The sequence below is a fragment of the Cricetulus griseus genome, chromosome 6, assembly GCF_003668045.3.
Source record: "Cricetulus griseus strain 17A/GY chromosome 6, alternate assembly CriGri-PICRH-1.0, whole genome shotgun sequence".
Classification (NCBI taxonomy): Eukaryota; Metazoa; Chordata; class Mammalia; order Rodentia; family Cricetidae; genus Cricetulus; species Cricetulus griseus.
Genome location: NC_048599.1, coordinates 23,670,379 through 23,775,253, shown reverse-complemented (window position 1 = coordinate 23,775,253; position 104,875 = coordinate 23,670,379). Strand labels below are relative to the sequence as shown.

At 44.5% G+C, this 104,875-nt stretch overlaps 1 protein-coding gene across 3 annotated transcripts; it reads right to left on the bottom strand.

Moving 5' to 3' along the window:
- Window positions 1–11,581: 11,581 nt before the first annotated feature.
- Window positions 11,582–104,252, bottom strand: LOC100754679 (ubiquinol-cytochrome-c reductase complex assembly factor 1). 3 transcript variants are annotated; one of them, XM_027421358.2, is made up of 10 exons: window positions 104,097–104,252; window positions 94,814–94,918; window positions 86,856–86,951; window positions 85,734–85,841; window positions 79,900–79,972; window positions 71,874–71,931; window positions 51,902–52,010; window positions 23,330–23,407; window positions 16,328–16,441; window positions 11,582–13,180 (listed from the first exon to the last, which is right to left on the bottom strand). In XM_027421358.2, the coding sequence occupies exons 1-10, from the start codon at window positions 104,118–104,120 to the stop codon at window positions 13,046–13,048; spliced, it is 900 nt and encodes a 299-aa protein (XP_027277159.1). In that variant the 5' UTR covers window positions 104,121–104,252; the 3' UTR covers window positions 11,582–13,045. The 3 variants fall into 3 exon arrangements, with proteins under 3 accessions (XP_027277159.1, XP_027277161.1, XP_027277160.1); XM_027421360.1 differs by having other exon boundaries at window positions 104,047–104,151; XM_027421359.2 differs by lacking the exon at window positions 104,097–104,252 and having other exon boundaries at window positions 85,734–85,844; window positions 94,814–94,831.
- Window positions 104,253–104,875: the final 623 nt, after the last annotated feature.

The window sequence follows — 104,875 nt, the reverse complement described above, 5'->3', positions numbered from 1 at the left end:
ACTTACGGTCCACTGGCCTCCACCTCCCCAGTGCTGGGATTACAGCATGCATCATCATGCCCAGTTTATGCAGTGCTGAGGTTCTAACCCAGGGCTTCATTAGACAAACACTATACCCACTAAACCTCATCAGCAACCATGCTTGGAACTTGCCTTTTTAGCCAGTGTTTTAATGGCAGTGCCTATGCATCAAGAGTGGTGGGCTAGCCGGGCGTTGGTGGCACACGCCTTTAATCCCAGCACTCGGGAGGCAGAGGCAGAGGCAGGTGGATCTCTGTGAGTTCGAGGCCAGCCTGGTCTCCAGAGCGAGTGCCAGGATAGGCTCCAAAGCTACACAGAGAAACCCTGTCTCGAAACCCCCCCCCCAAAAAAAAAGAGTGGTGAGCTGCCAGGCAGTGGTAGTGCACGCCTTTAATCCCAGCACTCAGGAGGCAGAGGCAGGTGGATCTCTGTGAGTTGAGACAAGCCTGGTCTACAAGAGCTACTTCCAAAGCCACAGAGAAACCCTGTCTGAGTGGGGGGAAAAACAATGGTGGGCTAAGGTAGACGGCTGCATATCCACACACTGAGCTCCAGGGATGCACGCAGCCTGGTGGGAACCAGGCTCCATCCATTGGGGCTGAGTTTCAGAGAATGGGCAGACACACAGCAAGATCAGAACGGAAACAGAGCAGGTTCTGCCTCGACGAGAGTCACAGTTCATGGTTCTGGAACTGGTGGGGCTGTCCTCAGAGGACGGAGAAGCGGTTTTGCTCTGAAGAAGGGTCATCAGTTGGCAACTGCACGTGGTGGCAGAATGTGGGGGGGGGCGGATATTTATCACCCTCCTGTAGAGGGGTGAGATCTGATGATGGTGTCAGGAAATCAGGGTCCCTAAAGCCTTATCGTATATACCCAGTCCGATATGACTGAATTGGGTTCATCTGTTCTATGGTCAGATCTAGAGCACAGGCTCCTCTGAAAGAGAACTCAGGGTGGAGAGGGAGGGATGGAAAGTCTAGGTAGGTTATGGGGCAGAGGGGTACGGGGTCCAGGGTGTAGGGAGCCATTGTCTAGGACCTGAAATGCTTCCATGTCATCCCAGGTGCCAGCACAGAAACCAGAGAGAAACCAAAGCGTGGGGTCCTCTAAGGGGGCCCTTCCCTGGGGGTTTGATAGGCTACCAGAGTGTTAAGAAGCTGAGTAAACAAAGTCAGAGCATGGGAGGGTGATAAGCTGCGGGGGCAGGAAGAGTGTGAGAGCCCTCATTAGGACCTTATCTCTAGATTGGTTTGAGGGGAGACTTGTTCAGGCCTCCCAGAGGCAGGCAGGTTGGTGAGCTGCTGAGTTCACTGTTTATCTCTGGCACATAGTTTTAGTGCTGTATCTTGTTTACCACTTTTAAAATTATTTGTGTTGGTTTGTTTATTGTGTGGGTGAGTGCACACCACAGAACACAGGTGAAGTCCAGAGGACAACTTTCAGGAGCTGGTTCTCGCCTTCTACCACGTGGATCCTGGGATGACTGGACTCAGGTCATCAGGTCTGGAAGCAAGGCACCTTCACCTGCTGAGCCATCTCACTGACTCCCTGTTTTCTACTTTTGTGTTAAAAATACACATAGAATTTACCCTCTCCATCATTGCACCTCAGTGGCTTTAAATACACCCATTGCTACATCCACCTCAGAGCTCACCATTTTGCAAGCCTAAGAGTCTATCCACAAGCAACACTTCCCTTTCTCCCCTTCCACTGAGCCCTTGCAGCCGCCACTCTACTTTTGGTCTCCATGAACTGCCCCAGGGAACTCTTTTAGGAGAATCAAGGTGCATGTGTCTTCCTTCAAACAGCTTCTTTTCACTTAGCACAGTGCTTTCGTTTCAGCCATGATGTAGTATGCAGGTTGAATGTGTATCATGAGTGAACACACACTCATTCACTGCTGGATAATCTGGTTGTTTATACCTTTGATTTTGAGACAGGTCTCAAGTAGCCCAGGCTGGCCTCAAAACTATGTATCCTCAGATGAGACTTCCATTCCTGAACCTCCTGCCTCTGCTCCCCAAGTTCTGGGATCACAGGCATACATCACCATGCCTAGCTAGATTCCTTTTTTGTAAGATTTAAAAAAAATTACTGAATGCTGGCCATTTCCTATCATTTAAATGAGAATATATTCATATGCATGCAGAGATGGACCTGTTTATGACTGTATGTGTGCACACTGTGGGCTTGCGTGTTTGTCTTGAAATGCATGCTGGTATGTGTACCTACTTGTGCATGTCTCTGTGAAGATTTGTTTGGTTACTGAGTGTCTGGGTAAGTGGGGTAGCCCTTGACAACAATTTTGTACTATGTGGCTTGTTTTCATTGTTGTTGTTGTTGTTGTGTGCAGCTTAGTGCAAAGGGCAGGGTGAGAGGGTGAGGCGAAAGGAAAAGGGTCCCAAGCACCCCTGACACTCTGATAATAATATGGTACAACAAACCTATGTCCCCAAGGCAGTAAGACAGCTGCTCCTCCCTTTGTCCTGAGTGGGTAAAGGGCAACAGGAGGGTAGACGGGTGGATACTGGCCTTGGGCTGGGCCTTGAGGTGCTGGCCTTGGGTGCTGGAAGCCACTGGGCAGACTGAAGCTCAGCCCGTGGCTGCAATGTGTGTGTGGCACAGACCCCTTAATGACTGTTATTAGGAGGAACAAAAATATTTTCCTGTCCAGAGGGAGTGTCCGGCGCCTTCCTGGCAACGCTTAGCCTTCCCGGGGGCCATTTAGTCTTGTCTGTCATCTATCTCAAGCTGAGTGGCGCCTGGGCAGGTGCCTGTCCTATGGGGGTGGGACAGATGCTAGCTATAGTCTTTCAATGGCAGGATGTTCAGGTGTTAGCACTGCCGCACACAGTCTCTGTGGTACTTCTGGGTCAGGGGAGACAGGATTCTGGAGGAGGGGCAGTCAGAGTGCACCTGATACTTTAAGCCAAGGCAAAGAAGCTTGAAGAGCTGGAGAGCCTAGGAGGACAATGCGGACGAGTCCTGGAGGCTGGCTGGAGCTGGATAGTAAGGATGAAGAGGATTCTGTCAGGTGTAGTGTAGCATAGCGGCATACACCTTCAATCCCAGCACTTGGGAGGCAGAGGCAGGTGGAATTCTGGGTTTGAGGCCAGCCTGGTCTAATGGGCGAGTTCCAGGATGCTGAGGGCTACACAGAGAAATGCTGTCTCAAAAAAGTCAAATAATAATAATAATAATGGTAACAACAACAACGTAGTAGTCCAAGCACTCAGGAGGCTAAGTCAAGCAGGCTGAAATTGAGGTCAGCTGCACTACACAGCAACACCATGTCTCAAAGAGTCAAACAAACAAACAAACAAACAAACAAATCCTGGAGTGGTGGTGCACGCCTTTACTCCTACCACTTGGGAGGCCGAGGCAGGGAGATCTCTGCGTTCAAGTCTGCTTGGTTTACATAGTGAGTTCCATGTCAGTTACAAGCTGGCCAGGGCTACATAGTGAGACTCTATCTCAAAAACAAACAAGCAGACTTAGAAATATACACCCAGCCAATGCAGAGTGGCAAGCAGGGCATTCCAGGCTGGAGGAAGAAGAAGGCCAGGATGTCCTGGAAGGAAGGTAGAGTCTGAGGAGCCTAGCAGGGGACTGCAGGAAAGGACACAGAGACACACCGTGAAGACCCTTGGGGGCATTTCAGGGGAAGTTGGGAAGATTCAAGAGCCAAGTCTTAGGATGCTTAGGAAGTCACCCAGTGTGTAAGAGTGGCCCGAAGCAGCCCAGTTAAGTGTGACTTGTTCACTGAGTGCCACATGGGTCTCCAGAAGGTCACTGCCTTTCCTGTTGTCCCATCCTGAAACCCCCAGGGGCTGAGACCCAGGGCTAGCCTACCATCAGAGGCCATAGTTGTGCCACTGAAGTGAGTCAGATCCCCTGGTTGGGACAATGGTTCTGCCTCTTAATGGGTGAGGTCACCTTCTGAGTCACAGGCAATAAATCTGTAAAATGAGGCTAGTGGCACATCTTTCATTGAGAGGTTGTAGGGAATAAATCGGTGACAACTGCCTGACCAAGTGGTCATATCCTCTCAGTACCTGCTGAATTCCAGAGCCTCTCAGGCTACGGGAGCAAGGAGTCATGTGTAGGTATGACGAGAGATGAATAGCAGGGGCCAGAAGATCTTCTAGTCAGTCTCTTATAGATCCAAGACTGGCCCTGAAGGCCAAGATGGCTGCCAGCCATGTCAGTGGAGTGTGACTGGTAACCCACCAGTGCTTCCAGGATTTGGCTATCATAGGAGGCAAGATCATCAAGATCATCCCTCCTCTGCACACGTGTGTACATACGAGTATTCACATACTTCTCCAGCATGCTGGACATTTTGGCTTTTTTTTTTTTTTTTTTTAAAATGGACTGTGAGATGTTAAGGGCTTATCTTTTTTTTTTTTTTTTTTTCCAAGACAGGGTTTCTCTGTGGCTTTGGAGGCTGACCTGGAACTAGCTCTTGTAGACCTGGCTGATCTCAAACTCACAGAGATCCACCTGCCTCTGCCTCCTGAGTGCTGGGATTAACCCTGCCAACCTCTGCCCCATCCATCCATCCATCCATCCATCCATCCATCCATCCATCCATCCATCCATCCGATCCCGTAGAACAGTGGGAGACATGCCCTCATTCATGTTTCCGTAAGAAGAAGGGAGGGAATTCCACTCCACTCTGTAGAAGGAGACATCTGAGAGAGCCATCATCCCTCTTCAGCACCCTTACAGTGTCGTCCTCTTCTTCCAAAAAAGAGGAGTGGGCTTGTGTGGCGATGGCTTGGGGAGGAGCTGGCCTCGGTCTTTTTTGATTCCTTCTCATTCTCTTCCTCCTTCTCCCCCTTCCCTGCCTTGGGGGGAATTAGCATGTTCTGTATATATCTACTCAGTATAAGCCTCTACTAGGAGGAAGTCCACCCCGTCCTGGAAGAGCAGGATGTCTAGTTCTGTGGCAATGTTAGGAAGTCTGTTGGATGCTCTGTCAGCAGCTTTATCTGCGATACTAGTAAAGCCACCATTTTAATGTTCATCTGTCTGGTGTCTTATTTCCCATCCATTCTGAACTTGAGAGGGGAAGAAACATTATCTTCTGGGCCTTTCAGGCCCCTGTTACGGTTACCTCTTCCTGCCCACCCCTTTCCTTTTCCCTCGGGCCAGTCTCCCCAACATGGATTTAGTGTCTACTTTCAGATACTAGTGGGTGGGGGGTTCCCGAAGATGAGTAAGAGCTTGTGTCTGCTCTGGTAAAGCTCACTGTTGGGTGAGGAAGATAGACTCATAAATAATTATAAACTGCGGATTAAACCAAGGAATAAACCAGGTGCTTGGGGCTTAGCACCACGATCCACTCTGGAGCTCCAGAGAAAGCAGGCTCTCTGTGGCATCTCTCCCTATTTTCCCCTCCACATTCTGGAAAGGGGCTTTTGATCTGGACAGATTCTGGGTCCTAGGCTCACCGACAATGGCTCAGAGAGGTGTCCAGAAAGCCTCTGCTGGGTGGTTAGTACAAGGGCAGGTGTGACTAGGGACAACCATGGCTATGGTTTGAGGTCTGCTCTTCCGGCCTCTAAGAGCAAATGCTGTATGGCATAGGCAAGGCATGATGGGCACAGTGGGGTGGGGGAGGCTGGTGGTGGGCAGGGACAGGGAGGCAGGGGCAGGAGTGCTACTCCCAAGGGAAGAGCCAAAATCATTTGCAGCTGTCTCATTTCTTCCCAGTAAATCCATTAACTCTCTTCCTGACTACTTCCAAATAGTGCACAAACTAGGTTTCCTGGGCATCACTAACAGCCAGTCTCCTCCTAGCTTCTCTCTTCAGGAATCCCTTGTCTCCCTTCTGTCCTTGCAATCTTTGGTCTCAAGAAAGGGTGCAAGCCGGATGTGGTGGTGCATATAATTTGTCCCAGAATACAGAAGGCAGAAGCAGGTGGATCTCTGTGAGTTCAAGGTCAGCCTCATCCACATAGCAAATCCAAGGCATCCTGTGTCGTGGAAAATTATTTTAAGGTGTGTTACATTTGTTTGTGCTGTAGAACATTTTTTTTTTTACTGATGCAAAGATGTGTTGTATTCTTTTATGTCGCATTTGTTTAACTCTGTGAAGCTGTGTTATTTTGCCTGTCTAAAACAGGCAAATAAATGGTCTAAGAGATCTGAATGGCCAATATCGAGGCAGGAGAAAGGATAGGTGGGGCTGGCAGGCAGAGAGAATAAATAGGAGGAGAAATCTGAGAAAGAAACAAGAAAAGGAGGGAGGAGCAAGAGATCAAGAAGTGAGAACACAAGGGGCCAGCCATCCAACCAGACATGGAAGATGGAAAGATAAGGTAGACAGAAATAGAGAAAGGAAAAAGTCCAGAGGCAAAAGGTAGACAAGATAAGTTAAGGGAAGCTGGCTAGAACTTAGCCAAACCAAGGCTAGGCATTTTTAAGTAAAAATAAGCCTGTGTGTGATTTATTTGGGTGCTGGGTGGAAGGCCCCCAAAGAGTAAGAAAAAGGAGTGAAAAACATCAACTGCAGTCCTGGACTACACAGTGAAACCTTGCTGATAGGCGGGGTGGGGTGGGCTAGAGAGGCCTTACTGATTAGGAGCACTCGCTGCTCTTTCAGAGGACTCGGATTCCTTGTAGTACCTTCGTGATGGCTCACGACCGTCTGTAACTCCAGTTCCAGGAGATCAAACACCTTCTTCTGGCTTCTTCCAGGACTAGGCACACATGTGGTACACAGACATACATACAGGCAAAGGCCCCGGCCATGATTCTCTCTATCACACCTGTCCTAGGGGACTTTACTGAACCACTGTTGGTGAGCCCAGCACCCAGCATCTGCCAGAACTCACCTTGAACTCATACACATAAAAACAAACAAAAAACATTTTTTTAAAGAAAGGATTCTTCCCACCTCTACAGGGCCAGGTCTTGTTTTCGAAGCCGGACTTCAATTTTTGAGAGGGATTAATGACAGCAAGTCCCTAACATTCCAGGGAAATCCTTACTATTCCCACCTCTCCAAAGACTCCAAACCATGTTCGTATGCACTGCTGTTACCTCTTGCAATCTGCATTCTCTCAGCAGTCAGCCATGTTCCTAGAACATCTGAAACCCCTAAACCTCCCAGCTTACTCTCAGGTCCCATGTTGCAGCAGGCCACGTGGGGAGTCCTTCCAGAAGCTCTCCCCCTCCTCAGCTTCTCTCCAGACCCTGCCTCCAGTGCCCATTCTTGCTCTTCCTAACACCTCTTCTGAGGGCTGCTACCACCCTGCCCTGGTCCTCACCCTACTTTACCTGTGGGAACTCATTCACTTTCATTACATGTCCTCTCCATACCCAAGATGGACTCAGCATCCTCATACACTTTTTTGTGTTGTTTTTTTGAGACAGGGTATTATTATGTAGCTTTGGCTGTCCTGGAACTCACTCTGTAGACCAGGCTGAGCTCAAACTCAGTGCTGGAATTAAAGGTATGCACCACTACTGCCCGGGTAATGCTTTAACTTTTAAATATGTAGGTGTGTGTGTGTGTGTGTGTGTGTGTGTGTGTGTGTGTGTGTGTGTGTGTGTATGCGCACCACGTGTGTACAAGTGTTCTCATAGGTCAGAAGATGGCACCAAGTTCCTCGGAGCAGGATTTAGCTGCCCAATGTAGATGCTGGGAGCTAACCTTGGGTCCTCTGAAAGAGCAGTCAGTGCTCTTAACTGTCTGGCCCCTTCTGTGTGTCTGTGTGTGTTTTTTGTTTGAGCCAGGGTTTCTCTATATAGCTCTGGCTGACCTGGAATTCTCTATGTAGACCAGGCTAGCCTCAAACTTCACAGATGCATCTGCCTGTCTGCCTTTTGAGTGCTGGGACCTAAAGATGTGCACCGCCACACCTGGCTCTTCGGTTAGCTATAGCACAGATGCAGCTTCATCTACAACTCTCCAGAACTAAAGCAGATGGCTGGAGTGTCAGTCACATGAGCCTGTCCTCGGGATAAACCTGGGCCTTTTCAAGCTTCCATTTCCCTCAGCTGTAGCACGAGCTGACACCTCTCAGGGCTTCGGATGAGATTTAAATGAAATAATAGGTGAAAAGAGGTGACAGATGTGTCTGTCACAGGGCAGAATCAAATATCAGTTATTTAAAAATTTTATCGTCCACATCATTGCTCAATGTTTCTCATTCGAAAACCTCTAGGGAAAATGCTGTCTTCTGATGCACTCACAAGAGACGTTTTCCTGTGACAGAGGGGTGACAGCTTGAGGCAGTCTCTTTCCTCACTTTGGCTAAGTTTTATACTCAATTGCAGATCTCCATGCTGACCTGAGGGAGGCAGTGTGGTCTAGGGAGAGGGTTAGGTGCTGCAGCCCCATGGTCTGAGGTGGAGCCATCTTGGGTAACTCTCTAGGCCACCTGAGCCTTAAGCCTCTTCATTGTGGTCAGTAAAAATACTGAGGATGATGTCTGTCATATGGGCCTGGTGAGAGTGCACTTACTTTCATAAATAAAAAAACAAAACAAACAGACCACGTGAGAGTTGGTGATGAGCAGTCCAGGCATGGGAGTGGCAGGGTCTTGTGATACCACGAAGACTGCCTGCCCCAGCTTGTTATCCTCCTGCCTCAACCTCCCAAATATTCCAAACATGATTTCATGTTTGTAGTGTATTTTGGTCGTTCTCAAGCATTACTCTCTCTCACCCCCTCCTACTTGCACCAAACCTTCTTTCTGACAAGTATCCCCTGCCCCCTATTTTCATGACTTTTGTTTCTTTGCGACCCAGTGAGTTGAGTTAGGTTTGCCTGCATGAGCCTGGGTGTGGAGTTATTTAGTGGGGCATGGACAACTTACCAGCAGCTACACTGCTAAAGAAATGTTTCCTCCCCCCAAACCATAACTTCTCAGGAAGGGGCTGGGCCTGAAAAGCTCCTCCTCCATCCACGATGGGGAGTTTCTGGGCCCCCGCTTGTTCAGGTAACCGCAGATGCTGAGTCCAGAGTGCAATGGCTAGGCCATGTCTAGAAGACAGCAGTCCTCCCATCCTCCAGCTCTTCTGGCCCCTCTTCCGCGATATTCCCTGAGCCTTGAAACCGATGTCCCATTAAATTTTTAAATTTTACGTGCATGGATTTTTTTCTGCCGACACGGCCGTCTGTATATTACACACATGTCTGGTATCTGCAAAGACCAGGGAGGCATTGGATCCTCTGTAACTGGATTACTGATGGTTGTGAGCTGCCACAAGAGTGCTGGGAATCCAACCAAGTCTTCCGGAAGAGCAGCCAGTGCTCTTAACCACTGAGCCATCTTTCTTAGATATTCCGTCTAAGACTGAATACTCAACAGCAACTTACCCTGCATGACAGTTAGGAGCCTTTGCATCAACCGCTTCCCACTGTAAGTAGTTGCTCCTCTGACCAAGGCTGAAAGCAGTGCTCATCTGTGGGTGTAAGCTAAGTATTCAGAGGACGGTTTGACAGCATGTCCACTTAGCAAATCCACACAAGGTTTCACCATAAGGCCTATGACCTCCTCAGACATGGGCTTCTGACCACCAGGTTTATAGAACCAGACATGAATTCAGTCTTAGGGAGTGGGTCTCAAATCCAATCAGGAAGCAGTTGATTACCCTTCTAACAGTCACGCCACTATTGCACAAATGGGCGCATCTCGCCAACATGGCAGTTTACAGGGTTCACATCTGGGTAAGAACATTGACTTCTCTCCCCCACAGGTCTGCTGGCATCTTCCATACTCTGAATGCTAGCCAGTAGGGGGACACTTCCAGCTCAGCTCTAATTTTATTTCTCTTTGTCCTGCAACTGAACTATGTGGTGTCTCTTTGGCAATAGGGTTTTCCCTCTAGTTCTAATGGACGACCAAGAGCAATAGCAATAGCCTGTATTGTCTGAGGGCCTCTGGGTAGGAGTTCTATTTTATTTATTTTAGTTTTTACGTCAGTATGAGGGTGTCAGATCCCTTGGAGTTAAAGATAGTTGTGAGCTGCCATGTGGCTGCTGGGACTTGAACCCAGGTCCTCTGGAAGGGAAGACAGTGATCTTAACCACCGGGGCTATCTCTCCAGTCCGTGAAAGTCATGAATTTTTTATTTTATTTTATTCTGAGTAGGATATTCCTTGTATAATTATTTTCCCGCTTTCCTTCCACTTGCATTTTATATTTCAAATTTTGCTTTGCGTCAGTTTCTTTTTATTTACTTAATTTTACACTCGCGTGTGTTCACCTATGCCATGGAGCATAGAAGTCAGAAGACAACTTGCAGGACTGAGTTCTACCATGTGGAACTCCCTATCATGTGGAGTCCCGGCAATCTAAGTCAGGTCACTGGGGTCAGCAACAAGCCACCTCTACCCCCTGCACTGTCTTGATGGCCTTTTTATTGATAGGGTCTCATTCTGTAGATTAGGCTGGCCTCAAGGCAATCAATCATGCCTCAGCCATACTCAGCTCTTTGTAACTGTCTCTTAATTTGTTCTACTCTCCTCCTGGAAGTACATCAAAAGTGACAAAATAATCCCCAAAGAGCAGTCTTCTGGGAACCAGAAACAATGTTACTTGTTTTGTCTTTTTTTAAAAAATTTAATTAGAAAAGTGTTTATATGGAGCTTTTGGGTTTGGAGCTGCTTGATATTTTAGCATCACTGCTAAAACAAGATGAACCGAGGATGGTTCAATAAAGGCTTTTTGTTGGGCTGTATGTTCGCTCTCACTTATTTACTAGGTGCACACAGATGTTGCAAGACAGTGCACAGCAAGTGACCTCCCAACACAGCAGCCATCTCGTGTGGCTGCAGCCAACATTGCAGTATGGGAGGAGGGTGTGAACAAAAAGTCACATCTGTTTTTAGAGGTGTGCTAAGTGAGCACAGGACGTTATAAGGTGCACCCTGGAAACCCTGCAGGGGTCTGTGGGAGAGAGAAGGGGAAGTGACAATCGGGAAGGTTAAGATCTCTTTAGTCAGCACCAGGAAGAATGAGGTCCAGGTAGATAAAACACAGTGTGGTCCCTTCAGATAACTTCAAGTGACTCAGTGTGCTCAGGGAAGAATGGATGAGAGACCTGTTAAATCAGGCTGGAATGGAGGTGGCAGCAAACTGAAGAGCCTGTGGCCTATAAAGTACCTGAGTGTTATCTTGAAGATGAGAGGGTGTGGTGTGGCAACTGGTGCATATGGCCACAAATAAGGACCCCGGGAACCACAATACAACTCCATGTTGAGTCACTGTATCTTAACACTGAATGCTATGGATACAATCTCCACAAGCAAGCACCATTTTCTGCTACTGGATTCAGCTAGGGTTTGCATGAACACAGGATCTAAGGGAGGTGGGCAAGGGTACCAGGATGGGCCCTAATGACCTTTAAAGTTGCTAGCAAAGTTCCTGACACTAAAGCAAGCCCAGTAGCTAAACTGGTGCTGTGGGCTGGGATCTGTGGCTGGGGAGCTGCCCTGGGCAGCAAATGGGTTAACACTCAAATGACTTTTATATATGAATTAATGTGCAGGGTTAGGAGCCAAAATCTGTTCCATTAATTTTTCCATCCATTCCAGGAGCAGTTAGGTACACACAGTAAAGTTTATTTTGGTGCATGGCATACTTCACTCCATTAAAAATAAATTAATCAGCAAATTCCTGCCTGGCTCGCTTCTGGTTTATGTAAATAGTGCCCAGATGTAATGAGTTACAAGGTGTTATTATCTCGCACTCACAGAGGACGCTTCACTCCAGAGCCCCGCTTGCAACCAAAGCATCGCAAATAAAGCAAGAGAAGGCGGCTTGATTTGTAATGTTTTCACAGAAGTGGCGTCTACCTCACGGTATAGAGTTTCTTTATATGACTCATTTTATAACAAGTTCAATGAAGAAAGCTGGATGGGGGAGGGAGGGCAAGACTGTTCCCACCCCCTTTCCTCAATTTCAGAAAAACCTTCCAAGAGATGACCCAAACTCTCTGAGAGGAAGAACAGGCCCCTTAAGAGCTCAGACCAGGTGTCCCTTACAGCTTATGCTTCAGAAGCTGAGGACAGGGTAGAAATTGGGCTGGGGCTGGAATGGTACTCACAGGCCAGGAAGACTTTCTCATGTAAAGGATGTCACTGTGGGTGACAAAGGGACTTCTATTCTCCAGACCTCTTTCTACATGACTTAGGATGTGACAAGCCCCTTGGTCCTCAGAGACCTCCTGGGTCCCAGAGAATGTGCCTGGTGGACTGCGATTTGCCCAGACAGTGGCTCCTCTGTGAACTGGAGACAGGAGCAGCAAGTAGCAGGGAGCCTCTGACCTCTCTCTGCCTCTAACTGAGCTGGAGTTAATTCTTGAGCCTGGATCGTCCACCGTCTCACCTATGTTTCTGTTCTTTTTTAGTTTGTTTGTTTTTTTGAGACAGGAAGGTTTCTCTGTATAGCCTTGGCTGTCCTGGCACTTGCTCTGTAGACCAGGCTGGCCTCGAACTCAGAGATCCCCTTGCCTCTGTCTCCCAAGCGCTGGGATTAAAGACGTGCCACAAGGACCGGCTTTACCTAGGTTTCTAAAAGACCCTGGAACAAAGAAGAACCATGGCAGAAATACATCTTTTTTTTAATGGCTACTTCAACCCCATGGCTCATAGCTGGGGGACAGTATATGGTTATCCATCTTGACACATTAGAAACTTCTCCTAGGCACAGGGGGCCCTGGGTGAGGGGCCCCTTTCTAACCTACCCATCCCTTCCTCAGCCTTTGGGAAAAGCTCTCAGTCACATGTGCTGCTGGAGGGACTTGGAAAGTGTGCTTGGGGCTTCTCTTGAGGGAGGGAACATGTCGGGAGAGCGAGATGACCTCCCGGTAGTACCCCCACTGGATCAGACTCCTGGGATCACAAGAAGAAACTCAACACAAAGGACCCGAGTATTCAACAGGTGCTGTTCAAAAGTCAGTTCAGGCCACCTTCTTCAGAGTCCTAGATAAACAGGCACTTCTTCCATGGGGGTTCCTCATAGCCAGCCAGCCAGCCAACTGAGCAGTCAGTCGGGCCAGTCTCTCAAAGACCCTCATCATTGTAAGTAGGAGTACGAGGCTTCAAGATGCTCTGTGGATTCTTTTCCACCAGAGGGCGCCATCTCACTTCTCCTGTCAGAAGCAGATCCTCACCATTCATGGAGTCCAGGTATTGCATCTACAAGTAGAGAGAGCAGGGGGACAGAGCTGTATGTGAGGGCTGCAAAGCTTCCCCAAGGAGTGGCTGGAAGGGAACACGGGTGGTGGTGGTAACCTGACTGTCCAGCTCTAAGATTATGGCATTAAGGGTATTTGGAGAAATAATTACCTAGGTCAGTGGTTCTTAACCTGTGGGGTGAACAGCCCTTTCACAGGGGTCGTATATCAAATATCCTGCATATCAGATATTTTACATTACAATTCTTAACAGTAGGAGAATTAGAGTTATGAAGTAGCAATGAAATAATTTTATGGGGATCTCCACAACACGAGGAACTGTACTAAAGGGTGGCAGCATTAGAGTGTTAGGAAGGTTTTTTTTGTTTTTTTTTGTTGTTGTTTTTTTGTTTTTGTTTTTCGAGACAGGGCTTCTCTGTAGCTTTGGAGGCTGTCCTGGAACTTGCTCCTGTAGACCAGGCTGGTCTCAAACTCACAGAGGTCTGCCTGCCTCTGCCTCCTGAGTGCCGGGACTAAAGGCGTGCACCACCAACGCTCAGTGCATTCGGAAGGTTGAGAACCAGTGACCTAGGAAATTGCACTGACGATGTTGTAGGGAATTCCCTATCACATATCCCCACTCCACCCATTCAATCCCTAGGAGGGACATTTACCCTCCGCCACACACTCATAACAAAGTTCTTACAGGCCAAGAAGTTAGAACAGATGATTTCCAGAAGTCATCCTGTCTACATCTTGCCTTCGATGGTCCCCTTGTCTGAGAGCAGCCGGAAATGTGTATCTTACCGGGCACAGGGGAGAGTAAACAGCACAGTGCATGCCAAACCCTGGCACACCAACTGCTTTTCTAACGTGTTTGACTCCACTATCCTTCAGTGGGTCCTGACACTGCCCAGAGGCCCTAGTTTGCCCCACCCGACTGGGCAGGCTCCTTATGGGGAGAAGGAAGACTGGGGCTTCACCTTAGGCCTTGGATTGTCTCCTCTTCCAAGAGCTCACTGCTCCTGTTTCATTTTCAGACTGCCTCTTGAGCTCAGGCCCAGCCTCTGACCCGAGAGGCTCAGCTTTCCTGGGTCCACAGTTCAAATGAACCACAGTCCACGCCTCTTTCTAGCTTCCCCACTCCTACCCCGAATGCCACCATTTTGCCTACCTCCTGGGTTGTTGATTTTAACTGCAGATTGATTACCAAATAGTAACCAATACAATGTGTAGTACCAGAGACTGCTCAAGGCCCGGCTTCCTGGGCTGCCCTGACACACTGGGTCAGAGCATGCCTTTCTCTGGCTTCCCCAGCACCCTCCTGACCCTGGACCACACACACTAGACTGGCCAGTTCACCCCAGGGCTGCTTGTGGGCCTGCATGGCTCCAGGGCAGGACTGAGTCTCGAAGATCAGCCCAGGGCTGGCACTGCAGGTGCTCTAAGGCATGGCAGAACTGGGTCCCCATCAAAGCTTCTTACTCTCTTAGGGCTCCACCATTGCCCATTTCTAGTGGGGTCAAATGAGACTTCTCACAGGGGCATTTGTTAAGGCAAACCCTTCTTTCTGAGCCCCTGGAGAGGTCCTGGCTATGCCTTGTCATGGCCTCTGGCACAAGCCCACCAGGACAGATGGAAAAATTGGGTGGGTCTCTAAAAAAAGTGTTTACTTTGCCAATTTTGACTCCTGTCTAAGGGTGAGGCTCTCTAGCCACAGTGCCTTCTCCCTGGCTCTGGCAGATCCGAAGAGCAGTCAAATGGCAATCGGCTTCTGGGGTTCCCTACGCTCCAGCTACCATCAGCCTCAACATGCCAGCTTTACATCAGGCAACTAGCTGGTCCTATTAGCCCTGTCTGCTCCAGAGCTGTGATCTGGCCTTCCCTTTCCTGCTTGTTGGACGCTAGCAAGGCCATGGAGGTGAACTCATGGCACGATGCCCCTTCAGCCCCAGGGGCCAAGTCCATGAAGCAAAGGTGTGACTCACAACAGCTCATGCTGGTGAGCTGTCTGCAGCTGCTGTGGTCTCCAGTGGTTAAATGATTCACCCAGCCTGGGTTTTGAGGCCAGTCGTGCAGGGTGAACCACTGGGAGACCCCAGAAAAGCCTCCATGTCCTGCCTCAGGATGAGTGAATCCATTCATGCAGACGGAATGAATTTCCTGTCCACGCAGGATCTAGGGCAGGAGATCAGGAGTTAATTCTGCCTGGTGCTCAAACAGTCCTCCCAAGGAGCTCATCCTGGAAGCTTTAGGGTCAGGAGCCTTCAGAGCCAGAGGGGCAAGGACCTGATATTCCAACCCTGCTTGACAGCAAAGAGCAGCCAGTGGGGAGAATTTGACGTGTCTGTCAGGGGCTGCCTGAAGCCTGGCTCTGCTAGCAGTAAGGAGCACAGGAATCAATAGCCACAAAATGGGCACAAAATGGGCACAGTGGGTGTCACTATGTCTCATTCCAAATCTTCCAGAACTGAGGGTGTAGTAATTAGCACAGCACCCAGCACCAGCAGGTAGTGAAACAGCAAATGAATACCACGGCTTTCTGAAAGCACAAGGCTCTCTCTTTCCTCTCATTCCCCACCCCTGGCATCCTCAGCCTCGTTCACAGCTGGACACGAAACGTGCTCATTCTTCATTATTGTTTTGTTTGAGACAGGGTTTCTCTGTGTAGCCCTGGCTATCCTAGAACTCTCTCTGTAGACCAGGTTGGCCTTGAACTCACAGAAACCTGTTTGCTTTTGCCTCTGCTTCCCAAGCCCTGGGATTAAAGGCATGCACCACTATGCCTGGCCAAAGATGCTCATTCTTAAACTAGGTCTGGTGGCTCACAGATGAAGGCAGGAAGATCAGAAATCCAAGGTCAGTCTGGGCTACAATGAAACTGAGAGAAGGGGGGGGAGACAGAGAGAGAGGGAGAGGAGGGATGGAAAGAGGAAGAAGGAAGAAGGATGGGAGAAGGGAGAAAGAAGGAAGGGAGGGAGGGAGGGAGGGAGGGAGGGAGGATGCTCAGCCTTCATCATGGGTGTGTTGTTGATGTGGCTGGGTCAGAATCCCTTAAACTAGCTCCTGGTCAGTCAGCCTCTTATGACCTACCAAGATGCTTGCACTAGCACCATGCACTCAGGAGGACTCAACTGCCACCAGGTGTGAGCAGGGAGCGGGTGCTAACCTGTTTCCTCACATACTCCACCAGCAATTCAAGCTGCCGAGGGTCTTCACATTTCTGGTTGAAGAAGGTTCTCCAGAGGGCAGCAGCCAGTCCACGATCATCAGAAAGGATCCCCTAGAACACACAACAAGACGTGTCTTGCAGAGCCATGATATTAACACTGGGATATTTGAACAGGAGATCAAAGAATGGATTCAGATGGAGTGAGAGGGTAATGGGCGAGCTTAAGAACATCTGACTTTTTTTTTTTTTTTTAAGGGGTGGGTGGGTGTGGTGACAGGGTTTCACTGTGTAGCCCTGGCTGGCCTGAAACTCGGACCAGGCTGGCCTCACAAAGCTGCCTCTGCCTCCAGTGCTTCTTATTTGTTTAAAAGTAAATTTTATTTTTATTTTATGTATATGAGGGTTTGGCCTGCATGAGTACCACTTGAGTGCCTGTTTCCTGTGGAGGTCTGAAAAGGGCATCAGATCTTCTGGAACTGGAGTTACAAATGATTGTGAGCCATCATGTGGGTGCTAGAAATTAAACCCAGGTTCTCTGGAAGAGCACCCAGTGCTCCTAATCACCAAGCCATTTCTCCATCCCCTCAACCCTTCTTTTATACAGAAGGCCATGGGACTCTGAGAGTCCTGGCACTGGCTGAGGTAATGCAAAGCTGGCACTCATGCCTGTTGCACCCTCCCAGGTATAGTCCATTCTCCTCTACCCATTGTGCCTGGCCGAGGCAATGAATGTCTGCAAGGCCCACCCAGCAAAGGAGTGTAGTAGCCATACTTCTGCTGCTGTTCACAAATCTGTGTTTGCCTGGGCATGGGGGTGGGTGTGAACTGCTCATACTTGTCTGGTCCAAGGTCACACATCTGCAAGGTAGCTGGCTCTTTGGGAAAGGGAACTGAGTACCCTGCCTTCACTGTCACCCGTCTGGCCATGACTGGCTTGGACTCTGAAGCAAGGGACAGGCTGTTTAGTAGGTTTTCCATGGGCCACACGGGGCTGCCTAGGGCCATGCTCAGAGCCTGTCTGTGTGTCTGATATTGCCTCTCCTGGCACTGGGAACTCTTGTTTGGAAGCCCGGATATTATAGAGGCCAATTACAGCCATTTTCTAGCCCAGACCTCTAGGGCAGGGAGGATGAAGGCAAATGAAGGGAAAGGCCCTAAGAAGTGCATCTGCCTTGGTGCCAAAGTAGGACATGGAACTGAAGTGTTGCCTTGAACTCAGACGACTGGCACAATGGTTATGGCTAAACCCAAGTCTCAGGGCTCTAAAATGGGTGGGGTGGTGAATGCCTCTCACCCCAGGGCTTCAGCGGCAGAGGTAAAAGAAAATACTTGCTCTACCTACAGCATCCTTGAATTACAAAGATGAGGTAATGTGGCCTGGGGGTGTGGCTCAGCGGTGGAGTGCTTGGTTAGTATCTTCAAAGCCCTGGAATCAATTCCTAGCACCACCACACAAAAAGTAAAGTCTTTTAAAGAGAATTACATGTATTGATTTTGCATGGATGTGGGTATGGGTGTACACATGCCAGAGTGCATGTGAAGGTCAGAGGACAACTTGCAATGTTTGGTTCTCTGCTTTTACCATGTGGATCCCTGGGATCCAGCCTGGCCCATAAGGCTTTGTGGTAACTGCCTTAACTGAACGAGCTCTCTCCAGAACAGCTTTTTTATTTTTATGACAGAGTCTCATGTACCCAAAACTGTCCTCAAACTCTCTATGTAGCCAAGGGAGCCCTTGAACTCCCGACCCTCTGCCTATACTTCCCAAGCACTAGAATTACAGGCATGTGCCATTGTGCCAGTCTGCAAAGCCATTTTGAAAAGTGAAATATGTTGGATGCAATATACAAAAGCATTGCTTTCACTGGGAGTTAGTATAGTCGAGGCAACAGTGGGATATGGGAGTCAAACCACCTAAGTTCAGTGCCAGCTCCGTCACTTTATGGTAGTGTGGCCTTCGAGAAGACTTAGCCCCTCTGGAGCCTCAGTTTCTCATTCATTAGCAGAGCCTGATTAATTCCTACCCCACAGAGACGATGTCCACAAAAGGCTCGTTACCTAGTAAGGGTTACAAAGACACAGGGACATTTAGTCCATGTTATACAGTGGTCTGTGGCATATAAGAGGGCTGACTACAGGTCAGCTATCAAAAAGGTTCAACCTACCCATGGGGGGGTAACAGATAGGTGGAAAAGCACTTCACCTGCTCGAGATGCCTTCTGCTAAATAACCCCCACAGTTTCACAGCGGAAGACTGTCCTGGTGTGCGATGGCTGAGCTGGGAAATCCGCTTCTTCTAGCAGATGGCAACAACAACCAAGGACAAGCTCAGGCACATCATCCTCCCGCAAGCTATTTGCTAACACAACAGCCCGCCTGTGTGTGAAGTGCCCTGGGCACAGGCGGGCCGCTGTTGGCAGGAACCTACTTATGTGATATGGGAAGGAGTGGGTGGGAGTGGCACAGGAGCTTGGAGAAAGAATAGAGCCCACAAAGAGAGAAGCCGGGGAGTCATGACCTGTGCAGTCAGGGATCCCTGGAGCTGGGGAGACGGCTGAGACAGGGCGAATCCACTCACAGGGGTCCTGAGAAGTTAGAGGGCAAAGGGGGACTCGGAGGTGTTAGCCCTGCTAAGAACCTGTTCCAGATTACCAGGTCTCTTTGCCAGCTAGTGTCTAATGACTACCTGCACCACACCACTCAGCACAGGTGTTATTACCCCCACATGAAAGATAAGTACCGAGGCTCAGAGGTTAGCGAGGTAATTGGTGTTGAGAGGAACCTGCCTGTACTGCTGAGGTCAGGGGATGGTAGCTGCCTAGCGTCACACAGCCCTGGCATACAGTACCAGTGTGCTGAAAATGGCAGACTCCAACGCCAAACCCAGCCGCAGTCTTCTTTCCATCAGACTGCTAGTAGCTCAGTGAACACAAATGGGAGACTATTCAAGTATGCAAATGTGAACGTCAAGAAACAGAAGAGGAGAAAGGTACCAAGCATTAGGGTGCAGGGCCAATTCCTCATAATCTAGGAATCGTTTGCCTCATGGCATAAAAGAAGGCGTTCTTTAGGAAATTAGCGCGTCCAGGTCTAGTGCGGTAGACAGGAAGCTGTGTCCAGGTCTAGTGTGGTAGACAGGAAGCTGTGTCCAGGTCTAGTGTGGTAGACAGGAAGCTGTGTCCAGGTCTAGTGTGGTAGACAGGAAGCTGTGTCCAGGTCTAGTGTGGTAGACAGGAAGCTGTGTCCAGGTCTAGTGTGGTAGACAGGAAGCTGTGGCACTGTCCCGGAGTGGCAGCTACCACCTGCGCTTCGCACCATTCTAAGATGAACACAGAGTCACATCGGCTGAGCTCAGCTCTCAGGGGGCTTGCAATCCAGGACGCATGAGGCAACATAGCAAAGTCTTGGACAGTGAACAAATGCTAAGGCCCTTGGTGAGACCACAATCCACTGGTGCCTCTGCCTCCTCATTCTTCAGCCTTTACTTTAGAAGCGGTCCTTGGAGAGCTCCTCCTGGTCCACACTGTATCTTCCACTGTTATTCTCTACCGGTGCCCTCTAAGCATTTTTCTGCTTATTTAGTAGCTACTTGTGTGCCACCTGTCTCAGTAACTTCAATGGGAGAGAGACTGAAACTATGTCAGTTTGAGTCACCAACACAATCCTCATCTATCACACATGATAAACATGCTAAAAACCATTGTTAAATGGATACTGAAATGCAGAGTAAAAACACAAGCGATCTAGTGAGGTCAGGAAAGAAGTTTCGAAGAAGTGACCTAGGGAGATCAGCCAGGCGGTGGTGGCGCACGCCTTTAATCCCAGCACTTGAGAGGCAGAGACAGGAGGATCTCTGAGTTCTAGGCCAACCTGGTCTCCAGAGTGAGTTTCAGAACATCCAGGGATACACTGAGAAACCTTGTCTCAAAAAACAAACAGAAAGGAAGGAAGGAAGGAAGGAAGGAAGGAAGGAAGGAAGGAAGGAAGGAAGGAAGGAAGGAAGGAAGGAAGTTAGGAAGGAAGGAAGGAAGGAAGCAAAGCTGTTTTGGACTTACACATCTAAACCACCTGGGAACTTTTTTTGTTATTTTTTATTTGATTTTGTTTCATGTGCATTGATGTTTTGTCTGTGTGAAGGTGTCGTTTCCCCTGGAACTGGAATTACAGACAGTTGTGAGCTGCTATGTGGGTGCTGGGAATTGAACCTGGGTCCTCTGGAAGGGCAGTCAGTACTCTTAACTGCTGAGCCGTCTTTCCAGCCCCTTGAGATCTTTTGCAGCTATCTACTCACAACAGTTAAGTCAGTACCTTTGGGTGATAGGTTCCTGACACTGAAATTTCTAGAAAGTATCCCAGGTAATCAGTGTATTTTCCAGGCTTTCCTGTTCATGTCACCTGGGTGCTTGCTGAAGCACCGAGTGGCTCCTACTGGATCAAAGCCTTCAAAGGGGCATAGGGAACACATTTAACGTGTCTCCTGGGTGCAGACTATGAGAGGCTCCCATGCACATACAGACAGCAACAGGTAAACTGGTAAACTGCGCGCGGGGGGGGGGGGGTGGAGACAAGAAAAGAAATCGGAGAGCAGGTGAAGTTTGAAGGAAAAAGTGGTGGGGGGGGAATTGTAGGAGAGGGAATGGGGGTGGATTTAATCAAAACACATGATATACATGCATGAAATTCTCAAACAATGCAAAAGGGGAATAAAAAAGCTAGAAACATAGCTCAGTTGGCAGAGGCTTGCCTAGAAAGGATAAAACCCTGGGTTCAATCCCTAACGTGAATAAATTGACGAGATAAGAAGCCAGATGAGATTACAGGCATGTGCCACCATGCCGTTTCATCAGTCCAGAGAATCAAACCCAGGGCTTCATGAAGTAAGTGACCTACCAACTGGGCTGCACCCCAGTGTTACTCTGTACACTTCTTCCCCACATCACTGCAGGTCCAGCACTGTGTTAGACATCAGAAACAATTGGGCACTGTCACTTCCCAAAAGAAAGCCACACCCAGCCAGGTGACAGACTTAATGCTGGTTAAGTGCTGTAAGCACCTGGGCAGGTGGAATGAGCTAAGCCTGGGAAAGTTGGGGACTCTTTCCCAGGAGGTGGTGCTTGCATAAAGTCAGGAGTTAACCACATTTATCAAGAGAAAAATGAGGTATGATGAATGGTTCGAGTATGTATACAGGTGTTCATTACACCATCTTTTTAATTTTCTACATGCTTGAAATTTCCATAATAAAGTTGGAGGGCTGGGAAATGACACAGATACAACATGGATGAACCTAGAGACACGCTATAAGCCAGTAACAGATGAGCAAACACTGTAAGAGTCTGCTCATAGAGACAGAAAGTAAAACAGTGGTTGCCAGGGTCTGGGAGGAGGAGGAAGTGGAGAACTGGCATTCAATGGGCAGACTTTCAGTTCGAGACTGTGGCTGCTCAGCAAGCATAGCTTTGTGCATGAGGCACTGCAGACAAGCCTGCAGGTGTAACTCATTTGCATAGAGCTGAGGAACTGCTATCTATGTACTTGTGACACCTGGAGGGAGACTTGATGAACTATGATGACTTCTCCTTTGGGGCTGGAGAAGAACTAGGTCTTTATTTGTATTTCAAGCAGGTACATACAGTTTTATGAATTTTTAAAATGAGTATATGCAGCTAGGTGTAGTGACGGCACATGCTTTTAATCCCAGCACTCTGGAGGCAGAGGCAGGCAGACCTCTGAGTTTGAGGCCAGCCTGTGGTCTACAGAGAGAGTTCCAGAACACCCGGGACTACATAGAGAAACGTTAAATACAAAAATAAAAAAAGAGCATGTCAGGGGCTGGAGAGATGGCTTAGCAGTTTAGAGCATTTGTTTCTCTAAACAAATGGCAAAGGAACTGGATTCAATTCCCAGATTTCACATGATGGCTCACAACCAACCTAAGTCCAGTTCCACAGGATCCATTGCCCCCTTCTGACCTCTATAGGCACCAGGCACTCATGGGTCATCATACATGTTGGCAAAAAGTTCATACACATAAATGAATATGTGCTGTCTTAAAATGAAAACTAAACACAGTATACATTTTGTCCCACATATCATGTTGTTTTATGTATGAGTATCAAGCATTCCCTGGCAAGAGCCAGGGCTGTGGCAGTCTGATTTGACTTAGTGCCCCCATCCAGCACTGAGCAGGCAGGCTCTCAATGCTAATTCATTGAATGTTTAACAAAAACATATAATGCTCTCTTTCCCTTGCACTCGATGAAGGTGAAGAAATAAATACTAAGAAAAAAGGACAAGTAGAGGGACTGGAGAGATGGCTCAGTGGTTAAGAGCACTGGTTGCTCTTCCAGAGGATCCGGGTTCAATCCCCAGCACCCACATGGCAGCTCACAACTGTCTGTAACTCCAGTTCCAGGGGACCTGACACCCATGGCAAAACACCAATGCATATAAAATTGTAAAAATTAATTAATTTAAAAAATGGCAAACAGAGAATATGGTCCTCAAAGCCTTCACATATTCTCCTCAAAGGCTGGAGAGATGGCTCGACGGTTATGAGCGCCTGCTGCTCTTACAGAGGTCACAAGTGTGGTACCCAGCACACAAGCCAGTGACTTGAAACTGCCTGTAACTTCAGATCCAGGACTTTCTTCTGGCCTCTGCAGGCACAGGTGCCCCCCCCCACACACACACACATGCATGCACACACACACACTCTGAGCCTTTTCTGGGACTGGGTGTGGTTGTATACCACTTTGGTTCCCAGTACCCATGTTGAGTGGTTCACAACTTAAAGCCTTTAACTCCAACTCCAGGGGATTGATGCCCTTTTCTGGCCCACACAGGCATTGACATGCTCCTTCACACACATGTGGCAGACACGCACACAAATTAAAAAAAAAAAAAAAAAACTTTAAAAAGGAAGGAAGAGGAGTTGGAAGGCTGGTGGGCCTTTGTTGGGGAGGCCACTGTGGCCTAAGGCTTGGCAAATGATCTTACCTCATCATATCCCAAGATTGACGCATAGAAACTGTTTGTCATGTAGGCCATGTTCTTCTTTAGGATATAGGAATTAACCTACAAAAACAAAAGTATGATGGTAAGGAAAAGCATGATGTCTCTTAGCTGTCATAGGCTGTTGAAACAAAGAGAAAGGAACTCAGTTTAAACTGCCAGTCCATTTCCAAGCCCCTTGGCTGTCAGGATTTTCCACAACAAAACTGCCACTTCTTTCAGATTTTGATTCAAAACTACATTCATTTAATGACTGAACCTTCAACTGAATGTCAGTTTTGTGTTAGTATTGATCAACACAAAGTTTCAGAAACATGGTCTAATTACAGGACCACACAGCCTAGCATAGGAAAACAGACATCAAACAATTACTCACAGGTGTGGTAGCTCACTCCTGCAATCCCTAGTGTGTGTGTGTGTGTGTGTGTGTGTAAAGTTAAAGCTCATACAGCCTGGGCTACATGAGACCATGTCTCACAAACAACAAAAGGGACACTGAGATGGTTTAGCAGGCAAAAGTGCTTGCTATCAAGTCTGACAACTGGAGTTCAATCCCCAGGACCCACATGATGGAGGAGAGAAGTGACACCTACAAGTTGTTCTCTGACCTCCACATACAGACACACACACACACACACACACACACACACACACACACACACACACACACGTAAATGCAATTTAAATGATTATCTTACTGTGTGTGTGTGTGTGTGTGTATGTGTGTGTGTGTGTAATACCTGAATGAAGTTACCTCAAGGAGGAAGGTTTCATTTTGGCTCTCAGTTCTGAGAGAACACAGTCCATTGAGCAATGGGAAATGTGGCTGTAGGCAAATGGCAGGGAAGTGAGGCTGCCAGTTCACATCTTGGTGAATCAGGAAGCAGAAAGCTTGGACCAGAGGTGAGGCCCCACTATGTTCCTCAAAGCCTGTCCCCTGCAATATACTTCCTCCAGGTAGCTGCCACTTCCTAAGGGTTCCACACCTTTCTAACAAGTCCATCACCTAGAAACTAAGTGCCTTGACACATGAGCCTGTAGGGGGGCAGTTTACGTTCAAATCGTAACATGATAAATCAAAGACTGAGTGACTTCTATCCTGGGATTCCTAACTGTCTCTGGAGGTCGGAAAAGGCAAAAGGGTTTGGGTTTAGACTCAAGCCCTAGCTGTGGTATATATTTTGGGTGTGGTCTTGAGCAAGCCAACCTCTCTGAGGCTATTTTGTCTTTTAAATGCCCTGCACACAAGAACTGTTTTCAAGAGCACAGAAGTTCGTTTGCATTCATTCATTAAGTTAACAACATACCCTGGAAGTCTTGGTAAACGTCAGTGAACTCGACAAACACAAGGAACTGTGAGTAAGACCTGGTTTGTTTATACAAAACTAAAACTAAAAGCAGTTCCAGAGCTTTACAGTTGTGGACAATGTTCAACAGTGAAGAGAGAACTGTCAAGGTCGAGGCTGGAAAGTGTGAGATTGGTGGTGGCTGGGCGTGTAAGCCATGGCCTTTCCTACCCAGCTTCAAGCCAGGCCACAGTAGCCACTGCTCCTTTGTGCTCTCAGGGCTCTGTCTGCATTTCTCCCCCTAGGTACACAATATGGTTGCAGTTGCTTATATACCTGCCTTTCCCACCAGTCTGTGAGCAACTCAAGCTTGGCTCACAGGAAACAGGACTGAATCATTTTGGCACCCAAACACCTGGGCCAGGACAGGGACTAAGAAGGGCATCCTGATAATGAATCCCTGCAAGGTCACCACCCAGGGCTTTGGATACACTCAGAGCTGAGCACTTTCCTAGCATATGTGAGGCCCTGGGTTCAGCACCCCAAACGAACAAACAAAAGCGAGGGCTACTCAGAGCATGCTCTATCCAATGACACAATTATTTTGTCTCGGTTTTGCTGAAAAGATACCTTCCATGTTTCTGAAATTCCAGAAATATATACTACTGTATTTCTTTCTACTGCTTCATCTAATGTGCTGTGGTGAGAGTCAGAATAGGCAAGAGTTAAGGGTTCCTACCGTCGCTCAAGGACAAGAGGTCAGCCAGCCCTTTTAATACATCGGGCTCTTCCTTACTTCTGTACTGGTTGTTCCCCTAAACGTGCAAGATGACCAGAGCCAAAAAGCACGTCAGGGCATCCAACACAAGGCAAGGCATCATTCCTAGGAAAACATTTACCAAGCCCGCTCGGTCAGCAGTTAGCTTACACACTGCATCATGCCAACTGGCTTTGAAGTGGCAAAGGCCTTCAGGGATCACCTGGCCCACTGACCCCAAGGAAATGAACGGTGAAGCGAGGCTCAAACATGGAAAGACACAGATCCAAAGTCACATATCAAGTTACCATCAGAGTATGAGTAGAGGGGATCAAATGAGTCCATTTCACCATCTGACGGGTATTTCCAAAGATCCCCCAAATATTATTCTGCAAAGCTTGGTTCCTGCTTTCCAGAGAGGCCCAAGTAGGGACAAATGCACCTTCTCCTGGAGAAGATGGCTGGTTGCCTGGGGAGAGCCAGGTATAGGATTGGAGCTCAGTGTTAGCCAGGTTCTACTCCAGTGTGCCCCTGTCACTTCTACAGAGAGAAGCAAGCTGCCACAGCTAGGAATGGCTTTCTCATATCACTACCCAGGCTAGATTAGATCATGAAAAGGTCCCTTTCTGGAAGACAGTGCAAGCTTGATCACTGCAACACATGATCTGCAGGCAGCAGATGAAGGAAGTGACACCAACCTCACTGGGCCCTTGATGCTGGAGTTTCCCTCTGCTGAACCCCCATTCTACTCCACTCCTTCACTTAAGCATTTGTCTGCTGGTGTGCTGGGTCCCCATCTCCCCGGTGCTGGATCATCTATAGGAAGCGTGTTGCTTATGAATACTCAGATCCCCCAGCAGAAGATGGTGTTGGGCTGTTTGCTCATTAAAATCTTATCCTGTCCATAATGCTTTGCTTTTTATAAAAACCCATACATACTGAGCCATCACATGGGAAAGGCTCCCTTTATATCAGTTACTCATATTTTCCCATTTATTTAAGCTATTAAAATTCATGCAGATATTTTATAAGCCATCAGGATTCGATGACTGCTATTACTGAATGTTTAATAATAAACTAAACAGAAGAAATCAGAGGGTTAAATGATGACTGCAATTCCTGTAATGACTTAATTAAATTTTTATTGAGTACATAAACTATGATGTCACTTCTAGCCAACCATGGCTCTGCTTTCGCAGCATGTCACAGGGTGGGAGCACTCAATAGGAGGCTAGGCTAAATGAGCAGCAGGTCTCTGCTGAAATGGGGGAGGGAGCAAGGCTCATGTAACACACTCAATAAATTATCCGTTCATTTTTAAACAAAGTCCATGAGTTATAATATATTTGCCATGCACTTTTTATGACATAATAAAAATGTTACCTTAAGGATTACTTAACACATACTACAAATGTTATAGCAGAGGCAGGCACAAGGGGCAAAGAAAACAAACATGAACAGGCCAGGGACGGGTCCTGGAGTTTATGTCCCGGGGGAACAGCACAGTGTATTAAAAGGGGAATGCAAAAAACAGGGGGTGCAAGTGTTCAGGGTTACTAATCAGCAGATTAATGAATGAGACAGCCAACAGGGAGCACAAGCAAGAAGGGATCTCACAAGGCACATGTTTAATTAATGGGAGTATTCTCAGGGAGGGATTCAAGCTTTAAAGAGATGCCAGTTCACTTGAGGCTGCCCCTGTCTCCTTCTCACTGCTGCGGCCCTTAGATGCCTGTGCTTAACAGAGAACTGGACTATGGTATAGAGACTGAAGGAGACCTCGGTTTAGCCTACGAGCACTGGCGAAGGGGCTTCAGGATTTTCCCTAGGTCATTTCTCTGACCTCACTCCCTTCTGTCCCCCCACGTTCCTATTAGGCCTTGGTCAGAGTCAACTCTGCCATTTCCACAGCTGGACTGTGCTCTCTTGTTCTTAGCCACACTAATAGGAGTCCTTGTCTTTACTAACGGAAGGGATGCTGGTCCCTTCTCATCTTCAAAGATCCAGCCTCCAAAATAGTTATTCCCAGCCTACAGGTATCATGAATGGTTCAAAGCCAGAAACAGGTCACATAATTGGCTATTGTCACATGCTAGCAGCTTTGTGCATATTTGCTCTATTAGTCCTTCCTAATGAACTCTGAGAGGGGACCATTTTACCTCCACTTTTTAAATTCCAGTTTTGCTCATGGAGATCTCTATATTTAAAATCTAACCAGTCTAATAATGAATGAAAAGCAAGATACATGGTTGGCAGTGATACCCACAAAACCAGCAGCCTTAACTCCTGAATGGTCACATAACAGACATTTCCTTAGGGTTTTTAAAAAGCAAACCAGGCAGGAAAAGATGCCAGGCATGGCGGCACATGCCTTGTAATCCCAGCATTTGGGAGGCAGACATATCACAAGTTCAAGGTCAGCTTTAGCCTACAAAAGGAGTTTGAGGCCAGCCTAAGCTATGTCTCAAAATCAAACAAACAAATCTAAACAGATGACTGTCCTTGCAAATTACCATCACTTATCTAGTTGACAGGCATTCGAATACAGTTGTTATAATTGCTTTGGAAAGCAGCTGATGAGCTACAGTAAGATCTTGAGAAGATCAAATGTCAGCTTACTATTCTTAAGGAGACACACACACACACACACACACACACACACACACACACACACACACACACACACACACACACACCCCATACCCCAGGCTGGGGCCCAGTACTTAAGGAAAAGCTGAGTGCAGCTGAGCACAGCAGCTGAGCACATACTGATCCCGTCTTTCCTGGTTGCAGATGCAGACTGCTCATCTGGCTCTGGATGCCTTACCTCTCTCACCTTCTTCACTGAAGTGCTTCTGTTGGGTATTACCACAGTAAAAAATGAGGAAAGCAACCAATACACTCCCAAACCCAGAAATGTGGCAAGATAACCATAATTAGACATATTTAAAAAACTACATACAAAGTTAAAAATGTATTAATAGAGGTTAGAGAGACGGCTCAGCTGCTAAGAGCACTGTTGGTTCTTTTGGAGGACCTGGGTTTGGGTCCCAGCTCATAGCTGTTAACACCAATCCCAGGGGATACAATGCTCTCTTTTTGTACTCCATAGGCACCAGGAGTGCCCATATACACATGTAGGCAAAATACCCAAACACACAAAATAATATTAAAATAATAATTATAAAAGAAAAAAGTTTTATTACCAGGTAAAAATACACTTTTATTGCTTTTTTTTTTTAAACTTACCATGCTTGAAAATGAATTTCATGGGAAAACCGGAGAAATATCAGTGAAGAACAGATACAGTTACAAACACTAAAACTAATAATTGGCTAGGACACTCACTGTTATATGACCAAGAGAATCATTCAGAAGTTATTTCATAGGGTGCTTCCATCATCAAACTCAAAGGACTCAAAGGACCAAGAGATTTATTTATTCTGATCCTATCTGAGATGATGTTCTCTCCCCCTCTACCTTCCCTTAGGTCAAGGATCTACTTTGCTTTCAAAGTAAGTTGAAATACTGCAGATCCTGGAACCCTGGCCCCTCTTCAGAGATGGGCACATAGCCCAAGCTGATTTATCAAATTCTTGTTTCTAAGAACAAAAATAAAACTCTGCTACAGTTCAGTGACCCTAAAGTTGTATAAGCTCCTGTAGCTAAGGTCCCTTGGCTACACAGAGTCTTTCCTTTCCAGGGCCTGTTGTTAGAACACCCTTTCCACTTTGGAAGCCTCAGTTATCTTCCAGGGAATTTGTTTAAATGTGCCAAGGTTGGCGCTCTGTTGCTCACAATCTGTACCATCATTAATCAACTCATTAAAACCAGATGACTGGGCTGGGTGGTAGTACACACCTTTAATCCCAGTACTTGGGAGGCAGAGGCAGGGGGATCTATCTCTGTGAGTTCAAGGCCAGCTTGGTCTACAAAGGGAGTTTTAGGACAATCTGGAACTCAAAAGTGATACACAGAGAAACGCTGTCTCAAAAAACAAAACCAAAAACCGAACCAAACCAAACCAAAACAAGAAAACAAACAAAAAACAAAAACAAGCAAAAATGCCCCATATGATGGAACATCTGTTGAACGTTTACTAAGTACCAGAGGCTGTAATAAAAATTTTCAATGAGTTATCTCTTCAATCATTAGAATAATCCCAAAGTCATTTAGAAGAGGCGTCACCTCTTGTTTCCGGGGAGCTTTTCGAGTCTTCCACACTTGCTGCTTTTCCTTCTCCTGGGTCTTTGCTTCCACCAGGAACACTCACTGCACTATTTAATGATTTGTTTATAGGCCAAGTCCAACACACCGCATTAGACAGTATGTCCCTTGAAGGCAAAGATGTGCTGCCCAGCACAAGGCAGCTTAACCAGCTAGTGTTTTGCCCTAAACATGTCTTGAAGTAGTGGTTTCATGCACCTTCCCACATTTCAAGAAAGCTCCCTGAGAACAAGAGTACATACAGCTGCTGCTGTCCAAGTGGGCTGCAAGCACAGCGCCATCAAGATGAGGAAACCCGGCTTCTGTCCTCATGTGGCCCATGAAATCCCAGCCCCCCTCAAACAGCATGTTCCCTGAAACAAGACAAAGGGCATCTCCTCCATCACTAGCACTTGCTGGAGCTGTACCAGGAACTCTCTACAGAAACCCAATGTCACAGAGATACCTGAGGTCACAGCAGAGCTTCTGGCTGTGGAGAAGGTCTCTCACAACTGTCAGCCTGGAATCCTGCAGGTGTGTTATCAGCCTTTCACCTCCACCTGCTCTTCAATGAGGAGAGCTATGAAAACAGTGCAAAGCTTCCCAAGTAGTGCTTGCTCATCCTTCCAAGTTTAAGAGAGTTTAACGCTAGCAAGTGTTAGTGCAGACATGTCCCAGGCAGTCTTTGCTGTTCTACTGTGAAATACGAAATTTACAAACGGAAAACAGCTTATTGGGGATCACCATTCCCCAGTAATCATGGTAGAATCAATAAGCAACACAACGACCTGAAGTACAAGCAACAGGTAGTTTATGCACTCCTATAAGGATGGCTGGAATTAAGTAGGGACCCTCACAAGAGAATGTGAATTGGTGCAACCATTGTGGAGAAGCATTTGACAGCTCCTCTACAGGTTCGACATTGAGCTACAGTGTGACCCGGCAAGCATATCTACAGAAGGAGTGCAAGCATGGACTGGATACACTTAAACTACCATGTAAAATATGGCAATGGTGTGGGGCCTGAGGGCTCCGGGGAAGAGGTGTCAGCCATCATATCAGAGTGTGCACAGGTTGTGTTCAGACAGAAAGGGTGGCATGTGCAAAGCCATGGAGAGGAGAACAAAGTATAGTATTTTCAGAGCAAAGTAGACCAGGTTGGCCTCAAACTCAGTGATCCTCCTGTCTGCCTCTTGAGGGCTGGGCTTTGTATTGTTGTTGTTTTGTTTTTTGAGACAGGGTTTCTCTGTGTAACTGTGGCTGTCCTGGAGCTCACTCTGCAGACCAGGCTGGCCTCGAACTCACAGAGATTCACCTGCCTCTGCCTCCTGAGTGCTGGGATTAAAGGTGTGTGTCACCACCGCCCAGTGAAGGCTGGGTTTACAGGCATGTACCACATGCAGCTTCAGAGCAGGTTTGTAACAAACAAACAACTACAGTGGGTGCTGAGATGTAAAGGCACTTGCCACCAAGTCCAATGACCTGTGTTCAATCCCCATGGTAAAAGGAGAAAACCAACTCTCATGAGCTGGCATCTGACTTTCACATGTGCCACAAGGCATGTGTGTGTGTGTGTGTGTGTGTGTGTGTGTGTGTGTGTGTGTGTGTGTGTGTGTGTGTGTGTGTGTATGCTCATGTGTGAAAACCAAAACCTCATAGTGGGCAGAAGCAGAAAGGCAAACAGTCTTTATTGTCTGTAAATGGCCCCAAATGCCACACAAAGACAGGAAGCTGCATGGACACAAGTAATTTCTAGCAGTGTGGACCACAGAGTTGGGCAGAGGACCAGAGGCAGAAATCACAGGGGATGTTGTGTAATAAATAGTCCAGGTGAGAGTGAATAAGGAACTCGCTCAATGGAAGCACTGAAGGGCAGTGTACAGCTGGGTACATAAGCCTATAGTCTGAGCACTTGGGAGGCAGAGACAGGAGTATCTGAAAGTCAAAGTTAGCTTCCATTAAACAATGAGTTCAAGGCTAGCTTGGGCTACATGAGACCCTGCCTCAAAGGGCGAGGTAGTGCAGGACCAATGGGATCAGGTTATCGATCAATGAAGGAGCAAGGGTGAGGCCATAACCTGCACATAATCAGACCTCGCTGAAGAAAAAGCAAAGAGAAAAGAAAGATGGAAAGCAACCACCAAATACAGCCACACACTGGTGACTTTCCAACCCTGGCAGCACTAAGTGTAGACAACCAGTCTTGCAGGGTTCTAGCAATCACTGTGCCCTTAATGTCTTCTGTGCTGTGGTAATGGAAAATCTTACTTGGATAAGATGTAATGTGAGCAAGATGTGTACTTAGCTTGAGCCCAGCGGGCGTCTCCAGGGGAGCAGAGGTACAGCACAGGAGGGCTTTAGGAGCCTGTGCTTCCTTTCCAGTCATTTGTTCACTGCATGTCCGTAGAAGTCATTCCTCTGGTCCTCTGTATTCAACCTGTGACCACGAAACCTGATGACTGTCAGTGAGAAGATGCTGACACACATGGGTTTCTAGAGACATTCACAGACTCCTAATTGTACCCTGGGCCTCATGATGACATTTATGAGTACAGAAAGCTATAGGCACAACTTTGCTTTCTTAATGATTTTCTATTAAACATAGACAGGGTACAGTGAAAAACTATAAAGTGCTTGCTCCCTATCACAATTAGGGGATTCAAATACACAATGTGGTCTGATAGGTAAAAACAGATAACAACTCAGTGAACTCTTAACTAAGACAAACAAGGTAAAGGATGGTGGGGCTGAAACAATGTACAGGGACCTGAGGACTATCCCAGTTCTTGTCCCACTCAGCAATCCTCAAATAGATCCATGACACTGCACAGCAATGTTTGCTTAGGAGCCACCATCCAGCTCCTTGTCATACATACTAAGAGGGTTCTAGCTACGTCACCCGACAGCCCTGACTTCCTCTTCAGGTAGTGAAGTGGGGATGTCCCCAGTGAACAGAGTTACACAATCTAACTGGTGACTCCACCTGGGCCTAGACTAAAGTCTGCAGACTAAACAGTAAAGCAGACATTTCCATTGGCCACAGGATGTTTCTCTTTTACCACTGTGTCCTTATTGCATACTATTGGGAGTTAAAATTTTCCAAGTGACCAACCCAATGGTAATCTGAGAAAGAGGTCATTTCCCAGTGCAGAAATGAGGAAACAAAGGCTCAGACAGCTCGAGTGACTTGTCCAATTATCATAGCCCAACTTGTTTGTGAGTGACAAGGTCTCATTGTATTGTTCAAGAACTCCTGGGCTCAGGGGATGTTTTTGCCTGAGCCTCTTCTATTTTGGCACATTGTTCTTTTAAGGCTCAGAGAGACCTGCCATTCAGTAAATGGCTTATAGAATCCTATAGAAGTACCCTGGAGGAGGCTGAACTAAGTGTGCAAATAAGATCACTCCCACCCACAGTGACTGAGGAACAAACTTTGTTTGGATGTCCTTAAAATGGAGCTGACACCTGGTCTTGTGAACTCTGAGTGGCTCTGTCTCTAAAGAGTATTGTCTTCTTTTTAAAATTATATCTTTTATGTTTATTGTATGAATATTTTGCCTGCATGTATGTCTGTTGGCCATGTGTGTACATAGCTCCTATGGAGGTCAAAAGAAGGCCTCAGATCCCCTGGGACAGAAGTTATAGTGACTGTGAGCCGCTGTATGGGTGCTGGGAATCAAACCCAGGTCCTCTGCAAAGGTAGCCAATGCTCTTGACCTCAGAGCCATCTCTCCAGCACTTTTTTTTTTTCCTTTTCCTTTTTAATAAGCAAAATGTTCTTTAAATGGTATTTTATCCAAAGGAAAGAGAATACCTTGGAAAGAATGCCATGTCCTGTAAGGACATCTCTTTGATGGTCTGTATTCAAGACAACTATTAAATTGCCCTGTTATCAAAGCAAAGTTTAAGTTCCAGTAGCCATTCCCCCACCCTGTCAGTCTGGAAATAAAAATCACTCCCAGACTCAGTTTTGCATCAAAACCATGCCTAACTGCCTTTTCTCATATTAACCTGTGAGGGGACATGTTCATCAATAATTAATAAAATAATTATCTATTTCCCAGCGCTGCTTCAAGGTCCTCATATGTGACAGATACCTCACAATACTATAGTTTGGGACAAGAGGCTGGGTACCACTGTCATTTCTTTTTATAGGTAGGAAACTGAAGCACAGAGACTATGTACCTTGGCCATATGGCTGGGGCAGCCTGTGAACACATCAAGCCTGGCTTGGCCACCCCACTCTTAACCACTCTGTGATATGCTCACAAAGGAAGTTTCAAACTCACCTAAGGGGGAGAGTTTGCATTTCTCATCCCACCCTTAAAGCCCGCCCCATCCTATCTCCATTCACTCATTCTATCTACACTAGGACAGCTTCTCTAGGAAGCGTGCCACAAAACAAAACAGCAGGTGAGCTCCTATCTCTCTTGTTTATCTATTTAGTTTGGAACTGAAACCAGGAAGACAGCCATTTATCTTCCAGGCACTAAACTACTTGTAAGCCCTGTAAGGTCACTTTTCCCTGAAATACTCTTAGCCAATAGTATTTAGAGGTTAGTGCATGGTAAGGAACAAACAAAGGTGTTCCTTCAATAATGAATGAAACAATTTTTTTTGGGGGGGGGTCTTTTTGAGCAGGGTCTCATATAGCACAGGCTGTTCTGAAACTCAACAGCAGTGGAGAATGACTTGGAATTACTGATCATCTTGCCTCCATTTTGCAGGGGATGGGGTTACAGGCATTTGTCATAGTACCCAGCTGTATGGGAGAAAAGCTACACAAGTTAATAACTATGTAGGTTGGGGGTGAGGGTAACAACAAGTAAGAGCACTGACTACTATAGAAGGCAATGTCAGGTGTCTTCCATAACTGCTCTTTACCTTTTTTGTTTTTTGAGACAAGGTCTCTTACTGGCTTGGCCATACTGGCTGGCCAGAAAACCTCAGGGACCCTGGCTCTTCCTTCCTAGGGTCAGGATTGAAGAGACTTCCCTAGGTGCCCAGCTTTTTATATGGATGCAGGGATTTAAACTGGGGTCCTTACAATTCCCAGCCCGATCGAATTCTTCATGGTGGTGTAGGGCGTCTGGAACAGAGAAGGAAGGAGTGTAGGAAGCCAAGGCCCCCAAAAGTACCACAGGCCCCTACATGTATCAAGCTAGATGAGACAGGATAAGGCCAGCCCTCCTTTCTCTAGAGAGAGGCTTCCTCTGGCAAGCAATTCACTTGGGGACTAAAGCACTGCAGACAATAAACAGCTCCAGTTTCTAAAAGAGAAAGCTGTGCATATCTACTCTAGATGCCAAAGACAATGGCTTATTTGAATCCCAAGAACCTTAGCAAAGGGCACTGGACCGGGTTGAAAAAGAGAGGAGTGGGGGCATACAGAAAGCCACTGAATACCCAGGGGGAATCATCTTTTATCCCCTGCCCCAGCCACTCACAAGCCCATGGCCTAGAAAAGGAGCGACAGATAGTTTACACCTTTTATTATTCTGATAGAAATGTCTCTCCCGGGAGCAGGCAGGGGTCAAAAGTCCAACACCAAAACTATATATCTTTATAAGTCATGAGCAAAAAAGCATTACAGCAGTTATTAAAAAAAAAAAAAGCCACAGTGACCAGCCGAGCAGGAGGTGTTAGAAAACTCACTCCAAATAATTTATTCACCGAGAACCACAAAGGGCTTTCCCAAGAACAGCAAAAACACCATTAATTTCCCTAGGACCCTCCCTTTCAAAGGGCTCCAAACACCACACATTTCATATTAAATTGTCCTCAAAGACTTCAAAATAAGGGTTACTATTTCCCTAAGTACAGATGTAGAAACTAAAGCATTCATGCCCACCACACTCTGACCAGGCCATGCTAAAGAGTGAGCCTGCTTGTGTCCGATCCAGGCCTCCTGATAGAGGGTTACAAAGACCAGGAGTACCACCTCCATCCCCCACAAAGACCAAAAAAAAAAAAAAAAAAAAAAAAAAAAAAAAAAAAAAAAAAAAGGATCTCTACCCTCCAGAACACCAGAGTCCAGTAGTACAAGGCAGATGCACACATATTCCACTTACGTTTATGCGAACTGCTATTGGAAAGGCCCATACACAGCCTGAGAGCTGCCATTTACTGGGGCCTGATATGTTCCTAGGAGTGAGCATTGTTTAAGTCACCCAACAGTATGTGACTAATAGAAAGAATGAAGGCAAAAAGAGGTAGAGATTTGCCAAGGGTCCTAAGGCCACCTGAGCCAGAGACATGACTAGAACCCAGATCCGTCTATCTGGTTGTGGAAGGTCCTGGAGCTGCAAGGTGACTGCTTGGGAAATGAAACCGGCCTCTGGGCTTTTCAGCACTGAATGCCTACATGGTAGAGACAGACAGCAGGCACACACACAACACACAGACAGCTGCACTGCATTTGAGAGGAGCCTGTTGCCCAGGCCAGAATTGCATATGCCTACATTAATAGGGACTTTCCATCAGGGGACAGCTCTTGTGTCTTTCAAAGGGGAACAACAAAGCGCCTTCTGGGCAAAGAAGAGCTGAGAAGTCCTGAGCCTTTCTTGTTCTTTTGTGGGCCCTGGAGATGTAATAAGGCCAAGAAGGTCTTCATCCTGGTGGCCTGCTGTAAAGGCAACCCTGTAGCCTTTGTTCTGAGCCAGACTCCTGCTGTTGTCATCCCTGAAGAAGGGCACAGTGCAGTAACATCGAGGCAGAACTTGTCTAATAGCTGTAAGCTCTGTAAAAGCTCTAGTTTGGAAGCCAAGAAAGAAAATGCCAGACTTAGAGGCAAGAGAGCAGCAGGCCACAGTCCCCACGCCAGAAAGACTACTGAAAACCATAGCCAGTCATGGGGACTGCCTGAGTCCTAATAACAGGGAGACAGATGAGGAAGGAGTTTTAAAATCTTAATTTCAACCTAACAAAATAGGAACCAGCTCATACTTAACACCAGCAGCTTGTTATGTAATCTTAGAATCAGTCCATGTGGCCATCAACATACACTATGAGTCACTGTTTGCTCTATTAGTATTACTTGTATTGTACCTACTTTGAAAAGAGTTCAACTTAACTTAAAAGTATATATGATGGCTAAGAGGCCAGAGACTTTGAAACAGTCAGATCTGGCCTGTGACTCCAGTGGCCACAGGCACATGCTTTGCTCTTCTTCCTTGGTTCAAATCAGCTGTAAATCATGGATGGATTCAAGGCTATCTAAGCTCATTTAGTAGGGATAAGCAAGACAACAATGACTGCAAACTACCCAGCTAGCAGCTGGGCTCCTCCATAGCGTACATCTAACTCAAAAACCAAAGAGGTAAGGAATAGAGTGTGCAAGAGAGAGGGACCAGTGACAGGTCCTATCGAAGCATCTAAATAAGGGAAGCTTTGTACTTCCTAGGAGTGCCAGCCAAAGGGAAGCGGGATTATTACCCTGTTCTCATGGTTAATGAAGGAAGCCTGTAAACTCATCAGGACAGAGGAAGTGCTGAGGTACTGTACCCTGTACCCTGGAGTAAATGCAAATGTGTGTGCATATTTACACACACACACACACACACACACACACACACACACACACACACACCCCTCCAGCAGGAAGAGGTTGAATGGCTCTCCAGAGCCTTGCTGCCCCCCTGACACCACACAGCTGTTGCCTCCAGTGAAGTACTGCAAGAGTTAAAACATTTTTGTGCCAATATTTTAAGAGTGCAGAAGGTTCCAAATTACATGTAAAATAAACAATGCCAGACTGTGAAAACTCTTGGCTGCAACGTTCTCTGATGTTAACAAGAGTTTCTTTATTACTGTAACCTTTCAGAAGTGAATAAAAATTATTTCTCTGCCCTAGTTTTGCCCTCCAGTAAAAGTGAAGAGAGCAGTGACCATGGAAAGAGCTGTACAATAACTCCCCCCCCCAAGGCTGGGGGCTGGGAAGGGGGCAGTCGAAAACAAAGCCTTCCATATATATTTCTTTTCCAAAGTAAAAAAAAAAAAAAATGCTCCCCCCCCCCCCCCGAGAGTGTATCTGCATATGTGGAGTCAGAGGACAGCTTGCAGGAGTAGGTTCTCTCCTTCCATCATGTGGATCCCAGGGATAGAACTCAGGTCGTTAAGCCTGATGGCAAATGCCTTCACCCACAGAACCATTTCACCAACACAGACTCCCATATACATTTAGTTTGGGCTATGGGTCATATTGTACAATGTCACATTGCTGACATTTGTATCACTTAGAGGCACAATAGAGCATTTGGGAAAGCCCAAACCAAGCTGATACTATGAAGAAAATTAAGATCTAAGCAAGACCCCTTACTACTTGAGACTGAAGTGCACATCTTTAACCCCAGCACTGGAGAGGCAGAGGCAGCAGACTGCTCTAAGTTTGAGGACAGCCTGGTCCACACAGAGTCTAGGTCAGCCACAGCTACAGAAAAGGACCCTTTCTCAAGACAAACAACAAAAACCCAAACAAGGAAGAGGGTTTGTGTGTGGACAATACTCAGGACAAAATATAGTATTGTACAGACCCTTGAGTCAATGAAACAGTAAATATCAGACATGCAGAAGGATCAAAATAGAGCTAGAGAAAGAGAACCCACTTTCACCACCACAGGAAAAGGAGTAAGGCCAGCAAATGAAGTCAAACACTGCCCCCTCTCTCTGTAACACTCAGTCACCTAGAAAGCCATCCCAAATGTCATCTAACCTGAGCTCTCTCCTCTGGCATTCTCAGTCATTTAATTGTGATTTCTCATTATTATAATTATGTTTACGTGTGTCCTCTGCTAGACTAGGAAGTCTTAGTCATCCTTGTATCTCTGATGCTTAACATAGTAGCTGCAAGCTAGCAGGCCACAATAAAATCAACAAGACAGGTAAAATGTTATGCTTGATGAACTGCCATTTAAAAACAAAAAAGCAGAACCAGAACATAAGCTCTGGAACATAACATGAGGCAAGCTTTTTAGTCCTCTCAGATGCAGAAGGTTGAGTCTGGAAAAGAATGTGGAGATTACCTAACTTACCTCTCAGGGACTCAAGGGGAGTCCCTCAAGGACTCAAGGACTTACTCAAGAGTGACTAGGCTGGTTAGAACTCCTTCCTTTAAACCACACCCACACCACCCCTTCATTAGCCTGAAATGGTAGTATACATGTTCATTTTCTGGTAGGATAAGAAATGTGATTAAAAACTGTATGGTGAGAATGCAATTTCATTATAAACAAATTGGGGGTGTGTGTTGCAGTAATGGCTCAAAGGTTAAGAGGAACATGTGTGTACTGCTCTTGAAGAGAACCCAAGTTTGATTCCCAGCACCCATGTCAAGCAGCTCACAACCATCTGTGACTGCAGTTCCAGGAGATCTGACACCTTCTTCTGGCTTCTTTTGGCACTGCACTCAAATGCACACAATCACAGACATATAATTAAAACTAAAAAATAATATGCAAACAAACAAACTATGGATATCATGTTAGGAATTAGAATCACTTGATGTAACAATATTAGGTTCCCACTAAAGCTATCAGTTACCACTGGACCCAGTGAATCCCAAGAAAATAGAAACATGTTCAGACAAAACCTTAGCTCAAATGTTCAATGTCAACAGACTATCCATAAAGAGAAAAAGCAAAGTATGCTACAACACAAACAGACCTTGAAAAGATACTCAGTAAAGAGAGTCAAATGTCAGGCTGGGCGTTGGTGGTGCATGCCTTTAATCCCAGCACTCGGGAGGCAGAGGCAGGCGGATCTTTGTGAGCTCAATGCCAGCCTGGTCTACAGCTGGAGTGCCAGGATAGGCTCCAAAGCTACACAGAGAAACCCTGTCCTGAGAAACAAAAGAGTCACATGTCAAAGGCTGCAAATTATATTACATTACATTCTGCTGGGATGAAAAGCCCAGAAGGGGTTAACCCAAAGAGACGGCAGGAGGGGTGGGAAATGGACAGTTATGAGCACAGGGTTTCTTTCTGAGGTGTTGGGAATGTTCTGGAATTAGACAGTGGCGCAGGTCCATAACACTGTGAAGGTAGGTAAAACCACTACTTATTCATTGTGCATGCGTGCAGGCAAGCATGTACCACAGCTCCCACTCGTGCCCCCCCCCCCCCCGGGGTCAAACCTCAGGTCATCAGCCATTTCATCAGCCAAAAAAACACATTTAAAATGTGGAATGTTGGAAGAATTATGTATTCATTTTTTTTGTTTGTTTGTTTAGTGAAAAAAATGGAATTCCTCCTTCTAGGAGCTAACAATAGAATGAGAGGAGCCAGGATCAGTGAACCAAGATGTCTTGTGACATGAGTTTTGAAGCCAGGGGAAGAAGTAAATGACAGTGGTTATCTTGATACTGACACTAGAGCTGTTGCTTTCTGGGCATGTCAGACAGCACAACGCAGTGATCAGAAAAGGACAAGCTGCAGGGAGAGGGGGGACTGTAGCACTTGGGAGGCCGAGTGAGCCCTTGGAGACTAAGTATGGTAAGTTTTGGGGTTTCCATGCAGACTTGGTTAAATTACCTAAATGGGTAACAGCCTTCCAGAAGACCCCCATGACCTCTTTCCTGGAACCCGTGGCTGTTACTTTCTACAGAAAATAAAGAAAGAAAGCTATAGGCCTGATTAAGACCTTTAAGATGTAGAAATCATTTGAAAGATCTGAAGGGCCCTAAATGCAATTCCATACATCCTTACAAGAGAGGCTGAGGGAGATTTGAACCAGACAGAAGAGGAGACCAGAGGCAGACCGGAGATGCAGCCACAAGTCAAGGGATGCTGGCAGCCATCAGAGGCTAGAAGGGGAAGACATACATTCTCCCCCAGAACCAACAAAGGAGCATGGGTCTAGTGACATTTTGATCTCGGCCCAGAGAAAATGACTTTTTTCTTCTATGTCCTAGAGTCTAGGAATATGAGAGAATAAATTTTTGTTGTTTTAGGTCACCAAGTTTGTGATAATCAATATCGTAGCTGCTACCAGAAACAAATATACTATTCTCCCTGATCTTCTAGTTTTCTCATCAGTAACGTGAGGGTGGAGTGCTATCTTGCAGATAGACAGTTTTAAGACAATAAAAGCCAAACAGTTCTTGTAAGTCCTGAGTGAGTGTGGCTGCACACCCCCCCCCGCCCCCCCCCCCCCCCCCGCACACGTTCTCAACCATCATGTGGTGTCAGTGTGCACCCATACCTTACTCCCCTGAGCAAGAAGAGCTCTAAGAACTCACAAGCAGAGAGCCTGGATTCCCCAGTCAGTTTCTGATTTAGACTCTACTCTCTGGCTCTCCATTAGGTAAAAGACAGGGTCAGACCAGGGATAATGGTTCTGAAACAGAAGGGCTTGTTTTAAAAATGAAAAACCCTGTTGGGCCCTGTATTAGCTAATTTATTACTGTGATAAAACAGTGACCAAGGCAACTTATGGAAGAGTGTGAGCTTGTGGTCCCAGAGGGTTAGTCCACGGAGGCAGGGTAAGAGGCAGCAGGCATGGCGGCTGGAGTAACCACAAAGAGGACAGACACAGAGGGAGCAAACCTAAAATGGCAGGTGGCTTTGAAACCTCAAAGACTGCCCATAGTGACATACTTCCTCCAGCAAGGCCACACCTCCTAAACCTACCCAAATAGTGTCACCAACCGGGGAACAAGTATTCAGACATCTGAGCCTATAGGGGGCAGTCTCGCTCACACCACTACAGGCTCTACTCAGAGCTGATTCTTAACAAACTCCCAAGTGATGTGGAGGCTTCAGGTATAGGAACAAAAATCTGAGACTCTTTGGACCAGTCAGTTCAAGCAAGATTCTTTTTCAGGTGGAAGTCTAAGCTTCCCAGTGATTATCTGATGATGAAGCACTCAGGCAATAAGCCACTGCTGCACGTGCTGGAACAGCCTTGGGACACACTTACCCTGGAGAGGAAGGGTTTGAAAGAGCGACCATGAGGTGTATGGTGTAGGCTAGTTTTTAACTTTTCAAAGATGCAGAACAAGTCTGAAACACAGTGGGAACAGGAAGGCACGGTCTCCTTATCCAGCAAGCCGGCCCCATTTTAATTTATCTTAATCCCACCTTTCTGCTTCTCCATCAGACCCCTCCCTGCCATGCCCTCCTCTAGAAACACATCTAGGTGTCTCTTGAATTCATTTATTGGCTTTGCCAGGAGCAGCATAATACTGCCTTTGTTAGTCTCCTGGCCCAGCCACCCTGTTCTGCTCCTCTAAAGAAAAAAAAAAAAAAAAAAAACATAACTAAGGAGTCTCTGAAAAATAATTATAAGATCAACTGAGGCAAATTCACAAGATGCAGAGACATCCAACTCTAAATGCTGGGAAAGACAGAGTCACATCACCACTGGCATCATCCACACCTGTCTTTTCTCCCCTTAGTCTCTATTAGTTCTGAATAAGAAACCTCTGCTGTACTGGATTAGAAATTCCAAATGAAAAGGGACCTCAGGCTTGAGTCTTTCTAAGAAGCAGGTATTTCCAGATTCAAGGAAAGCTACCCCCTTGGTCCCTGGTAATGAGACCAATGAGGAGGTGGAATTTGGGGGCTGGTGTCAGGGGATACTGGGAATAGGAATGCCATAGCTGTGGTCCTCACGCTTCCCTGTGCTAGCTGGACAATCTGGGGCAAGCCACTCAACACTGCTGAGCCTCAATTTCCTTACCAAGAAATGGGAAGGGACTGATCCATACAGCAATATATAGTCTTCGTGGATTGAAAACTCAGAGTTAAATAATCTCCCAGGTCCTCACTCGCCAGTTTAAGAGTGTGAGGCCCATTTTCCCTATAAAAGTAGATTCAGACTACAACCACAGAACTCAGGAGGCAGGGTGGGCAGAGAATAATGAACCTTTTGTTGGTGATGCTGGTGGTAGGGAGAAGAGCCACAGAAAACAAATCCAGGTATGACCGGAGACGATTGTTAACCAGATGATAATGCTACAATGGAGCACCTATGCTCACCCAACAAGAATGAGCACTGATAACAAAAGGCACACTGATGCACAGAACACCAGGGGCATGAGAGTCCTTAGCCCACCTACTGTACGTTACTTGCACAAATAAACTATGGCACACCATACAATGTTCCAGCTCACAAATTTGTACAGGGGGTGCTAGGGAGATAGCTTAGCAGGTTAAGACCACTGACTACTCTTGCTGAGGACCTAGGTTCAATTCCCAGAAACCACATGGAAGCTCACAACCATCTGCAACTCCAAGTCCAAGGGATCTGATGGCCTCTTCAGGCATCAGCAAACACAAGTAAAAAAATACATAAAATAAAAAATTTAAATCTAATTTTTGTTTTTACTTTTGTTTTTTGATTTTTTCGAGACAGGGTTTCTCTGTGTAGCTTTGGAGCCTATCCTGGCACTTGCTCTGAAGACCAGGCTAGCCTCGAACTCACAGAGATCCGCCTGCCTCTGCCTCCCGAGTGCTGGGATTAAAGGCGTGCGCCACCAATGCCCAGCTAAATTTAATTTTTTTAAAGATGGCTCAGTTAGTAAAATGCTTGCCACTCAAAGGACCTGAGTTTAGATCCCCAGCACCTGCATTTACCATTTGAGGTTTTTGTTTGTTTGTTAAATCATTTGATAAGTGGCAGACATCAAAACACTCTAGGGACTCTAGGAGGAGGAGAGGGAAATGATGTAATTGTATTTTAATTTTTAAAAATTGCAAATAGCCGGGTGTGATGTTGCACACCTTTAGTACCAGCACTCGGGAGGCAGAGGCAGGTGGATCTCTGTGAGGTCGAGACTAGCCTGGTCTACAGAGCTAGTTCCAGGACAGACTCCAAAGCCACAGAGAAACCCTGTCTCGAAACCTCCCCCCCAAAAAAAATTGCAACTAGAACATTTAAACATTTTAATATTTTAAAAACATATAAACAGTTCAATGTTTTATTTAAGAAAATACAACACTTAGGAAGCAGAGGCAGGAGGATCTCTGTGAGTTTGAGGCTAGCCTGGTCTACATAACAAGTTCCAGGACAGCCAGGGCTATATAGTGAGACTGTCTCAAAACAAACAACAAAAAAAAAAAAAAGAGAGAGAGAGAGAGAGAGAGAGAGAAAGAAAGAAAAGAAAAAAGATAAAAGATAAAAGAACACATTTGCTTATATACCTACAAAAGGTTCTATACACCACATTGCCAAGATGTTTAAATCTTGTCCCTTATGTGATGAGAACACTCAGAGGTTTCTAGCATGAAAGGGACACGATCAGATACAGGGCTTAGGAAGAAGGCCTCTGGCAGTCGGTCGGTCGGAGGACTGCCTGAAATGAGGACAGCCGAGAATTCCTTCAGAAGTGACTTGCAATAAAGCAGAGATGAGGTCTGAAGTGAAGCAATGGATCAGTGAGGGTAAGAGCTACAGATATCTAAATGGCGACCGACAAGCCATTTAGACGAAGAGGAGGGGGCAGAAATTGAGAATGACTAAGAATTCAGCTTAGGAGGCTCAACTGAAGGTGGTGACATCAGATGTGAGACAGGAAGGATGCTTTCATGGAGCTATTTGTCCTCTGACTCGGAGTGAGACTTATTTGGAAGAAGCATTGGCAGCTCCTGAAAGGTGAGCTGGAAAATGACTCTGGCTGGCTGTATCCATTGCCAGCACGTCCACCATACACTCACCTCTAACCACGTGATGACTATGGAACTGGGGACAGCAAATGAAACCAGGCAAAAGAAACAAGAAGGGCCAGGGGGAGACCTGTTCCCTTGAAAGGAGAGCTAAGCGAGGAGCCTGTATCATGAGGAGCACTAAAGGAGGGATGCGTGTGTCTATCACGGCCTCCATGTGGAAGACAGTTTTCTCCTTCGACCTTGTGGGTCAAACTGTCTGGCTTGGCACCAAGTACCCTCACTTGCTGAGCCATCTTCTCACTGGTCCCCAGAAAGGACTTTGAAAAAAAAAGGAATAAAGTCACTGTTCCTTATATAAATTCTACCAGGTATGGGAATCCAGCTAAATAAATGTAATTGAAAGAAAAGGGGGGGAGGGAGACACACATGACAGACGACAACTGTTTCAGTAACTTGAGAACAACAAAGGGATCCAATTCGTTATTTTTATCCACTTGGTGAAGACCTATTTGCTGAAATGTCTATTTTTTTTCTTTCTTTCATTCATTCTTTTTTGTTTGTTTTGTTTTTCAAGATAGGGTTTCTCTGTGTAGTCCTGGCTATCCTGAAATGCATTATATAGACCAGGCTAGCCTCAAATTCAGAGATCCACTTGTCTCTGCCTCCCAAGTGCTGGGATTAAGGGTTGTGCCACCGCCACCACCTGGTTTAGAGCTCCATTTTTATGATTTAGAAATACTAAGACCTCAGGAACCCACAATTTAACTGAATGTAAAAATGGCACTAGAGATCAATGACCAAGTGCACAGCTGCAACTCATTTCAAATACAGAAAGGTTTAGCAATCGTCTTTCAAGAACTCCTGGTTAAAATGAAGTGGGTCCAGGCAGAGCCTAGTATGTAAGCTCCCCCAGAGGCTGAGGCAGGAGGATCAAAGTGCAAGGTCTACCTGGATATAGAAGTTCAAGGCCAACCTGGGCAACCTAGCAAGACCCTGTTCTAAAAATAATAAGCAAAAAGGAAGGCTGGGGACCTAGATACACTTAGCATCCTCAAGGCATTAGATTGGATCCTCAACACTGAGGGGTGGGGAAAGGTGCCAAACTGGTTGGCAACCGCCTGAGTATCTCCTCGAATGCTCCCCTGCTGGCTTTTAGGGACTGGAGGTTGTACCTCACGGTGGACAGACAGAGTACCTCGGGGGTATATCCTCTGTGGACTCAGCTCACAATGAAAAAACTATTTTGCCTTCTAAGAATTTAACTTTGGGGCTAGAGAGAAGACTCAGCAGTTAAAGTGCATCTGCTCTTCCAAAGGACCTGAGTTCAGTACCCAGCATCCTGTTAGGCAGCTCACAACCACCCGATACTGCAGCTTTGAGGGATCTGAAGCTGTGGACAGATCTGGCCTCTGTGAACACCCCCCCCAACACACACACACTCATACACATACACATACCCCCACATGCAAGCTTTTAAAATCTAAAAATTTATCTTCTCCTAATATCTACTCTAATATCTGAGTATGCAGCTCCAATAGCTCAGGCCATTTAAAGACCTTCCAGGAGCTCCTGATGTCTAAGAAAAACACATATTCTTATTTTCATGGCCTCCAGTCTAAAGGGTTCCTCATTCATACTCACATCCTCATGCTCTATGGTTAAAAAATACCTTTGACACACTTCCTTCAAAACCTTTCACACTGAGTTTTAATCCTGACCTTGAGATGTGAAGCACAGCACAGGAAAATAGAAGTTTAAGATTTTTTTTTTTTTCATTTTAAGAGACAGGGATTACACTTAAGTCCATGAGTGTGCTAGGCAAGCATTCTACCACTGAGTTACGTCCCTAGCCCTCTCTGGAAATCTTTATGGGGAGACAGAGATGGGGGAGGGACTATTAGAGACTTGGAAGGTTGGAAGGAGATTTTCAGAAAAATCTAAGCCTTGTTAATATCCAAATCCCACTTTTGAAACATAAAATGCCCTATTATAAGCTAGGGCTTAAAAAAAAAAAGTCAATCAATTCCAGTGGAAAATAGAAAAGCATTGAAAATAGAAACATAAAGACTGACAGTAGGAGACAGGTAAGACGGCTCAGCAGTAAGAGCACTTGCTGCCAAGTCCAACAGACTGATCAGTTCCCCAGGACCTACATGGTAGGAGGGATGAGCTCTGCAAGTTGTCCTCTGACCTCCACACACATACTTCAGTGTGTACACACCTGTACACATATGCATGGTCACTCACGAAAATAAATGTAATTTAAAAAACTACAGTAAAGGAAATCACTTTTTCTCCCCAAAACTAACACAGCTGACAAATATCCTCAGAACAACAACAACAACGAAAAAGGGCAGCTCCATTTCCCAATACCTATCCCAGGCTTTCATTCTTCAGATATTTACTATTCGGCCAACAGGCAGAATTATAAGCACTCTGGAGACTACAAAGAGGGATATACACATGGTCCTGACCCTCAGAAATTCTTCTAGAAGATGGTCAAAAGGCATGGACAACCATAACATAAGAGAGAAAGAATAAAAGCCCAAAGAAGGCTACATAAATTATTATGATACTTGCAGCAAGGGAGAAGCGGATTGGTCCCACTCTGGTAAAGGCACCGGGGATGAAGTATGAGGACAATGTAAGTGTACACACCGAAGAAGAAAAGACACAAGACAGGAGCAGCAAGGCATTTGGCTTGGCTGGAGGGAAGGGTGCGTGAAGCAAGAATGGAATGTGACTCTCACTAAGTGCTCAGTAAATGCCAAGCACGTGTGCTGAAGGTTCAAGAAGCACTGTAGGAAATGAGTTTGGAGCAGTTGACATAGACTACAAAGTGTGACCAGAGAGGACTTTGCAATGCAGAACACTGGTTCTGATAAGCCAAGCAGTAGTTCACCTAAGAGACCAGTTTGCGCCAGGGCTCCCTACCAGCTCTTCCCTCTGTTCCCTCTGATCAAGCAGCTCGGAAACAAAGAGCAGAGGACAGGAGGGTCAGTCTTACTCTGGAGTCTTATTGAGGTAACCTGAGTGTAGGAACCACTGATGAGAATAAATTGTAATTCCTTAACTACAGCCTATCCCCACCCCTGCCCACCTTGGCTTGGAAAGCTTAAACCTGCTCATTGTAAGCCATAAGGTGGAGATGTCTGGCAGAGCAGAACTGACAGGAAGTCATTTCACCAGCCTAAGGTTACCATTAACACTCTGAGCCACTGCCTTGAGCTAATTCTTGTTTGTTTTCGAAGTTTGGTTGAAATGTCACAAATGGAAAATTTAAGTAAAGCACCCAGTTAGCCCCAAGCCTGGACACACCTGGTGCAAATCCAGCAAAAGAAACTTACTTCATTAGTAGGAGAGGCAGAGTGAAATTTACATCTGAAAGCTGCCTGCAGCCGGAGAAAGTACTGAGGCCAAAGGGCTGTCTGTTTTTACAGCTGTGTCAAGTCCTGGTTCTCACTCCTACCAACACTCAGGAGCGAGGCAAGGGCCAAGGAAAAATGGTCTCCAGCTCTTCAGCTGCAACCCGGCTCACAAAGGTTTTTAAGACCCAGTTAATGAAATAAAACAAGACCAGATGAGGTGATATAATGAACTTTATTTCCACAGCTAATTTATATGTTTAAATCCCAAATATTGAAATATTGGTGGGTTTTTTTTCCTTTTAAAAAGTCAGAACACTAAATTATCGATGTGATTTTTGTAACCTCAAATTTAGCAGTTGCTTTTTGCACTGGCTTCACCAATGACACATGAGTCTGAGCCATGTGCCACCACAGCTGGGCTTCTTAGAAGCCGATGAAAAGCAAAGTTTCCCCTCTTATGAGACCAGAACTCGAATACCAAATGAGTTCTTGATTGGAATTCGGGTTTCAAAGGAATTGTTGATTAAAATTTCTGACTCGTCATCAGTTTGCAAGAGGCGCTTTTGCTCTTGATCTCTGCCACACGCATCCACTCAAAGTAATGGCTTCTAAGAATTCTTTGGCATGAGAAAAACCGCACCATTGACTGGCTTTGTAAGTTTTACTTTCTTCTATGACTTTTCTTACAGAGGTATACCTGGAACGCCAAATAACACAGAAAGATTTGCAAATTACCACCTTCAAATCTGGAGTTTTTCAAAGCTGAAAAGAAACTCGGCAGCCATGTAGTCAGCACCTTGGACCTGCTTCTGTGTCCTCTAGAGCACAGGAAGTCAAGACTTGTCCACTGTGGGAGAACCAGGCCAGACTCTATTCATTCCACCTACTGATTTCAAAGTCACATGTCCCCCTGCTGTGGGCTGTACACTAACACTGAAAGCCCCTCTACCTGCACACTCTAGTATACATCTGTCTTCCTATAGAAAAGGTGCCTGTTTATACCATCAAGTTAGAAAGGGGGAGTATCAAATATAATAAAGCCAAGAACAGTAATTACCCAATTCTTCTAAATTTGTATTTTTAAAACACCGTCTTCCATTTGTAGTTTTTGTCACTAAGCCAGAGCTTGGGCATTTCTCTTCATGAAGATAATTTAGAAGCCTAGGGGAAATCACTAACATCTTGCTATTTTAAAGTATGGTTGTCACCTCCCACACCCCTATTAACACAGGCAAAACCTGGAAGCTTCTCAGAAGAGTGGACACTCTAAACTGGGTGTGATGGTGAATACCTGAAATCCCAGCCCTTGGGACATGTGAGCAAAAGGACAACCAGAGATACAAGGTCATCCTTAGCTATTCAGTGAGTTCAAGGTTCAGGGTGGGTTACATGAGATCCTGTAGCAGAGAGACAGAGGAGAGAAAACAGTCTCAGGACTGAGGATATGGCTCAGCTGGTGCAGTGCTGGGTTCACTCCCAGCACAGCATAAAAGGGGATGGAGGTGCCCCCTACAATCTCAGCATTGGGGAGTGGAGGCAAGAGGATCAGAAGTTTAAGGTCATCCTGGGTTACATAGTGAGTTCAAGGCCTGCCTGGGCTACTCTGTTAAAGAGAGACAGAGAGAACAAGACAGAGAGAAAGGAGAGAAGAAAGAAAGGGAAGGGAGGGAGAGCAGATTCCCTGGCCTTTGTCAGAGACTTACTGAATCACATCTGTGCCTTACCAGGGTCACCGAATGAACTGGAGGTGCACTAAAGGCAGGAACACTATGCTGCCCTATAGGATGGCACACTGTCTAGGAACAATCCGAATGGACAAAAGAGGAGAAAAAAATTAAAAAGACCCCTGCAGGACTGTACAGAAAGGAATGAGTCAAGTACCATTAATCTAATGTTACCTTAAAACAGGGTATATTAGCATCATGGTGCACACCTTTAATCCCAGGACTTGGGAGGCAACACAGGTATATCTCTGTAAATAAGAGACCAGCCTCGTCTACATAGTAAGTTCTAGGCCAGCCAGAGCTAACTATTCTGTCGCAAACAAACAGAATACAGCAGAGACTGCAGTTTACTTTGTGTCCTCCCTCATTCAACCCATCCTATTTGTCCACTAGACATCACCATATAAGCAAATAGAGTGAGACAGCCTCCTGTTCCCAAAAGCGTAAGCCGAAGGAAGGAGAGGGAGATCACACACAAAGCGCATGGAGAAGGGCAAAGTGGCAGCTGCTGGGACATATGGAAGAGAAATTCAGCGGGAGAGGGTGTAATTAAAAATCCCCGTGGTCCACAAGTCAGCAATTTCTGGATTATTAAGCTATTTAGGACAGGACAGCTGTGACTCACATGGTCCCAGAGGTCCCACTGCCAGCAAAGTTCAGTCAACAGAGATAAGCCAAACAGGTTCATTTAATGGAAGGGACACTAACACAACACCTGGCAGTCCACGAAGGCTTTGGCTGGCCAGCGGGTATTACTGGCCATCACTAATAGGGTGAGTTGAGATGCCAACACCACCCTAAGTCCAATGTGTGCTGCCACAGAATTGAGTAGTAAACACTTGAGGACGTAGAAAATGCAGCTGTATGAGTTGCTAGTCTGCTGACCTCCCTCTGAACTGAAAGAATGCCAGCAGGCATGACAGTGGGAGAAATGAAACAAGAACCAGAGGACAGTTACAAAAAGAGCTCAGTACAGGGCCAGAGAGGTGGCTCAGGGTTTATGAGCACCACTTGTTCTTGAAGAGGACCTGGGTTCAGTTCCCAGCACCTACATGGTGGCTAGCAGCTGTATAAGTAAAGGGAGTAGAGGGATCTGACGCCATCTTCTGACCACCTTGGGCTCCTGCATCTTCATGGCACACATACATACACTCAGGGGACACATACATACACATTAGAGAGCTCATTCGTGACTTCAAGGCAGGTGGTGATGATAAAAGGTACAATTGATGTTTCATTTTCTCAGAACAAACAGAAATGCCAATGGTATGCTGTCCCCACAGAATGTAATGTGAATGCCCATAAAGATACTCAAAGGCAAACCCATGTTTACAGTGCTTCCTACACTCCAGTTCATTCAGAGACATAAGAAAACCCTCAACCCAGGATCCCAAGAGGAAACCATGTTCCACATGCATGGTATAAGTCTCAAAGATTGCAATTTTACACAAGCAAAAGTACACGGGGTTAACAGGCAGTACAATAGGAGTATGTGAAATGGGCAAAGTAACAAAGGTCAGCCATGACTGAACACCCATGTAGCATGGAAAGACCTCCAAACAATGCTGAGTAAAGAGAGAGTTGCAGGAAAGTACATAAAGAATGAGATCATTTGTAACAAAACATACACACATGCACATATGTATAAAACCTTCTACCACACATTTTCTATAGCTAGCAATCATTTTAACACATACACAAATGTGCACACACATGCACAAACATGAATGTAAATTATATATCCTCTTCTCTCAGGCTAATTACTGAATTTACTAAGGTATTTATTTATTTATTTATTTATTTATTTATTTATTTATTTATGGGACAGGGTTTCTCTGTAGCTTTGGAACCTATCCTGGCACTCACTCTGGAGAACAGGATGGCCTCGAGCTCACAGAGATCAGACTCTGCCTCCCGAGTGCTGGGATTAAAGGTGTGTGCCACCAACACCTGGACTACGGTATTTATTTTTAATGGGTAGTTTGCCAAAATCTTCTAGGTTGCTAGTGACCAGGGTTTTCTTTAGTTCCTAGGACTACAGGCCCCACACCAGGATCTTCCCATAAGGACTAACTTAGAGAGTCCAGGTACTGCAGTGCATGCCTATAATCTTAGCACTTAGGAAGTGGAGGCAGGAGAATCAGGAGTTCAAAGCCACCCTCGGCTATATAGCAAGTCCCATGGCCAGCATACATAAGTCAATGTCTCAAAAAAAAAAAAAAAAAAAAAAAATCAAAACCAATCAACCAAAGAACTTAAAAGGGGAATTAATTCAAACATTGAATAATGTCAAAGGCAGTGTCCTTAGACTAGATTAGACATTTGGTTCCCCATTCCATCTTCCCTACAACCATTTCCTATCTACTTCTGTATACAAGATGTCCTCATACCCACAAACCACAATCATGTGCACAAACCCATAAAGCATCCCTGGTATGTCAGGCTCCCAAGAAGCACAAAAAGGGACTATAGCTGAACAGTCTCTTTGACATTAGGGAACATTTCACAGAAATCCAAAAGCAAAGCCATCCTAAAGAAGAAAGAACCTCAGACTCAGGGCAGACATTCTTTCACCACAGCTGTCCAGACCGGCATCTGCAGGCAAGCACTTACCCCCATAACTCTGCCTCGCTGCTCCACGTCTTCCCACATAAAATGGACTATGATCCGGCACATGTATTTTCCAGACCGGCCTTCCTGCTTCATTCGGACTAGACACATCCTAAGTGGAAGCAAAAAGAGTCACTGAATAACTGCATTTTTTTTTTCACACAGTTCACAGAAAAGAGATTTTAGCACAGCATATGGAATCAAAATTCAGGAGTGACCTTGGGTCTTTAACACAGTCACAGTTTAAAAAACAAATGTCCATCTGTGCAGTGAAAAAAACTTGCGCTGGGCAGTGGTGATACAAGAGCACTTGGGAGGCAGAGGCAGGAGGATCTCTGTGAGTTCTAGGACAGCCTGGTCTACAGAGTGAGTCCCAGGACAGCTAGGGCTACACAGAGAAACCCTGTCTCAAAAAATTACCAAAAGAAAGAAGAAAAAAGAAAAAACTTGCATATTACATATGATAATGAAAGCACCATTGAACCAGGGATACCTCAAAAGCCTCCTTCCCACATGGAATAAATCCTATGTGGTTATTAGAAAGACAATCAAGCAGAATTCTCCACTCAACTGGGGAAAATATTTGTTCACTACTACAGAATTTTCTAAATGTGGGTAAAGAATTTCCTGTCTCGTATAGTAGCTACTAGCTACTTGTGGCTACTGAGCACTTTAAGTATAGCTACTCCAAGGATTTCAAAGATATAGTAAGAAAAAGAATCACATTTTAAATATTGCTGTCACATTGAATATTATTTCATATAAGTTTAAATAAAATCTATCATTGAATTAATTTCAGGGGCTGGAAGATGGCTCAGTGAAGAATGGAGTTAGAATCCCAGCACCCATAAAAAGACACGTATGGTTGGGCATGGCTGTAACTGTACCACTGGGGGTTGGAGACAGGTGGCTCCCAAGAGCTCCCTGGTCAGGCAGCTTAGCCCAAACAGTGAGCTTCAGGCCCAGAGCAATAGGAACCCAACACCTTCCTCTGGTCTCCCATAGTACCTGTACCTGAGCATTCATTTGCATGCACCCCCTACAGCCACACCCTCCACATGCCCCACACATTAAAAAACCACCTTTCTTTTCAAAACCACTCTCATTTCTTTTTACTTTAAAAATGTAACTCCATATGTAGAAAATTTTCAATTATATTTGTGGCTTGCATTCTACTTTTCTTGGCCAATATTTGTTCAGTATACAGATCACTGAGAATATTATGATCACATTTTTATAATTATCAAATTGTTCTCCCACTAGATGTAAATTCCATTGAAGGCAAAGATCAAGTTTGTTTTTGTTTGTTGTTGCTTTGTTTTGAGACAGTGTCTCAGTATGTAGCCCTGGCTGTCCTGGAACTCACTCTGTAGACCAGGCTGGCCTCAAACTCAAGAGATCCACCTGCCTCTGCCTCCCGAGTGCTGGACTATAAAGGTGGACATCATCACACCAGGCAAGAATTATGTAATTTTGTTTTGCTTTGTTTTTCAAGATAGGGTTTTTCTTTATTGCTTTGGAGGCTGTCTTGGAACTCACTCTGTAGACCAGGCTGACCTCAAACTCTCAAAGCCTCTGCCTCCTGAGTGCTGGATTAAAGGCATGTGCCACCAATGTCGGGCTGTAATTTTTATTAATTTAAACATATATTTAGGGGCAGGAGAGATGGCTCAATGGTTAAGAGCACTGGCTGCTCTTCCAGGAGACCCAAATTCGGTTCTCAAGCACCCAATCAGGTGGCCCAGGGGTACCCCAGGCTTCTGGCCTCCTCATATACCAACACTCACATGCACAAACCCACACATGCATGTATTTAATTATACAAAAGAATATAATCAAGGTTACTAACTTTTCAAAGTAGTTCCTAATATTCTTATGACCATACTAATTTCTAATGTCTTGAACTAGGTATTAAATGACTGCAACAGACTAGTCAGCTGAAAGACAATCCCTGCTATAATTTCAGAATGCTATAATTTATCTAAATTGACAAGTCTATCTCCATACAAAAGCTGCCCATTAAAATCAACTAAAAGGGGGCTGAGGAGATGGCTCAGGAGTTAAGTGCATGCCTGTGGGGATCTGAGGATGTACTGAGTGGATAAATTTTGACACAGGAATGTCCACATCTCCAGAATGCCCAAAGCCACAGACCCATGAGACCATTGGTAAAGCTGTTACCAGTATGAACAGGCTCAAGAGAAATGGCAGAGCTGTTCTTGAGAGTCAAAGCATAGATGGCTATTGGTATTGCACAAAGATTAGCAACTGCAACTTCTTCCTCCTGAACACCCCGAAACTGCTCTACTATAGAGACCTCCTACTGAGACTAGCTAACCCCTTCCCGGGTGCTGTACCTGATAAACACACTGATGTTCTAGGTTGTGGAGGTAGCAGTTGCATTAGAGAAGCCCGCCTGATCCCAACTTCACTGTACAAGTGTCTGTCTGTTCTTCATTCCCTTACTGCCACTAGTAGCATGCATGCACTGCCATTGCAGAGAACCCAAAGTCAGCTCATAGCTCCAACAGCAGGGGCTCACAGTGGCCTGTAACTGTAGCACCAAGGGATCTCATACCCTCTTCTGGCCTCCTTGAACACCCACACACATTTACATAAGTAAAAATAAATCTTTAAAAAGAAAACTAGTCACAAGCAGTGGCATCTGCCTCTAGTCCCAGCAGAGGATCTCTGTAAAGGCCAGCCTGGTCCACATATCAAGATCCTGCCTAAAAAAAAAAAAAAAAAAAAAAAAAGAGAGAAGAAGAAGAAGAGGGAGGGAGAGAGAGAGAGAGAGAGAGAGAGAGAGAGAGAGAGAGAGAGAGAGAGAGAAAGAGAGAGAGTGCAGGTTCATGCTTAGAGCAGGCTATAGGGGGCACACATAAACAAATTCCAGTACGCAGGAGACAAGAAAATTGCAAATTCAAGGCCAGCCTGAACTACAGAGCAAGACCCTGTCTCACTATGCTGCTCTGTAAAAGAAAAATCCACAAGCAACAATGGAATGATTCCAATCTGACTTGCCTCAACATCTCTATGAATGACTAAATTGGAAAAAGAAAACACACTTATCAAATGGGCAGATGACAAGCTGGGCAAGAGAACAAATATGCTACATGACCCAACCATGACCCAAAAATATCTCCACAAGTCTGTCTCAATGGGATGCACCTTACAAGAATCTGAATGGGGGTGGAGAGGTGGGGAAGGTTCTGTACTTGAGTCTAGTGGCTAAAACTCCAGAGGTCCAGAATACATGAATGACACCTACCAATGTAAAAAAGCCTTTAAAAATGAAGATAATAGAACACACTCAGTGCAAGTCAAAAGAATAATGATGCTGACCCCAAATTAATGTTCTAGATACAATTGAAATATGCCCTCAATGGCAAAGTGAGACTCCAAATCTGCTTGGAATAGCATCTACTAATTCTAATTTTGAACATCATTATCTGAAGAGGTGAGGTTACAGTTCTGTTCTACTGCACAGCAATGAGACTACAATAACAATAATGAAATATACTTGAGAATGGCCAGAAGAGAGGATTTTAACTATTCTCACTCCACAGAAATAATATGAGATGATGGCCCTGGTTTGATTATAACACAATGTACACATGTGTCAAAATATTGTATAATTTATAAATATGTATAATGATGGGCCAATTAAAATTAAGAAGATGAGGAAGAGAAAAAAGATGAGTGAGCAGGCTGGCAAGGTGGAAAAGGCAATTGCCACCTAATCCTGGTGGCACATCCAGCAGCAAGTATCTAAAGATTTAAGTAACTGGATGGACAACTTCAAAATGCAGAAAACTAGCTTTTTCACATAAGGAGAACAGATGTTTGGTGTAGATGAAGCTTTTTCATTATTATTTATAGGCAGTGTGGGCAGCCCAAGTTGAGTGCTGGGAACCAAATTCAGCTCCTACAAAAAAGCAGTGCCTCCCTTAACCACTGAGCACCTCCGTACCCTGAGCAGTTCCTCCCGTAAGCACCGAGCATCTCTGGAGCCTGAGCATGCAGCTTTCTAACTAAAGGTTCACTACTAATCTCAAGTGGATTTGTTGGTATTTTCATTCTAATTTTTAGCCTCTGAACCCAGTTCATACCAAAAATATAAGACTTTGAGACAATAATGAAGACCGCATGATAATATACAATAGGGAGCATATTTCAAAGTAGAAATGCACTGAGTTAAGTTCAACAGCACTTTCTTTATAAGACTTTTCTAAAAGTTAGTCAAATTGTTCTTGTCAGCCTTTCACCTGAAAATGTGCAATGTGTTTTGATGCTTAAGTGTCATAGGAGGCCAATTCATCAACAGCAATAGTGAGGTAATGGAATTCTTCATTTATTTGAAAATTCTGTTAATACACCTGCCCTCTGGGGTTTAAAAGGCACAGATTTTTTCAGACCATAAACTTTCTAACTATATCAACATGCGGTGAGGTGTTGTTTGGGGTTTCACAGCACAGCTTGTTCTATAGGCATTATAAGATAATGGTTAGCAATGACATTCTATGCTGGAGAGAATGTGGAGAAAAAGGAACATTCCTCCATTGCTGGTGGAAGTGCAAACTTGTACGACCACTTTGGAAATCAGTATGGCAGTTTCTCAGGAAAATGGGAATCAGTCTACCTCAAGATCCAGCAATTACTCTCTTGGGCATATACCCAAATAATGCATGTTCATACAACAAGGACATATGTTCAACTATGTTCATAGAAGTGTTGTTTGTAATAGCCAGAACCTGGAAGCAACCTAGATGCCCCTCAACTGAAGAATGGATAGAGAAAATGTGGTACATTTACACAATGGAGTACTACTCAGTGGAAAAAAGCAATGGAATCTTGAAACTCGCAGGAAAATGGATGGAACTAGAAGAGTTACCATCCTGAGTGAGGTAATCTAGTCACAAAAAGACAAACATGGTATGTACTCACTCATATATGAATTTTAGACATAGAGCAAAAGATTACTAGCCTACAATCCACATCACCAAAGGAATTAGAAAACAGGAGGACCCAAGAGAAGAATGCATGGCCTCCCGGAGAAGGGGAAGGGGACAGGATCTCCTGAGCTAATTGGGAGCATGGGGGTAGGGGAGAGGGAGCTGGGAGAGAGGGGAGAAGAGGCAGGGAGAAGAGGAAATGGGGGAGCAGGAAGGCTGAGTCGGGGGAAGAACAGAGGAGAGCAGGATGAGAGATACCATAATAGAGGGAGCCATTATAAGTTCAAGGAGAGATATGGCACTAGGGAGATTTCCAAAGATCTACAAGGATGACACCAACTGGCAATCTAAGCAATAGTGGAGAGGCTATCCTAAATGCCCTTCCCCTATAAAGAGACTGATGACTACCTTATATGCCATCCTAGAGGCTTCATCCAGTGGCTGATGGAAGCAGAGGCAAACACCCACAGCTAAACACTGAACTGAACTCTGGAACCCAGTTGCAGAGAGGGAGGAGTGATGAGTAAAGAGGTCAAGACCAGGCTGGTGAAACCCAAAGAAACAGCTGACCTGAACAAGGGGGAGCATATGGATCCCAGACTAATGTCTGGGAGGCCAGCATGGGACTGATCCAGACCCCTGAACATGGATGTCAGTGAGGAGGCCTCAGCAATCTATGGGGCCTCTGGTAGTAGATCATTATTTATCCCTGGCATAAGAAAGGACTTTGGGAGCCCATTCCACGTGGAGGGATGCTCTCTCAGCCTGGACACATGGGGGAGGGCCTAGGCCCTGCCCAAGATGATATGACAGACTTTGGGGATCCCCCATGGATGGCCTTACCTTCCCTGGGGAGCAAAGGGGGGATGGAGTGGGGGACAAATGGAGGGTGGGGGAGGAGGGGAGGGAGAGGGAGCAGGGATTGACCTGTGAAGCAGACTTGTTTCTAATTTGAACTAATAAAAAAATAATTTCTTGGGGAAAAAAAGATTAATGGTTAGCTCAATAGTCGTCTGTGCTAAAAAGATAATACAAAATGAAGGTACTCTCACACTGACTGACTACCCAATGAACAGATCCTGAGCTCCTACTGCATGTAGGTAATGGTAGAATGACCAGGTATTACAGTGATGGCAAAGACATGAGTCCAGCTTTCAAGCTGTGTGTCTCCTAGGAGAAACAAAACAAGGCACATACAAACAACAGGGAAAGGTTTAATAAGATAGCTCAGTGGGTTAGGGCAATTGCTGCCAAGCCTGACTCCCTCAAACCCACATGGCAGAAGGAGAGAACTGATTCCTAAGAGCTGTCCTCTGAACTACACACCATGGCACATATGCCCACATGTGTGCATACACACAATAAAGAAATAAATAAACAAATGTAAAAAAAGAAGGCAGCATCTCAAAACATGCAATGGAGTTTGAAAGAACACTTTGGGATGAATAGGATCTGAAGAAGCTTGACGGGAAATGAAACATTATACCTGAGGCTTGAAAGGATGGGCTGAAATGAAGATGCAACAAACGTCAAGAGGCCTTTCCAAAAGACAGGCACGGAGAACAAAGCCAGGGCCATGGAAGAAGTCAGCACATGTCAAAGGAACAATGAATACCTAAATTTGTAACAGGGTAGAGTATGAGAAGGAGGAAAGTGAAGCCAGAGGAATCCTGAGTGACTCTGTAATGTCATGCAGAGAAAAGTCTGAACCTCTCTGGGCTAAGCAGTCAACCCAGAGCCACTGGGAGAAAAAAATGTGAAGAGATTACCACGTTGGCACTCAGAGCAGAAGAGTCACTGAGACGTTAGCTCTTATTCCCAGCCTTAGCCCACAATTAAACACCAACATCACCAAGGTTGGAAGCAACAAAATGGAGGAAGTCTTTCTTTGTGGAACTGAGGTCTTTGTCCAGTCTGAAAATACAAGGTTGCCCTGCCTTTTGAGAGAAATGTAAACAGCGACGTTTGTTTTAAACCTCTATCTAACTTTGGTGTTCCTAACAGTTTAGGAAATAGTTTAGTATTGACAGCTATCAACCAAAAAAGAGAAAGTTCAAATTACTCCTAAAACACTGCATCAAATTAGTTCAGTGGATGTGTGACCAATGCAAAGCACTTAACGATATAAAGCTCAACAGCAAATATCTCCTTGGAAGACCAAGAATCAGTTTTCCTCTCAGCGTATGTGCTGAAAGTTCCTGTGTTGTAAGGAAAATGTAAGATTCAGACCACAGGGCCCTCCAGCCACTAACACTAACTAAAAGTTCATCAATGTACACCCTGAGGTCATGAATCAAACTCTGTAAGGAGCTAAGAACAGAAGAAAACTCCCATTGTAAAGAACTTTCGTTCTTACTCTCCAGAAAGAAAGAAAGAAAGAAAGAAAGAAAGAAAGAAAGAAAGAAAGAAAGAAAGAAAGAAAGAAAGAAAGAAAAGCAGAGCTGGAGACCACACCTATGTGGTAAAACAGGCAGCTGCCTAGGATGTCCAATGAGCAGTTCAAGGCCAGCTCCTTCAAGGTAGGGTGCTACCTTGAAGCTCACACATATTCAATTCTGCTTCTTCCCCTGCACAGTAACTGCTTTGAACAGATAACACACGGAAGGAAAAGGAAGACACCTTCCTACCCCTTCCCAAGCAGTCTTCAGCTACAGCAACTAGCTCCCCGGGAGTCCTTCCATATAATCTTATCACACACAGTTCCAGTGTCCAAGTCTTCCTTTCTATACATGGCAGTAGCTTTTCCTTTCTTCACCTTGCTAACATCTACACACATTATTCTGACAGTGAGAAGCAAAGAGGAGAATCCCTGGAAGCTTACTGCCCCCACCCCCCAGCCTAGCCCATGCAGTACAACATCCAGGAGACTCCACCTTAAACAAGATGGAAGGTGAAGACCAACACCCAAGGTTACCCTCTGACCTCCACATAGGCAAGTGACGTGTGTACACAAACAAACATACCAAACAGTTAGAGTAGTATCTGCCACAGGCGGAACTCAGCTTATCTGGCAATTTTTAATATTCTACAAATGACTAAGAAGGAAAAAATTAAATAGCAAAAGAGAAAAAAATGCTATAATAAACAGCCAACACTGCTCCATACTAAGCCCCCTGGCTAAGCGCTGTAGGTGCATTTCTTTCTTGTTTTCAGAGTTTTGTTATCCTATATACCTCAAACTACCACCCTGGGCATGTAGCTTACACCTGTAATCCTAGCACTCAGAGAGACTGAGGAGGACCTCCGTTAGTTCAAGTTCAGAGCTAGCCGGAACCAAGTTCCAGAACAGTCTGGCAGAAGTATGAGACTTTAACACACACACACACACACACACACACACACACACACGGGTGAGACAAGGACCCTCCTGTCTCAGCCTCTGCAACTCTGATGCTCACACTGTCTCAATTCCACTGTTGAAAAAAACTCACCTCTGCATCTGGGGTTGGAGAGACAGCACAACAGTTAAAAGCACTTGTTCTCCAGAGGACCTGGGTTGGATTCCCAGCACTCACATGGTAATTCAGAACCATCTATAACTCCAGTCCCAGGGGATCAGATGTCCTCTTCTGACCCCCAGGAGTTCCAGGCATGCACACGGTGCGCAGACATACATGTAGGCAAAACATGGATACACTTAAAGTAAGAATACTTTTTAGCGAGGCGGTGATGGTGCATGCCTTTAGTACAAGCATTTGGGAAGCAGAGGCAGATGGGTCTCTGTGAGTTCAAGGGCAGCCTGATCTACAACGTGAGTTACAGGACAGCCAGAGCTACACAGAGAAACCCTGTCTTGGGGGAGGGAGGGACTTAAGTGACTTTTAAGAAAGGAAGAAAAAAAAAAAAAAACTGTTTAGAGCAGTAATCCCTCCAACAATACAAATCTAGTGAGACCTGCACCTAGAATTATACTGAGGCATGTTTGTTTGCCTCCTTCACTGACCACAACAAGCCCTCCAGAATCTACCAACTCAATTTTCCCTTGAATCTTTACAGGACACACTTTAAGTTTTAAAACTAGCATCACATTAGAAAAAGCATATTGGGGACTGGTGAGATGGCTCAGTGGTTAAGCACACTGGCTGCTCTTGCAGAGGACCAGAGTTGAGTCTCAGCACCCACAGGGTGGCTCAGAATCATATATAACTCTTGTTCCGGGAGACCCAATGCCCAGATACACCAGATATACATGTGATGGTACACACACAAACATATGAACACAAGCAATACATTTATACACATAAAAAAAATTTTAAAAACATTTTTGTAAAGAAAAAACATATGGGGAAGAGGAGAGATGGCTCAGTGGTTACAAGCCTACTCTTCAATCTGCTCTTCTAGAGGACAAAGGTTAAGTTCCAACAACCATGTCAGGTGGCTCACAACCTCCTCTAGCTCCAGTTCTAGGGGATACACTATCTCTGGCCTCTGGGCATACATGCACATGTACACACACCCCACACACACTTTATACCTATTGAAAAATAAAAATCTAAAATCCATAATGGAAAAAAAGCACACTGGAAGGGAAAGATGCCTAAACTGATACAAACCTACCTATAAGAACAAAAGCCACTCTTGGAAAGGAAGAAACTAAATTGTACTAAAGATAAATACATACCCAGGTATGACATTGCAAGCCTGTAACTCCAGCACTGGAGAGACCGGATGAAAAAAGACACTAACACCCTAAATTTGAGGGCAGCCTAGGATACACAGGGAAAAACCTGTCTCAAAAAGCAAAAAGGTAGATGAACCGACACCCCCAAACTCCAAATAAACCAATTAATGGTAAACAGAACAGAATAAAACTACCAAGTGAGATTCAAAGACAAAAATACAAGCTGGAAGGTAAAGCAAAATTAATGAAACAAATTCAAAATGGCTCATCTAAAAAACTAGACGATTCTAGGGCCTACTCTAAAACAAAGCTAATGTGTCACATCCTATGAGTCATTATGAGCTAGTCAACTTCCAGAATACTAAGTTTACACAAAAGAACCTAACAGCTGAACTCCAACCTTAATCGACACTGTGAATGTATTCCTCACACTAATGCTCATCTTTTTTCTTTTCTTTTCTTTTTTTTCCCCCAGACAGGGTTTTTGTTTGGTTGGTTTGGTTTTTCCAGATAGGGCTCTTCTGTGTAGTCCTGGCTGTTCTGGAACTCACTCTGTAGACCAGGCTGGCCTTTAACTCACAGAGATCTGCCTGCTTCTGCCTCCCAAGTGATGGGATTAAAGGTGTGTGCCACTGTCGCCGCTGTCACCCGGCTTTTTAGACAGGGTTTTATACAGCTCAGGCTAGTCTTGAGCTTCTTGATTCTCTGCTTTCGACTTCCAAAGTACTGGGATTACAGCCCTGTACCATCACACCCAGATCTTATGTTAAATTTTGAAAAGGGCTCTTTTGGGGGAAGGAAAGCTTACAGACTAAAACAAAAATTATCCTCATGAATGCAAAGAAAATTCTTAATAATAAAAATTCTTGCACTTGCTTCACAAGTCCTTATGCGCACCTACTTCGCACACAGGCTGAGCTGCACTGCTCTACAGGGATTCTACACACTCCTCCCACCGTCACTGATGTTCTTAAACCCACAATTTATTATTGAGGTTTTACGCCTCAGCACTGTCCTGTCTCTCAGTGATTCCAGTGGCTCATAAATAATCCTGATCTCTTTTACATATAAGGAAGGCAAACAACCCAGCTAGCAAAGTAAAGAAAAAAAGAGTGCTCAAGTCTTCCTGACGGCTCCTCATCTCTGTAAAAGGCCAACCCAAAGACGGCCAAAGAGGAAAAGCTCGCTGAGCATGAGTCTCAGATAAAGGACTAAAGACACTGACCGCCTCATGCTATTAAGTTCCGCAATAGAAGACTTCATGCGTCTGGGCCCACCACCTTCCTCTATTTGCACAATTACACATCTGGTACAGCTCTCTGCATTTCACAGAAAACCAAGGTGCTTAAGTAACTAAGGTGGCACAGTGGAGCTGAAGCATAGCTAGAGCTTTCCCCAAGCCAGTGTCTCTAAATTAGCTCTTCAATTCAGCGATGGCCCAGCACCAGTGGCCTCTTCCTGCTAGGACGGCATCCCTGTCTGCACAGTCAAAAGCAACAAGAGCCTCTCTCTCTCCTCTCGAGCCCCGGAGCAAGGCCACAGCTCTTCTCAACATCTATCCAAAGGGTAGGGTTCTTTAGGACTTCTGCCACATTTGGGCAGCCTGTCGCACTCAGCATGTTTAGCATTTGCCCTTGTTTGACCACATAAGCTGCTTTTAAGGGGATCTGATTCTAAATTCAGTATCAGTGGGCAGGTGAGCAGGTCTGTCACACTGGCTACTATGAAGAAATCTCAAGTGGAACTTTCCTAGAGCTTGTTTGCCTTACTTAGCATCAGCTAAGGCCATAAAAGCCAGGCCAGCATGGCCATGATGATGCCCCTTAGATTGCTAATGAATGGTTTATTTATTGGTGAGCTGGCACACTGACGCTTTCCTGGGGCCATCTCTACCTTGTTTCTGAAACTTCCCCCCTGTGAAGTCTAAGCCTTCTAGGGGGAGCACAGGAGCCACCAGACTTGTCAGTAGCAAAAGATAAGTGGGGGCAAAATGCTTCCTGAAACCATCTTCACTAAACATATAACTTGGTTGGCTTGGCAAGTACCAGGGCACTAAAGGTCATGTGTGCTGGTAAAAGGCAGCCGCGTGGGCCTTTGGTTTGAACAAAAGTGAAAAACAACCACCTATACTTGTGGGGGTGGGAGCAAAGACTCTGGCTGGGGGCAGGAGAAAGAAGCTGTGCACATGGCCAGGACATATCGCAGGTCTCAAGCTATTGGAATCCAGCAGGGCCAGGATGCCCTACAGCCACGTGAAAGCTGCTGGGGTGGGTTTAAAGAACTCCTCGAAAATGCGGCCAGTGCTTGTCAGGCAGGCCTCTGGCCACACTGGGATGGAGAAAGAATGCTTCCCAAACCCTTTCCCACCCAGTTTACTTCCTCTTCTTTACAAGTCTTCTCATCTGGCTTCTCTAATGTTCAGTCTCCATCTTTCTTTGGAACTTGAATTTTTAAAAGTTACTTCTTCCTCTACTCACTGCTCAGGCCATCCTCTGGCTCTCGACCCCAGAAGGCCAACAATTGCTGTCCTTAACCATCTACCATTTCCAGGGATTACCAGGACACAGACAGTGCATACCAAGAAAGGCAATGCTCACTTTATAGCTGGCAATCACTAAGTCATTTCTATTGCTATTCACATTCAGGGGACAAGACCCCTATCCCCTAGGGACACTAAGGGATGAACAGCTAACACAGTCAGCTTTGGCTTTGTCTCAGATCCTCCACTGCTGATGTGGAACATGAAGTGACCTGTGACAAATATCATAAAATCACCAAAACCACTTCTCTTTGTGTAAGACAAGGGAACTGAACTAGATACATGGTTTTTAAAACTGCCTTCTGGGTTCCCATGAAGCTACCTTCAGGTTCCTTTTCTACAGGTATGTTATACAGATAAGAAGTGACCAGGTCATTCCCACATCCTTCAATCCAAGTAGTAGTCCTCTCATCCACTTACATAGTATGGCTAAGGATGAGATTTCCTGTGTGTGTGTGTGTGTGTGTGTGTGTGTGTGTGTGTGTGTGTGTGTGTGTGTGTGTGTGTTGCGAAAACACACACAGGGCTTGGCATTTAAGAGTGCATACGGATCTTGCAGAAGACCTGAGTTACAGAATTTCAAAAAATGTACAATGAAATAACCAACAACAAGATTTATAACTTGAATTTAATTTAAACATTACAAAATGATGGGGGGTAGGGAGAGTTTGAGACTAGAAAGATGGCTCAATGGTTAACACCATGTACAAACACACACATATATAAATAATAATATTGGTTTCACTTTTGTTGTTGTTTACACAGAGTTTCTCTGAATAGCCCTGACTGTCCTAGAACTTGTTCTGTAGACCAGGCTGACTTCGAACTCAAGAGATTCACCTGCCTCTGCCCCGCAAGTGCTGGGATTAAAGGTGTGCACCATCACCACCCAGCTCACTTATTGTCTTAGGGTTTCTACTGCTGTGAAGAGACACCATGACCACAACACCTCTTATAAAGGAAAACATTTAATTGATGCGGCCACTTTCAGAGGTTTAGTCTATTATCACGGCGGCGTGCAGGCAAACGTGGTGCTGGAAAATTCTGCATCTTGATAGGCAGACAACAGGAAGTGGTCTCAGGTACTGGATGTGACTTGAGCATATGAGACTTCAAAGCCCACCCTCACAGTGACACCAACTCCAACAAGGCCACACCTACCCAACAAAGTCACACCTCCCAATAGTGCCACTCATCTGGGGAGCCATTTTCTTCCAAACATCCGCATTCCACTCCCTGGACCCCAAAGGCTTGAAGTAATATCATAGTACAAAAATGCATTCAGTCAACAAAAACAAAACAAACAAAAAAAGTCAGGCATTGCTAGCACATGCCTTTAATTCCAGCATTTGGGAGACAGAGGCAGGTGGATCTCAGTGAGTTCAAGGCTAGCCTGGTCTACAGAGAGATTGCCAGGATATCCAGAGCTATTACACAGAGAAACCCTGTGTCAAAAAACAAAACAAAAATGCATTCAGTCCAACTTCAAAAGCTGGGCATTGGTGGTGTACACCTTTAGTCCCAGCAGTTGGGAAGCAGAGGCAGATGGATCCCTGTGAGTTCAAGGCCAGCCTGGTCTACAGAGCAAGTGCCTAGATAGGCTCCACAGCTACAAAGAGAAATCCTGTCTTGAGAAAAAAAAAAAAAAAGTCCCCATAATCTATAACAGTCTCAAACTATTCAAAAGTCTAAAATTCAAAGTCTCTTCTGAGACTCATGCAATCTCTTAACTATAATCCCCTGTAAAATCAAAATCAAAAAGCAGATCACATGATTCCAACATATAATGGCACAGGATACACATTACCATTCTAAAACATAGGGAAGGGAGCATAGTGAAGAATTACTGGACCAAACCAGGACTGAAAACCAGTTGGGCAAACTCCAAATTCTGCACCTCTACATCTGATGTCAAAGCGCCCTTCAGATCTCCAACCCCTTTCAGCTTTGTTGACTGCAACACAGTTCTTCCTCTTGGGCTGGTGTGTCATCCCCCCCCCCCCCCAAGCAGCTCTCCTTAGCAGGTTCCCCACAGCTTTGGCATCTCCAACATCTTGGGAGTCTCCAAGGCAAGCCAGGTTTCAGCTTCACACAATGGCCTCTCTAGGTCTCTTTTCAGGAACACCCCTGACACAAGCCTGGCCTCAGCAGCTTTCCTTAGTTAGCCTCAGAGGCAAACTCCTAGCCCCTTTCTTCTATCCTTAACTCTAGAATCATGTGGCTGAAGCTACCAAGTTCTGTTGCTTACTGGGGCTGGAACATGGCCCCCTCATTCAATCACATCATCACCAACTTTCTGTTTTCAATGGTTACCTTCACTACAAATGCTTGGCTGTTCTGGAACTTTCTCTGTAGACCAGGCTGGCCAGCCTCTGCCTCTGGATTGCTGGAATTAAGGGGATGTACCACCACACCCTGCTTTAAGCTTTTCTTTAATTCCCTTTCTCAAGTTGGAAATTTAGCTGGGTGGGATCTTGCCCCTGAAGTTACCACTCCCTTTATTTCATTTCTTAATCTGTTTATCTCCTTGAACACAGGACTTAGCGCCATTCCACTTGCTGGTGCTCCTTTTCTCCTCAAATATTTTTTCCTTGCTCAGCTTGTTCCTTTTCATTATAAATCTTCATTAGAGTTAACATCAGTACCCACACAACAGAGTCTGTATTGGGGTGTTTTGAGATTCCCTCTGCCAATGGTATTAATCCAAAATTTTCACTTTAGCCTCAGGCAGAGTTTTCAGACAAGAGCAAAAAGCAGCCACATTCTTCACCAAAATACCACAAGAATGATCTCTAGGCAACGTACTAAAATTCTTCTCTGAAATTCTTGAGCCAGCACCGCCACAGTTCATCTGATGACACTCAGCATCACTGTCTTCCATGGTCCCAGTATGGCCCATTACGAAGCACTTGAAGCATTCCACTGCTTTCCTAACCCAAGCTCCCAAAGTCCATATTACCCTAAATAAAAACATGGCCCTCCCATCACAGCAATGCCCCACTCCTAGAACCAACCTCTGATTGAGTAAGGGTTTCTGTTGCTGTGAAGAGACACCATGACCACGGCAACTCTTTTTTTTTTTTTTTTTTTTTTTTTTTTTTGAGACAGGGTTTCTCTGAGTAGCTTTGGAGGCTGTCCTGGAACTCACTCTGTAGATCAAGCTGGTCTTGAACTCACAGAGATCCGCCTGCCCCTCTGCCTCCTGAGTGGCTGGGATTAAAGGTGTGCGCCACCAACGCCCGGCATTTGTTTGTTTGTTTGTTTTTTGGTTGACCATGGCAACTCTTATAAAGGAAAACAATTAATTGAGGTAACAGTTTACAGTTTCAAAGGTTTAGTCCATTCTCATCATGGCAGGGAGTATGGTGGTTAGAAGTATAGAGGCACAGACATAGCCCTGGAGAATTCTACATTGTGATAGGCAGGCAACAGGAAGTGGTCTCAGACACTGGACATAGCTTGAGTATATGAGACCTTAAAGCCCACCCCCACAAAGACACGTTTACTCCAACAAGACCGCACCTATTCCAACAAAGCCATATCTCCTAACAGTGCCACTCCCTTTGGGGGCCGTTTTCTTTCAAACTACCAGTTATTATAATATTATTAAGACAAAGGGTGATAAAGCAGGATATCCAACCCTCTCCTTTGGTCTCTGCACATATAAGCACATGTAGGAGGACACAAACACAAGTTATATAGTGTACATATGTATGTATTGAAATACTATACAGCACTCCATTAATATGTATAATTTTTATGTATCAGTTAGATTTTAAAATGGAAAGAAACACCTAAGGGCCACAGAACTGCCTTCAGAGGGAAGGGAAAGCTTACGATGACAATAGTGGCTTAATCAGATACTGAGGAAAGAAGATTTGTCCAGCTGTGAGAATGATAAATACCTCCAGAATAAAGACTCCACAGAACAGTAGCAGACAGCAGTAGTAAAAGCATCTTTACTACTGGCTGAATCTTACAGAACATGAACAACACACTAAGAAACTTGAGAGCCAAGGTGGGAATCCAGGTACTGGTGGGTGCACCCCAATGAAATAAACTCAGTGGGAGAAACCTTCAACTTCTGCTAAAATTAGTTCCAATAGAATAGGAAGTATCAGACATTTCCTGACATTGCAAAACACAAGGTTTATTTAATGTTTGCATCCAATACTACAAGCATGCATACTGGGTCACAAAGTAAAATTAATTTACTTCTGTGAGCTCAGGGTCAAGAGTTTGAGCTAGGCAACTAATGACTGACTGACCAGGTTAAACAAATGAAGGACATATCAAAAAGGAACTCCCGGTTTCTGGTACAGGTATCTGAATGGGCTCACAATGAATGGCTATATCAAAAAGGAACTCCGGGATTCTGGTACAGGTATCTGAATGGGCTCACAATGAATGGCTGGGATAAGGAAAGTTAGGAGGGCTGCTTTACCAAGCCAGTGTAGGGATGCTAGGGATTTCCAACAGCATCTTTTTCAGCAGCCACATTCAATAATGATCGTGTTCAGCAGGGACAAGGGACACAGTCAGTGCCACTGCAAGCTCACTGAATATACAACTAACAGAGGTCTTCTAGGAACACAAGAGGTATGTGGTCTTAAATCTCAACCCACTGAAAAACTATGGAACCAGAAAGAGTAGACAGACAGGAGAAGTATAGCATCTTCAGAGAGCATACAGGATGGCTCGGTATCCTGTTCTATCCCAACTACCAATAGGATCCACTACCTAGGGGACCCAGGCAAACATTCTGGAAAGTCTATCATCAGGGCACTTTCATTTCCTAGGAGTCTCTCTGGTTTTGTTTTGTCTTTCTTTAGGACTGTTTCCTTGTCTCCTCTCTCAGTTTCCACTCCAAAAGGTGTTATAGTTTGTATTCCTCCAGTGGCACAGCTTACTTCGATCTCTAAATTGGAGTTTGGCTGCCCCTCAGTTTGGACTCTTAGGAAAGGGAGTTCTCCAATTCTGGGAAGATCACTACACAACTGTGTAGGGGACAGTAAGCCACGCCTGTTAGAGGCTTGTGCCTGACCACACCTGTCAAGGCGTGGTCAAGGTGAGGTCAGGATGATGCAGGATGGGCTCTTAAGGGGCTGCAGAGCACATGGGAACCCCCTTCTCCCTGGCCTCGCTGCTCGGCTGCCCTGGGCACGCTCTGGCTTGCGTTTGGCTGGTATTTATCTCAATAAAGATATCTGACCTTACGGACTACGGATCATCTATTGTGGTCACGCAATACAACTGAGCCCAAAACTATTTGTTTGTTTGCTTTTTGTTTTTATTTCTGTAGACAGGGTTTCTCTGTGTAGCCTTGACTGTCCTGGAACTCACTCTGTAGACCAGGCTGGCCTTGAACTCGAAGAGATATTCCTGCCTCTGCCTCCCAAGAATGTGGGGATTAAAGGCATGTGCTGCCACTGCCACCACCACCTGGCTTTTTTTTTTTTTTTTTTTTCCTCAAAAACTACTTTTCTGGTCACCCTTTGACTACATTCTTCCACGAACCTGTCACCAAAAATGTCAGCCAACTGGCTGCCCTCAAATACCTGCAGGTGCAGTCTTTCCCTCCTGCTGCTCTTCAGAAGCGCCCTCTCTTTCTACCACAGTCATTTTACTTACTCCTCATGATCTCTATCCCTCACACATTAGCTCTGCCCTACACTGTCCTCACTCCTGCCACTGAATTCAGACTTAGTTCTACCTGTGTGCTTCCACAGCACCTCTTTGGGCTTTGCGCCAAACATTTCATTAGCATCTATTATAGACAATAGCACTCAAAGCCCTTTTCCAATACAGTTTCTTGAATGTGTGCACTGTATCACAGCTTCTCTCCAGCACCCCATGGTCCCAAACACACAGTAGGTCCTTGACAAGGATTTTCTGACTCAAACAGACAAGATGTTCTACCAAAACCTATTTAGATCATGGCAATTAAGAGCAATGAAGAGACGTGGCAGGCAGTGGTGCGCACGCCTTTAATCCCAGCTCTCGGGAGGCAGAGGCAGGCAGGTCTCTGAGTTTGAGGCCAGCCTGATCTACAGCAACAAAGAGAATTCCAGGACAGCCAAGGCTACACAGACTCTGTCTCAGAAAACTACAAAGGAAGGAAGGAAGGAAGGAAGGAAGGAAGGAAGGAAGGAAGGAAGGAAGGAAGGAAGGAAGGAAGGAAGGAAGGAAGGAAGGGAGGAAAGAAAGAAAGATCCCCTCTTCTACTTAGCTGGTGGTGGTGCACCCCACTCCTCACTCAGCTGTGTGTGGTGGTGCACCCCACTCCTTACTTAGCTGCGGGTGGTACACTCCATTCCTCTGAAAAGTTAACTTCAGCAAGAAAGGTTGAGTAGACATTTTGGCAAGTTTAAGGAAATACAAATAATTTCAAGGTTCTCCCCACTGCTATTAGTCAGGTATTGACCTTGGGATGTGGTTGCAGGGATTATATATTTTACTTTGCCATCCACGCCCTCTGCCACTCTGATACCTCTAGCTATATGGGCAATAAAGAGTCTTTCATACAGGCTCTGAATATTATCTTTGAGCTCCTCTGGGAACAACTTAGCCTTCTCTCAACCCTCCCACCTTTCCAATGAGTAATTCTACCATACAGTCCTCAGCTCTCAAAAAAAGTAGTTTTCTTCTCAATGTATCCAGTTTCCCTCCCTGTACCCTCGCCTTAACCTCCACCATGGACACCAAAGGCAGACTGTGCCTTCTCAGCTGCCTGACAAGAAGCCACAGTACATATCTCAGAGAAGAGAACTAGGAAGGGTCTCAACACTGGGAGCGTCCTATTCAATCCTATAAGCACCATTTACATATATCCAGAACCTAGCAGCCCTGTTTATAACTGGGCATTTATGTGTCCTAGCTCCCTCACTAAAACTGGGCTTCTTGAGAACTAGCCCTAGTTCCCAGCGAAGTGCCCAGGACATAGTGTACCTTCTATAAACTAATGCTTCAGAGGGTTTTAAAAAAAATCCATAAAATAAATTGCCCCTTCAGGCTCCCTAGCCAAACTCAGTGACGATGTGAATTTGGAAGAAGAAACGTTTCAGAGGTGATTATAACTAAAACATCTTTATATAGTAGCCAGGCCTGTGATGCAAAGCTCAGCTAAAGACAGTCTCAAACAAGGGTCCTTTGATGGGCAGCCATTCCCCACGTTCCTTGGACTGCTCACTATGGTGAATGTAGTAAACCCAGTTCTCCAGAGTTTACTTTCCCAAGATCTGGCAAGTCCCCCAGCCCCCACTTTAGTGACTCCTATATCCCCCTTTGACCTTTAATGCTGTGTAACAGTAGATGAAAATCGATTTTTTTTTTAAGGCTACTTCACATCTGAAGAAAAAATATACTGTTTAAGGTGTTAAATATTTTCATATGCAACAAATCCAGCTTGACTCTAACCTGCACACACACTTAGAGGCACAGACATAAATGTCAGTGGTAAAATTTGTTATAGGTTTCTGATGACCAGAGATGGAAATGACCACGGATTCTCACAATTCAAACCACTTTTACGTAAATGTGAACTTTCCTAAAACACCCAAGGGGAGAACTTTTCCACTCGACCTCAGAGAGTCTCTTAGAGATACTGATAGCATTATTCGTGGGGTTAGGTGTTCTTTGAAAAAAAAAATATTACAAATATTGGTTTCTTTTGGGGTTTATGCTTTGACCTTTAACAAAAATGTGCTTCAAGGCACCAGTTATGAAAATGAAAGGAGCAGGTTTTCATGCTTAAACAAGTACCACTTCATATAATCAAGACTCAAAGAAAACTATACCCCCGCCCCCCCCCCACATACACACACGTGCAATTGGTGACCTCATTCAAAATGGCTCACTTACCAGACATGAAGCAGAGTTATAAGAAACCATGAGTTGAATGTATCGGGCATCTGACACCCTAGAAAATAACAATAAAGTGTAAATATAAGAAGGTGCAGAGGAGGCATACTGACTCTGTGTTAGCCACTGCTGGGAATGTGCAGTATGGCCATTCTGACTATGCTATTGCAGAAAAGATCAGTAAAAACTCAATGTAAGACCATGGGCTAGAGGACGGAATATAGCCAGACAACCAGCCTTCCAGTTCCAACCTTGTTACCGCCTTGTGGCCTTGGGCAAACTGCATCTTCCCTCTGAGTCTCAAACACCTCATTTTACAGAATGTGACAGAGATGATTTCTTATGGCTCCTTCCAATGCCATGAGGGTCTAAGCTAGTTTCCCTTTGTGGGCTTGAAGTCTAAAGAGTTAAGCATGTACACCTGTTCCCCTTCAGCATCAGCTACTGTGATCATCTGAACCCTGCTGAAAAGGTTAAGCCTTTCTGGTCTCCTTTTTTTGTTTGTTTTTTGAGGTAGGGTTTCTCTATGTAGCCCTAACTGTCCTGGAACTCGCTCTAGAGACCAGGCTGGCCTGGAACTCACAGAGATCCTCCTGCCTCTGCCTCCTGAGTGCTAGGATTAAAGGTGTGCACGACCACCCCCAGCTCTTTTCTAATTTTTTAAAGATAACCCAATATGGTATAGCCATGAATGTGCTGAATGATTGATTCACCCAAATAAGCAGGAGGGGAAAGTGGAACCCTAGGAGCCAGGGCTGGATTGGGAAGTGGACTGCACCCGCTGAAAGGCAGTCCTCAGCTACAGGGACAACACTGGACAGGGCCTCTCAGCTCAGACACCCACGCTTCTCCAGTCTCAGATTTCTAAGAAATCCCTCTAGCTGGCTGAGGGGTCCCCACTACATGTACTTTCCTTATCACACAGCAAGGAGAAAAGCTTGACAAGGAGCAGGAAGGATGAAGGGGAGAAATTTGTGGGGAATATGGCCCTTATGGTAAAACCATCTTTTGGAACAATGACTCAAAAATAAAAGTAAGGCATGATAGTACCTGCCTAGAATTCCACACACATCCTGTGATCTTGTGAGGCAGCAGGATTGCAAAATCCAAGCTAGCCTGGACTGTATTATATCTGTATCCCTACCCCTCCCTCACAAAAAACCCAAAAGTATCCTCTGCCCAATCAGCATTCAGTGAGGTAACAGTTAACAACTGTCACTAGGAGAGAAAACACACTGCGACCCTAGGAGGGAAGACTACAACCTGCACTAATAAGGGAGTCCTAGCTCACTGAGGCTGGGCTCATAACATGCCAGACATAGTAAGTGCTTCACAGACACTAGCTCAATGAATCTGTCTAACAACCCGAGTAGGTGGGTACTGATATATCCCCAGTGGACCGGTGAGAAAACTGGCAGTAGTGTCTTGATAACATTCTCATCAAGACAATTGCTCAAGGCTCCTGAACCACAAACAACAAGAACTGAGATACATGGGATTAAATTCAGACTTCTTTGATTCTGTGTACAGTGTGTGACTGCTACTTAAGCACATCTAATGCTAAGATGCAGACCCTTCCTTGAGAAAGTGTCTTACTCCACACCCAATCTGCTGCTAATCATCATAATACAGTATTTCTCTTAGTCCTTTCCTTAACCCGGGAGAAGCACTGGAGTCAAAAGAGCCAAGTAACTACGGGCAAGAACATGTTAAGCCAGGGACCAGGCTCGGGTTTGAATCCAGGTCTGTCACAAAAGGACACCAAAACACTCGGGTGAGCTTACTGGGTGGTACCCAGCAGCTGTCAAGTGGACTTCCTCTCTGAACCCAGCAGGAGGGAGCTGGAGACTGGCCTGGCCAGCCATCCAGCTATTGAGAGCCATGCCATCTGAGAGCCGGCCAGCCGCTCTCCGCCTAGAACAAGAATAGCCACGAGAAACTCTCAAGCCCAGATCTCAAGTTGGGTCTTTTTTTTGGATGTTAGAACAAAACATTAAAAAGAAAAGTTTTCTTGGAAGTCTGTTTTTCAATCTGGAGAATGAAATCTGGCTGCTTCTACAAGACAGTCTGCCCAACTGCTGCCTCTACATCAGAGCTTCCCAGCAGCCTCCAGGAGCCTGTCCAGTTTCCTAAGAGGTGGAATCAGTTCTTGGGCTGGAAAGCACAGACAGACAAACAGGTCAGCAGCTGGCCCTGGGTCACAGTTTTCCCTTCTGGGGGTCAGCTCAGGGCTGATGAGAAAAGAGTTGGCACATGAGTAAGTCACTGTGCCCATGTAGGACATAACAGAAACCCACAGAGTAAACCTCAAAAATATCAAACCAACGACTGAATGTTGACTATGAGCAACATAAAAATACGATTCTTAGCTCAACAAGATATGTTTACATACTTCAGGGCTAAACCCTGTGACACTCTGCCATGCTCATACTCTTGCTCATGCAGGATATTCTTTTCTAAGGCTAGCCTCTTTCTTGACACCAGGTTTAGTAAAATTAAATAATTCCATTATTGTCACCAGAGAGTGATATTATCATATTTTAATATGAGGTCAGACTGCTTAATTGAATTGATTTAATTTAAGCCGATTTAGGCGAAGTTTCTGGGCTTCTTGGAGGCCCAGTTTCCTTCTGTCAAAAGTCAGTGGGCAGAACAAGGGGGCCTATCTGAGAGCTTCTGTGATTATAACCAATAGATTAAAGGCCTGTAAAATGCTTAGTAAAGCCAGGTGTGATGGCGCATGCCTTGAGTCCCAGCACCAGCACTTGGGAAGCAGAAGAAGGTGGATCTCTGTAAGTTAGAAGCCATCCTACTCTACATAATGAGTTCTAGGCCCACCAATAGTATATAATAAAACTCTTTCAAAAAAAAAAAAGCTTAACAAAATGATTGCCATTTAAAATAACGCCTCAATATTCACTATTGTTGTTTCCACTGAATTAAATAATAGGGCTCAAATTATCTTTGAAAAGCTTCACCAGTTAAAACTGTGTCACAAAGTAGAACGAAACCTCAACCACTGGCTCAGAATCTCTTCATTAAGGAGCCCCTCCTCTCTAAGGTAGTCAGTTTCTTAGGGGCAAAAAGCCACAAACAAGATTGCAGAATTAAGCACAAGATAACTGCGGCCTATGCTCCTCACACCCGTGAGCAAACCACATAACACAGCAGGCATGTTCATTATGACAGGCAAGGGACATTACCAGAGCATGCCAGAGACAGCAGATGCCAAGGTGTCTGACCACTCAGATGCATCTAGCGATCTAGATCTCAGCGGTAATGACATGAGGTCTACACTCTGGCAGTGCAGGGAGGACTGTCCAAGAAGCTGACGGGCACAGCATACTGTGTAACATAACAACTCGCTCACACAGTCTTCAAGAAATGTCATCAGCCTCCTTTTGTTGGGGAAGAATGACATTTGCCACATGTTTAAGGCTCTGTCCTCAGGACTCTTTCTGCAAAGATCTAAAGTGGCGTGGCCACTTTAAAGGTATAATCTTAGGAAGTGACATATAAATTCCCTCATTTTATTCCAATCCCCACTAACTCCTTAGAATCCAAACCACAAGAAAGTCAGTCTATTTTACAGATTTTTCTAAATCTATTTTACAGATTTTTGCCTCCAAATCTGTTCTTTGTTCACTAGCCACACTTTGGAACTCCTTTGGTTTGATTTTAAAATGTAAACCTAGACAAAAAAAAGGGGGGGGGGCACAGCAGAACAAACAAGCCATAGGTTTGCTTGCTTGTTTGTGAGTAGAACAGGTTTTCCTTACGTTTATGGAAATCTTCATGCCCTGTCTTCTAAGTACTGGAATTACAGGCATGTGCCACCATGCCTACTTACGCTATAGGTTTATGTGGTGGTTTCCGTTCGGAAGAGGCTCTCTCTATGTAGTCTTAGTTGGCTGGGAGCTCGCTATGTAGAACAGGCTGGCCTGAACTCAGAAATCTGCCTGTCTCTGACTCCCAAGTGCCACCATGCCCAGCCCATGCCATAGGTTTTAATAGGCAAATGCCTAAATAAGTCTTAGAAAATCTGAAGGGAGGGTGTGATCATCAGAAAACTCACTGCCATTTATCCTAAAGGACAAAGCCTGGGCAAAACGCACCAAGATGCACACTGTTGTGTCTGTGAACATGAGTTTCCAACACTAGCACAATATCTCCCAAAGGGAACTCTCTCTCATCAAAATAAAACAAACCCAAATTATTAAGTTGCATTACAATTTCCAGTTTGTGGTTACATTCATTCACGGGCAGCATGCTACAGTGGGAAAATCCCTGAGGTTTAAGCCAGACAACACAGGTGCAAGGCTTGGCTAGGCAATCTTGGGCAAGTCACTGAGCCTCTTTAAGCCTCAACTGTTTCTAAACACAAAACAAAAATAAATAATACAAGCACTTACTATACCACAAGATTGTGAAACTCCTAAAGGAGACAAACATGAAAGCAAATAAATGTGAGCTATTAATACGCAATTGTAACTTTTTGAAACTTTTCTTAAGTTGGTAATCTGCAAGCTATGACTGAAATATGAAAATTAACTATGTTATAACAGTCCATTTTGATACTATAATATTAATAAAACTCAAGAACCTTCACTAGGGAACTAGAGAGATGGCTCAGTGGTTAAAAGCACTGGCCGCTCTTGCAGAGGACCCAGGTTTGATTCCCAACACCCACATGGCAGCTCACAACTGTCTGTTTGGGAACTGTAGTTCCAGTGTTTCCAATGCCCTCTTCTGGCCTCTGTGGGCACTGACTGCACGTGGTCGGTACACATACACACCAAATATTCATACATGTAAATGAAAACTTTAAAAACAGAGGAACCTTCATCAATGAGTGACGACAAGCATTCATCTAAAATAATAATAATAAATATAAATCAAGTATTAAATATCTGATGATAAACTTTTGTTTTTTCTTTTGGGTGTGCATGCATATGTGTGTGTGTGTGTGTGTGTGTGTGTGTGTGTATGTGTGTGTTGTGTTTATGTGTATTGTATAGGCACATGAGTGAGCACACCCATACATGTGCATGCCTAGTCCAGAGGAAACTATCAAGTGTCTTCCTCTGTCTCTCTACCTGGAAGAGCTCACCATTTTGGCTGACCGGCAAGCTCCCAGGATCTACAAGCTGTCATCTCCCCTCCCCCAATGCTGAGGTTACAGGCACATCTGGATCTGCGTCCTTGCATGGCTCAAGGGACTTGACCTGAATTCGGGTATTGAAATAATAAAGAAAAGACAAATAGATACATGGACACAGACAAAAATGCTGATTCAGTTGGACTGGGGTCTTAGATAGAGAAACCGTAACACCCCTGAGGCTGTATGAAGTTTATTACATAGATTTGAACAGACACAGGGTTATAGCAAACACCTGAACAAGGAGGTGGAGTTTAAGGCATGAGTGGCTAAGTCATGGTAGGAATAGTCTCTGTATTGGTGCAGTCATCAAGCTGTCAATTTCTGTGGGGAGAACGATATAGTGGACATTTTCTACACACAAGGTCAACACTTACACTTGGACCCCTGAGGAGAGCTCTACCACTCCTCTGAGCCTCCTCATCCCGAAAGGCTTTGTCATCTTCCCATCAGTCTGAGGATCTGAGGTCCTTAACATGGCCACGCCCACGTCAACAACACAAATTCACTGAGGACGTCACTCACTCCCGACATGGGGCCATGTACAGCTTCTTCCATGGGGTGCAGATGCAAACTCGGGCCTTTATGCTTGCACAGCAAGAGATCTTACTCCCTAGCCTTGAGGATAATGTTTCTATGGGAAAAGATACGATGGTAGGCTGGAGACCTTAGCATTGCTCTCAGGCTCTCGTGTGTAAGATCCCCAAATTGCAAACAAACGTAAACAAGCATAAGGTGGATATGTTGGTTTTGCTTGTTTGTTTTTCAGATTATTTACTTTTTTATTTTATAGGTATGGGTGTCTTGCCTGCATGTATGTCTGTGTATCACATACATGCCACATTCACAGAGTCCAGAAGAGGGCATCAGATCCTCTGGAATTGGAGTGACAAATGATCATGAGCCATCATGTGGGTGCTGAAAATCAAACTTAGGTCTTCTGGAAGAACAGCAAGCGCTCCTAATTTCTGAGTCATTTCATGGGCTCCAGATATAATTATTCAATTGTTTGTTTGGCTTTGGGGGGGTTGTTTTTAATGTTACTTTCTAAATTAAGTCATACTAAAAAATCAAGTAAACTAAAGCAAAATAAAAAGGTCAAGGGAAATGCACATGGAATTAAGAAAAAACTCAATATTTTCTATATCATTTGAAGAAAGCATATTTTCTCATTGTGGATTAATTGCTTGTATAATAAGAAACAGTTTAGGACTGGCAAATGGCTCAGTAGGTAAGGATGTTTGCCACCAAGCCTGACAACCTGATTATGATTCCCTAGAATCCGAATGGCAGAGAGAAACCTTTATAAGTTGTTCTCTGACTCTACATGGTCCCCATGATGTGTATATGCTTTCACACATGTGCATACATGCACACATACACTCATACACACACTAAATGTCTTTTTTTAAATAAATGTCTTTTTAATTAATAAAAAACTCCTTGTTTACAAAGGAGCAAGGAAATGATCCTTCCTGATGAACAAGAAAATAGAAAGTAAAAAAGTAAATTAGAATTATAACTCAATATAGTATTTTAAATCCCTAATATTAATCTGCTGAAATAGTGAAGTAGCCAAAACAACTGATATTTGAGTTTTAAACAACCCAAATAGTTATTAAGCAATCAAAACTGCATCTAGCCTTGTTAACTATGTACAGACATTTGTTGCCAGAGGAAAGCACCAGCTGTACAAACTTGTTAGGTGCCTAGCTCTTTAAGGGGATGGCTGCTACTGTAAGTGCACAGAGTACAGGTTTCCTTTTAACGTCTGTGGACACAGAATGGCTTACATTTATTTTCCAGTGACCTTACAAACACCTATTTTAGTTAACCATTTTAATAATTATAGTTTACAGTAACATCCTTCTGGAAAGCAATTTATCGATAGGATGTTAGTATTAAAATTATATAAGCCTTTGAGACCAATAACCCGCTAATAAAAAGAAGAATCATTGTTGCAGAACATTTGTACACTGTGTGAAGATGTGTTAGTTGCTATGACTGGTGTAAAACAGATGAATGGCCAATAGCTAGGCAGGAGAGGCAGGTGGGACTTCCCAGCAGAGAGAGAAGAGATAATCAAGGCAGCATGCTGAATGAATCGGACACACAAAATGGGAGAGAGGTAAAATCCACAAGGTAGAACATAGATTAATAAAAATATGGATTAATTTAAGTTATAAGAGCTAGTGGGTTAAGCCTAAGTTAATGGCCAAGCTTTCCTAATTAGCAGGTAAGTTGGCAGCCCAAAGGAAAGTCTAACTACAAATCATGACATTTATTTCAGGATTAACTAAAACAATCAGAAACTAGACACAAAAAGAGCAATGACTGACAAAAAAAGTCCATGTCAAATGCTAAGAGAGGGCATGGAGGCACAAGCCTGTAAACCCAGCCAGCACTTGGGAGACAGACAGTAGGATCAGGAGTTCAAGGTCACCCCCAGCTGCACAGCAAGTTCAAGGGCTGGAGAGGTGGCTCAGTCTATGAAATGCTTGGCATGCAAACATGATGACCTCAGCCTGATCCCTAGCACCCATGTAAAAATACAGGTCATGTAGCAGGCATAGTGGCCTGTGCCTGTAACCCCCCTGATGGGGAGACAGAGACAGGAGGGTCACTGGAGTTCACTAGTCATCAAGTGTAGCCTAACTGTGAGCTCCAGGCCAATGAAAGACCCTGTCTCAAAGGAGGTAGACAGTGTTTTGGAGGAAAACACCACGGTGAACCTCTGAGCTATATACATGCATGGATAAACAGGTATAACATATACACAAAAAACAAAGGTTTAAAAAAACTTAAAACCCACAGCCACAAAAATAAACAGTGGACCGTTTCCTTTCAGAACAATTGAGAGTCACTTACTCTGAAAGAATTCCTCAAAGTCAGTTTTCTCCACACAGCTCGTGTACATGCGTAGGGCTGCGATCTTAATCTTCTAGACAAAAAGAATAAAACCAAACTCAAGACATGACCAAGAGGATGTTCTAGAGTCATTAGGTATGGACTGCAGAGCTCATGTTTCTTCAGCTAGAAGGAGGGGTGTAAACCTATCTTTGGCGATGTATTTTGTTTTGCTTTAGAGACCGGCCCGCAAGCAGCCCTTGTTGACTGGGGATGGGCTCTGTAGTTCAGCTTACCATCTCTACCTTTAAAAATAAACATAAATTTTTAAAATGTGAACCCCGAAATCCTTTAATCTTTGCTCAGAGGCTCTACTAATTAGTCTGTGATTTGGGGGGTGGGGTATGTCTTTTCTACAGACTCACAGAACATATGTGCATAAACAAAATTCTCTAATAAATATGGAATACTTCTCACTATGCCTCAAGTACTAAATATGAAGAACTTAGTATGCAGTACTACATCTTAAGATCAAATCTAAAAATTATAAATCAATTCTGACAGAGTTGAGTTGGTCTGAAGAACAAACCAGTAAAACAAAATTGAAAAACTAAACCAGTATATAAACTAAAACCAGTATATAAACAAAAGACTTGTATAAGTTTCTTTTTCTTTCTTAAAATTACAGAGCAAGCTGAACATAGTGGCCCATGCCTATGATCCCAGCACTCAAAGAGTTCAAGACCAGTATAGTCTACAGGGCAGGTTCCAGGCCAGTCCAGACTATAGTATAGTATAGATTTTTTTGTCTCAAAAACAAAGCAAAACAAACAAACAAAAAAATAAACTAAAGTCCGGTGTTGATGGCGCACACCTTTAATCCCAGCACTCAGGAGGCAGAGGCAGGCAGATCTCTGTGAGTTCGAGGCCAGCCTGTTCTCCAGAGCGAGTGCCAGGACAGCCTCCAAAGCTACACAGAGAAACCCCGTCTCGAAAAACCAAAAATAAATAAATAAATAAATAAATAAATAAATAAATAAACTAAAAACAGGGGCTGGATAGATGGCTCAGCAATTAAGAGCACTGGCTATTCTTGTAGAGAACCCAGGTTCAGTTCCCAGCAACCACATGGTGGCTCAAAACCACCTGTAACTCCAATTCCAGGGGATCCAATGTCTTCTTCTGGCCTCCACAGACACCAAGCACACAAGTGGTGCACAGATACACAAGCATACATACAGGCAGATAAAATACTTATATACATAATAAAAATAAATAACTGAAACAAAAGCAAAACAAAAAGAAACATTAAACAAAAGGTATGATGGCTCATGCCTCAAAGTCCAGCACTTAGGAGGCTGAGATGAATCAGAAGCTCAAGCTTCATCTACAAGATCTATCTCCAAAATAAATAAATAAAAACAAATAAATAGAGCCCATCAAGAGTTAAGATATAATACATCACAATCAAAGAGATTTATGCATAAATGCAAAGTTGAACCCAACACTGGCCAATCAAAGAAGGGATGAGAGAAGGAGCTGCCTGTCAAAATTCATCAAGAACTGCGATTCAGCTAAGCATGATGGTGCATGCCTTTAATCCCAGCACTTGGGAGGCAGAAGCAGGAAGATCTCTGCGAGTTCAAGGCCAGCCTGGTCTATAGATCAAGACCCAGGACAGTTCGGGGTATACACACAAACGCTGCCTCGAAAAACTAAAACAAACAAAAAACAAGAACACTTAACCAGGAAAGTACAGGTTTAGGAAAGCACTGAGCTACACTATTGCTGGCCTAGTGACACCCTCATCCTGACACTTTGGACTCCAGCAGCCCTTCTGTCCTTGAGATGGGAACTTTAGGCTCACTCAACACTGCATACCAAATGGAGTTCCTGCCACAGATCTAAATGCTATGGTGAGGGATAAACAAAATGAACAAGTATTTCTGCCCTGGTTGAGTGTATGGCCCAGGTTAACTATAAACAAATTTATAATTTTAACTAAAATTCCTAGTTACTTAATTCTTGACCCTCCCTACCATGCTTGTAGTTTCCTTCTGGATCCTCTGCATAAACTCTTCTTAGGTCACAACTCATCACTCTGCCCTGGGAAAGGCAGACTTGTCTCCAAGGCCCAGGGCTCCAAATACATCCATGAAAAAGTATTCATTACAAATAGTAACTACTTGACCAGACTGGCCAGCATTTTTATACAGTGCTCACACTGTGGCAATCAGAAACATTTTATAGTTCTTCAATTTTCTTGAACCAAAGCCAAACCTTTATTCTTGGGTGAGCCATTTTCCTGGACAAATCTCTGAAGCAAGTCCCTGAGGACTATCACTCAGGGACTGGAAGTAACAGCTGGAAAGAATCTCTTTGAGAACCATGAGTTAACGTGAGTGAAGGGAAGGAGGCAGACTGAATTTCCACTCAGTCAACACAAGCTGTTCCAGTCCTGGGATGACTTCATGTTTATTTCACTCTCACTTTGGGAGACTTCACAGGACACCTAGGCCTACTCTCCCACCTGCCTGGACATGCGTACCCTCCAACAAGATGAGGGGTGAATGGGGTAAGAGGATTGTAGTAACGGCTGGGTAAGAGAGAGCTGCACAGGAAATTTTACTTTTTTTTTTTTTTTTTGTCGTCATTTGAACTTCCTATTCTGTGCTGGAATTTTTTTTACAACATTCTTATTTCGTGTTTAATAATCTGAGCCCCTATTCCAACAAGAACAAGCTCGGAAGCTCCCGTCCTCCTGGAGGGCTCTCATCATCCACTACTCTGAGCACCTCAGGTGTCACGTCTTCCTTCATTCATCGTTGATTTGTCCCTCAATACTAAGAGAACTCACAATGCCTTCTCTTTTCTATACCAAGCATCTCTATTTCTTTCAATTATTCTTTTTTCTATTTTGGGGGTGGGATTGGGGGGAGGTTTTCTGTGTCCCCCCTAACTAGCCCAAAACTGTTTCACAGAGATCTGCCTGTCTCTGCCACCCAAATGCTAGGATTAAAGCCCTATGGCACCATTCATGGTTTTCTTCAACCATTCTTTAGTTCTTACACGATACTGCTATTTAAACAGAAGAGGGGGAAGGGTGACTTCTGAGTGGAGCATGGTGGTGCACATCAATAATTATTTTCAACACTTGAGAATCAGAGGCAGGCAGATCTTTGTGAATTTGAGTTCAGCCTGGTCTACATAGCTAGTTCCAGGCCAGCCAAGGCTACACAGAGAGACCCTGTCTCAAACAAAACAAAACAATCAAATAAACACAGAAAAATGCTATTTTAGGTTGCTCAAATAAGTAAGAAAAGGCTACACTTAAAATCTTAAATATAGGCTAGGGACATTGTTTTATGGTCTATGATTGACTAGCATGAGAAAGTCCTCAAGCTAGATCCGCAGCAATAAAGTCTAAATGTGAATCTATAGGAACCTATACATGAAAACATCCAAGAAAAATATAGCCAAAAGGTAAGTCATAAGCATCAGTAGACAAGTAAACACTTTGTTCTCTAAGCAAATTCTTGTGAAAATAAAAACAAGGAATTTTGCCAGTGCAAGCCAATGCAAGTATCTGGCCACAGATTTCTGAGTTAACAGTGCTAAAAAGGATTTACCTATAAACCTTTAAAATGGAAAGTCCTCACTACATTTTCCCACCAAAATCATACCAGAATGTGTCATACTGTGATATTTTGATGTGATAGATTTTAAAATGAAGGCTATAAAAACTGCCACATCATAAAAGATTTTTTTTAATGTAAATATTTAGTTGAGGTAACAAAGGGAATCAAGAAAACTCAGAGGCTAACTCAGCTATAAGAGAGAATTCTCCCACTGGTCTCATAATCCTTCAAATGGTGGCCAATTTGCCCTGAGGAAACTTTAAAAAACAAAACAAAAACATAAGACTAGACAAAGCATATGGAAGCAACCAAGTGGAACCCAATTACTAAGACATGAGTAAAACAGTTAATTTTCTCCTCTATTCTTTCTTTATTTCCATTTCACTTTTCCTTTTTTGGGGGGAGGGGAGTGGGCAGGGTAGCACACGCCTTTATTCCCAGTAGTTGGCAGAGGGAGGTGGATCTCTGTGAGTTTCAGGCCATTCTTGTCTAGAATTCACAAAGATCCATTTAGGATTAAAGGCATGTTCACCACTCGTAATTTTTAATTTCTACTTTTTAAACAGCAGACATATTTTAACTTTTATATTACAAATGTCATAATCACAACTTCTTTTTTTTTTGTTTGTTTGTTTGTTTTCAAGACTGGGTTTCTCTGTAGCTTCGGAGTCTGTCAGTAGACCAGACTGGCCTCGAACTCACAGAGACCACCTGCCTCTGCCTCCTGAGTGCTGATTAAAGGTGTGTGTCACCACCACCCGGCACAGCTTCTTTTTAAATACAGGGAAGGGCCAACAAGATGGCTCAGAGAATAAAGGCTTTTGCCACCAAGCTTGATGATATAAATTCAACGCCCAGGATCCACATGGTGGAAGGAGAGAACAGAGTTCCCAAACTGTCTTATGACCTCCATACATTCTCCAAGGCAAGCATGTGGCTACATACATATACACATGCTCACTTGTGCTCTCTCTCTCTCTCTCTCTCTCTCTCTCTCTCTCTCTCTCTTGCGCGCGCGCACACACACACACACACACACACACACACACACACACACACACACTAAATAAACATAATCTTAAAAATTATAAATGGGCCGGAAGTGGTAGTGCACACCTTTAATCCCAGCACTTGGGAGGCAGAGGCAGGCAGATCTCTGAGTTTGAGACCAGCCTGGTCTACAGAGCTAGTTCCAAGACAGCCAGGATTACACAGAGAAACCCTGTCTAGAAAAACAAACAAATAAAAACAAAAATATATGGAGGAAAATCTAGTCATGATAGTTTACACCTATAATCCTAACACTTGGGAAGCTGAGGCATAGGACTGCTACAAGTTCTAGAACAGGCTGGGCTATAGTATGATGCCATGTTTCAAAAGAAAAAAAAAAACTAAAATTTAAAACAGGGAGAAAAGGTCTGGTCAGTAATCAAATATATCAATTCATCACCTGTCAAGAATTTTACAAACATAAATATAAAACTTTAATAAAAATAACTAATTCCAGTGGTAAGGAAAGCTAAGGTTGGAATGTAAAATGAAACTTAAAAAATTTATTTAAAAAAAGGAAAGAAAATAACTATTTCCTTGAAGTTTTAGCAGAGACTGCAGGGTCTCTAAGAATATCACTGTCACTTAGCATTTGTAGCCTCTCCATATATTTGAAAACAAAGTTGAAATCAATGTTGACTTTTCAGAATTTGTATATAAAAGCTTGCAGACAGAAACCTGTATTTGCTGTCATGAAAACTGTTGGGAAAATGAACTAACCTAAGAAAGCAAGAGTAGTCAGGCAGTGCTGCGTGCCTATAATTCCAATGTGTTGGGGAACAGATGCAGGAAGATCTCTGTGAGTTTGAGGCCAGCCTGGTCTAGCAGAGTGCGTTCTAGGACAGCCAGGGCTACACAGAGAAATCTTGTCTTTAAAAAAAAAAAGATTTTGACCCATTGCAATGTCCCTTTAAACTCATCTAGATGCTGTTTTCAGGCAATAAAACAAGGGCCTGAAAACTTTGCCTAGTTGCCCTGCAAGCAACTGCAGACACTTCCAAGGCATTGGGCTGAAGGAGTACTTCGTTCTTATCTATACATAAATCTGACTAGAGTAGAGGGGTGCATTCTGAAGAAATTCTCAAAAGAATGTATGAATTTCTCAAATCAGAAGTAAATCTATGATCAACAGAAGGGCATAGACCCAAAGGAACATAAAATCTTTACCCATTTACTGTATTTCAAAGGTCCAGTGAATCCCATGGCTTCTATTATCTTCGTGAAGGGACCGACCTTCTCCTCAACAGGCTTTGGGAAATCTTGGATAGTAGGAAGCTACTTAACCAAAGAAAAAGAAATCAAGTTAGTTACAAGAAATTTCCTAAACAGAGTGCTTTTATTTCTTCCTTCTAAGAACATTTTTATTGCTTAGATTTTTTTCACTTTGATTTCCTTTTTTTCTACTTGCTTGCTTTGACTGTTCTGTTCTGTTTTAGTACAGTGCTGGAGATCAAACCCAGGTTTTCACAAACACTGGGCAAGTGCTCTCTCATGGAGCCAGACTCAGAGCCCTCACTTAGGTGTACAAACACATCTGAAATGGTATCTAACAGACATCCTCCAAATTACAAAGCAAAGCATACCCACCTAAGTAACCATGTGCCTGTGATCCCATGATTAGGAAAGAAGAGACTAGAGGTACTAGAATAAAGGTGACATGAAAAAGAGAGAGATGGCTCAGTGGCTAACAGTACTGGCTGCTCTTCCAGAGGACTTAGGTTCAATTCCCAGCAACCACATTGCAGCCAACAACTGTCTATAACCCTAGTTCTAAGGGATCTGATGCCCACTTCTGGCCTCTGAGGGCACCAAGTGCAAGCCTGGTGCACAGACATACAGGCAGGCAAAACACATAAAAAAATAGAGGGGAAAGGGCAAGGAGTGGGCAGAAGGGAGTGAAGGAAAAAGAGTAAGGGGGAGAAAAAGGAGGAAGGAAGAGAGGAACGGGGGGGGGGGGGGGGGGGGGGGGGGTTTCCTGGAAAACTTGCTCCAATGCCTTAATAAAGAAACGTAGATAATTCAGTCAGTAAGAAATTCTTGTAAGATTTATGACTGTGTTAAACTTGTACAAACTCCATAATAATTATTTTCCTCTAAAACAATTATTAATTTCTAGACAAAGAGCCTGCAGTAGAAGAAACAAGCTCACAAGATAGGCTTCACATAGTCAATGAGTTTGTCACTCACCATCCTCTGTAAACTTGGGTAAATCCCTCCAACTCCCCGAACCTCACCTTCTATATTCACGTAAGGCATCCACATAAGGCAGTCTACAGTGGACACACTCACCTTACTTGTGGTGTGGTATTTCCTATTCTGCTGTGTGTCCATCCCAACACTTTGTTCTAATTCCACCCATACTCGAGACTGGTTCATCTGTGGCCTCTGGAGGATGAACAGACAGATATGAGTGACACTGAGCATGACTTATCAAAGTTAGCCCAAGAAGAGCTCTCTGGCTGGCTCTACCCAACCTTGCTTGCCCAACTTCTGGCGAAAGACCATCGATCGAAAGGAGCCAAGATCAGCAGCCAGAGTGGTGTCTGGTACATGGCAGGTGCTTAACAAGTATCTATTATGTAATGGCTCACACTTGCAATCTCTGGAAGGCTGAAACAGGAGGATTGCTGTGAGTTCAGTACCAGCTCAGAGCATAGTTGAGAGATGGTTCCAAAGAACAAAATGAAGTCCAAAAATTAATTCGGTATAGACTGAAGTCAACTCAGAGAAGTAAAATTATAATAGGAAAATGAAAGAGTACTGCAATGAGTTTCTATGTAAATGCTGACAATGTCTGATGTGTAAGAGAGGGGGCATCAATTTTAAGATTAAAACTTGTTACTGCTGGTAGGCAAATTTCTGTACGTTTGAGGCTAGCCTGGTCTGCAGAACAAATTCCAGGACAGCTAGAGCTATGCCAAGAAACTCTGTCTCAAAAAAAAAAAAACACATTTGGGGCAGCCAGGTAGTGGTGGGGCACACCTTTAATTCCAGCACTTGGGAGGCAGAGGCAGGCAGATCTCTGTGAGTTCAAGGACAGCCAGGGCTACAGAGAGAAACCCTGTCTCAAAAAACAAAAACAAAAAATGACAACAAAAAAACTTGGGGTTAAAGAGATGGCTGCTCTTCCAGAGGATCCAGGTTCAGTTCTCAGCACCCACATGGTAACTCACAGCTCCAGAAAATCCAACAGCCTCACACAGACATACATGCAGACAACACACCAAAATAAATTAAAAAATAAAACAATATAAAAATTTTTAAACTGCTTCTGCCACCTAAAAGCTCAGGGGCCATTGACAACTTGCTGCACGTCAGTTACAGTGAGGCCTGAAGGGGAAAAGCATGGAAAATGCATCTCACATGAAAAACACAATTTTTTACTTTTTTTATTTTAAAAACATAAGTAAAATTACAAACAAAATTATGAATGTGTGTGGGTGAATCTAGGAAGCAACACACAGAAATGAAAGGGTTATTTGGTTAAATTGGAATTGTAGGTAGCAAGTTAGGAATGTAACTCAATAGTAGAACCCTTTGCCTAACATGGACAAGACCTTGAGTCTGAGTTCCTGTACCACAAGGAGGGAAAGAAAGAATGAATTATGGGTAAATTTGGGAACTCAGTGTCCAAATTCCCAGCAATGTTTTAATTGCCATAAATTAATTAAAAGAGGGGTGTAGTGGGTGAGAGCTGGGCATGGAGGCACATGTTTTTAATTTAATCCCAGCACTCAGGAGACAGACACAGGGGGACCTATGAGTTTGAGGCCAGCCTGGTCTACATAGTGAGTTCTACCCAGCACAGTCTCAAAAAAATAAAATAAATTAAAATAAAATAAAATAAAATAAAAACAAATATGGGAGGGTGTAGAGGGTTAATCCTACAATTCTGGTTTATTCCAAAAAGAGGAAGGCTAAATGGAATTAACAATGATTTAGTTGTTTCATCTTAATAAAGGAAAAATAGTTTCTCATTGTGGACTAGTACTATTTGTATTTCTTTCCAAACAAGGATATTAAAAGATTAGTCAGAACTCGTCTGCAGGCCCAGGGACACTTATGCTTTAATTCTCAAGTACCAAGCAGGCTTTGTGAAATACAGACTAAACACAGAACACCTCCCATGACATCACACACATCAGTGTAATGGCCCATCTAGAACACAAAGCACTTCAGCTGCCTCCAAGAATGCAAAGTGGAGCCTGAACAGAGTGCTGCCTCCTCCTGTGTTGGTGTTCGCTGAGACATCTTTCTCTGTCCCCACAGGTCCACAGTGGTCACAGATTCCTTCTACTGTACACTGTGAAGCACCAGGGCACCACCACTTTCCCACTCTCCTGCTCATCTATAAACACACATTTACTTTGGGGACCACCCTCCTTGCCTTTGCCTACTTCAAAAGGGGCCTGGGAGCCCCTCAATTTTTCATCTTTTTCAAGCTGAAGAGACTGCCCAAAATAACTCAAATATTACTTTTTCAAAGAGACCTTCTCTCTCTTCTTTTGGTTTTTGTTTTCTGGTTGGTTTCCTTTTGTTTTGAGACTGGGTCTCATGTCGTCTAGGCTAGCCCTGAACTTGCTATGTAGCTGAGGATAATCCTGACTCTCCAGCTTCTACCTCCCGCTTCTGAAATGACAGGCATGCCCTGCAGTGTCCAACTTCATGTGGTGCTGGGGACCAAACACGCTAGACCAGCACCAACTGAGCTACACCCAGCCCTCAAAGAGGCCCTCCCTAACTACCTTATAAAGCACAGTTCTTTACAACCCATTATCTCCACCAAAACGTAGCCTATTCACTTCCTCCATGGTACTAGTTAAATGCATAATTATACATTTACTTAAGTATTTGCTTATTAGCCGGGCGTTGGTGGCGCACGCCTTTAATCCCAGCACTCGGGAGGCAGAGGCAGGCCAATCTCTGTGAGTTCGAGGCCAGCCTGGTGTCCAGATCAAGTACCAGGATAGGCTCCAAAGCTACACAGGGAAACACTGTCTCGGAAAAAAAAAAAAAAAAAAAAAAGTATTTGCTTATTTTCCAGCACCACTGTCAAATACATACATGATGGTAAGAACAGCCTCTCTCATCAGAATGGACTCCAATATGGCACACAGGAGACACGTAAGCAGTTGCTGACAAAGCAAATCCTCCATTTCCATAATATTTGATTCCCCACCCCTACCATCTTTGACCACATATACACCATAGATACATGCTTCATTTATCCAAGCTCTACTAAATGCTCAAGATATGCCAGCCCTCATACAGGCTTGAGGGTAGAAATAAATCTGTATCCTCTGGGAGCTCATGGTCTTACAAAGAAAAGAAAACAAAAGAGAATTTAACATAGAAAACCAGAACTAAGTGCCACACTGGAAATGTCACTCCCAGAAGTAAAACACTCCAGTGTCAGGAAGGATGGAGAGCCTCCAGAACACTGACACACTGCTTGTGTGCAGACAAAGTAAATGCGCCACTTGGAAATGTATTTGGTAGTGTCTAGTTAAGATGAATGCCCAGCAAGTAAGGCTCGGGAATTCTACATTCTTACCTCAACAGAAGTGTATGCGTGCACTCGCAGTAGCAGTGTCATGTAAGGTTCCGAGTAGACACAACCCAAACAACCATCAGCAGGAGAGCTTGATGAATCAAGGCATAGCCATATAATGAAATACTGTGGACTCAAGCCCCAGGACCAAAAAAGTCAATACTATGGTGAGAATTAGTCAACCACCACTACAAAGAACAGATTTATTAAATCTCCCAAACAAGGCTGAATGACAGCAAACACAAGAGACTGCTTGACAGATGTTTAAAAGGCAAATGAATCTACAGAACATGAGGTAAAGATTTGCTAACCTTGGTGTGGATAGTAGCTAACGGGGGATCGAAGAGACTTCGGCAATCTTTTTGTTTGTTTTGTTTTGTTTTGTTTTGTTTTTCAAGACAGGGTTTCTCTGTGTAACAGTCCTAGCTAGCTGTCCTAGAATTTGTTTTGTAGACCAGGCTGGCCTGGAACTCACAGAAATCTGCCTTTTTGCCTCCCGAGTGCCAGGATTAAAGGCATGTGCCACCACTACTCGGTGAGACTTTTGCGATCTTAGTAATGTGCTTTGTTTTGTTGTAAGACAGAGTTTCATGTAGCCCAGGCTGGCCTCAAATGCTCTACGTAGCTGAGGATAACCTTCTGCTCCTCCTACTTCCACTTTCCACGTGCTAGGACTGCCAGCATGGACACCACAGCTGGTTTATGTGCCACTGTGAATTGAACACAGAGTTCCACAAATGTTAGGCAAGTCCTCCACCAGATGACTACAGCCTCTTGTTCTACTCTTGACCTGGATGCTAGGAATGTTTACTCTGTAATAATTCATTGAGTTGTGATTTGTGCCTTTTTCTCCATTTATCTTATATCCCAATAAAAACACCCCAAAATTTGGGCTGGGGAGATGGCTCAGAGATTAGGAGCACTGGCTGCTCTTCTAGAGGTCCTGAGTTCAATTCCCAGCAACCACATAGTGGCTCACAACCATCTGTAACAAGATCTGGTGCCCTCTTTCAGTGTGTAGACATGCAGGCAAAACACTATACATAATAAATAAATGTTTAAAAAAAAAAAACCAAAATCATTAAGATTTGGAATAGGCAAGATAAACAACAGAAAACAATGACCTGGAATCACCAGAAAATCCTCCTAGAAGAGGACGGAGCAGAGAAGTGAGAGGGCAGCTGAGGGACCCGAATGCAGTGAAAGAAGACACGGGCTGAACCTCCTGCTCTCTCACAAGGGTTCTGAGAACCAGAAACAAATTACATATGCAAAAGAGATGTGCAAACTGCGATGAGTAATATATGCTATAAACATATAGGTCTAGCCAGGTGGTGGCGGCGCACGCCATTAACCCCAGCACTCAGGAGGCAGAGGCAGGCGGATCTCTGTGAGTTGGAGGTCAGCCTGGTCTACAGGGTGAGTTCCAGGACAGCAGTGCTACAAAGTAAACCTTGTCTCAAAAAAAAGTATGTATGTATGTATGTATGTATGTATGTATGTATGTATGTATGTATAAGTGTATATGCACATATGTACGCACATATGTGAATAAGTAAATAAAAAGAGTAAGATTTCACACAACAGGAAAGCAGGAAGGCTCAGTGGGCACAGGCCCTTACACACAAGCCAAGTTCAAAATACGGATCCTACAATGTGGCATGAGTAAACTTCTGAGAGATGTCCTCTGACTTTCCCATGAGTACCATGGCATATGTACCCTGAACTCACACACACATAATAAAATAAATGAAATCTGAAAAACAATTTCACACTTATTTTTCGTTTCAAAAAGTTTGAGGGCCGGAGATGCTGGCCTCCATCCTCAGCCCTAGACAAAGCTGGTGCAGTGGTGTAGGCCTGTAATGCCGGCACTCAGAGAAGGTGGAGGCAGGCATAGCAGCAGTTGAAGGTCATCCTCACCTAGATGGTTAACTTAAGACCAGTCTGGGATATACGAGTCAACAAATAATAAGGAAATAGTTAAAACAACAACCAGCAAAAGGTCTTGAAGGTGAAGAGGCTCCCATGGTGGGGAGGAGTGGGACAGAGACAGGCTCAAACAGTTCTTGAATGCTGAGAGTGTGTGTATCTCACAGTCCACCAGGGCACAGCCCACTTAACACTCCTTTTATTCTCTGCACCAGTGCTCAACACCATTCTGGGCATGGAATCAGTACTCAATAAACACTAGGTAGATTTTTGTTCAAAGAGAAGGACAACCTGGAGGAGGTCCAAAAAAGAACCACAGCCTGATCAAAGGGAGGAATAAAAGGTCCTCCTGGTGGAAAGGTTAAAATGAACTGAAGTTGTTTAGCTTGGAGAAAAGGCAACTGAAGAATTAAGGAGTAACTTAGAATAACACTGGGGCTGGAAGACATTGCAGAGGTCTCCCAGTCCAATTTTTTCACTTCATAGATGAGGAGACTAAAACCAAGGGAGAGGTTGCAACTTGGGGAAGGTAGGTTAGGATAATATTTTTTTTTATTTGTGTTTTATAGTGAGGACTAAATTTACTCAAGCAGTATGAGCTTATATAGTAATAAAAATAGCAGTTACAAAACTGGGTGTGGTGTCATATGCCTCTAATCCCAGCACAGGAAGAGGCAGGTGGAGCTCTGAGTTGAAGGTTAGCCTGGTCTATAAAGAAAGTCCCTATCTCAATTAATAAATCCTCAGTCAATAAATGTAAGACTGGCAGAAAGAGGAAATCAACAGTAGGGAAGATGACTGTAATGATTATTAGTCAAGAACCATCAAGAGAATTATGATATCATTCAGCAATCCAAATTGGACATACATCCAAGAGTAGGGTCTCAGGGAGATCTTTGCACACCAATGTCTACTATAACATTATTCATTATTCACAACAAACAAGATGAATCCACCCAAACATCCAAAGAATTTCATGGATTAAAAATAAATATATACTTGAGTGGTGGTGGCGCACGCCTTTAATCCCAGCACTCGGGAGACAGAGGCAGGCGGATCTCTGTGAGTTTGAGACCACCCTGGTCTCCAGAGCAAGTGCCAGTTCAGCTTCCAAAGCTACACAGAGAAACCCTGCCTCAACCCCCCCCCCCAAAAAAATACAGTATATTATGCAACAGAAGATTAGGGTAGCCCTCACAAGAAGAAATCTTATTACATGCCACATATGCATGAACATAGAAGATCTTAAGCTAAGTGAAAAAAAGCGAGTTGACTGCACTTACATTCAACAATTAGGGTGATCAACTCCCCGTTAAAAATAAGGAAAAAGGGGCTGGAGAGATGGCTTAGAGGTTAAGAGCACTGGCTGCTCTTTCAGAAGTCCTGAGTTCAAATCCCAGCAACCACATGGTGACTCACAACCATCTGTAATGAAATCTGGTGCTCTCTTCTGGCCTGCAGGCAGAACACTGTATACATAATAAATAAATAAACCTTTAAGAAAAAAATAAGGAAAAAGTTCGCTGGGTATGTTGATGCACCCCTTGATCCCAGTACTGGGAGGCAGAGGCAGAGGCAGGAGGTGCTCTGAATTCAAGGCTAGCCTGGTCTACAGAGCTAGATCTGGACAGCCAGGACTATATAGAGGGAAAAAAAGACATACTAAGAAAATTAGAGGTCTGGAGAGATGGCTCAGAGGTTAAGAGCACTGATTGCTCTTCCAGGGGTCCTGAGTTCAATTTCTAGCAACCACATGGTGGCTCACAAGCATCTACAATTCAATCTGGTGCCCTATTCTGGCATGTAAGCATGCAGAACACTCTATATATAATAAATAAATTAAAAAAAAAGAAAATTAGAGCCTATAATGCCAAAAAAGGACATAATTTACAATTACTATTTCAATGCAAATAAAGGCTATCTAAACATTAATATCGTCTGTTCTAGTAAGTGAAAAAACACCAAGATATATAATTCTATATATATTTGATATTTGTTAAAGTACTTAACTATTTGTTTCAGTGCTGGAGACTGAAGCCAGATCCTCACGCATGCAAGGAACTGAGCTATACCCCAACCCTGTCAGGATACTTAAGGGAAAAATTAATATGCACAAATTTCCATAAAGCCTGGAAGAGAACCAGCAGAGATGAAAATATTGACATTTTCAGATTTGAAGTCACAGATGATTTTATTTCCTTTAATACTAAAGTATTATATGACTAAGCAGGACAGAGGTGGCTCACGACTTTAATCCCAATACTTGGAAGTCAGAGGCAGGTGGATTTCTGTAAGTTTTAGGTCAGCCTGGTTACACAGAGCCATATCTCAAAAAACAAACAAAAAAAGGTGTTATATGACTTATAAAAATTAAGAAATCAAAACCCATTAAAGAGCCCAAGGTTCAAGACATCAAAATAAACCATGTGGTCAATGGTAAACTAAGGCCTTCGATAATCGTGTCTTGGATTTTATGTTCATAAAGAAAAGGAAATATTTTGCTACCCAAAGAAAAGTAGCACAAAATAATTTTTAAAAGAAAACTGAAAGTTAACTCTAAGATGAATATCTGGAAAAGGTGCCTAACACTAAAAATTATCAGACATGGTATCCCTGGCTAAGTTCCACTTAGCAGGGGTATTAAGAAGCGACACCCTGGACATGACACCACAGAGACCCACAGTGATCTCATGGGGCTTTTTCATCACACGATGTGGTTTGGACATAAAAAAGGTTTCATAGCAACCAAAAGAACAAACTTTACCTGGGAAGTGCTGGAGAGAGTCCTGTCCCACTGTCTTTGAGTAGGAGACACCGATACCAGTTGGCTGCATATTGGAACCCACTGAGAGATGTTAGTCTGGTTCCTCTAGAAAAGAAAAACAATGTCAGGAAGCCATCAGAGTCCATATGTAGAGAGTAGAGTGTACCTGCAATGTTGTAAAACAGTAAGAATTACAGATTTGGTTGGGGTGGTGGCACACACCTTTGATCCCTCCATTTGGGAGACAGAAGTGGAGGACCTTTTAAGGTCAGCCTGAGCTACATAGTGAGACCTTTTTTCAAAGGGGGTTGGGGGAGAAGAAATACATATTCAGCCTTCAAGTTTGGCTCCTGGCAAGAGTTCCTAAACCTTCTGGCATTCAGACATGAGTGTTTTTTCTTTCATAACAACCACTTTCAAACTTAAGCGTTTATGCTAATGACTTGACTCTACAAACAGAGGACTTGGTTGGGTAAAGGAACTAATCGCCAGAGTGCCACTGAGTGACCTAAGTGTTCTGTTACTACCCTACTCATACAAAGAGTATGTGTATCAACAACTTTCCAACATCACAAAGTTAGTAAATGGCAGCTTTAGGATTAATACTGGAACCCAGATAGCTATCTCCAGAACCTGTGCACATTTAAGAGATCAAGAGAACAGTTTACCTTGAGGGTCCTTCTAATTCTAATACTGGAGGTAGAGCCATTAGCAGAGTTTTGAACCAATTAAAACAGCATATTGGAGGTTAGGGGGAAGGGCTGGAGAGACAACTCAAGTGGTTAAGAGCACTGGCTGTCAAACACATCTGGGGGTTGATTCCCAGCACCCACATGGTAGCTCAACAGTCTGTAACTCCAGTTCCAGGGGATTCAATGCCCTCTTCTGGCCTCCGCTGGCACTTGGACTCACCCGTGTACATACACATAATATTTAATGTGTATTTAAAAAAATGAATCTTAAAAAAAAAAAAACACCATATTTGGAGCTGGCACTATGACTTGGTGCCTTGCCTACCAAGTTTGATGTCCTGGACCCATACAGTGGAAGCAGAACCAACTCCTGCTGGTATTCTTTGGACCACTACACCATGGCACACATGAGCATGTGCACAAACATGAAAATAAGTAAATAAATAAATAATGTAATAAGGTCTAGAGTCATCTTTTAAAAATTAAAATTAAAAAAGAAAAAAAAAAAGTCAAGCATTGATGGGGCATGCCTTTAAAACCAACACTGGGGAGGTAGAGGAAGGCGGATCTCTTGTGATTTCAAGGCCAGCCTGGTCTACAGAGCAAGTACCAGGACAGCCAGGGTTACACAGAACAAACCCTATCTTGAAAAACAATCAAATCAGGGGCTAGAGAGATGGCTCAGAGGTTAAGAGAACTGGCTGCTCTTCCAGAGGTCCTGAGTTCAGTTCCCAGAAACCACATGATGGTACACAACTGTCTATAATAAGACCTAAGGCCCTCTTCTTGCTTGCAGGTATACATGGCAGCCAGAACACTGTATATATAATAAAAGTCTTTTAAAAAGAAAGAAGAACAATCAATAAATAAAACAGAATAACAGCCGGGCAGTGGTGGCACACGCCTTTAGTCCCAGCACTTTGGAGGCAGAGGCAGGTGGATCTCTGTGAGTTCGAGACCAGCCTGGTCTACAAGAGCTACTTCCAGGGCAGCCTCCAAAGCCACAGAGAAACCCTGTCTCAAATAGTTTATTGTGGGCCAGCATGATAGTTCAATGAGTGGACAGATGACCAGAGTTTGATCCTCAGATCCCACAAGGTGACAGGAGAGAACCAATTCTCAAGACCTAACACATGAATGACACTGTAGCACATGTCTGCACTCACACACACACATATACCCATAACAAATAGCACATGTGGAATGAACTGTGTACTTGCTTCTTCAGAGGTCCTGAGTTCAATTCCCAGCAACCACATGGTAGCTCACAACCATCTACAATGTGTTCCAGTGCCCTCTTCTTGCCTGCAGTGCAGGCATAAATGTAGGCAGAACACTGTATATATTATAAATAAATCTTAAAAGAAAAAAAAAGACAAATAAGAAATTCCAGGACTGAGAATGGATAAAGAAAATGTGGTATATTTACACAATGGAGTACTACTCAGCAGTAAGAAACAATGACATCCTAAGCCGGGTGTTGGTGGCGCACGCCTTTAATCCCAGCACTCGGGAGGCAGAGGCAGACTGATCTCTCTGAGTTCGAGACCAGCCTGGTCTACAAGAGCTAGATCCAGGGCAGCCTCCAAGAGCCACAGACAAACCCTGTCTCGAAAAACCAAAAAAAAAGAAAGAAAGAAACAATGACATCCTAATTCCCAGGCAAATAGACAGAACTAGAAAAAAACATCCTAAGTGAGGTAACACAAAACCAGAAAGACAAATATAGTATGTACTCACTCATAAGTGGATACCAGACATAAAGCAAAAGGTACCCATTCTACAATCCATAACCCCAATGGGCTAAGCTCCTGGAGTACAATCAAAGTGAGGGAGGAGCCATAATATGAACAAAGGAGTCAAGACCATGATGGGGAAACCCACAGAATCAGCTGACCCGAGCTAGTGAGAGATCACTGACTCAGATCTGACAAATGGGGAGCCTACAGAAGACCGAAATAAACTCTCTTAATGTAGGAGACAGTGGTGTGACTGGGACAGTATATGAGGCCACTAGCAGTGGGCCCAAGATCTAACTGTAATGCACAACTGACTTAATGGAGCCCATTCTCTATGGAGAGATACCTTGCCCAGCCTAGACACAGGGGTGTGGGGGTGGAGAGGTACCTTGGTCCTGCCTCAACAAGATGATGGGACAGACTTAGTCGACTTCGTAAGGGAGGCCTTACCCTCTCCGAGGAACAAATGGGAGGTGGGGAAGTGGGGGGAGCCGGAAGAGAGGGAGGGAGGGGGAACTGGGAATGGAATGTGAAAGATAAATTAATAAAAAATGCAAAAAAAAAAAAGAAATTCTAGGGCGGGGGTGTAGCTCAGTTGGTAGAGTGCTTTGCCTAGTGTGTACAAAGTATGAGGGTGCACGCCTGTAATCCCAACACTTAGGAAGCAGAAGCAGGAGAATCAGAAATTCACAATCATCCTTGTCTATATAGTGGGTTTAGACCACCCTGGGCTACATGAGACTGCCTAAAAAATAATTTTAAAAAAATTTAAGCTGGAATTGAAATGTACAATAACAAAAATGAAAAATGGCATGCCTCAATAGCAGATTTGAGCACAAAGAACTGATAACCCTGAAGATACCTCAGTGGAGATTATCCAGTCTAGGGAACAGAAAGAGACCAATGGGATACTATCAAACTTGCCAAATATGTATAACATCAGGATTCTTAAGGAAAGGAAATAAAGGGACAGGAAAAAATTTAAAACAAAACCATACTAACTAACAGAAGGCATCAGGGAAGGGCTGGAAGAGATGGCTCAGCAGTTCTCAAGGACCTGGGTTTATTCCCAGCATCCACATGATAGTTCACAACCATTCATAACTCCAGTTCTAACTCTTTTCTGGCCTCTAGAGGCACTGCACACATATAATCCATAGCCACACATTTCAGGCAAACACTCAGATACATAAAGTAAAAGTCAATAAAATCTACACACACACAAACACAGCAGAAGATATCCCCAAATTTGTTCTACAATCTAAGAAATTCAACAAGCTTCAAGTAGGATAAACAAAAAGATACATCATAATCAAATTGTCAAAAGAGAAAGAGGAAAACATAAAGAAAAAAAATTGTTGATAAACTGGGCAGTAGTGGGGCACACCTTTGATCCCAGCACTGGGAAGGTCTATAGAGTGAGTTCCAGGACAGGCTCCAAAAGCTACACAGAGAAACCCTGCTTCAAAAAACCAAACAAACAAACAAAAAACCATTATTGACAGCAGCAAGAGAGAAGCAGCTCATCACACACAAGGAGCCCTTAGTAACACTGAACTAATTTATCCTCAAAAATTGCAGCAGCCAAAAAGCTATGGGAAGAATTCCTCAAAATGTTAAATGAAAAAAAATGTTACAGCCTGACCATATTGGGACATAACCTGTAATCCCAATACTCAGGTGCCTAAGGAAGAAGGACAATGGCAAGTATGAGGCTAGTCTAAGTTACAGTGGGACCATTCCTTAAAAAAGAAAGAGAATAGAACCAGTAAGTAAAATTTCTATATCCAGCAAAACTATCATTCAAAAGCAAAATGGAAGGTAAAGCAAAAAATTCCCAGATAAACAAAAACTGAGAATTTGTAGACCACCAAATCTCCAAAAAATATTCCTTCAGAATGAAACAAAAGGATGCTAGATGGGCTGACAATTTGGCTCAATGGTTAATTAAAAGCACTTGTTGCTCTTGCAGAGAACCTGGGTTCAATTCCCAACACCCACATGGCGGCTCATGGCTGGCTGTAATCTTGGTCTCAGGAGACCCAACATCATCTTCTGAGCTCAGTGGGTACAAAGCATACATGTGGTGTCCATATACAGGTGGTGCACATATACACATGCAGGTAAATACATAAAATAATAAAACGGGGATGCTAAACAGTATTTCAAATCTATATGAGGAAATAAAATACACTGGGGTAAAGTTAACTACTTAAGTAAATAAAAATAGATTTATTATTATTATTATTTTTAGGTCTCTGGGAGGGTCTTTTTTTTGCAGGGGATGAGGCAGGATTCCTCTGTGTAAGCCCTGGCTGTCCTGGAATTTGCTCTGTAGACCATGCTGGCCTCAAACTCAGAAATCTGTCTGCCTCTGCCTTCCAAGTGCTGGGACTAAGGTTAAAGGCATGCACTGCTGATGACCTGGTTTTATGCCTCAATTTTTTAATTTAAAAGTTAATATAAAAGACAACTATAAGCCTGTTGATATACATATAGGAAGCTGTGATCTGAATGACAGTGGAATCAAAAAACAGGAAATAGAATAGTTATATAGAAGCATAGTTCTTATATCTCTGAAATCAAGCTGGTACCAACTCAAACTAAATCATCATAAATTAGGGTGCTAATTGTATTTCCAATATAATCACAAAAACTTTCTTCCTCCCCCTAAAAAATGCCATAAAACCTTTTACCATGGGCTAGGTCTTATGAGTGGCAGTGCATCTGCCTAGCTTGGCAAGGCATTTAAAGCCAGCCTCAGCTACATAAAGTCCAAGGTCAGACCGACCTGCTTGAGACTGTCTGAAAAAACAAACAGATCAGGTATCTGTTTAATCCCAGCAATTCGAAGGCAGAGGCAGGCAGATCCCTGTAACTTTGAAGTCAACCTGAACAACATGAGTTCCAGGACAACCAGGGCTATAAAGAGAGACCCCATCTCAAAAAAAAAAAAAAAAAAAAAAAAAAGACAGAAGGATCAATGCAAGTTCAAGGCTACAAAGTGAGACCTCAACCCACACCCAAAAGATCAAATAGCTTGGTCATTTCTCCAAAGATACAGAAATGACGAATATAGAAGTTCAACATCACTAGTCACTAGAGACATGCAGATTTTTAAAAAGCACATATTGTCTCATTTCCATTAGAATAACTAACATCCAAAAACAAAAACTAAGCTGTAGAGAAGCTTAATTTTTTTTTGCATATAGGTGGTACAGATATAAAACAGCACATCAGCTGTCCAGTTCCCAGCTTCCACATCATGTAGCTCAGACCACTTGTAACTCCAGTTCCAGAGGATCACACACACACACACTTTTTTTTTTTTTTTTTTTTTTTCCCCCGAGACAGGGTTTCTCTGTGGCACTAGCTCTTGTAGACCAGGCTGGTCTCGAACTCACAGAGATCCACCTCCCTCTGCCTCCCGAGTGCTGGGATTAAAGGCGTGCGCCACCAACGCCCGGCTACACTTTTTTTTTTTTAAACAGACTTAATTCGATTTATTTTTCTTGTATAAAAATCCTTATGTGGTGTGGACTTTCACAAGATGGTCAGTGAATTCCTGATAAGGAGACTTGGTGAACACAGTCTCTTTCCAGAGGTCTGAAGTCAGGTAGCTGTAGGTCTTGGAGATGGCATCAAAGGTGGCCTTGGCAAAGTTGCCCAGGGTGGCAGTGCAGCCCCCTGGATGATGTGTAGCGGTCATCAATACCGGCCATCATCAGTAGCTTTGGGGCACAGGAGCAGAGACGATGTCAGTGCCTCTGGGGGCAGGGATGAGACGCACCAACACAGAGCCACATCGGCCTGTCACTTTGCATGGAACAGATACACACACTCTTAAACATTAAATTAAAGAAAAAAAAACTTAATGCTGGGCCTTGGAAGCAAATGCCTTTAATACCAGCACTGGGGAGGCAGAGGCAGGAGGATCTCTGTGAGTTAGAGGCCAGCCTGATCTACAAAGTGAGTTCCAGGACAGGCTCCAAAGCTACACAGAGAAACCCTGTCTTGAAAAAAACCCAAAAAGAAAAAAGAAAGAAAGAAAGAAAGAAAGAAAGAAAGAAAGAAGCTTAAATATAGGGGTGTAACCCTGTTGATAGAGCGCTTGCATGCACAAAACCCCAGGTTCTACTCCTACCACCACATAGACTTAGTGGAGCAGGCCAGTAATCCCAGCACTGGAGAGATGGAGGATCACACCCAAGTTCAAGTCCAGCCTAGGGTACTTAAAACACTGTCTCAAAAGAGAGGAGGAAGAAACCATCACAGTTTTTATTAGTTGACCCTCTGATCAAACCTAACAACATCACTGATTAAAAAAAAAAAAAATCTGGGGTCAGTGAGATGGCTCACGGAGAAAAGGCAACCAGATGGTGGCCTGATTTCAGCCCCAGGACCCACAAGGTAGGAGAAAATACCCACAAGTTGTCATTTGACCTCCACATTCAATGTACACGCCCAGGCATGTACATACCCACACACATAAATATATCAGATCTCTGAGTTCAAGGTTAACCTGGTCTAAAGGCACAGTGCAGGACAGCCAAAGCTACACAGAGAAACCCAGCCTCGAAACACAAAAAAAGACACAGACAGACAGAAAGAAGGAGGAAGGGAGAGAGAGAGAGAGAGAGAGAGAGAGAGAGAGAGAGAGAGAGAGAGAGAGAGAGAGAGAATTGAGGGGCTGAGCAATGGTTGTGCATGACTTTAATCCCAGCAGCACTGGAGAGGCAGAGGCAGATGGATCTCTGAGTTTGAGGCCAGCCTGGTCTACAGAGCGAGTTCCAGGGCAGCCAAAGCTACACACACCACACACACACACACACACACAACACACACACACACACACACACACACACACACACAAAAAAATGGAAGAAAGACAAAGAAAGAAAAAGAAAGAAAGAGAGAGAAAAAGAGAGAAAGGGGAGGGGAGGGAGGGGAGGGAGGGGAGGGGAGGGGAGGGGAGGGCAGGGCAGGGCAGGGGAGGGCAGGGCAGGGGAGGGGAGCTCTGAAGCTCAGAGAAGTCAGTTGGTTACTCAAGACTCCACCTACAGCAGGTGGTGGAGCCACAATTTCCCCATGACTGTCCAGATCCTAGAGAGGTTCACAAATTGCCCTCCCGGATTTCTACTTTGAACTAGTCCTGAGAGAGTTACTATAGCTCCATCAAGCCCTGTTACAATGTATAAGAAGATCTCAGGGAATCTACAGGGAAGGAGATTTTCTTTCTCTAACCCCAGCATTTTTTTGTACCAAGAAAAATAAACATGAAAGAGGAATAGACCCAACTAAGAGAAGGCAAATGAGAGGTGGATTTTACCGATGCTTTCAGCAGGAGGAAATGAACCTGTAATAACCCCTATGCTCAGGGACAATACATTTAAGAGAGCTGGGCACAAATCCCCAAGGCAAATCAAGTTTCCATTTCAGGACTCCAGCCCAATACATTTTTGTTTTCTATTCCCCCAAAGTATCTGTCAAAACTAATGTAGGATTCAGCAGTAAATTCCTTATCTAGCATGCATGAGGCCCTGGGTTTAACCCTCAACACACACACACACACACACACACACACACACACACACACACACACTATTTACAATAGACAGGTTGCAATTTCCCCAGCCATCCTCAGATCTTTTTTTTTTTTTAAGATTTTATTTATTTATTATGTATACAACATTCTGCTTCCATGTATATCTGCACACCAGAAGAGGGCACCAGATCTCATCATGAATGGTTGTGAGCCACCATGTGGTTGCTGGGAATTGAACTCAGGACCTCTGGAAGAGCAGTCAGTGCTCTTAACCATTGAGCCATCTCTCCAGCCCCATCCTCAGATCTTAATTCAACTTCCACTTTAGCATCTATAATTACTTCAGCAAATGAATCCTTCTCTAGGAAACAGGAAGACACACCTCAAACAAAATTTCCTGAGCAGCAACTAAGAGTTCTGCACTTTGTTAGGGTGGTAAAGAATGTAGTGACTCACATATAAAATTATTTTAAAAACACATAAAATAACAATCCAAAAGATAACCAAAGGCAGGAATAGTGTCTGCTACATCAAACAGTGCCCTTGACCAAGTTTTGCAAACACCTGACTAAAATTACAAACTGTCCCATGCCTTCGTGACTAGGAACTCCGCTGTCATTTTCTTAACCCTTCCCAGAGGTCAGGAGTGACTCTCAAGATGATTTAAGGCCAAATCTCGGGAGGGAGGGACGTGGACAGACCTCCCTCCCCATACGGATTAGAAAGAGTCTACAAGTCTTCCTTTTCCTTCATTCATTCAACAAGTGTTAGGTTGTCCCAAATACTAGGGTGGGCAGTGAAAGCCACAGGGCCGTTTCTCAAGTTTTGCTCTGATAACCTATGCATTCCCCTGAACTACACAAGTAAGAATTCACTTAAGTCTCTAAAACAAACTAAAAGAACCTCAGAATCCAAAGGGACTGCAAGGAGACGTGTGTCCTCATTTTTCACACGGACCTGGAACCTCCAGTTATCTTACTCAAGGTCACACTGTGACGGGCGTGGACTAGACACCCCCTCCCACGTTCCCCCGATTACGGTCAGTGTCCCCCCCACCCCCTTCTCCCAGACAGCGATGCTCATCCCATAAAGGTCCGAGGTCACTGCCTTCTAAAACGGCGGAGAAGCCAAGGCCAAATGGGGGGTAAGGAGAGGTGGGAAGCTGCCCCAGTTGACCCGTGGAAAGGCGGCAGGCAACCGAGCAACGGCACGGGCTCCCCCACTTCTCCCCTGCTCTCCCGCCCCGCCCTCTCCAACCCCGAGCTGGAGACGCGCGTGCGTCTGTAGAAAAGTATCCCTGCACTCACAAGGACTCGCACCAGCAACGCCATGTTCCTCCACGATCATTTCCGGGTGAAGGGTGGGCTTCCGGAATCCCGGTTGTCACCACCCACTCAGGACGCTGCCCTCTGGCTAACGGGACTCAGGCTCCGGCAGGCAGCGCAGGCGTAGTTGTCGCACTGCGCACCCGCGGGTTGCCCACCGTGGATCTGAAGGAGGCTCCGGGGCGCGCGACCCCTCGCGGGTCTTCTGTCCCCGCTGTGCGTCACAAGGGCTCGCGTTCTTCCCCCACACCACCTCCCGGGCCCCCGGCCTGTGACACCCCGCTCACCCTTGGGGAACCCCTTGACCGCCATTCCTTTCCTGACTCCACCCCCAGGAGACGACCCGGCTGCAGGGAGCAGGACTTCGGTGTCCCAGTGGCTTAGAGGAGCTCGGGGAGCCTGAGAACCTAAGAGCACAGTCCTGGAAAGCAGACCCGACGCCTGGCAGACTCAGGAACGTGGGGCTTGTGGTTGGCTGGTTAACGGGAGCATCTTTGAGTATTGACAGGAAAGAGTAAATGGGGAGAAAGGAGCGTGGAAAGCGTTGCCTGTGGGAATGAGAGGATGGTCTTGACTGAAGAACTCTTGTATGCCAAGAGAAGTAGAAAAGAGAAGATACTGCTGCTTTGGGGACTGAGGGGAAGCCGAAGACCTAGCCGTTGAAGCGCTTCCTCTCCACCCAGTCAATACAGACCCACTGGGTATTCCGTATGGACTGGACACCCGTCCAATGTCTGGTAACCCTGTGGAGCTTGTGAGCT

Excerpts from the sequence above, each read along its gene's own strand:
- LOC100754679 (XM_027421360.1), bottom strand. The coding sequence starts at position 104,136 with ATGATCGTGGAGGAACATGGCGTTGCTGGTGCGAGTCCTTGTGAGTGC. Across the intron at positions 79,973-85,733 it reads CTTTGAAATACAGTAAATGG|AAGATTAAGATCGCAGCCCT; the intron begins GTAAAGATTTTA and ends CTTTTTGTCTAG. Across the intron at positions 52,011-71,873 it reads ATAACTCTGCTTCATGTCTG|GATGTGTCTAGTCCGAATGA; the intron begins GTAAGTGAGCCA and ends GCTTCCACTTAG.